General features: G+C 51.7%; 4 protein-coding genes and 1 pseudogene across 4 annotated transcripts in view; all 5 read left to right on the top strand.

Annotated features, from left to right (window-relative positions):
- MROH9 (maestro heat like repeat family member 9) overlaps positions 1–30,727 on the top strand; it is a 32,754-nt gene extending 2,027 nt beyond the window's left edge. The window contains exons 3-20 of the mRNA XM_056108421.1: positions 1,886–2,018; positions 2,325–2,411; positions 5,600–5,704; positions 7,978–8,113; positions 8,722–8,774; positions 10,517–10,666; positions 11,744–11,898; positions 13,290–13,455; positions 14,124–14,266; positions 16,079–16,216; positions 17,125–17,245; positions 19,791–19,928; positions 21,990–22,166; positions 25,428–25,580; positions 25,657–25,773; positions 27,471–27,573; positions 27,896–27,958; positions 30,378–30,727. Of these exons, the coding sequence (XP_055964396.1) occupies positions 1,886–2,018; positions 2,325–2,411; positions 5,600–5,704; positions 7,978–8,113; positions 8,722–8,774; positions 10,517–10,666; positions 11,744–11,898; positions 13,290–13,455; positions 14,124–14,266; positions 16,079–16,216; positions 17,125–17,245; positions 19,791–19,928; positions 21,990–22,166; positions 25,428–25,580; positions 25,657–25,773; positions 27,471–27,573; positions 27,896–27,958; positions 30,378–30,727 (2,488 nt within the window). The remainder of the gene's footprint in view (positions 1–1,885; positions 2,019–2,324; positions 2,412–5,599; positions 5,705–7,977; positions 8,114–8,721; positions 8,775–10,516; positions 10,667–11,743; positions 11,899–13,289; positions 13,456–14,123; positions 14,267–16,078; positions 16,217–17,124; positions 17,246–19,790; positions 19,929–21,989; positions 22,167–25,427; positions 25,581–25,656; positions 25,774–27,470; positions 27,574–27,895; positions 27,959–30,377) is intronic.
- A 21,203-nt stretch (positions 30,728–51,930) lies between these two features.
- On the top strand, positions 51,931–74,965 carry LOC130017685 (putative dimethylaniline monooxygenase [N-oxide-forming] 6). Its single transcript, XM_056108419.1, has 9 exons — positions 51,931–52,011; positions 52,437–52,644; positions 59,261–59,449; positions 61,544–61,706; positions 63,609–63,751; positions 65,561–65,760; positions 68,595–68,950; positions 70,264–70,336; positions 73,386–74,965. Exons 2-9 carry the CDS (start codon positions 52,513–52,515, stop codon positions 73,726–73,728), a joined length of 1,599 nt encoding a protein of 532 aa, XP_055964394.1. The 5' UTR covers positions 51,931–52,011; positions 52,437–52,512; the 3' UTR covers positions 73,729–74,965.
- Positions 74,966–79,539: 4,574 nt separating this feature from the next.
- FMO2 (flavin containing dimethylaniline monoxygenase 2) lies at positions 79,540–113,812 on the top strand. Its single transcript, XM_056108420.1, has 10 exons — positions 79,540–79,573; positions 84,333–84,421; positions 84,690–84,878; positions 95,807–95,995; positions 97,000–97,162; positions 99,927–100,069; positions 103,962–104,161; positions 107,132–107,487; positions 110,251–110,323; positions 111,304–113,812. Exons 3-10 carry the CDS (start codon positions 84,747–84,749, stop codon positions 111,653–111,655), a joined length of 1,608 nt encoding a protein of 535 aa, XP_055964395.1. The 5' UTR covers positions 79,540–79,573; positions 84,333–84,421; positions 84,690–84,746; the 3' UTR covers positions 111,656–113,812.
- Positions 113,813–117,529: 3,717 nt separating this feature from the next.
- LOC130017688 (uncharacterized) lies at positions 117,530–117,623 on the top strand (annotated as a pseudogene).
- A 3,432-nt stretch (positions 117,624–121,055) lies between these two features.
- Positions 121,056–139,016, top strand: LOC130017684 (flavin-containing monooxygenase 1-like; the record flags this gene model as incomplete). Its single annotated transcript, XM_056108418.1, has 5 exons — positions 121,056–121,158; positions 125,724–125,861; positions 132,466–132,654; positions 134,013–134,175; positions 138,874–139,016. Coding segments are annotated over exons 2-5 (627 nt in total), but the record flags the coding sequence as incomplete, so codon positions are not given.
- Positions 139,017–140,878: the final 1,862 nt, after the last annotated feature.

The following is a 140,878-nucleotide window of genomic DNA, read 5'->3' as shown; positions in this document are numbered from 1 at the left end:
TTTGTTTTTCCATGTCTGTGTGCGGGCTGGTCCAGATTCCGCAACTGTCATTTCTTCCTTGGGGTCTTTCTCAACCCACCGCCAGGAAATGCAGGGATGGTTGAGCCAGAAGCCGGGCTGTGCCCACAGCTGTCTTGCTGCAGTTCCTCCTGGCGTTTCATCTATTCTGTACGACCCGATTTTCACTCGGCTCTGCCCCCCAACCAGGATGTTCTTTTTCCATTAGAAGATAATGCGGTGACCGAAATTATCACTGGCTTTCTGCTCCCACTTTCTCTTCTGTTCAAAATCTTTACTTTGACTGATCTGGACGCAGCTTGGTGGTAAAGCACCCAGTGGGCGTGAGGTATTGAGTTCGATCCCCCGGACCACCCACATGCCAAAGTACAGTCCTGCCAGGTTGGCGTCTGGGGCCCTCAGTACCACAATAAACTGTGTGAGCTCCAGCATCACAACCAACACCACCCCCAACACACACACACACACACACACACACACACACACACACACACACACACAGAGTCATCTGAATAATGACAACAACGGAGGGTGGTTGAAAAAAAGTAAATAGATTTAACTGAGATGCCTGTGGGGGTGTCAGCGACCTCCATGCGTTCCCTGGTCCCCTCGCATTTTACAACGTAAACTCACCTTTCGAGCCTTTCCCTTCCTGGATTATACTTCAGTTCTCAGAAGTTTTAAGCTGGATGCTTAATTTTGGTTTCCCTCTGGATTTTTTTAAAAAACGGTTTTTATTTATTTATTTATTTTTGCTTTTTGGGTCACACCTGGTGATGCTCAGGGGTTCCTCCTGGCTCTGCAACTCAGGAATCACTCCTGGCGGTGCTCAGAGGAACCTACATCCTACCTCCTGTAGGATGCAGGGATCGAACCCAGGTTGGCCGCGTGCAGAGCAAACGTTCTACTCACTGTCCTCTCTTTCCAGCCCTGGAATTTTTTTTTTAATGAGAAAAAGTTTGAATGTGTTCGAGCTTGAATTTTAAAGCAGAACCTCACTGAGATTAGAGAATAAAATGGAATCTTTTCGATTGGGGGGCGGACGGGGAGAGCTTTCTACCGTGCAATTCTGTTCTTTTTCTATTTGCATTGACGTTACGGGGCATTGTAACAGCAGGAGGCATCGGGGGACCTGCCAGCCAGTGCTTGGGTGGGCTGTCAAGGACAGGAGTCACTTAACAGCTGTTCTCTAGGGGTGGCAGGAGAGAGAGAGGGGAGAGAGAGAGAGAGAGAGAGAGAGGGAGAGAGAGGGAGAGAGGGAGGGAGAGAGAGAGGGAGGGAAAGAGAGAGTGAGAGAGAAAGAGGGAGAGGGAGAGGGAGAGAGAGGGAGAGAGGGAGGGAAAGAGAGAGTGAGAGAGAGAGGGAGAGAAGGAGAAAGAGGGAGAGAGGGAGGGAGAGAGGGAGGGAAAGAGAGAGTGAGAGAGAGTGAGAGAGAGAGAGGGAGAGAGGGAGAGAGAGGGAGAGGGAGAGAGATGGAGAGAGATGGAGAGAGAGAGAGGGAGAGACAGAGGGAGAGACAGAGGGAGAGAGAGGGATAGAGGGAGGGAGAGAGAGAGGGAGGGAAAGAGAGAGTGAGAGAGAAAGAGGGAGAGGGAGAGGGAGAGACAGAGGGAGAGAGAGGGAGAGAGGGAGGGAGAGAGGGAGGGAAAGAGAGAGTGAGAGAGAGAGGGAGAGAGGGAGAAAGAGGGAGAGAGGGAGAGAGAGGGAGAGAGAGGGAGAGAGTGAGAGAGAGTGAGAGAGAGAGGGAGAGAGGGAGAGAGAGGGAGAGAGAGAGGGAGAAAGAGGGAGAGAGGGAAAGAGGGAGGGAGGGAGGGAGGGAGGGAACTTCGAGCAGGGCTGCCCTGGCCATGGCCACTCCCCTCCCCAGCTTCGAGGACCCCTTCTATCAGTACGAGCAGCAGGTGAAGCTCCTGGAATCTTCCTTCCGAGACATCTTCGTCAAGTCCAATCTGAAGGTGACAGAGACCATGGCCACCAAGGAGGACAAGGAGGACATGGAGGTGAGGGAACCCCGTGGGCCCCGCTGGCCCCCACGTCCCCCTGTCTCCCCGGGTCTGGCCCTGACCGTCCCTGCAGTCACCCGCCAGCCACAGGAGAGCCAACGCCCAACCCCATGCAGAGGCGGGAGAGGACGGGATGGGACGCGCCCTGTGGACCCTCTCCCGGACCCGGACCCCTCCCGGGCATCCGCAGCTCCTCTCTCGAGAACTCCAGGCACAGAGGACAGTCAGAGGGACCGTCCTCCTTCCAAGGGGTGGGGACACAGCAGAGGTGTAGCCTGCACGTCTTTTTTTTCCCTTTTGCAGATTTTGTATGGGACGATTCTCAACATCTTTGAGGACATACTTCTGATCCTAGTGTCGAAGGACCTCTACAAGCTGCAGATCCTGAAGGTGGAGAGAGGAGAGAGAGAGGGAGAGAGGGAGGGGGAGAGGGAGGGAGAGACGGGGGAGAAAGGGAGGAGGGAGAGGGAGAGAGAGAGGGGGAGCGGGAGGGAGAGACAGGGGGAGAAAGGGAGGAGGGAGAGGGAGAGAGAGGGAGAGTGAGAGAGACAGAGAGAGGGAGAGAGAGGGAGAGAAAGGAAGAGAGGGAGGGAGAGGGAGGGAGAGACAGGGGGAGAAAGGGAGGAGGGAGAGGGAGAGAGAGGGAGAGAGAGGGGGGAGAGGGAGGGAGAGACGGGGGAGAAAGGGAGGAGGGAGAGGGAGAGAGAGAGGGGGAGAGGGAGGGAGAGACAGGGGGAGAAAGGGAGGAGGGAGAGGGAGAGAGAGGGAGAGTGAGAGAGACAGAGAGAGGGAGAGAGAGGGAGAGAAAGGAAGAGAGGGAAGGAGAGAGGGAGGGAGAGAGGGAGGGAGAGACGGAGGGAGAAAGGGAGGAGGGAGAGGGAGAGAGAGAGGGGAGAGGGAGGGAGAGACAGAGGGAGAAAGGGAGGAGAGAGAGGGAGAGAGAGAGGGGGAGAGGGAGGGAGAGACAGGGGGAGAAAGGGAGGAGGGAGAGGGAGAGAGAGGGAGAGAGAGAGGGGGAGAGGGAGGGAGAGACAGAGGGAGAAAGGGAGGAGGGAGAGGGAGAGAGAGGGGGAGAGGGAGGGAGAGACGGAGGGAGAAAGGGAGGAGGGAGAGGGAGAGAGAGGGAGAGTGAGAGGGGGAGAGGGAGGGAGAGACAGAGGGAGAAAGGGAGGAGGGAGAGGGAGAGAGAGGGGGAGAGGGAGGGAGAGACAGGGGGAGAAAGGGAGGAGGGAGAGGGAGAGAGAGGGAGAGTGAGAGAGACAGAGAGAGGGAGAGAGAGGGAGAGAAAGGAAGAGAGGGAAGGAGAGAGGGAGGGAGAGAGGGAGGGAGAGACGGAGGGAGAAAGGGAGGAGGGAGAGGGAGAGAGAGGGAGAGAGAGAGGGGGAGAGGGAGGGAGAGACAGAGGGAGAAAGGGAGGAGGGAGAGGGAGAGAGAGGGGGAGAGGGAGGGAGAGACGGAGGGAGAAAGGGAGGAGGGAGAGGGAGAGAGAGGGAGAGAGAGAGGGGGAGAGGGAGGGAGAGACAGAGGGAGAAAGGGAGGAGGGAGAGGGAGAGAGAGGGGGAGAGGGAGGGAGAGACGGAGGGAGAAAGGGAGGAGGGAGAGGGAGAGAGAGGGAGAGTGAGAGGGGGAGAGGGAGGGAGAGACAGAGGGAGAAAGGGAGGAGGGAGAGGGAGAGAGAGGGGGAGAGGGAGGGAGAGACAGGGGGAGAAAGGGAGGAGGGAGAGGGAGAGAGAGGGAGAGAGAGAGGGGGAGAGGGAGGGAGAGACAGAGGGAGAAAGGGAGGAGGGAGAGGGAGAGAGAGGGGGAGAGGGAGGGAGAGACGGAGGGAGAAAGGGAGGAGGGAGAGGGAGAGAGAGGGAGAGAGAGAGGGGGAGAGGGAGGGAGAGACAGAGGGAGAAAGGGAGGAGGGAGAGGGAGAGAGAGGGGGAGAGGGAGGGAGAGACGGAGGGAGAAAGGGAGGAGGGAGAGGGAGAGAGAGGGAGAGAGAGAGGGGGAGAGGGAGGGAGAGACAGAGGGAGAAAGGGAGGAGGGAGAGGGAGAGAGAGGGGGAGAGGGAGGGAGAGACGGAGGGAGAAAGGGAGGAGGGAGAGGGAGAGAGAGGGAGAGTGAGAGAGACAGAGAGAGGGAGAGAGAGGGAGAGAAAGGAAGAGAGGGAGGGAGAGGGAAGGAGAGAGGGAGGGAGAGACGAAGGGAGAAAGGGAGGAGGGAGAGGGAGAGAGAGAGGGGGAGAGGGAGGGAGAGACGGAGGGAGAAAGGGAGGAGAGAGGGGGAGAGAGAGAGGGGGAGAGGGAGGGAGAGACAGGGGGAGAAAGGGAGGAGGGAGAGGGAGAGAGAGGGAGAGAGAGAGGGGGAGAGGGAGGGAGAGACAGAGGGAGAAAGGGAGGAGGGAGAGGGAGAGAGAGAGGGAAAGTGAGAGAGACAGAGAGAGGGAGAGAGAGGGAGAGAAAGGAAGAGAGGGAGGGAGAGGGAAGGAGAGAGGGAGGGAGAGACGAAGGGAGAAAGGGAGGAGGGAGAGGGAGAGAGAGAGGGGGAGAGGGAGGGAGAGACGGAGGGAGAAAGGGAGGAGAGAGGGGGAGAGAGAGAGGGGGAGAGGGAGGGAGAGACAGGGGGAGAAAGGGAGGAGGGAGAGGGAGAGAGAGGGAGAGAGAGAGGGGGAGAGGGAGGGAGAGACAGAGGGAGAAAGGGAGGAGGGAGAGGGAGAGAGAGGGGGAGAGGGAGGGAGAGACGGAGGGAGAAAGGGAGGAGGGAGAGGGAGAGAGAGGGAGAGTGAGAGAGACAGAGAGAGGGAGAGAGAGGGAGAGAAAGGAAGAGAGGGAGGGAGAGGGAGGGAGAGACAGGGGGAGAAAGGGAGGAGGGAGAGGGAGAGAGAGAGGGAAAGTGAGAGAGACAGAGAGAGGGAGAGAGAGGGAGAGAAAGGAAGAGAGGGAGGGAGAGGGAAGGAGAGAGGGAGGGAGAGACGAAGGGAGAAAGGGAGGAGGGAGAGGGAGAGAGAGAGGGGGAGAGGGAGGGAGAGATGGAGGGAGAAAGGGAGGAGGGAGAGGGAGAGAGAGGGAGAGTGAGAGAGACAGAGAGAGGGAGAGAGGGAGGGAGAGAGGGAGGGAGAGACCATTCCTGCTAATGAGCCAGGAGCCTGCATGACCTCCTCTGGGCTCTGAAAGGTCCCTCCTGGCCACAGTCCCTCCCGCTGGCCACAGCAATGCCCCCCACGCTCTGGGCGTCACAAGGGTTTTCTTTGCCAGCCCAGATGGGCGAAGGCGCCCCCAAGGGAAGCCTGCGGCCCTTCGCGGGGACGACAGAGCCAGACTGTCCATGTGGGCAGGCCGGGCAAGAAGAGAACTGGGAGGAGGCAAAAGCCAGCCATGCGGCAGGGGGCCGGAAAGGTGGTGCAGTGGTTAGGGGCCCCGTGGGATTCCCAACCCCACCGGGTCCTCCGAGCAGGGCTGGGGGCAGCTCTGGAGGTTCCTGAGCCCTTGCGGTGGTGGCCCACAGGATGGGGGGAGCAGAGAGGAGTGGGGGGCAGGCAGGGTGGGGGGTGGGGGGCGTGGCAGGCTCTGTGGGGACAGTCTGGCTCTCCCCAGGAAATGATCCTCTGGATGTCCAGGGATGACAGCTCCCAGAAGGAGGATCCCATGGCCATCATCAGCAGGGTCCTCAACTTCGCCTCCAAGAAGGTCGTAGGTCAAGTGAGTCTCCCCCCCCCCCCACCCCACCCGGGGCCACCCTTGCTGGGGGTTCGGGTATGTTCGTGGGTTTTTTTTTTTGCTCTTTTGGGTCACACCCGGCGATACACAGGGGTTACTCCTGGCTCTGCACTCAGGGATCACTCCTGGCGGTGCTCGGGGGACCCTATGGGATGCTGGGAATCGAACCCAGGTCGGCCATGCCCTACCCACTGAGCTATCACTCCAGCCCCGACCATGAGCTTTTTTTATTTTGTTTGCTTTTTGGGTCCCACCCAGTGATGCTCAGGGGTCCCTCCTGGCTCTGCACTCAGGAATCACTCCTGGCAGTTCTTGGGGGACCATATGGGATGCTGGGGTTCGAACCCGGGTCAGCCACGTGCAAGGCAAACACCCTGGCCGCTGTGCTATTGCTCCAGCCCCCGTTCGCGGGTTTCTGTGGAGCCGTTGACCCCACTACTCCTGGGGGGCTGCCCGCTGCCCACGCGCGTCCACTCCCGCCACCACGGGCCACTGTCCCGGTTCTTCCTCTCCCTGGTCACCGCCTTTCTCGAGACGACACTTGGGAAGTCCCTCCTTCCGCACACGCAGCCCCAACACCCAAAAGGGTCCACTGGACACCCCCAGGGGCAGCAGGAGGCGTTGGCCACGGCTGAGGACTGAGGAGGGGCTGGTCTGTCCAGGGAGCCTGAGAGAGCACAGCGGCGGGCAGCGGCCAACCCGGGTTCGATCCCCGGCCTCCCATAGGGTCTCCCGAGCACCGCCAGGAGTGATTCCTGAGTGCAGAGCCAGGAGTCAGCCCTGAGCATCGCCGGGTGTGGCCTCCCAAACAAACCCCAAAAAATAGCATTGCTGGGGGCAGGGCGGGGAGAAATAGTACAGAAGATTTTGTTTTCCAGGTGGCTGGTCGGGGCTCAGTATCTGGCATGGTATAGATTCCCTGAGCACTGTCGGGAGTGAGTCAGCGCTGAGTAGGAAATCAAGAGCGATCCCTAAGCACAGAGCCGGGAGTGAGCCCTGAGCACAGAGCCGGGAGTCAGCCCTGAGCACAGAGCCAGGAGTCAGATCTGAGCACAGAGCCGGGAGTGAGCCCTGAGCACAGAGCCGGGAGTCAGTCCTGAGCACAGAGCCGGGAGTCAGCCCTGAGCACAGAGCTGGGAGTCAGCCCTGAACACAGAGCCAGGAGTGAGTCCTGAGCACAGAGCCGGGAGTCAGCCCTGAGCACAGAGCTGGGAGTCAGCCCTGAGCACAGAGCTGGGAGTCAGCCCTGAGCACAGAGCCAGGAGTGAGCCCTGAGCACAGAGCCGGGAGTCAGCCCTGAGCACAGAGCCAGGAGTCAGCCCTGAGTACTGAGCCAGGAGTCAGCCCTGAGCACAGAGCCGGGAGTCAGCCCTGAGCACAGAGCCAGGAGTCAGCCCTGAGCACAGAGCTGGGAGTCAGCCCTGAGCACAGAGCCGGGAGTCATCCCTGAGCACAGAGCCAGGAGTGAGCCCTGAGCACAGAGCCGGGAGTGAGCCCTGAGCACAGAGCCGGGAGTGAGCCCTGAGCACAGAGCCAGGAGTGAGCCCTGAGCACAGAGCTGGGAGTCAGTCCTGAGCACAGAGCCGGGAGTCAGCCCTGAGCACAGAGCTGGGAGTCAGCCCTGAACACAGAGCCAGGAGTGAGTCCTGAGCACAGAGCCGGGAGTCAGCCCTGAGCACAGAGCCAGGAGTCAGCCCTGAGTACTGAGCCAGGAGTCAGCCCTGAGCACAGAGTTAGGAGTCAGCCCTGAGCACAGAGCTGGGAGTGATCCCTGAGCACAGAGCCAGGAGTCAACCCTGAGCACAGAGCTGGGAGTCAGCCCCAAGCACAGAGCCAGGAGTGATCCCTGAGCACAGAGCCAGGAGTCAGCCCCGAGCACAGAGCCAGGAGTCAACCCTGAGCACAGAGCTGGAAGTCAGCCCCAAGCACAGAGCCAGGAGTGATCCCTGAGCACAGAGCTGGGAGTCAGCCCCAAGCACAGAGCCAGGAGTGATCCCTGAGCACAGAGCCAGGAGTCAGCCCTGAGCACAGAGCCGGGAGTCAGCCCCGAGCACAGAGCCGGGACAGGGGCATATATCAGAGCAATGACTCTCTGTGCACTGGACCCTCCCTACAGATGCTGCCCACTTGGTCCCCGGGCACAGAGGACAGGGACGCCCTCCGCAGGGTCCAGCCCCAGAGCCCGGGTTCGAGCCCAGCGTCTGCAGTCCCTGATGCAGACCTCTAACCTGCTAACCCCACCCGCCTTCCCCCAGACCACCATCGACGCCCCCTGTCTGGGGGTCCTGGCAGCTGAGCTGTCACTGCTGGGCTTCCACTCGAACGTGATGGTGACCCAGCAGGCGTCTCTCGGGCTCTACCACCTGCTTTGCATCGGCAAGTGCCACACCGGTGAGGACCAGGCCAGGCGCCAGCCCGCGGGAGGCAGGAGACGCCCCTGCCCCCTCCCTCCCTCCCTCTCTCTTCCTCTCCCTCCCTCCCTCTCTCTTTCTCTTTCTCCCTCTCTCTCCTCTATCTCTCCCTCCCTCTCTCCCTTCCTCTCTCTCCCTCTCTCCCTCTCTCATTGCATTCTATTCCTGATGGTGCATTTCGGGCTCTGCATTTCATTCCTGATGGTACTCTGGGCTCTGCATTTCATTCCTGATGGTGCTCTGGGCTCTGCATTTCATTCCTGATGGTGCTCTGGGCTCTGCATTTCATTCCTGATGGTGCTCTGGGCTCTGCATTCCATTCCTGAAGGTGCGCTGGCCCGCTAAGATGCTCCACACGCATATGTGGGCCCAGGGCTTCATCACAGTTCACGTCACACCAGCAGGAATAAACTATTCCCCCCAAATTGCAAATTGGGAAGAAAGAGAAAGAGCGGAGATCGCCAAGCTTGGGGAGAGCCGCAGTGATCAAATCAAAACTTCCAACTTCTTTCCTTCATACAGAGGATGTTGCCAAACTTCACTCACCCAACGCCAGTGGACACCATTGGAAGCTGTCTTTTTCCTCAGAGCTGGAATTCCATCCTAACTCCTTATATCAAGACAAAAGTAAAATTGCCGAGGTAATTTCGCCCATCTTTCATCTCTGACTCCTTGCATATGTATTATTATTTTCTTCTTATTTTCTCTTTTTTTTCTCCTTTCAGTGGCAAGTTATTTCAGCTAAGTTTTGATTTTAATCATTTCCCCCATTCCTCACAAATTCAATGGAACACATTCATTTCATTTCATTTCATCATCCTGTTATTCGTCGATTGCCTCGAGCAGGCCCCAGTAACGTCTCCTTCATCCTAGCCCTGAGATTATATTCAAGGCTCCTTAGGAGAATGAGACCCATCATTGTTACTGGTATTTGGCATATTGGGGACGCCACGGGGAGTTTGCCAGACTCTGCCGGGTGGGTGGGCTACATTCGGTAGCCTGCCAGTTTGTCCAAAGTAGGAATGAGATAATAAGATGTCATAAAAAAAGTTCTGATAATGGAACACAGTAAATGATAAATCATTTTGTTTTTTTTTTCATTTTAAAAATCTCGCCTGCATGGCAGGGCCTGGCAAGCTCCCCATGACGTACTCGATATACCAAACACAGTAACAACAAAGTCTCCAATGGAGACGTTACTGGGCCTGCTCGAGCAAATCGATGATCAATGGGAGGGCCTTAAAAATGTTTATTCTTCCAATCGATGGACATGTAATATTTTTCCATTTTATTTTGTGTTCTATTTCTTTTAATAATGACTTAATTTTTTTTAAATTTTTATTAGTGAGACATCATGAGGTACAGTTGTAGGGGAGCATCATTTTATTCTTAAACCGAGTTGTAGAAAGCAAATCATTTCACAACGCTGTTTCAGCATGTCTGATGGGGGGGGGTCGTAAACTCTAAACAATAATTGTGCATCTTCTATCGAAACAATGTATCTAGCCAAAAGTAGATAGAGTTTTAACTAGAACTAATCTGCCTCACAGGAATTGGGAGGGGTGGGAGGTGGGGTTCTATTGGGGTTCGCAGTTAAAAATAAGTATTTGTAAAGGGAAATGTGTTTGATATTTACATGACTGAGACCTAAACCCGAAAGCTCTGTAACTTTTCCCACAGTGATTCAATAAAGAAATAAATTATAAAAAAAATATGGTATATTAGGAATGTTGTACAAATGATAATGGTTATTGCTATCATAATTACTTTACAGGTTTTTAATTTTTGTTTTGGTGTGGGGGGTATTTCACAAAACTGTAAGCTTTTCCAAAAGAAATAAAAGGAAGATGGACCTATTTAAAAAAAAACACAAAAAACAAGGGCTGGAGTGATAGCACAGCAGAGAAGGTGTTTGCCTTGCATGCGGCCCGACCCGGGTTCGATTCCCAGCATCCCAAAGGGTCCCCTAAGCACTGCCAGGAGTGATTCCTGAGTGCATCAGTCAGGAGTTACCCCTGTGCATCGCCAGGTGTGACCCAAAAAGCCAAAAAAAAAAAAAAATCAATGAAACACAGTAAATGATAAATAAGTCAGTTTTGGGGCTGGAGCGATAGCACAGCAGGGAGGGCGTTGGCCTTGCACGCGGCCGACCCAGGTTCGATCCCCGGCATCCCATAGGGTCCCCCGAGCACCGCCAGGAGTGATTCCTGAGTGCAGAGCCAGGAGTCTGCCCTGAGCATCGCCGGGTGGGACCCCAAAATAATTAAATAAATGAGTTAGTTTTGTCGGGGGGGGGGGGTGACCCTGGGCCTGTCCAGCAGCTCTGGACAGCAGGTGGATGCCGCTGAGGCCTCGGGTCACAGTGGCTCTCTTCTGGTGCCAGGCTATAGGACAGACGCTGGCGCCGAACTTGCTGACGGACTTCGTGTGGACGCTCCTGTTGAAACTTTCCCACTCGAAAGAGGCCATCTCCCGGGAGGCGGCCAGCATTCTGCTGCTGACCCTGGACAAGTACTCCCACAAAGTCCTCATGGTGAGCCCCTAAGCGCCCCGGGGACCGAGACTCCCCGGAGAGGTTCTCAAAGCATCTTCTCTCGTGGTAAGAGACAGCTAAGTGCGAACGTTCGTGGATAAGGTCCCTGTGGAAACGGCACCGTCGGGGCTGGAGCGATAGCACAGCGGGGAGGGCGTTTGCCTTACACGTTGGCCGACCCGGGTTCGATTCCCAGCATCCCATACGGTTCCCCCGAGCACCGCCAGGAGTGATTCCTGAGTGCAAAGCCAGGAGGAACCCCTGAGCATCACCGGGTGTGACCCAAAAAGAAAAAAAAAAAAAGGAAAAGAAAAGTCACTGTCGTAAGACCCTTGACCAATTTGTTCCAGAAAGCTCCTTCCTCATGCCCCTACTTCTTGCCATACTCGTCAAGCTGATTTGAATCCAGAGCCGCCTTTTTCTGTGGAATTCTTCACACCCAGAAAAAAGGTGTCGAGAATAATGTGCATAAAAAGGGATGCAATGACCAGCCACGGCAGACAGCCACGTCCATAGCAGACAGATTTTGTTTGTTTGTTTTACTTTTGGGGTCCTACCCAGCGATGCTCAGGGGTTACTCCTGGCTCTGTGCTCAGGAATTACTCCTGGCGATGCTCGGGGGACCCTATGGGATGCCGGGGATCAAGCCCAGGTCAGCCCCGGCAAGGCAAACGCCCTCCCCACTGCCCTATCACTCTGGCCCCAGAAAGCCCCTTTTAATTCACTTTTTTCTATTTTATTTTGCTTTTTTGGATCACACCCAGCGATGCTCAGGGCTGACTCCTGGCTCTGCACTCAGGAATCACTCCTGGCGGTGCTTGGAGGACCCTATAGGATGCTGGGAATCGAACCCGGGTCGGCCACATGCAAGGCAAACGCCCTCCCTGCTGTGCTATCGCTCCAGCCCCCTGACTACATCATTTATGTGGATCCCCCCCTCCCCAATATAGTGGAGCTTCTTATTTTAAAGATTAAAAAAAAAACAAAACTAGTGTCCGGGTGTGTGTCGTGTTCCAGGGCTGGGCGGGGAAGTGGCCGTAGAACCGGGTCCCCCTGGTGCAAACGGCTTGTTGGCAGGTGGCCAGGATCGTGGACACGCTCTACAACCAGCTGTTCGAGACGTCCTCGACCCTCCTGAAGGACGCCATGCTCCAGGTCATCACCCTGCTGACACGCACCTCGCCCAAGAAGATCATCTTCAAGCTGATGGATTGGCCAGTCCCCGCGGACAAGTAAGGGCCAGTGCCACTCGCTGGACGTGGGCCAAAGCTGGTCATCCCGCGATGCTGGGTCAATCCGGCGAGGTTCAGGGGGTTCCTCCTGGCTCGGCACTCGGGAATTACTCATGGACGGACTATCTGTGCCTGCCCCAGCTGACTTTCACTGATTTTATTTGCTCGAGCGGGCACCAGTAACGTCTCACAACAAATTGTGAGACTCGTGACTGTGTTTGGCATATCGAATACGTCACGGGGAGCTTACTGGGCTCTGCCGTGCGGGCCAGATACTCTTGGTCACTTGCTGGGCTCTCCAAGCGGGGTGGAGGAATCGAACCTGGGTCAGCCACATGCAAGGCAAACGCCCTACCCACTGTGCTATCTCTCCAGCCCTTATACCACTACCACTGCCCTCCGTTGTTCATCGATTTGCTCAAGTGGGCCCAGTAACGTCTCCATCATGAGACTTGTTGTTACTGTGTTTGGCATATCGAATACATCATGGGGAGTTTGCCAGGCTCTGCCATGCGGGCGAGATGTTCTTGGTCTCTTGCCGGGCTCTCCGAAAGGGGTGGAGGAATCGAACCCGGGTCAGCCACGTGCAAGGCAAACACCCTCCCCGCTGTGCTACTACTCCAGCACCAGCTGACTTAGCAAAGCAAAATGCTTTCATTGTTCTTGTTTTTTTTTAAAAAAAAAAAAAGGAGGGGAGCATCTATTCTGGCATGTAGGGGTCCCCTGCAAGGCTCCAGTAAGAGTCCAGGCTCCCGTGCTCCATGGGCAGTGCCCAGCACGCTGCCAAGATACTGTCTGCCGTTGGGGGTCCCTGCAAGCCTCCCCACAGCCCACAGAGGGGTCATCGCCAGCCAGGACCAAACTGTCCAAGTGTTCCTGATTTCTGGAGGACACGTGGGAGATTATTTGGGGCCAGAGGGGTGGGGAGAATTCGTTCCTTCAAGAAGCAGAGGGCACCCCGTGCCCAGGCAAAGCCCCGAGTTCCGTCCCTGGCCTGGCCTGGCCCCCAGATATCCCTCCACCCCGGGTACGACCCAGCGGTGCCAGGAGCTGCCTGGACGGAAACAGATTGCCACCTACAGACGGGATCACTGAACATTCTAGACCCAATCTCCAGGCCCCTAAACTGTTCATGGTCCAGCGTCACAGTCAAAACGTAGGAAAGGAAGAAACCCCTGGTGTGAGTGTGGGGGTCAATGGGCATCCGTCCAGCCCCAGGGACACAACCACATCCCTGGTCCGAACAGGGACATGGAAGGGGACCTTGCGGGCCCCAGGGGAGCCTCCCAAAGGCCAGAGCAGCCGGCGGGGACTGGCGGAGACTCTGGGGCCTGCCCAGCTGTGGACACGCAGAGCCGTGCCACCGTGGGGGGATTGTGGTGTGTTGGCAGGACCCTGATCATGATGTGGCAGGCGGCGGGCTCCGAGGCCAGCACGGCGGCCCAGGTCCTCAAGACCATCCTGCTGATCCTCAAGGGCAAGCCCGGGGAACTGCAGGATAGCATGCTGGAGAAGAGACGCTTCTCCATCGACACCAGCAACATGATGCCAGTGACGGTGAGTGGCTGGGGGCGGGGGGCAAACCTGCAGTGTCCTGGAATGGGGGGCAGAGCTACAGTGTCCTGGGATGAGGAGGAGGCAGAGCTACAGTGTCCTGGGGTGGGGGGCAGAGCTGCAGTGTCCTGGGGTGGGGGGCAGAGCTGCAGTGTCCTGGGGTGGGGGGCAGAGCGGCAGTGTCCTGGGGTGAGGGACAGAGCTGCAGTGTCCTGGGATGAGGAGGAGGCAGAGCTGCAGTGTCCTGGGATGAGGAGGCAGAGCTGCAGTGTCCTGGGATGGGAGGCAGAGCTGCAGTGTCCTGGGGTGGGGGGCAGAGCTGCAGTGTCCTGGGGTGGGGGGCAGAGCTGCAGTGTCCTGGGGTGGGGGGCAGAGCTGCAGTGTCCTGGGGTGGGGGGCAGAGCGGCAGTGTCCTGGGGTGAGGGACAGAGCTGCAGTGTCCTGGGATGGGGGGGGGGGGGGTGGCGAGCCGCAGTGTCTTGGGGCAGAAGCAGGCTTCATGGTGCAGAGTGGAGGGGACGAGGGGGGTCCAGGGGGCTGCGGGTCAGGATGGGCCCCTGTGCTGGTGGGATACACGAGCTGAGACCTGAAGGAGGAGACGGGAAGCGGGGACGGGGACTCTGCAGACACGCAAAGAGCACGGGCCCCCGGCCCCATCCACCCTCCCCCAGGCATGCCAGGCCCTGTGCACGCTGCTGCCCGTGGCCTCCTACAAGAAGGCGGTGGCGCAGCTGTTCCCCGAGCTCCTCATGGCCGTCCTGCTCCAGATCTACTATGACAGCGAGCTGAAGCTGTCCAAAGACCAGAAACCCAGGTGAGAGGCGCGGTGTGCCCGGGAGGGGCGTGGCCACACCGAAGCTCCACCCCGCTGGAGGGGCGTGGCCACAGCAGCTCCAGGCCGCGGGAGGGAGGCGTGGTCATGCAGAAGCCCCACCCCTACAGGCGTGGCCACACAGAAACTCCCCCCATGGAGGGAGGCGTGGCCACAGCAGCTCCACCCCTGCAGGAGGGAGGCGTGACCACACAGAAGCTTCACACCCCACCCTGCGGGAGGGGCGTGGCTACACAGAAGCTCCACCCCTGAAAGAGGGGCGTGGCCACACAGAAGCTCCACCCCCACGGGGGAGGCATGGCCACAGCAACTTCACCAACATTGGAGGGAGGCGTGGCCACACAGAAGCTCCACCCCACGTGAGGGGCGTGGCCACACAGAAGCTCCACCCTCATGGGGGGAGGCATTGGCCACAGCAACTTCACCAACATTGGGGGGAGGCGTGGCCACACAGAAGCTCTACCCCACGTGAGGGGCGTGTCCACACAGAAGCCCCACCCATACGGAAGGGGGTGTGGCCACAGCAACTCCACCAATATTGAAGGGAGGCGTGGCCACACAGAAGCTCCACCCCTACGGGAGGGAGGTGTGGCCACAGAAACTACCAATATTGGATGAAGGCGTGGCCACACAGAAGCTCCACCCCCACGGGGGAGGCATGGCCACAGCAACTTCACCAACATTGGAGGGAGGCGTGGCCACACAGAAGCTCCACCCCACGTGAGGGGCGTGGCCACACAGAAGCTCCACCCTCATGGGGGGAGGCATTGGCCACAGCAACTTCACCAACATTGGGGGGAGGCGTGGCCACACAGAAGCTCTACCCCACGTGAGGGGCGTGTCCACACAGAAGCCCCACCCATACGGAAGGGGGTGTGGCCACAGCAACTCCACCAATATTGGAGGGAGGCGTGGCCACACAGAAGCTCCACCCCTACGGGAGGGAGGTGTGGCCACAGAAACTACCAATATTGGATGAAGGCGTGGCCACACAGAAGCTCCACCCCCATACGAGGGGTGTGGCCACACAGAAGCTCCACCCCTACGGGAGGGAGGTGTGGCCAAAGCAACCACCAGTATTGGAGGGAGGCGTGACCACACAGAAGCTCCACCCCACGTGAGGGGCATGGCCACACAGAAGCTCCACCCCTATGGGAGAGAGGTGTGGCCACAACTCCACCAACATTGGAGGGAGGCGTGGCCACACAGAAGCGCCACCCCTACGGGAGGGAGGCGTGACCAAAGCAACCACCAGTATTGGAGGGAGGTGTGGCCACACAGAAGCTCCACCCCTACAGGAGGGAGGCGTGGCCACAGCAACTCCACCAACATTGGAGGGAGGCGTGGCCACACAGAAGCTCCACCCTTATGGAGAGGGCGTGGCCACGCAGAAGCCCCACCCCTGGAGGGCGTGGCCACAGCAGCTTGCACACTCTCCACTCCCCACCTACCCAAGCATCCCACCTGGCCCTCCCAGCCTCCTCCGAAAGCACCTTGGGGTGGGCGTGGCACAGGCAGGACCCAGGGCAACCAGATTCGCGTCCCCAGCGTGCTCAGTGCTCAGCTGGGGCTGTGGACAGGCCCTGTGTCCCTAGGCAGATGGCGAGGCTCTGCTGGGCACTGCTGTTGCCATGGGGAGCCCCCCGCCCATCTCCTCCACGCGGACACGGTGGTCTCCCTCTTCCCCCAGCCGCGAGCCCTGCTCCGCGGTGGGGTGAGAGAGGGCAGCCCCCCGTGCATGCCCCAAGTCTGGCCCCCGTGCGCGCTGACGCTGGGGCTGTCTGGGGCGCGCAGCTACGCGCAGGAGGCGCTCAGGGTCCTCCTGAATTGCTCCGGGCTCCAGGAGGTGGAAGTGAGCCTGAAGAAGAAGAACTGCTGGATCCAGTTCTCCGAGGTCATGTACCACCACCACGGGGTCTACCTGGTGGCCAAGTAAGAAGGGGAGAGGCGGGGGGGGGGGGCTGTGGAGGCTCCTGAGCTGAACCCCACCTTCCCCCCACCTTTCCTGGTTCCCAGAATTCGCCTGGGGAGGGTCTGCTCTACACTCCTACCAGCCCTCCACAAAAGGGGCAGGTCTGGGGGGGCTGGAGAGAGAGCACAGCGGGGGAAGGGCGTTTGCCTTGCACGCGGCCACCCCGGGTTCGATTCCCGGCATCCCATAGGGTCCCCATGCCCCTCCAGGAGTGATTCCTGAGTGCAGAGCCAGGAGTGACCCCTGAGCATCCCCGGGTGTGACCCAAAAAGCAAAATAAAAGGGGAGGGACAGATTTCGTTAGCAATGCAGGGAGCGCAGACACCAATCTGGGGGTCCTGCAGGGGCTGGGGGTAGGAACCAGGCAGAGCAGGGGTTTACCCTGCAGAATCAAGGGGAGGGGGTCTGGGTAGGGCATCGGCTCGAAGTGTTGAGCTGTTTCAGTGGAGGTGGCGGGCGTCTGGGCGTCGGTGGGTGGGCAGGCTTGGGGCGGTCCCACTCTGTGAGCGTGTGGAACTGGGGCTCATGGAGGGATGCGGGGGGCTTCAGCCTACTGAGCCCCCCACCCCCTGTCTGTCCTCTGCAGCCTGGGTGCAGGCAGCAGCACCCCTCGCCTGGTCCCACAGGAACTGTCTTCCCGACACCGCTCCACGGGCCGAGCGTGGCCCCCCGATGTCCAGACCGGGGCCAGGATGCCCCGGGGGCCCAGAGACATTGACCCTCGAGGTCCTCAGCTGGACTCAGTGTCCCACTTCCCACCTCGCACCCAAGCTTCCAGGCCGGGCGGTTGCAGACTCAGGGCGAAGGGATGCTGACAGGCACCAGAGCCTGGTGTGGCTCACGGGCTGCCTTGGGATTCTCCCCGCAGGACACTCAGCGAGTATAACTTCCCCCAGTTCCCACAGACCTTGTACTATCTCTACAAGACCTCCGTGGAAGGTACCAGAAGGGCAGAAGATACCGTCATCACAATGACCTTCCTTACGGAAGTGAGTCTTGTGAGGACCGAGGGGGTTGGGGGTGGGGGTGATGGAGTGATAGCACAGCCAGGAGGCATTCGCCTGGCATGCGTCTGACCCGGGTTCGATTCCCCGCATCCCATAAGGTCTCCCGAGCACCGCCAGGAGTGATTCCTGAGTGCAGAGCCAGGGGTCAGCCCTGAGCATCGCCGGCTGTGACTCAAAACTAAAAATAAAAACACAGAAACAAGGGAATGGTCAGCATGTCAGCCCCTGCCTTGTATCCAAATTTATGTCCCCACTTGAATCTTTCTCTCCCTTCCTCTCTCTCCCTCTCACTCCCCCTCCCTCTCTCTTCTTCTCCCTCTCTTTTTCTCTCTCTCCCTCTCCATCCCTCCCTTCCTCTCTCTCCCTCTCTTTCTCTCTCTTTCTCCTCTGTCCTCTCTTCTTTCTCTCTCTCTCTCTCTCTCTCTCTCTCTCTCTCTCTCTCTGACTCTGCTAAGAGAAGTGGGTGGCTGTTGTCACTGTCTGCAGCAGGGGGTGGCCTGCGTCACTCCCTGGAAGACAGGATTTGCAGATACTGCAGTCTTTTTGTGGGACCAGATCATAAGCCGTGGTAAGCTTTTTAAAGTGCAGGAGGAGGAACATACACAGGATTACTGGTTAAACGAGAGCTTTAAATGACGTCTAGAGACATCACTGTCACTGTCACGGTCCTCCCCGCTGTTCATCGATTTGCTCGAGCGGGCCCAGTAGCGTCTCCATTGTGAGGCTTGTTGTGACTGTGTTTTGCATATTGAATACGTCACGGGGAGCTTGCCAGGCTCTGCCGTGTGGGCGAGTTACTCTCGGTAGCTTGCTGGGCTCTCTGAGAGGGGCGGAGGAATCGAACCTGGGTCGGCCAGGTCGACTGAGTGCAAGGCAAATGCCCTACCGCTGTGCTATCGCTCATGCAGGACTATGTTCCTTGGCACCGGAAAGGCAAACCCTACACAGTAACACCCTCACCAATGGAGGAATTTAAGGAAGTTGGCCTTTTGCCTCCCAAAGGCGTGTGGAATTGGGCTGAAGAGAGGGCCCCGTGGAACACAGCACCTGCTTGGCACACAGGAGGCCCAGACATGTTCCCCATTATTGCATAGTTCCTGGAGCATTAATAATAAGTTATTATTAACAACCACCATGCTGAGACCACTCTCCACACGCATGAAGGTACTGGCAGAGGAACAGAGGCACGCGGGTCCCGGGGCTGAGATCTCTAAGCCTGCTCAGATCGGGGCTGAGCATCCTCCACCCAGATCCTCCAAATTCCAGTAGGCAGGGGTCACACCCACCAGCTGCCCCCTGGCGCCGTGTAATCCCATCAACGGCCAAGACCCAGAGACTATAAAACCCAGCTCCCGGAAGCGCGTGGCCGCAAACGCGGCCACACGACATCTTATTATCTCATTCCTACTTTGGACAAACTGGCAGGCTACCGAATGTAACCTGCCCACACGGCAGAGTCTGGCAAAGTCCCCGTGTCGGACCCAATATGCCAAATACCAGTAACAATGATGGGTCTCATTCTCCCAACCCTGGAGGAGCCTTGAATATGGCACTTTTTAAAAAAAATCTCGGGGCTAACATGAAGGAGACGTTACTGGGGCCTGCTCGAGGCAATCGACGAACAACAGGATGGTCGTGATCGTGATCGTGATCCTGGAGCACTTGCAGGAGTAACCCCTGAGCACTAAGCAGAGAGTATCCCAGAGCACAGCTGGGTGTGGTCCCAAGTAACTATATACGCAACGTGTAGCTGTAACTATAAATACAGGTGTGTGCCATTGGTCTGGGTTGAACATACTTGCTTGTATTCTCCTATATATGGGCTTCAATGGCTCCAGAATGAAATACAACAACCTTCACACACTTCCCTCTTCTTGTGGTGGGAAGGTGCTCGGTGGTGGGGTGGGTGTGTGAATATTATCTGTAAGGAACTATTGTGAACTAGTTTATGAAAATAAGATACATAAAAATTGAAAAATAAGGGGCTGGAGCGATAGCACAGGGTGTAGGGCGTTTGCCTTGCACGCAGCTGACCCGGGTTCGATCCCCGGCATCCCCTAGGGTCCCCCAAGCGCTGCCAGGAGTGATTCCTGAGTGCTGAGCCAGGAGGAACCCCTGAGCATGGCTGGGTGTGACCCGAAAAGCAAAAAAAAAAAAAGAAAATTGAAAAATAAATATAGATGTGTATATCACACACACACACACACACACACACACGACCCTTTCATCCCTCTTGTAAGTACCCTCTCTGCAGAGTATGCACAGAGGAAGGTTCTAGAATCTTCGAGTGGGGCTGGAGTGGCAATACCTTGCATGCGGCCGACCCAGGTTCGATTCCCAGCACCCTGTAGGGTCCCCCAAGCACAGCCAGGAGGAATTCCTGCGTGCAGAGCCAGGAGGAACCCCTGTGCAATGCCAGGTGTGACCCAAAACGCAAATAAATAAATAAATAGGATCTTCAAGTGGCACATTATTCTCATCGTCCTGGAAACGCCTTGATCGTGGATCCCTCCCTGTCTTCTTCCAGCTCCTGAATAACTACTTCAAGGACCCATTCCCAGAGGAATTTCTGGTCCTCTACCGGAACTGGATGGGAGACCCCAGCCCCGTCGTGTGTATGCTAAGCCTTCAGAAAATCGGCAGCATGGCGTCATTCATCAATGAGGTGAGCCATGCCTGGTGGCCGGGTGGGGTCCAGCACCCAACCCAGGTCCGGGGATTCAGTTCTGCTTGTGGACCAATGAGGTCCTTCTCCATGATGCTGAAGCCTTGGGGCTGGTACAATAGCACAGCGGTGGGGCGCTGGCCTTGCACGTGGTTGACCTGGGTTCGATCCCCAGCATCCCATAGGGTCCCCTGAGCACTGCCAGGGGGTAATTCCTGAGTGCAGAGCCAGAAGTGACCCCTGTGCATTGCAGGGTGTGACCCAAAAAGAAAAAAAAAACAACCCCGACCTTATTATTGGGTTGGAGCAATAGCACAGCAGCTGGCCTGGCCGAGCCGGGTTCGATTCCTCCACCCCTCTCGGAGAGCCCGGCAAGCTACCGAGAGTATCTCGCCCGCACAGCAAAGCCTGGCAAGCTCCCCGGGATCATATTTGATATGCCACAGTAACAAGTCTCACAATGTTACTGGACCCGCTCGAGCAAATCGATGAACAACGGGAGGACTGTGACCGTGACCATGACCGCCAAACTCCAAGACTCTTACAGACTAAGGCACGGGCAACACACACATCTATATGGACATTAATTCTTGGTGGCATGCAGAACACTCGCCTAGCATGCAAGAAGCCTTGAGTGGGGCTGGAGCGATAGCACAGCGGGGAGGGTGTTTGCCTTGCACGCGGCCGACCTGGGTTCAATCCCCAGCATCCCATAGGGTCCCCCAAGCACTGCCAGGAGTGATTCCTGAGTGCATGAGCCAGGAGGAACCCCTGAGCACCGCCGGTGTGATCCAAAAAGCCAAAAAACAAAAAGACTTTTGCATTTAGAAGAATAAAATCAATGACTGGATCAATAGCACAGCAGAGAGGGTTTGTGCCCAGCACATGGCTGACCGGGGTTCGATCCCCGGCATCCATAGGGTCCCCTGAGCACCGCCAGGAGTGATTCCTGAGTGCAGAGCCAGGAGTCAACAGTAAGCGTCGCCGGATGGGACCCGAAAAGCCAAATACAACACCCCCCCCCCAAAAAAAGGCCTTGAGTATGGCTTTGGCACGGCAAAATTAATAATAATAATAATAATAAATGAAATGAAATTATGAACACTTTATTCGGCATTGTCTTTCTCCAATACCGACTCGCAATCCGCTCGTTCCAATGACCAGCACGGGTTGCTTTCATGGAATTTCCTGATGGCTTCCAGGACCCCGTTCTGCAGGGCCTCCCCCGACTCCAGCGATGGTTCCACGGGTGACTTGAGTGGGCCCCTCTGATGGTGCCCCAGTGCCTCCCATAAGTGCTCCTTGTCTTCCAGGAAGAGGGGGTCTACACCTCCCCCAAATGTTTGGCCGTGCTATTCGATTCCAAAGCCGCAGGCCCCAGACGGAGCGTGCGGGTGTAAATCGGGTCCCTCCCTCCGGCCTCTTCCCTGCCAGGTCAATCTCTGCCCAGGCCACCATCTGCCATGCTCGGCTTGCCCAAAGCTGTCACACACTGGGGGCTGGAGTGATAGCACAGTGGGGAGGGCGTTGGCCTTGCACGCGGCCGACCCGGGTTCGATTCCCAGCATCCCATAGGGTCCCCCGAGCACCACCAGGAGTCATTCCTGAGTGCATGAGCCAGGAGGAACCCATGAGAATCACCAGGTATGACCTAAAAAGAAAATAAAAAAAAAAACAAAGAAAGAGCAAGGTGCCTTCCAAGGCAGGAAGCTCCCCTTCCCCCATCCCCACATCCCCAGGTCACACTTCTGGCCTGGGTCTGCCTCAGCCCCACCTTCTGGTGTTCAAACGCCGTGACAGGGGCTGGAGCGATAGCACAGCAGGGAGGGCGTTGGCCTGGCATGGAGCCGACCCGGGTTCGATTCCCGGCATCCCATAGGGTCCCCCGAGCACTGCCAGGAGTCATTCCTGAGTGCAGAGCCAGGAGGAACCCCTGAGCATCGCTGGGTGTGACACCCCCCTAATAAAAACGGGCAGACTCGGTTCCTTTGAGTCCCCAAACTCACTTCCTTCCTCCTGTTGTGTGTGTGTGTGTGTGTGTGTGTGTTTGTACATGGACAGGTAGAAAATGTCCACGACCTGCTGATGTCCACCCTGGGCACCTTCTTTTCCAAACACAAGTCGGTCAGTCTCCGAGGCATGCTCACCCTCCGCCGACTTTTAAGCAAGCTGGACAGAGTCACCTATTCCTCCATGTGTATCAAGATTGCGCCTAACTACTATCCTCTGATGAGACACGTGAGCGCGCCCCGGATGCAGGGGTGGCGGGGAGGGTGGCGTTGGGGGGGGGCCCTCTCATCCCGCCGGACCCCAGCTTAGTGCTCCCATGGGGTGCATTTCTTTTTATCTTTTTCTTCTTTTCGTTTTTCTTTTTGGGTCCCACCCGGTGATGCTCAGGGGTTCCTCCCGGCTCTGCACTCAGGAATCACTCCTGGCGGTGCTCGGGGGACCCTAGGGGGTGCCGGGGATCGAACCCGGGTCGGCTGCATGCAAGGCCAACGCCCTACCTGCAGTGCTATTGCTCCAACCTATCTTTTATTTTAAATTATTATTTTCTTTCTTTTTTGGGTCACACCCAGCAATGCACAGAGGTTCCTCCTGACTCTGCACTCAGGAATCACTCCTGGGGGTGCTCATGGGACCCTATGGGATGCCGGGGATCGAACCCAGGTTGGCCGTGTGCCAGGCCAACGCCCTCCCCGCTGTGCTGTCGCTCCGGCCCCCACAGCAATGCCCCCATTTCTTTCCTGAGACAATAATATGAGTCAAACAAGACTGGTGTTATTTATTTTTTTTAACTACACCCAGAGGATCTAGGAAAATAAAAAGATTTTTTTCTAGGAAAAAAAAAAGTCTTCCATAAAAAAAATCTGCCCATTCAAAAACTTTTTTTTTGTTTTTTATAATGGCAAGTTTTGATGTGGGTTTTTTTTTTTTTTATTAGTGATAGCACAGCGGGTAGGGCGTTCGCCTTACAAGCGGCCAACATGGCCGACCCGAGTTCGATTCCTCTGCCCCTCTCGGAGAGCCCAGCAAGCTACCGAGAGTATTCGATATGCCAGACACAGTAACAACAAAGTCTCCAATGGAGACGTTACTGGGCCCGCTCGAGCAAATTGACGATCAACGGGAGGGCCTTTACTTTACTTTACTTACTTAGTGAAACACCATGAGGTACAGTTGTAGACTTACAAATTTTTGTACTTGGCTTTCAGTCATACAATGATAGAGGACCCATCCCTCCACCAGTGCCCATTTCCCACCACCACGGATCCCAGTATCCCTCCCACCCCACCCCCATCCCCCCATCCCACCCCGCCTCTGTGGTAGGACATTCCCTTTTGTTCTCTCTCTCCTTTTGGGTGCTGTGGTTTGCAAAAGAGACACTGAGTGGCAATCATGTTCAGTCTATAGTCTACTCTCATCACGCATGTGTTTTTGTTTTGTTTTGTTTTTTGTTTATTTTTTAATGGGTCCCGGGCCAGAGAGATGGTACAGGAGATGTTTTGTTCCCATGCTCCCCTAGAGGTCACTGCAGGGTCCAGAGCCAGGAATAGGCAGATGGAGAAAACGTCCAGTCGCTAGACACTTGCCTTGCACCTGGTCAATCAGGGCTCGATCCCCGGCATCCCACTGGGTCCCCCGAGCACTGCCCAGAGTGATCTCTGAGCACAGAGCCGGGAGTCAGCCCCGAGCACAGAGCCAGGAGTCAGTCCTGAGCACAGAGCCGGGACTGATCCCTGAGCACAGAGCTAAGAGGAAACCCCTGAGCACCGCTGGGTGTGACCCCCATTCTCCACCTCTCCTCCACACACAAGAAACTTATTTCTCATAGTCCAAGGGAATCTCTTCGAAGAATAAATAATAATGTGTGGTCCAGAGAGTAGACAGACAGATTGGCAGCGTAGAGGCAAGACAGGGAGGTGGGTGGGGGCAGAAAGAAGGAGAGACAGAGCAAGAGAGAGACAGACAAAGAGACAGAGAGAGTAAGATTCAACAGGCGAGAGACAGAGTGAGTGAGAGACAGAGCAAGAGAGAGAGAGAGAGTGCGAGAGCAAGACAGAGAGGGGAGACGATGAGAGAGTGAGTGAGAGAGAGGAGAAAGAGAGGGAGAGAGGACTGAGGGGCAGAGAGGGTGAGAGGGAGAAGGTAAGAGAGGGTCTGAGAGGAAAAGGGTGAGGGAGAGGGTGAGAGAGAGGGTGACAGTGAAGGGGGGAGAGACGGGGAGAGGGAGGGGGAGACAGGGAGACAGAGAGGGTGAGAGAGAGTGGGAGGGAGGCTGAGGAAGAGAGGCTGAGGGAGAAGAGGCTGAGGGAGAGAGGCCGAGAGAGGCTGGGAGAGAGACTGAGGGGGAGAGGCTGAGGGAGAGAGAGACTGAGGGGGAGAGAGGCTGAGGGAGAGAGAGACTGAGGGGAAGAGAGGCTGACGGAGAGAGGCCGAGAGAGAGGGTGAGAGGCTGAGAGAGAGAGGCTGAGGGAGAGAGAAACTGAGGGGGAGGGAGGCTGAGGGAGAGAGGCTGAGAGAGAGAGGCTGAGGGAGAGGCTGAGGGAGTGGCTGACAGGGAGGCTGAGGGAAAGCGAGGCTGAGGGGGAGGCTGAGGAAGAGAGATGCTGAAGGAGAGAGGCTGAGGGAGAGAGGCCGAGAGAGGGTGAGAGGCTGACAGAGAGGCTGACGGGGAGAGAGGCTGTGAGAGAGAGGGGCTGAGGGAAAGAGGAGCTGAGGGGGAGACTGAGGGGGGGATGAGGGGGAGGCTGAGAGAGAGAGGCCGAGAGAGAGGGTGAGAGGCTGTGAGAGAGAGAGAGGCTGAGGGAGAGGCTGAGGGAGAGAGGCTGAGGGAGAGAGGCCGAGAGAGGCTGAGGGAGAGAGAGACTGAGGGGGAGAGAGGCTGAGGGAGAGAGGTTGAGAGAGAGAGAGAGGCTGAGGGAGTGGCTGACGGGGAGGCTGAGGAAGAGAGATGCTGAAGGAGAGAGGCTGAGGGAGAGAGGCCGAGAGAGAGTGAGAGGCTGAGAGAGAGAGGCTGAGGGGGAGGCTGAGGGAGAGAGGCCGAGAGAGAGGATGAGAGGCTGAGAGAGAGAGGCTGAGGGGGAGGCTGAGGGAGAGAGGCCGAGAGAGAGGGTGAGAGGCTGAGACAGAGAGAGGCTGAGGGAGAGGCTGAGGGAGAGAGGCCGAGAGAGGCTGAGGGAGAGAGAGACTGAGGGGGAGAGAGGCTGAGGGAGAGAGGCTGAGAGAGAGAGAGAGGCTGAGGGAGTGACTGACGGGGAGACTGAGGGAAAGAGAGGCTGAGGGGGAGGCTGAGGAAGAGAGATGCTGAAGGAGAGAGGCTGAGGGAGAGAGGCTGAGGGAGAGAGGCTGAGAGAGGCTGAGGGAGAGAGAGACTGAGGGGGAGAGAGGCTGAGGGAGAGAGGCTGGGAGAGAGAGGCTGAGGGGGAGGCAGAGGGGGAGGCTGGGGGAGAGGCGGGGGAGGGGAGCCCGCCAGCAGCCGTGGGTGCCGCCTTGCAGAGGAGCACTGGCATCCGGAGCATGGCCATCCAGCATCTGGGGGACCTGCTTCTGGAGATGAGCCAGTACAACTGGATGCTCAACAACGTGGTCCTGGACGGGCTGGTACCTGTGGTCCTCTTCCTGGAGGACACCGAGATCGAGGTGGTCCGAGTACGTGCCCGGGACGGGGGGGGGGGGGCGGCGGGGCGGGGGCGGGGGTCGAGCCCTCACAGCCCCCTGCGCCCAGGCCTGCAAGTTCACCCTGCGGAACTGCGCCCAGGCCATGCACTGGACCCTGGGCGACGTGCTCGAGGACGAACACTACGATTACCAGCTGGTGGTGCTCACCGTCTGCAACAACTGCGTGAGCCCCGAGCACTGTGCCGGGAGGGCCGGGGGGGGGGGCTCTGGCGCTCATCCATGAGGCCAGAGGGCATAAGGGTGTCTGCTTCCTAGAGACCCTCAGGGCATCCCCGTTCCTAGAGCCCCTTGGGGCATCCGTTTCCTAGAGACTCTAAGGGCATCCATTTCCTAGAAATCCTGAGGGCGTCTCGGTTCCTAAAGACCCTGAGGGCGTCCCATTTCCTGGAGACCCTCAGGGCATCCTATTTCCAAAGACCATCAGGGCGTTCGTTTCCTAGAGACCCTCAGGGTATCCAATTTCCTAGAGACCCTCAGGGCATCCCTGTTTCCTAGAGACCCTGAGGGCGTCCCATTTCCTAGAGACCCTCAGGGCGTCCCATTTCCTAGAGACCCTCAGGGCGTCCCATTTCCTAGAGACCCTGAGGAGAGACCCTCAGGCCATCTGTTTCCTAGAGACCCTCAGGGAGTCCATTTCCTAGAGACCCTCAGGGCATCCCATTTCCAGAGACCATCAGGGCGTTTGTTTCCTAGAGACCCTGTGGGCATCCATTCCCTAGAGACCCTCAGGGAGTCCCATTTCCTAGAGACTCTGAGGGTGTCCATTTCCTTGAGATCCTGAGGGCATCCCATTTCCTAAAGACCCTGAGGGCGTCCCATTTCCTAGAGACCCTCAAGTTGTTCCATTTCCTAGAGACCCTCAGGGGAGGGAGGTCCCATTTCCAGAGACCATCAGGGCATCCGTTTCCTAGAGACCCTCAGGGCATCCCTGTTTCCTAGAGACTCTGAAGGCATCCATTTCCTAGAGACCCTGTGGGCATCCGTTTCCTAGAGACCCTGAGGGCGTCCCATTTCCTAGAGACCCTCAGGGCATCTGGTGCCCTAAAGACCCCCAGGGCATCTCATTTCCTAGAGACCCTGAGGGCGTCCATTTTCCAGAGACCCTCAGGTCGTCTGTTTCCTAGAGACCCTCAGGGCATCCCATTTCCAGAGACCATCAGGGCGTTCGTTTCCTAGAGACCCTCAAGGTGTCCCATTTCCTAGAGACCCTCAGGGCATCCAATTTCCTAGAGGCCCTCAGGGCATCCCTGTTTCCTAGAGACCCTGAAGGCTTCCATTTTCTAGAGACCCTGAGGGCATCCCGTTTTCTAAAGACCCTGAGGGCATCCTGTTTCCTAGAGCCCCTCAGGGTGTCCCATTTCCTAGAGACCCTCAGGGCGTCTGGTGCCCTAGAGACCCTCAGGGCATCTCATTTCCTAGAGACCCTGAAGGCTTCCATTTCCTAGTGACCCTGAGGGCATCCCATTTTCTAAAGACCCTGAGAGTATCTCGTTTCCTAGAGACCCTAAGGGTGTCCCATTTCCTAGAGACCCTGAGGGCATCCCATTTCCTAGAACCCCTGAGGGCACCCCCTTTCATCTTCCTCACTCTATCGGAGCCCACTTCCCCCTCAGGCCCTCTCCTTGGAGCTATGGATGGTGGAGGGCCAGGCAGGCCCTGATTCCAACCATCGCAGGAACAGGCGGGTGGGCCGACCTGTCCTCCTTGCTGTGAGGGAGAGCTGGGCTCAGCGTGGATCCGGGGGAGTGAGGCGGGGAGTGGGGGCAGTGTGAGCACCCTGACGGGTCAGTCCCCTGAGTTTCGACTGCACCCCTGTTCGGTCTGAGCCATCGAGGCCTCCCTCTCCCTCCATGTCCCCAGCTGGTTTCCAAGAGTAGTTACATCACCAACATGATCGGAGAGACACTGGGCTTCATGGGGAGCCCCCGTGACTACCTAAAGAAGGCGTCCATCATCCTCTTGGGTAAGGCCAATCCCCTGGCGTTTCCCCGAGGGAAGGGGGCCCGGAAAATGGGGGGGTGTGTCATCTGATGGAGCGGCACTGCCCACCAGGCTCACCAGCCTGGATGCAGCTAGAGCCAGCTCCAGGGTGGCCGGCCCTGGGTACCGGTCATCCAAGTATCCTCTGAGGCTGATTCGCCTGAACAAACTTCAGGATTGACACCTGTGGCCAGACCCTGTTCCCTCTCTGCTTCCCCGAGAGATCGGGACTCCGGGGCTGCTGAGGTCCCAGAAGGGTGAAGGGACCCGCCTGGCGCGTCCTCACTCGTCCTCCTCTCCCTCAGGGTACCTGGCCAAGCTGGGAAGCCACTTGCTGCTGAAAGACGAAATGGAAGTCATGCTGGAGGGTAAGGGGCGCTGGGGGGAAGATGGTCCATGGGATGGCTTAGCGCTCCCTCCCTCCCTCCCTCTCTCCCTCCCTCTTCCTCTCTCATTCCCTCTCTCCCTCTTCCCCTCCTGCCCTCTCTCTCCCTCTCTCCCTCTGTCTCTCTCTTACTGTCTCTCCAGTTCCTAGTGTATTTTTGTGCCTATTTCTTTTTTTTTCAATCAAATAACTGTGAAATGCAGTTACAAAATTGTTGGCAACTGGGTTTCAGTCATACAATGTCCCCACACCTGTTCCTTCACCAGTGCACACTTCCCTCCCAGTCTCTCTCCCACCATCTCTCTCTCTCTCTCTCTCTCTCTCTCGCTTTCGCTCTCGCTCTCATTCTCGCTCTCGCTCTCGCTCTGTGTGTGTGTGCAGAGCCAGGAGTTACCTCAGAGCATCACCAGGTGGGACCAAAAAAGTCAGGAAAAAAAAATGACAGATGAGGTGACACATTAGGGCTTGGATGCTTTGAGAACCTCAGGGATACGCCGTCTCCTCTCCAGAAGACTCGTACTCTCTCCCGACACTGGGCTTGTCGGGAATAATAGTTTCCTTTCTTAGTAGGAAATGGATGGAGCTGGGGACGGGGGAGGCATTCCTTTCGCTTCTTTTCTAGATAGTTCTAGAAAAGAAAGAGAGGAGAGGGAGAAGAAAGAGAAGGAAGAGGAAAGAAAGAAGAAAAGGGTTCGGGGGGGGGGGGGCTGGAGTGATAGCACAGCGGTAGGGCGTTTGCCTTGCGCGCAGCCAGCTTGGCCGAGCCAGGTTCGATTCCTCCGCCCCACTCGGAGAGCCTGGCAAGCTAACGAGAGTATCTCGCCCGCACGGCAGAGCCTGGCAAGCTCTCCGTGACGTCTTCGAGATGCCAAACACAGTAACAAGAAGTCTCACAATGGAGACGTTACTGGGCCCGCTCGAGCAAATGGATGAACAACGGGAGGACAGTGTTTTGTTTTTGGCTTGGGGGGAGGGGTCCCACCCGCGGTGCTGGGGGCTTATTCCTGGCTCTGCACTCAGGGATCACTGCAGACCCTACGGGATGCCGGGGATCAAACCCAGGTGGGCTGTATGCCAGGCCAGTGCCCTCCCTGCTGTGCTCTCTACCCAGCCCCTTCCGTCTGTTTTAGAAAAAAAAAAATGAACAGAGGCTTCTTGTTTTAGAACAATTTAGATGTCCAGCAAACCCCCAGGAGGACGGCATAACCGTTTCCCGTGCCCCCTGCCCCTCCCGCCCATTCTTCCCACGTGCCCTAAGTGGCTGCTTGATGACAGTCGTTGGAGGACATGGCTGGGTCCTGGGCAGCCCCCCTTGGCCTCCCACCCCCACGTGCCCCATGATTCCTCCTTGGCCATCCACTCCGTGCTGAACACTCACGTTCTCCTCCGAAACTCCAGAACCCTTTTCTTTCCTTTTTTTTTCTTTTGGGGTCACATCTGGAGATGCTCAGGGCTGACTTCTGGCTCTGCACTCAGGAATTACTCCTGGCGGTGCTCAGGGGACCATATGGGATGTCGGGAATTGAACCCGGGTCAGCCGAGTGCAAGGCAAACATCCTCCCCACTGAGCTATCGCTCCAGCACCCCCCACCACCGAACCCTTTTCTTCTTTCTTTCCTCTTCCTTCTCTTTCTTCTCCTCTCCTCTCTTTCTTTTCTAGAACTATCTAGAAAAGAAGCGAAAGGAATGCCTCCCCCGTCCCCAGCTCCATCCATTTCCTACTAAGAAAGGAAACTATTATTCCCGACAAGCCCAGTGTCGGGAGAGAGTACGAGTCTTCTGGAGAGGAGACGGCGTATCCCTGAGGTCCTCAAAGCATCCAAGCCCTAATGTGTCACCTCATCTGTCATTTTTTTCCTGGCTTTTTGGGTCCCACCCGGCGATGCTCAGGGCTGACTCCTGGTTCTGCACTCAGGAATCACTCCTGGCGGTGCTCGGGGGACCCTATGGGATGCTGGGAATCGAACCCGGGTCGGCCGTGTGCCAGGCCAACGCCCTCCCCACTGTGCTATCACTCCAGCCCCTAGTTTGCTTTTTATTTATTTATTTCTGGTTTTGGGATCACACTCAGCGATGCTCAGGGCTGACTCCTGGTTCTGCACTCAGGAATCACTCCTGGCGGTGTTCGGGGGACCCTATGGGATGCTGGGAATCGAACCCGGGTCGGCCGCGTGCCAGGCCAACGCCCTCCCTGCGGTGCTATCGCTCCAGCATTTCTCTTTTTGAAAAGCCTGGGGTGTTGGGGTGACTCCCAGGGGGTCGGGAGAAGGGTGACAGATCTGACAGATGGTGCGGGTGGGGAGGGGGGTTGCCCGGGGTCAGTCTGAGCCTCTTTGCCTGGGGGAGGGGGGCATGTGGGGGAGACAGACACGCTTTGAAGTAAAGGGTGGTTCCGCTTGCAGCCGTGGACCGGCTGCTCTGGGACCAGAACCCCGCCGTCCGGAACCTGGCCGAGCAGACCCATAGCATCTTCCAGGAGATCTCCCACAAGATCTCGTCCGGCTTCAAGCAGAACATCCGCCGGCTGTTCAATGTCATCTACGTCAAGAAGCTGAAGCTACTGTACAATGTGCCCGTCGAGGACCGCCCCGAGGGCAGGGAGGCCCCCACCAAAAAGATCTCGGAGGAGGAGATGGAAGGGGACTTGATCCCCAACCTCTGGGGCTCGGCCTTCTTCCAGCCTCTGGCAGCCCCTGAGACCGGGGCATTGGGGGATGCTGGACTGTCCCTCACTTCTCTCCTCCCCGACTGAACGCCCTGCCCACTGCCGGCGCACTTCAGGGACCCCCTCCAATAAAACGGGGACATTGCAGCAAGTCTGGGGGAGAAATTTGAGTGGGGGGGGGGGTCCTTCCTTGGAGGACCTTGGCCCAGCCTGAGAAGGCCCAAGAAGGTGGTCTGGAGCGATCCTGACTAGGGGGGACTCTGACCCAGGGCCATCTCGGCAGAGATTAGGCACCAGGAAGTCAAGCATAGATTGTGCAGGGCTGGAGTCATAGCACAGCGGGGAGGGCGTTGACCTGGCACGCGGCCGACCCGGGTTCGATCCCCAGCATCCCCTACGGTCCCCCGAGCACTGCCAGGAGTGATTCCTGAGTGCAGAGCCAGGAATCAGCCCTGAGCATTGCCAGGTGTGACCTAATCAGAATAAAAGAAAAAAAGAAAGAGAGAAAAAGAGGAAAAGGAAGGAAGGAAGGAAGGAAGGAAGGAAGGAAGGAAGGAAGGAAGGAAGGAAGGGTGGACAGATGGATGGATCGATGGATGGAAAGATGGTAGGATGGAAGGAAGGAAGGAAGGAAGGAAGGAAGGAAGGAAGGAAGGAAGGAAGGAGGAAGGCAGACAGGCAGGCTGGAATGATAGTCCAGTGGGTAGGGCGTTTGCCTTGCACGCAGCCGACCCAGGTTCAATTCCCGGCATCCCATAGGGTCCCCCGAGCACCGCCAGGAGCGATCCCTGAGCGCAGAGCCAGGAGTCAGCCCTGAGCATCACCAGGTGGGACCCAAAAAGAAAGCACTGCACTGTCCTCCTGTTGTTCATCAATTTGCTCAAGCGGGCCCAGTAACGTCTCCATTGTGAGACTTGTTACTGTGGTTTTTTTTTTGGCATATCGAATACGTCACGGGTAGCTTGCCAGGCTTTGCCATGTGAGCAAGATACTCTCGGTAGCTTGCCGGGCTCTCCAAGAGGGGCGGAGGAATTGAACCCGGGTCACCCGGGTCAGCTGCATGCAAGGTAAATGCCCTACCCACTGTGCTATCGCTCCAGCCTGACCCAAAAAGGAAAAAAAAAATTGGATTTTTCAGGAGGAACTATCCCACTTGCCCTAAAACTGTTCTGCCTAAGAGGGTTCCGATTCCAGGGCAAGGTTTTATGTTCTTTTCTGGATTTTGTGGGGGGTGGGGTGGGGGTGGGGGGAGGAGTTCTCAGAAGCCCTGTAGACCTCAGGAAATCTCTGGGTTTTCTCTTAAGAGCAGGAAATGGGTTGATGTAATGAACCGCTATCTTTTTTTCTTTCTTTTTTTTTTTTTTTTGCTTTTTGGGTCACACCCAGTGATGCTCAGGGGTTCCTCCTGGCTCTGCACTCAGGAATCACGCCTGGCGGTTCTCAGGGGACCCTATGGGCTGTTGGGGATCGAATCCAGGTCAGTTGCGTGCCAGGCCAACGCCTTCCCCGCTGTGCTATCACTCCAGCCCCTGAACCGGGCACTATCTTTGAACCTGATTCATCGCCTTGCCAAGGAAAGGGGCCAACGTGTACTTGACTTAGACTGAACTCATCCAGTAAACTCAGCTTTCATGCTCCCAAACTCATGGTTCTGGGCTTGGGTGGAGTTCTGTATGTTCTGGGGAGAAGAGATGAAAGAGCCTTTGAATCTGTCCCAGACTCTTCCGACGTCAAAAGGAAATGCAGTTCCCTGCCATGCCCGATCTCGTATTAACTGCACACACAGACACGGACCCATCTCAGACCCCCTGATTCCTCTCTGGGCGGGCCCCAGCCACGAGACCTTTTGATGTAACATCTTCACAAATTTCAGGCATTTCAAAACCGTCCTTTCTGTTGAAACAATACTTTTCACAGTGACCAGTGAAACGTGAGTTCCCTCCTCCTGCTGGCTTTAGGGAAACGGGAGGATAAACACAACTTATTGCGGAGGGGGGGGGGGGTTCTCCCAAATGTTATCAGCCATTGAAAGAAGGTCTGGGAAAGTGGCGACGGGATATGGCAGGAGAAGAAGCCACCTGAGAGTGCAGGCTTGCGATGCTGCAAGACCACCCAGTTCTTACCCAGTAATCACTCCTCCATGAATGAAAGGGCAGGACATAGTTCCAGGCACAGATGAAAGGTATTGGGGCTGGAGTGATAGCACAGCGGGGAGGGCATCTGCCTTGCACGCAGCTGACCCGGGTTCAATCCTCGACATCCCATAGGGTCCCCTGAGCACTGCCAGGAGTGATTCCTGACTGCAGAGCCAGGAGGAACTCCTGTGCATTGCCGGTGTGACCCAGAAAAAAAAAAAGAAGACACTGGGCATGCATGCTCTCCTGAGCTCAACCTTCCAGCACCCGAACCTTATTTGTTCTTTTGCCTCTTTAATATGGGCTGGAGCGATAGCACAGCGGTAGGGCGTTTGCCTTGCACGCAGCCAACACGGCCAACCCGAGTTCGATTCCTCCGCCCCTCTCGGAGAGCCCGGCAAGCTACCGAGAGTATCTCGCCCACACGGCAGAGCCTGGCAAGCTCCCCATGACGCATTTGATATGCCAAACACAGTAACAACTAGTCTCACAATGGAGATGTTACTGGGCCCGCCCAATGGGGTGGGGTCTGGGGCACCCCAAGGCCTGGACCTGAAGAGGCATCGTCAGCCCTCACTGACATGAGGTATGGGCACCAAAACTTTTTTGGATAATATGGCAACAGTGGCAGCAAAAATATAAATGACCTACAGGCCTGGCATCATTATGTTTAATTTATGGGAGAACCAAATTGGGATTTGATACCCCATAAGCTCCACCCCTAGCTCAATCAATATGGAAAATTATTCACCCCAGAAAAAGAGCAACAGCCTGAAACCCATGGGGCTGTTATTTCTGATATTTCTTTCTCTCTAATATGCTTCTCAGCTTTTTGTCAGATCCCGGTCCCCTTCTGACCTTGGGTTTGATGTAGGCAGGCAGGCAGAGAGGGAAGGCCCCCTCCCAGGGCAATGGCAGTAAATTTTCTGGGAAGTAATAGCCCTGACCTCATGGAGAACTGGTGCCAGTCTGTAACAGACCCTGAGGAGGCCGGACCCTCCTCCGGAAGAAACTGCAGCAGGAACAAGGGGTACTACATGGAAAGTATCATGCTAAGTGAAATGAGTCAGAAAGAGAGGGGTAGACATAGAAAGACTGCATTCATCTGGGGAACATAAAGTAACAAAATAGGAGACTAACACCCAAGAATAGCCGAGATAAGCACCAGGAGGTTTACTCCATGGCTTGGAGGCCAGCCACACATGCTGGGGGAAAAGGCAGCTCAGATAGAGAAGGGAGCACCAAATAAAGAGTGTTGGGAGGATCCTCCCAGGATGGGAAAAGCATGCTGAAAGTAGACTCTAGACCGAACATGATGGACACTCAATGCCTCTTTTGCAAACCACAGCACCCAAGAGGAGAGAGAGAACAAAGGGGAATGCCCAGTCACAGAGGCAGGGTGGGATGGGGGGATGGGGGGTGGGAGGGATACTGGGATCCGTGGTGGTGGGAAATGGGCACTGGTGGAGGGATGGGTATTTGATCATTGTATAATCGAAACCCAAGCACAAAAATTTGTAAGTCTACTACTGTACCTCATGGTGTTTCACTAATAAAAATTAAAAGAAAAAAAAAAGGCCAGGAAAGGAATTTCAAAAAAGACCATCACCACTCCCAACCCTTGGCAACCTCCTTAGCAACGGACTCTGACCTAGGTAAAGCGCCACATGGGGGCAGGTTGGAGGAACCCCATAAGATCACCTTGAACAAAGGAAGGGCACATATGCTGTCTGAGCCTAAGTGATGCTTGCGCCCACGTGACCGAGCACACATGTCACCCGCATCTCAGGTCCCTCTTGAGATGGGGACTTGCATGCTTTCCTGTCTAATGCTGGGGTGTGTGTAGGGCTCTGTGTCCTTGGAGAAGTCCGCGTTCTCTCTTGAGCATGTTCCTCTCTACTCTCTCTCCCTCCTTCCCTTCAACACCTCCAAATGAAATCTGTTTCACTTCAGTGCCCGTCTACTCCTGAAATTCCTTTCTGCGAGGCCAGACAAGAACCCAGTGACCCCTGGGTCCTGGTGGCAGAGGCGGATGGGGAGAAAGTGATTGTCTCTCTCCTCCCCGCTCACATGAGCCACCCGTGGGGCCCACTGACATCAGGTTCTTCCGGTGACACCCCTGCCCCGTTTGATTGGTTGGTACCCAAGTGTCACACAGTGCCCCCTTCACTGGCATGGTCTTTAATCTGGGTCCTCAAGTGGTGTTCATAAACATCACTTTAGGAAAGAAGATTCAACCCCCTTTACACCCCAGCAACCTTCACCTGCCCTGCTTAGGACCACCCACAATTGTACCATCCTCAGCAAAAATTCACAAGGCACTGAGCGAAGGTCAGGGTCAGGCAAGGTCCACAAGGGCCCCTGGTGCAGCTATGGACACTTTTTTCTGCTCTTAGAAGTTTACTTGCGAGACTCTGGGGCTGGAGCGATAGCAGAGCGGGTAGGGCATTTGCCTTGCACGCGGCCGATCCGGGTTCGATTCCCAGTACCCCATATGTGACTCCAAACAGAAAAAAAAAAGTTTACATGCGAGACTCAAGCCTTGTGAGACAAAAGGCCAAGGGAGGAATTAGCAAGAAATTTGAAGAACAGAGCTTCGTTGACTACGGATACTGAGCACCCAGTACCGTCTGAGCTACTCACTTGATCACTTGATCACTTGACTTCCTGTTAATCGTCGATTTGCTCGAGCGGGTGCCAGTAACGTCTCCATTTGTCCCTGTCGTGTGCTAGTGTAGCCCAATGGCATCTGTTCGCTCTAGGAACACGAAGAGCCTCAAACCGATCTTTCATGATCTTGACGAAGAAGTCTGACCATCTGGTAGGTGGGCGGCCACGCGGTCTTTTGACATCCCGTGGAATCCAGTCGGTAACAGCTCTAGTCCAGCGGTCGTCTTTAAATCTCATTACGTGACCAGCCCATCTGATTTTTGACACCTTGGCAAACGAGACAGCGTCCCTGATTCTTGATCGTCGACGGAGGTCGGAACTCCGGATTCTTTCTCTCATTTGAGTGAAACGTGATATTCCAAGCATAGCTCTTTCTATTCCTCTTTGGGAGACCCGAAGAGTGTTCTCATCCTGTTTGCGTAGGGCCCAGGTCTCTGAGGCGTATGAGCTACTCAGTTCCCTTTTAAAGCTGGAATCACCCAGTACCCGCGGGAAGACATAGGCCAATACCCATGTCACCATGTGGGTCATGTGACAGGCAGAAGGAGCTAGGCGAGTTCTAAGTCAGATTTTTTTTTTTTTGCTTTTTGGGTCACACCCGGCAAAACACAGGGGTTGCTCCTGGCTCTGCACTCAGGAATCACTCCTGGCGGTGCTCGGGGGACCCTATGGGATGCTGGGGATCGAACCTGGGTCGGCTGCGTGCCAGGCCAATGCCCTCCCCGCTGTGCTATCACTCCAGCCCTTTAAGTCAGGAATTCTTTATGAGCTTTATGTTCTCTCTCTGCTTAGAATTTAAACAGAACACATTCCCCCCCTCCACATAACTACTAATCAGCATAAATATGGGTGTAGACTTCATATTCAAGATTAGTTTTTTTTATTCTCTGATTCATCTTATCAGCTTCACATTCAAAAGATTTGTTCCTGTTTCCTCAGCGTCCATGCCAAGCATTCGAACAACTTCATATGAAGAAATAAAAGCTTTGCCAGTATCAGTGCAACTAATAAATTTGTCATTGACACACCCTACCCATACTCCAAGAGTACTGCACCACATTTGATGGGGTTCAAATAGTAGGCAACCAATCATTGAGGGAAATATATATATAATATATATTTATAGATATATATATATGAAAGTTCACAAGACTCAACCTTTATTTTCTGTTTGTTTGTTTGCTTTTTTGGTCACACCCAGCGGTGCTCAGGGGTTACTCCTGGCTCTGCATTCAGGAATTACTCCTGGTAGTGCACAGGGGACCATATGGGATGCTGGGAATCGAACTCAGGTCGGCCGCATGCAAGGCAAACACCCTACCCGCTATGCTATCACTCCAGCCCCAAGACTCAACCTTTAACAACTTGTTAGTGATATCATATAGAAGGTCTTAATGGCCCCAGTCAAAATAGAACAATCTTCACACTCTTTCCTCTAAGGATACTTTTTTGTAGCATTACCAGCAGTTTTTCAGAACAGACTATACAAAATATATTCTTTCGGTTTTGCTTTGGGACAGGGATTGGGGTTTGGGATGAAAATATCCCAAATATGGTGGTGGGAAGGTGTTCTGGTGGTGGGATTGGTGTTTGAATATTAAATGTAATCAAATATTGTGAACTACCTGATAAAATAAAAAAAAACCCAAAAATTTAAAAAAATTTGTCATTTATACCCCAATCCTATTACTGTCTTTCTGAGCTTTATAAACCCTGGGTCACCTTCCATTCCCACATTGAGCCAGCAACCAGATACAGAAGCAATCAAGCAATCTATTGATTACAAAATAGAACCAATAAGTAGACAATGGGCAAACAGTTCACTGATTCACACAGAAATGCTCCCAAGATAAGAAACCCAAAGATAAGGAAGTTAAACAATAGTAACACAAAGATCAAGACAGAGTCGCCCACTGAGAGACAAATAGCTAATGAAAGTAGGACTGAAAAATAAGCATGAAACTCCCTGTTTTATTGATTCCCTGCCTCCTGCATCCTATTTTTCTGCCAAGTCCTGCCAGATCTGTGCGTACATGCTTCTCTCCATGAGAATGTGTTCCATCTTATCTGTCAGCAGAGAGCACGTTCTCTGGGCCCGGGGTCCAAGACAGTGTGGCCCTCTCTCAAGGGACTGGGGTCAGTTGGTCTTCCACAGTTCAAAGTGTTAGGACACGGATCGTGGTCTCCCTTTAACGACAAAGAGACTCCAGAGACTGCAAACAGCAAGCAGGGTTTATTGTAAGACTGGCTAGCCAGGGTCGAGCAGCCTACGCAGACACACGGGTCCGGTAGGTTGGGCAAGACCCTGAGCTTCTTCAAAGGGGATCTTAAATAGGCCTTCACTGGCCGTTATAGGAGAGCCCGCACATTTCATAGCCAGTAGATTTGTAACAACATATACTTTCTTAACCAATCCATTTAACAGTACATCACTACCATAGTTTCAAAGATCAGCATTTACGTACATGGGCACTGTGGCTAGCGGGCATCTTATCACTCTGTAACACACATCTGGTTATCTTCTATGTCTACCGGGCATGATTTACAGCTCAGGACACCTGCATTCCGGTGGAGGAAGATAAGGGAAGAGTTACTAGCAGGGGGCAGATAAGGAAGAGTCAACAGTGGAGGCAGGATTTACATCTCAAGGCTTTACCAGGGAGGGGGCAGGTCAGGAGGAGTTACTAACAGAACTTAGCTCTGGAATTTCCCTGGGGGGTCCTATGGGACCTTACAAAAGGAAAGTGTCACTTCCACACAACAACTAATGCATCTCCTCCAATGAGCACTTGAAATGCTAGTTCACGCTCAACAACTCTGTTTGCCTCACACATACTATTTATTTGCAAATAAAAATAGAGGCAAGGCGGGAGCGACAGCACAGTGGGGAGGGCGCTTGCCTGGCACGAGGCCGACCCGAGTTCGATCCCCGGCATTCCATATGGTTCCCCTGAGCACGGCCAGGAGTGATTCCCGAGTGCAGAGCCAGGAGTGACCCCTGAGCATCGCCGGGTGTGGCCCCCAAACCAAAATTAAATTAAATTACAAAAGAATAGAAGAGAGAGTGCTTAGAGGGTGCAACAGAGTCAAGGAGATAGTTCAATACTTTCATCGCGTGTGTGGATTCTGCATTGGGGGGAGGAGGTCTGGGCTGCAGCCCCTGCAAGGCAAGACCCCACCATCACCCCTCACAAAGCAAATAAGTTTTTTGAGTAGCAAACTGCAAGGTGAACAACCCTCTTTTAGCCTTTCGCATGGTGAAGTGACAAACAATTTCACAAGAAAACATGGGTCAAACTCCCTGAATCCAGACAGGCTACTCCCCAGTTCAAGGGGCAAACTCCTCGTGGCAGGGTCACGAGACGATCAACATTTAGAGGTGAAAAATCCAGGCCTGAGAGAGCTGTCTTACACAGAACAGGATTCGGATTCTACTTTAACTTCCCTTTTAAAACTAATTACAGGCTGGAGAGAGAGCACAGCAAAATGAGTCCATGCTGTGCATGCAGGCGATCTGGGTTCGAGGTCCGGGACTACATGGTTCAATAAGCACTGCCAGGAGTAACCCCCTCAAGACCCCTCTGGACTCCCCCTCACCAAACACACACACACACACACAGCCTCCAAACCAAAACTAATACACAGAAGAGAAATTCCACTACCCCATCCCATATGCTCACAAATCACAAATCACAAATCATCCTGTTAATCGTCGATTGCCTCGAGCAGGCCCCAGTAACATCTCCTTCTTCCTAGCCCTGAGATTTTTAAGAAAGTGCTATATTCAAGGCTCTTTAGGAGAATGAGACCCATCATTGTTACTGGTATTTGGCATATTGGGTACGCCACGGGGAGTTTGCCAGACTCTGCCGTGTGGGCAGGCTACATTCGGTAACCTGCCAGTTTGTCCAAAGTAGGAATGAGATAATAAGATGTCATAATAAGATGTCACGCGGCCGCGAATGCGGCCACGCGGTTCTGGGAGCTGATTTTTATAGTCTCTGAGTCTTGGCCGCTGATGGGATTACATGGCGCCAGGGGGCCAGTTGGTGGGTGTGACCCCCGCCTACTGGAATTTGGAGGATCTGGGTGGAGGATGCTCGGCCCAAATCCGAGTAGGCTTGGAGATCTCGGACCCAGAACCCGCGTGACATTGTCCCTCTGCCAGTACCTTCATGTGTGCGGAGAGTGGTCTCAGCATGGTGGTGGCTGGTCCTGGAGGTCTTTGGCTGCCGGAGCCCTGGTCGGGGCGGGGAGGAAAGCTCAACCCGCTCCCCTCCAAGGGGTCCCGGCGAGAGAGGACAGTCAGGCGCGGGGGCAGGAGACTGCACTGTTCCCATATGCTAATCAGCAAAAATATGGATGTTGTCTTCCTATTTAAGATTAGGTGTTTTTATTATCTGATTCATCTTATCAGCTTCAAATTCAAAAGATCTGTTTATAATTAGTCAGCGTGCCCTCCAAGCATTCGAACAATTTCATATGAAGAAATAAGGTTCTTCTGCTATCAGCACAACTAATCAACTTGTCATTTATACATCAACCCTATGACTCAAGAAATCCTATGAGTAATTTTACGGTTAATTTTTGTACCATGACTATTAACCGTCACATGATTTACGATTATGATTAATATGATTTATTTAAACTCTAGCCCAAACCAATACAACCCCATTAGACTTAACAGAAGAATTAGAATTTGCTTCTATCTTCAAAGGCACATATGCAATATACTCATTTGCCCTATTTTTTTTCCCCAGCAGTGTGCCAAAACTATCACAATAAATGAAGAATTCTAATAAAAGAATAATAAATAATAAATTCATGAGAAAAGAATTAACAGCAATTCTTCTTTTAAGTATACTTACACCTCTCCATTACTAGGAATGAAAATGATTCACTTCATTTCAAAATGCCTCATCAAATCTTCTTTTTTTATGAACTCAAACACCATCACCACAACTCAGATAAGACATGCACACATCTCTGATAAAAAAAAAAATCCTCTTATCCCTGATCTAAGCTTTAGACATAAGAGAGACACATGTTCCCAGTATTTAATCAGGGGCTGGAGCAATAGCACAGCAGGTAGGGCATTTGCCTTGCACGCGGCCGACCTGGGTTCGATTCCCAGCTTCCTGTATGATCCCCCGAGCACCGTCAGAAGTGATTCCTGAGTGCAAAGCCAGGAGTAACCCCTGAGCATTGCTGGGTGTGACCCAAAAAGAATAAAAAAACCTAAAATCCCAGTATTTAATCAATGATCCCACCAAACACATAAGAAATATATATATATATATATAACAGATATTTAAATTCTCTATTTCTACAAAGAGAAATCAAACTGGATTCCAAAAATTAAAAATGTTCTATTACCATATTATTCCATATTCTCTCGCAAGATCATCAAAATAAACTATTGGATACATACCCCTGGAAATTGGCTTACACTCTTCATACAAATAAACCTTCTTATCCTTATTATTCCTTCACATAGAGGTACCTTAATTATTGTACTACAGCCACAGATTAATAATACAAATTGACTCCAGGACAAGTGTAATTAGGCATTGTTCTAATTCTGACTGAAAGCAATCCACAATCCATGAAAGCAGCTGTTAAATATTCCCTAACACACATCACTACCTTTTACTTCTCTTAAACACACATTACTATCTTTTACTTCCCTTAAAATATCATTAACTTAAATATTCTGTTCACTTAGCAATCAGAAACATTTTTTAGTCAAACAACATCTTCTGTTACGACAGGGTTCGACTTGGATTTTTCCAATCCCACTGCTGAGTGATGGAAATTACAAAAATTAACCATTCACATCAGACTGATCCTTAGTGATGTGACAGAAACTTACACCCACGTCAGTCTCCTGTCACATAGCATCTTCAGTTTCATCTAAATATATTGTTGATCATACATATTGTCAATTACAGTGGGAGGATGAGATGAGCTAAACCAGACACAAGTATAAAAAAATTGAGCCATTTATCAATTTCTCATGAAATCTGAATTGAGCTATTATCACTATGTATGACCAAACCATCATAGCTCCGAACCATTCACTTCTATTAATATCAATCCCATTCATACAATCTATTTATAGTTAATTCAATGCAACTCATGTGTACCCATGAAATAATACACCTTTAATTGTCATCACAATTCTTCTGTTATATCTAAGAAGTCTTCAGTAAGAAATATTTCTACCCTAATGATAAGAATTCAAAATATAGCAAAAAGTACAGCATCACCATACCAATATTAATAGTTGCTGTATTGCTAATTCAGTGCTTCCACATAGAATATTCTATATTACCAAACTTATCTACATCAATAAATAGTATGAAAATTAAACTACTGCTGAAAATATAAACCAAATATTTATTATATCTATTGATTATGGCATCTGCAATATTTATTCTCTCACCAAAATAATCAAAGGCCAAACACCTTCAAAATCCTTCATGGGTTTATTAATCCCTGAAGTCAGGATTGCAAGAATTTATCTCGCATGAACCAAATAGAAATCACTCATAATCATGTAGCTAAATCCTCTCAAGACAGGTAGCTTTGCTCTTGTGAAATTTTAGTTAAGAATTAAGTATCTGTCAACCGGTTTCAATATTCTATTGGAGAAGGGACACAGAATCTCCTGCCCCCATGCCAGGCTGTCTTCACGGGGGTCCCTTGTAGCGGGGAAGGTTGAGTTTCCCTCCCCGCCCCAAGCAGAGCCCAGCAGCCAAAAACCTCCAGAACCCAGCCACAGCCATGCTCAAGGTCACTCCACATGCTTGAATGAGCCTCACTCATGAAGGAACCAACAGAGAAACCCAGGTATGCAGCACCTGGGGCTGAGATCTCCAAATCTGCTCGGATCGGCACTGGACTTGCTCCACCCAGAACCCCCATTTTCCAGCAGCTTGGCAGACACACCCACAAACTGCCCCCGGCACCATGTAATCCCATCAACGGCCAAGATCCAGAGACTAAAACAAAGCTCCCGGACTTCTTATAGTCTAGACCACTGATGTGACTTCTTATAGTCTAGACCACTAAAGCAGCACACATGTGTTTGGTTTTAACATACTTGCTTTAATTCTCTTATCTACATTCTCCATCCCTCTCAAAGAGCCCTGCAAGTGATGTGGAGTATCCCGCCTGCACGGGAGAGCCTGGCAAGCTCCCCATGGCGTATTCGATATGCCAAAAACAGTAACAATAACGGGTCTCATTCCCATGACCCTGAAAGAACCTCCAATACGGCACCATTGGGAAGGACGAGTAAGGAGAGGCTGCTAAAATCTCAGGGCTTGGAAGAACGGTGACATTACTGGTGCCAGCTCGAACAAATCAATGAACAACGAGATGACAGTGATACAGTGATTGGAGAAGCCAAACAGAACTGTATTTCTTACAAATCAAAAAGTTACTCACCACCATGCTGGGTGAAAAGAGAATTCAGAAGCCGGAAGTTGGAAGTCGGGGAAGTTGTGGCAGAGTAAATATTCTAGACGTGTGAGATCCTGGGTCCCAGCACAATGGTCCCCTGAACATCAAGTTGTGGTCCTGGGGCTCTGAACAACGCTGGGAGTATCTTACACTATGGAAAAGTGTTGAAAAAAAAAATAAAACAGGATTCAAACTTTAGATTTACAGTCTAATATTTGACAGGCACTTTAATGGTACAAACCATTAACCAGTCTCAACAAACTTGAGAGATACTTGACATATGTTTACTATTTGGTATTTAAACCAGAACATTAGGGATTCCCTAAACTCTTATCCACATAAGAGATGAGGTCAGTCCTGAACTACTTAGATGAGATCTTAGATAAGGTCAGTCCTGAACTACTTCAGAAATGATCAAATTTGGGCCAGAGTGATAGCACAGTGAGGAAGGCATATGCCTGGTATGCAGCCAACCTGGGATGGATCCCAGCATCCCATAGGGTCCCCCGAGCATCGCCAGGAGTAATTTCCTGAGTGCAGAGCCAGGAGGAACCCCTGAGCATCGCTGGGTGTGAGCCAAAAAGAAAAAAAAAAAGAAAGAAATGATCAGTTTTATAGCCTTAGGGTCAAGGCATCTACAATGACTTTACTTAATATCATAGCTATTATAATTGGGGGATTTGCTAATAATCATTATTATTGGATACCGGATATGCGCCCCTCTCGGAGAGCCCGGCAAGCTACCGAGAGTATTCGATATGCCAGACACAGTAACAACAAAGTCTCCAATGGAGACGTTACTGGGCCCGCTTGAGCAAATCGACGATCAACGGGAGGGCCTTGACCTTGATAATTTCATTAACAGATCATTTTCTCTCAGCACTATTTCTCGTCCTTTCCACCCTCGTTTAATTTTAACTTCCACTGTCATTCATTAGGTTGGAGCGATAGCACAGTGGGTAGGGCGTTTGCCTTGCATGCGGCCGACCTGGGTTCGATTCCTCCATCCCTCTCAGAGAGCCCTGTAAGCTACCAAGAGTATCCCGCCCGCACGGCAGAGCCTGGCAAGCTCCCCATGGTGTATTCGATATGCCAGAAACAGTCACAATAAGTCTCACAATGGAGACGTTACTGGTGCCCGCTCGAGCAAATCGATGAATAACGAGAGGACAGTGCTACAGTGCTATTGTCATTAATTTTCCTTCCCACCATCAATTCCAACACCCTCTTGTCTCAGTCATAACTGAAGTGGCTTTGGAGGATGAACTATAGAAAGTCCATACCTTGTACTTCAATTCATGAAAAGTCTCTGAAGATCTAGCTTTTCATTATTTCTAGTAGATGTCTCATCAACGTTAAGTGCAATGGATCTCATTACTACCATCAACAATATAAAACTACCAACTCTACCACAATATCCAAAAATTAAAAAAAAAAACCCGATTCATTCTGATAACAGTCATACAATTATTACCTTCATTCCCAAGACTGGCAGCTTGTATTATACTAGCATTAATGTCAAAATTTAAGGATTCTTTTCTTTCATCTTGTAGGAGGTTGAATTCCATGACAACATCTATTCTAACTCTCCAGAATATTTTTTACTTTTTCAGTTGCTTACATACTTTTTTTATTGATCACGATCACGACCATCCTGTTGTTCGTCGATTGACTTGAGTAGACCCCAGTAACGTCTTCTTCATCCTAGCCCTGAGATTTTTTTTAAAAAGTGCCATATTCAAGGCTCTTTCAGGGTTAGGAGAATGAGACCCATCATTGTTACTGGTATTTGGCATATTGGATACGCCACGGGGAGTTTGCCAGACTCTGCCGTGTGGGTAGGTTACATTCGGTAGCCTGCCAGTTGTCCAAAGTAAGAATGAGATAATAAGATGTCGCTTCGGGAGCTGGGTTTTATAGTCTCTGGGTCTTGGCTGTTGATGGGATTACATGGCACCAGGGGGCTAGTTGTGGGTGTGACCCCTACCTACTGGAATATGGAGGATCTGGGTGGAGGATGCTCAGCCCCGATCCGAGCTGGCTTGGAGATCTCAGCCCCGGGACCCGCATGCCTTTGTTCCTCTGCTGGTACCTTCATGCGTGTGGAGAGTGGTCTCAGCATGGTGGTGGCTGGTTCTGGAGGTCTTCGGCTGCCGGAGCCCTGGTCAGGGTGGGGAGGGAAACTCAACCCACTCCTCTCCAAGGGGCCCCAGCGAGGACAGCCAGGCACAGGGGCAGGAGACTCTTTTTATTTTTTTATTTAAAAGGTAAAGGCCCTCCCGTTGATCGTCGATTTGCTCAAGCGGGCCCAGTAACGTCTCCATTGGAGACTTTGATGTTACTGTGTCTGGCATATCGAATACTCTCGGTAGCTTGCCGGGCTCTCCGAGAGGGGCGGAGGAATCGAACTCGGGTCGGACATGTTGGCCGCTTGTAAGGCGAACGCCCTACCGCTGTGCTATCGCTCCAGCCCCGGAGAAGCCGGCGGGAGCCCTGGGGAGAGTTCTCTTTTTTTATTGACCTGCATATATTCTTACTTGCTCAGTTTAACCTCATGTATTGTTACACATTACACGTGAATTTTTGTTTTTGGTTTTGGGGCAATACCTGGTGATGCTCAGGGTTTACTCCTGACTCTGCACTCAGGAATTACTCCTGGCGGTGCTCAGGGGACCCTATGGGATGCTGGGGCTCAAACCTGGGTGGTCTGCATGCAAAGCAAGCAGTACCCACAGTACTATCTCTCCAGCCCAATAGACACAAATTTTTTAAACTTTAAATTTTCTAGGTCTTGGAATAATGTGAGCCATATTATCTATGGGCTTTCTAGAATTCATCACGTAAGCTCACCATTTCTTTTATTTTTTCCCTTTTATTTACTTATTTATTCACTTATTGGTTTGGGGGCCACACCTAGTGAAGCTCAGGGCTGACTCTGCACCCAGGGGTCACTCCTGGCGGTGCTCAGGGATGCTGGAGATTGAACCCGGACCAGCAGGTGCAAAGCAAGTGCCCTCCTGACTGTTCTAGCTCTCCCCAAATGGACAAGGACAGTGACACGATGACCCTTTGGGTCCAGGGGGCATGCATAGAAAATCGGGGTTTTTCTTCTTTTTTTCTCCCTTCAGCCTACCTGCACGCCACAGCCCACCCTATTTCTGGGGGTCTGGCATCTGTGGTCCCCTAACTCCCAGTTTCTCCAAAAGGCATATCTGGAAGGGCAGAAGGACCCTTCTAAGGTGCATTTAAACGGGGAAGCAGGTATGCTCACTGTAGCATGGTCACAGTAGCCAGAATCTGGAAATAACACAAATCTCAAGAACAAATTACTGGTTACAGTAACCCTGGTACATCTACACAATGGAATACTATGCAGCTGTTAAGAAAGAGGAAGTCAGGAAATTTGCTTCTAGGTGGACGGACATGGGGGCTGGAGTGATAGTACAGCAGGTACCTCATAGGGTCCCCTTGAGCTGGCCATGAGTGACCCCTAAGTGCAGAGTCAGGAATTAGCCCTGAGCACCTCCTAGTGTGTCCTTCCCCCCACAAAAAAATAGAGAAAAAAGAACCAAATCTCCAAGTCTCTGCTCACAAGTGAGAAGAACTTCCAGGAAGGCGGGGATAGGCCACTAACTCCCATGTCCTGGGATTTTTCCACTCTACGGTCCTGTGTCCACATTAGACACAGCATGTTATAGGTGTCCTTATAGTTCTAATGGACAAAATGACACTCTGGGGGCTGGAGCAATAGCACAGCAGGTAGGGCGTTTGCCTTGCACACTGCCTACCTGGGTTCGATTCCCAGTATCCCATAGGGTTCCGTGAGCACCGCCAAGAGTAATTCCTGAGTGCAGAGCCAGGAATAACCCTTGTGCATTGCCGGGTGTGACCTAAAAAATAAAATAAAATAAAATAAATGACGCTTTGAATAACTTTAAATGGAGTAACTGAGGAAACTTGGCTTTCACAGGTGGGGTTGGGCCTGATGCCCAGCCTCAAGGAAATAAAATAAAATATCTGGTTGTGACCTCACTGCCCTCACCTCAAACGCAGGCAACATTTTGTCCTCTAATTCACAGTCTTCCTGACCCCTCACACAACCCAAGTGGAATTCAGATGTGTGTCGAAATCCAGCAGAGATTCCTGATTCGTGGGTCCAAGTCCCGAAACGACTTTTACATAACACAACAAATGTGTTTGTGTTTTGCAACCGGAACTGACCCCAAAGTGTCCCATGCTGATTGCCCTGTAGTCATAGCAGAGGAGCTCAGGCTCAAATAGAGGGAGAACAGCTCGAGGGATTCCTGATCTAAAATAGAAACAAAACAAAACAAAACAAAAAAAGTCAGTTCCAGATTCCTCTTCCTGAGATATCAGCGGGTCTAAAAATATCCTGGCAGAAAAATAAATAAATAAATAAATCACTGTCACTGTCACTATTCTCCTGCTGTTCATCAGTTTGCTCGAGCGGGCCCAGTAACATTGTGAGACTTGTCACTGTGTTTGGCATATCAAATATGTCACGGGGAGCTCGCCAGGTTTTGTCGTGAGGGTGAGATATTCTCGGTAGCTTGTCGGGCTCTGCAAGAGGCGCGGAGGAATCGAACTCAGGTCGGCTGGGTTGGCTGCATTCAAGGCAAACTCCCTACCCTCTGTGCTATCAAAATAAACAAACAAATAAATAAATACCAAAATAAAATAAAATATCCTTTCATAATAAGCAGAGTCTCCTGCCCCCGCGCCTTGGAGGTGGGCGGGTTGAGTTTTCCTCCCCGCCCCCAGCAGAGCTCCAGCAGCCGAAGACCTCCAGAACCAGCCACCACGATGCTGAGACCACTCTCCACACGCATGAAGGTACCGGCAGAGGAACAAAGGCATGTGGATCCCGGGGCTGAGATCTCCAAGCCTGCTCGGATTGGGTCTGAGCATCCTCCACCCAGATCCTCCATCTTCCAGTAGGCAGGGAGCACACCCACCAACTGGCCCCCTGGCGCCGTGTAATCCCATCAACGGCCAAGACCCAGAGACTATAAAACCCAGCTCCCAGAAGTGCGCGGACGCAAACGCGTCCACACAACATCTTATTATCTCATTCTTACTTTGGACAAACTGGCAGGCTACCGAATGTCACCTGCCCACACGGCAGAGTCTGGCAAACTCCCCGTGGCGTACCCAATATGCCAAATACCAGTAACAATGATGGGTCTCATTCTCCTAACCCTGAAAGAGCCTTGAATGTGGCACTTTTTAAAATCTCAGGGCTAGGGCGAAGGAGACGTTACTGGTGCCTGCTCGAGGCAATCGAGGAACAACAGGATGATCGTGATCATGAATAAGCAATAGAAAACAAATGATCTAGCCTCTTCCTGTGGCAGGCAGGCTTGAATGGTGGTGGGAAAATTTGAAATAAAGGTGGTGGGATTGGTGTTGAAGCATTGAATGGAATCAATTAATGTGAACAACCTTATGAAAATGCAAAAAATGAAAAAAAAACACAAATAAAAGATCTAGTTCTAAAGGGGAATGCCCTGCCTCAGAGGTGGGGTGGAGAGGGGCGGATGGAATGTGGGGAGGAATACTGGGATCATTGGTGGTGGAGAATGGGCACTGGTGGAGGGATGGGTACTCGATCATTGTATGACTGAAACGCAAGCACAGAAAGTTTTTAATTCTGTAACTGTACCCCACGATGATTCACTAATAAAAAATTTTTAAAGTAAAAATTAAAATTTTTTAAAAAATATATAGTTCTTTTTTAAATAATAATAATAATGATGATGATGATAATAATAATAAAATATACTGGGAAATGAATTGATTCATTGTTCTGTGTTACTTAAAAGGTCTCCTCAAACCACATCAGCATTTCCTGATGGAGTTCCTGTTCGGTCTCCAATCCTCACTGGGGGCTTAAGGAGAGAAAATTAAGCGCATACATCATAGGAAATGCAAAATATCTCGACAGAAATAAGAAAGAAGAGTTCTGACACCACTGGTAACCCTTTTTGTATGGACACAGGAAGACAGTTAAAAAGACAAGCCTGTAACTTGGGAGTTAATTGACTCCAGACAATATCACCTCCTGGACATCTGCTCTCTCGACTTAAGCCTCAGCTGCCCTTACTTCCAAGACCCCCCAAAGCAGGGTCCCCGGCGAGGGACTGGATGGACCCAGGGCAAGCTGTGAGCTACCCTGGTATCGAAACGGGCCAGGCCAAAGAGCCATAATGCTTAATTATAAGTTAAGGGCATGGTCATGGACAAATTCTGTCATGATCTAAAAAGCAATAACTATATTTACACCCTGCTGGCGTTAGAAATGATGAGTCTGGCCCGAGCACTATAGTTTGAGTCTGTGGCGAGATTTCCCCAGGAGAGTCATCTTCCAAACTTAAGTGTGTCTATTACTGTGCCCATACAACCTTGGCATTTACAATGTTGGGGTGTGGGGGGACACGACCTTCGATATGGAAACTCCGTTCAGTACAGGCTCACGTTAAAAAGCCCTTGCGAGGCTGGAGCGATAGCACAGCGGGGAGGGCGTTGGCCTTGCACGTGGCCGACCCAGGTTCGATTCCCAGCATCCCATAGGGTCCCCCGAGCACTGTCAGGTGCAATTCCTGAGTGCAGAGCCAGGAGTGACCCCTGTGCATCACCGGGTGTGACCCAAAAACCAAATCACAAGACGCGAACCAGGATTCCCCTAGCAGAGGAATCTGCAGCCTGAAAATATGCATTTTACAACCAGAGAATGACATTTGGTGGCATTTCACAGAGACGGGGAGCCTTCCACGGAAGCCACCAAGACGCCACCAAGTCCTATGGGTCCCACTTCACAAGTAGGGCTCCCTCCTACTTCACAAGGACAGAGAAGATAAATACTGGAGTTTTTTTTTTTTTCAGGTCCCACCCGGTGATGCTCAGGGCTGACTCCTGGCTCTGCACTCAGGAATTACTCCTGGCAGTGCTCGGGGGACCCTATGGGATGCCGGGGATCGAACCCAGGTGGGCCGAGTACAAAGCAAACACCCTCCCCGCTGTGCTATCGCTCCAACCCCAACAAATACTGCAATTTCTAGGACTTCCCTGCAATCCGATGCCTTTTAGCTGCTTTTCATGAGCTAGACATTGGATAAAGGAAGCGGAGGCTGAATTTCAACGCCAGGGTCGACGTGCATGCTAACTCGAGCCAAATTTCACGTGTGCCCTGCCTTTCCTGTGACTTCCGGCTACTTGCTGGTGACTTTTGTAAACGGACAAGGCGCCCTGGTGTCTGCCCTTGGGTCTATCACCAGCATCTCGTCCTTGGTCCCGTTGCTTCAAGAAAACAAACGGTTTTTACGATACCTTGAGGGGCTACACCCGGAGGTCACAAATTAAAACTATCAAAGCACCTTTGAAGCGTTGTCCAACTTCTGCTCCATCCAGGAATCCCCACATTTCTTCTATCCCAAATCCCTCTCATGCCCACGCCTTCTCCATCTCCCGATTCTGAGGAGGGTCTCCAGCGTCTCTGCAAAGAACCTTCTGTGATAGAGTCAGGATTCTGATCCGATCTTTCCCCCGTTGTGTTCAGCAAAGGGAACGTTCTGCGGAGGAGGGTCTCGACCTACTTCCCCTTCCTTCATCACCTGGGTCCTGCTCACGAATTCGGACGGCTCAGCCTCTCACCCGCTGTTCTCGCTTCAGATGCATGAGTGAGTGGCATGGAGCTCCGGGGTCCTTCTTCTCAACACCTTCTTCTCAACGCCTCTGCTTGGTCCATCATCAAGGGGCAGACACAGACACTTCCTTTATAGCTCGGCTCTCTCTTCACTTCCTCTTGAGTCCCAAGACATCCCGGCGTGAGAGGTGACCCTATATCGTTCCCACTCCCCTTGACTCATCTCTCTCCACCCCCCTCCACCCACCCGCCAGATTCTGCTTTTTTTTTCTTTTTGGGTCACACCCAAAAAAAAGTTAGGGTTCCTCATGGCTCTGCACTCAGGAGTTACTCCTGGCGGTGCTCAGGGGACCCTATGGGATGCTGGGAATTGAATCCAGGCAAACACCCTCCCCGCTGTGCGATTGCTCCAGCCCCCCGCAATGAGTGTTTTAAGGGGGTCTCCCAGGGCACTGGGGGCTCTAGCTGGGCCCCATCACTTAGGATGCAGTTCACGGCCTTCTGAGTTTGGTTTTGGTTGGTTGGTTGGTTTTGCTTTTGGGTCACACCCGGCGATGCTCAGGGCTGACTCCTGGCTCTGCACTCAGGAATCACTCCTGGTGGTGTTCAGGGGACCCGAAAGGATGCCGGGGATCGAACCCGGGTCAGCCGGCTGTGTGCCAGGCCAACGCCCTCCCCGCTGTGCTATCACTCCGGCTCCCTGATTCTGCATCTGGAAGGAAACCACCCCGTTTTCTCCCTGGGGAACTCCCCAGAGAACTACTCCGTGGCTGGCACAAGGTGGGCACTCTAGGAGGTGAACGGGAGAGGGGAAGGGAGGTCTCGAGGATGGGGGAAGGTGGGATATCGGAACGGGAAGGGGTTCGAGTTCTGTGCTGTGAGTTCACGGTTTCACAAATGAGCTGAAGCGTTAGCTCCCTCCCTGAAGTCACACCCTCCTAAACTTCCTGAAACTTGAGTTTTATTTTTCCCCACTGTTGGCACAACAGTTCTTTCACACCAACCAGGTGCAAAATCTTTGTTTTCTTTTTCTCTTCTCAAGCAGAAATAAATAAATAAGGGAAGCTTTGTTCCTTTAAGCTCCGGGGGGCATCACCTGGCCCGTATCTGTATCTGTTGACTGTTCTGTATTTCTGAAACCCGGGACCCCCGGGTTGACCTCCCACCCCCATCCCTTTCTTCCTCGGCTCCCCCAAACCCCTCCCTACCCCCCTCCAACCTCTGGCACACAGTTCTTCGATTCCAAGTTTTGCCCGGGCTCTGCACCGTGGAATTTGTACTTTAGAGGACTAACTCCTCCCCTACCCAGCCTTACATCAGTGGGCGCCGTTAAAAGTCACTCCCCTGAATATTTGGAGACGGACAGCCTCGTGCTTTGGGGAGCAGAAGTAGACACTTGAGAGTGAGCCCCCACCCACCCACCCCAGACATCGCACGTGAGTTGGGGGGATTGGGTCAGTGGGTTGCAGGCAGCCGTTTGACACCCTAATTCTGGTGCCTAGTTCTAGTCTTGATGCTGTCTGGGTCAAGGGTCTTCCCACGCTGGTATTCACCTCTGCGATTTTGGGTGTCTAGAATCCTCTAGAAGGAGCAGGTCTACTGTTCTACTATGCAAACATAGGCCCAGAGTGATAGCACAGCGGGGAGGGCATTGACCTGGCAATCACCCGACCCGGGTTCGATTCCCAGCATCCCATAGGGTCCCCCGGCCACCGCTAGGAGAGATTCCTGAGCGCAGGGTCAAGAGTCAGCCCTGAGCATCCCCGGGTGGGACCCCCAAAGAAAACTAAAAGACGTATTATGGCAAGTGTGTGGGCAGCAGGAGACACGTTCGTGTGTGTCTGTGTGTCGTTGGGTGCAGGTGAGGCCAGGCCTTGCTGTCGGCAGTGCAGAGTCGTCTCCCGGGGACTTCCTGTTCTGACCATCCCCTGGCGCCCATGAGGAAGAGAGTGGCCATCGTCGGGGCAGGGGTCAGTGGGCTGGCCTCCATCCGGAGCTGTCTGGAGGAGGGCCTGGAACCCACCTGCTTCGAGAGGGGCAATGATGTTGGGGGCCTCTGGAATTTCTCGGTGAGTGGGATGCCGTGGCGGTGGGGAGGTGGGTTCTGGGGAAAACCAAGTTTGACCAGTTCTGGTCCTGGCTGGGGCTCGCGAGAGGCTCCCTCAGAGAGCACGGCAGAGCTGGGAGGGAAAATTCGTCTCTCCCAACACCCAGTGCGCCCCAGTTTCAGTGATCTTTCATGCCGGGGGGCGGGGAACATGTCCTGGAATATCTCTCTCTCCCTCCCTCCCTCCCTCTATCCCTCTCCCTCTCTCCCTCCCTCCTCTCTTTCACTCTCTCCCTCTCTCTCTCCCTATCTCTCCCTCTCTCCCTCTTCCTCTCCCCCTATCTCTCCCTCCCTCTCTCTCTGTCTCTCTCTCCCTCCCTCTGTCTATCTCTCTCTGTCTCTTTCTTCCCTCTGTCTCTGTGTGTGTCTCTCCTCTCCTCTCCTCTCCTCTCCTCTCCTTCTCTCTCTCTTTTCCTCTCCTCTCTGTGTGTCTTTCTCCCTCTCTCTCTCTCCTTCTCTCTGTCTCTCTATGTCTCTGTTCTCTCTCTCCTCCCCTTCCCTCCCCTTCCCTCCCCTTCCCTCCCCTTCCCTCCCCTTCCCTTCCCTCCCCTCCTCTCTCTCCTCTCCTCTCCTCTCCTCTCCTCTCCTTCTCTCTCTCTTTTCCTCTCCTCTCTGTGTGTCTTTCTCCCTCTCTCTCTCTCCCTCTCTCTGTCTCTCTATGTCTCTGTTCTCTCTCTCCTCCCCTTCCCTCCCCTTTCCTCCCCTCCCCTTCCCTCCCCTTCCCTCCCCTCCCTTCCCCTCTCCTCCCCTCCCCTCCTCTCCTCTGCTCTCCTCTCCTCTCCTCTCCTCTCCTCTCCTCTCCTCTCCCTCCCTCTCTCTCTCCCTCCTCTCCCTCTCTCTCCCTCTCTCTTCCTCTCTCCCTCTTCCTCTCTCACTCTCTCCTCTCTCTCCTCTCTCTCCCTCTATCTCTCCCTCTCTTTCACATTCTCCCTTTCTCTTTCACTCTCTCCCTCTCTCTCCCTCTCTCCCTATCTCTCTCACTCTCTCTCTCCCTATCTCTCTCTCTCTCTCTCTCTCTCTCTCTCTCTCTCTCTCTCTCTCTCCTTGCAAGACAGAGCTTTGGACTCCAGGTGAAACCTGAACCTCCCTTTCCTAACTCACTCTGGGTGGCTCTGAAATCCTGGTACGTGAATGTGTGTTCAAGAACAGTCCAGACTAGAGTGAGAGGCACCGACTTCTCATCTCCACTCTTCATCTTCCTGGGCAGAGTGATTTTAGGCGAGTCACTTTTGTTTCCTTTCTGGACCACGAATGCTAGTTTGTCCAGCGTGGAGAGTGAAAAGGAAGTTACCCCCCCCCCCCCCAGCATGCCTTCCAGTCCTCAGAGGACAGAACCCTAGAATCAACTCCCACCTCGGGGGCTGACCTAGCGGGTGACTATTAATGACGACGGGTTGTATGTTGTGGGCGTTTTATTGAAGACTCTGTCACGACCAAAGCCAGAAAGAAAAAATGATTCTCTGGCCCATTCAGTCTCCGTGCTGGAGAAATAATGTCACCAGGAGGTATGGGCCATGGACATAATTTTAAAATTTCAAGAGAGGGGCTGGAGCGATAATACAGAGGCCTTTGCCTTGCACACGGCAGACCCAGGTTCGATTCCCAGCATCCCATATGGCCCCCCGAGCACCACCAAGGAGTAATTCCTGAGTGCAGAGCCAGGAATCAGCCCTGTGCATTGCCAGGTGTGGCCCAAAAAGCAAAAATAAGAACAAAAAAAAAAAGAAAATTTATCAAAGGCAAAGGCAGGTGGGAGATTTATAAGACGCAGACTCTAGATCATTCACGCCAAGGAAACGTTGCTTTTCCAAACGTTCATTGACGAGAGGCAGAATCATTACCCAAGGGCCCGTGGGAATTTCAACGCAGGCACCGACATCTGAACCGTCCTCCCCTATCCCCCCACTGCCAATCCTCCCCTCCTTTTTCTAAAATGCAGTGCCTGGGACCAGGGTGACCCTGGAGGCCTTTAAGAATGGGCATTGGGTCCCATCTCATCTGGTCAGTCCTGTTCGACCGAAGATATTCCGGAAGAGAGAAATCGGATAATGCTGAACTTTTCACCTGATGCTTTTTTTTAAAAATTCTTTCTGAAAAATGAAATGCAAATGGAGTTGAAACCAGAGACGAGAGCATATGTACAGGTTTCTAGTTTCCCCGTGCTGGAATCCAGGGCCACGTGTCCTCCAGAGCTGTTCATGCCACTGTCCTCAGGCTGTAGCCAAGAGGACAGGGCCTGGAGAGACAGGACAGGATCTAAGGCAGTTGCCTTGCACACCTCAGACCCTGGTTCTTATGCCCAGAAACGCATGTGGTCCCCTGAGCTCCACCAGGTCTGAGAGTGCAGAGTCAGGAGTCAGCCCTGAGCATTGCATGTATGGTTCCATTCAGCCCTGACAGATCATTTGGAAGGCACAAGACAAAATGATGTGACCAGAATTCTCCAGAATTCATTCTTCTCACTCATTCAACAGTGCATTCACTCAACATACATTCTTCTCTTCTCTTCTCTTCTCTTCTCTTCTCTTCTCTTCTCTTCTCTTCTCTCTCTCTTTCTCTATCCTTTTTTGTTGAATTTCTGTGAAATAGAACCTTCCAAAGCTGTTCATGATAGGGTTTCAGTCAAACAGTGTCCAACACCCATCTCTCCACCAGGGCACATTTCCCAGCACCCGGGTCCCCAGGTTCCCTCCCATCACCCCCACCCCAGCCTGCCTCTATGGCAGGCACCTCTCTGTCTCTGTCTCTCTCTGTCTCTGTCTCTCTCTGTCTCTGTCTCTCTCTCTCTCCTTTTGGGCATTGTGGTTTCTAATACAGATACTGAAAGGTTATCAGGAATATTCCTTTACCTACTTCCAACCCTCAGCTCTTGTCCAGAGTGACCCTTCCCAGCTATTACTGTCATCCTGGTCCCTTCTCTCTCTGATCTGCCCTCCGCCCCACACGCACTCATGGTTGATTCCAACCACTGACCAGTCCTCCTAGCTTCTGTTTTCCCTGGCCTTGGATATTAGTCTTCTACTATATATATTCTTTACATCCCACAAATGATGACTATAAAACCCAGCTCCCGGAAGCGTGTGGCCACAAATGCGGCCGCGCGACATCTTATTATCTCATTCTTGCTTTGGACAACCTGGCAGGCTACCGAATGTGACCTGCCCACACGGCAGAGTCTGGCAAACTCCCCGTGGCGTCCCCAATATGCCAAATACCAGTAACAATGATGGGTCTCATTCTCCCAACCCTGAAAGAGCCTTGAATATGGCACTTTAAAAAAAAAAATCTCAGGGCTAGGACGAAGGAGACGTTACTGGGGCCTGCTCGAGGCAATCGACGAATAACAGGATGGTTGTGAATGTTGTGATTGTTGTGATCCCACAAATGAATGCGGTCATTCTATATCTGTCCCTCTCCTTCTGACTCATTTCACTCAGCACGATTCTCTCTGTGTCCATCCAGCTATAGACAAATTTCCTGACTTCATCTTTCCTAATAGTTGCATAGCATTACACACACACACACACACACACACACACACACACACACTCTTGATTGGGGGTCTAGCTGGCTGCAGGGACATCAGGCAAATGGTCAGGGCGTTCACAATGGAGAGAAAAATGGGTGCTAGAATAACTAAGAGACGTGAAGCTGAGGACCAGCTGAATGCCAAGACTGCATCTATCTGGGGAGAGGGAAGCAGGGAAGGGCATGAACCTGTTTTTCTTTTTTTATTCTGGGGTCGCACCCAGCGATGCTCAGGGGTTCCTCCTGGCTCTGCACTCAGGAATCACTCCTGGCGGTGCTCAGGGGACCCTATGGGATGTTGGGGATCGAACCCGGGTCTGCAAGGCCAATGCCCTCTCCGCTGTGCTATGGCTCTGGCCCCAAGGGCATGAACTTTTGAGCTGGACCTTGCAGGTTGGTTTTGACCAGCAGAAATGCCGGACATGGAGCTCAGAGATACAGCAGGTTGACTGCTGCGTGCCTGGCGTTCTCTGCGCCGTGGCCTCTGGCCTGGCCCTCCAGCCGCTTCTCTTGCAGAGGCCTTTCCTGAGAAACGCTGTCTGAGAGACGGGAACTGTGATAAGCCGGGGGTGATGCTCACTGCAGCTGGCCTTGAGTCTCCAGGCCAGAGACCGAATCTGAGCTCCATTTCCTCCTTCCTGGATGCAAGCCCGTGACACAGTGAACTCCTAAACAAAACAGGCGCCCGTTGGAGCTATTGTCTGTGCTTGTGTAACCCGTGTGTTTTGCCCTGACCTGGAAACCAGCCTGGACGGAGGAAAATTCCACAGGACTCAGCGGCCGTGCAGACACGGTTCCACTCGGGGGCAATGATCCAAGGGTTGCCAGGTTCGCGCCCAGCGCTGCAGGACAGACTTCCCGGTCTCAGCCTCTCTCCTGCTCATCCGTGGGCCGCTGAGAACCCCACTTCTCCCCACCCCGCATCCCAAAGTTACCCTCCAGCGCTAGACAGGAAAGAGGAAGTCAAAAAGCAGGGCCAACACCAACTCCCACCCGTTCTGGGTTGGGCAGGAAAGAAGCCAGACCAACAAATCTCTGGACATGCCTATTTCGGAGAAACACGACGCCCAGGAGGCAGAGGAAGTTTTCTTTCCAACCCCGAGGCCTCCCACTGGCCCCCTTTTGCTATTCTTTCCAGCACTTTCTTTCTGTCTCCAGATGTTCACCGGGGTGGGGGGGGAGGGGGAGGGGTTTTGAATCTGGTAGTCATTCTCGTTCGCTTGGTGAGTCTCTCTGCAGAATTGGGGCGAGCCCAGAGAAGGGACAATGGTCTGAGTAAGTGACCTGGAGGGCAAAGGGGGTCTCCAGGCTGGCGAGGGTGCAGGAAGGATGGTGCTTGCCTTCCTGTGAACCCCAATTCTGTCCCTCTGAGCACAGAGCAAGGAGTCACCCTAAGGACTGTGGGATGTGGTTCAACAACCCCCCCCCCACCTACAGTCGGCCCCCTAAGAAAAAGTTGAATTTCCAATCCAGTCTTCCACCTAATGATCACGATCACGACCATCCTGTTGTTCGTCGATTGCCTCGAGCAGGCCCCAGTAACGTCTCCTTCGTCCTAGCCCTGAGATTTTTTTAAAAAGTGCCACATTCAAGGCTCTTTCATGGTTAGGAGAATGAGACCCTTCATTGTTACTGGTATTTGGCATATTGGGGACGCCACGGGGAGTTTGCCAGACTCTGCCCTGTGGGCAGGCGACATTCGGTAGCCTGCCTGGTTGTCCAAAGTAGGAATGAGAAAAAGAAGCTTCTTAGAAATCACCAAATGAGGCTGAGAGATACAAACTCCTCAGGAGGTGCTACGGTGTTGGGGTTTTATTTTATTCCTTTTTTCCCCCCTATTTTTGATTGAAGGCAAGGAACAGAAAGAAAAATTACATTCCTAGCCCAGCAAGCTACCAAGAGTATCTCGCCCGCACAGCAAAGCCTGGCAAGCTGCCCACGACGTATTCGATATGCCAGACACAGTAACAACCAAGTCTCACAATGTTGACTTTACTGGGCCCGCTCGAGCAAATCAATGAACAACAGGAGGATAGTGACAATGACAGATTTTTTTGTTTGTTTATTTGTTTGGGCGACACCCCTGGCGATGCTCAGGGGTGCCTCCTGGCTCTGAACTAGGGAATCACTCCTGGCAGTGCTCAGGGGGACCCTATGGGATGCCGGGGATTGAACCCGGGTCGGCCGTGTGCAAGGCCAGTGCCCTCCCCGCTGTACTGTCACTGTGTCACTATTCTGTGTTTTCTTAACGTGAGCAGGAGATCAGCGTCAGGGTTAAACCATGAAAGAAAATGTGGGACTTGAAGCTTGTAGAGCTAAACAGGGGGTAGTCAGCTTTGCAAGATAAGCTGAAGGCAGGGCCGGAGCAATAGCACAGTGGGGAGGGCGTTTGCCTTGCATGCGGCTAACCCGGGTTCGATCCCTGGCATCCCAGAGGGTCCCCCGAGCACTGTCAGGAATAATTCCTGAGTGCAGAGCCAGGAGTAACCCCTGAGCATTGCTGGGTGTGACCCAAAAAGGGAAAAAAAAAAGATAAGCTGAAGGCTTTCCTTCCCGGAACTTGCAGAGATCTGGGTTCAAGGTTTAGCAGTGGGGAGAGTTGAGGAGGTTTTTTTTGTTGTTGTTTTATTTTTGGAGGGACTGGGTGGGGCACTGTTTTTGCGGTGTCAAGAGATCTAAGTCAGATCCTCACATGAACACAAACACGACAAGCGCTCTGACCACTGAGCAACACCCCCAGTCTTCTTTGGCTGTTTTTAAATAATTCAATCATCTAAGAATTGAATCTCTGGGGGGCTGGAATGATAGCACAGCAGGGAGGGCATTTGCCTGGCACGCAGCTGACCCGGGTTCGATCCCCAGCATCCCAGAGGGTCCCCCAAGCACCACCAAGAGTGATTCCTGAATGCAGAGCCAGGACTCGGCCCTGAGAATCGCCGGTGGGACCCAAAAAGCAAAAACAAAAACAAAAAAGTAACTGAATCTTTATCGAAGGGAGCAGTTTCTGTGTCTTCCTCAGCAGACTTTGTCATCTTTGTCATCCATCACAGGACCAAGCCGAAGAAGGCCGGGCCAGCATCTACCAATCTGTGTTCACCAACTCTTGCAAGGAGATGATGTGTTACCCGGATTTCCCGTACCCGGATGACTACCCCAATTATATGCATCATACCAAGCTTCAGGCGTACATAAAGTCATTTGCCCAGAAGAAGGACCTGTTGAGGTACATACAGTTTGAGGTAAGGGGCCCCAAGGCCATGGGTGTCCATTGTTTATGGACTTGAGGAGGATGCAAAAAAAAAAAAAAACCAGCTTTCTGTTCTAGAAATCAGAACCAACGGGAGAGGGTGGGATTCAATAGCTCCCCAAACTCCGTGTCTTTTGCCCCCCTAAACGTGTTCACCCCATGATTGCCACTCAATGCCTGTTTTGCAGACCACAACACCCAAAAGGAGAGAGAGAACAAAAGGGAATGCCCTGCCACAGAGGCAGGGTGGGATGGGAGGATGGGGGGTGGGAGGGATACTGGGACCCGTGGTGGTGGGAAATGGGCACTGGCGGAGGGACGGGTACTCAATCATTGTATAATTGAAACCCAAGCACAAAAATTTGTAAATCTACAACTGTACCTCATGGTGTTTCACTAATAAAAATAAATAAATAAATAAATAAAATATTGAAAGCAGAAAAAAAAAAAACCATGTTCACCCACCAGGGAGTTATTTTGAAATCCCTGAGAAAATACTGGCTCTCCCAATCTCTACTGACAAAATATATATCCCAAAGGCTGGGGCTGGAGCGATAGCACAGCAGGTAGGGTGTTTGCCTTGCACGCGACTGACCCGGGTTCGATCCCCGGCATCCCACATGGGCCCCTGAGCACCGCCAGGAGTAATTCCTGAGTGCAAAGCCAGGAGGAACCCCTGTGCATTGCCAGGTGTGACCCAAAAAAGCAAAAAATAAAAATAAATCAAACAAACCACACCCAAAAGGCTTTACCTGCTATAACATCTTAGTTACCTGTTACACCAGGACTTAATGGTTTCCTGGTGGGATATACAATCTTCACTCACTTCCTTCTAAGGAAACATTTTTTTGATCATCCTGTTAGCAAATTATCGAAGACAAGCAATAATAAAGAAATTATTGGGGCTGGAGCAATAGCACAGCGGGGCGGGCGTTTGCCTTGCATGCAGCCGACCCAGGTTCAATTCCCAGCATCCCGTAGGGTCCCCTGAGCACCGCCAAGAGTAATACCTGAGTGCAGAGTAACCCCTGTGCATCACTGGGTGTGACCTGAAAGCTAAAAAAATTAATAAAATAAATTATTTGGGGCTGGAGTGATAGCACAGTGGGTAGGGTGTTTGCCTTGCACGTGGCCCCACCCAGGTTTGATCCCCAGCATCCCACATGGTCAACTGAGCATGGCCAGAAGTAATTCCTGAGTACAGAGCCAGGAGTAACCCCTGTGCATCGCCGGGCTAGAGCGATAGCACAGCGGTAGGACGTTTGCCTTGCACGCAGCCAACATGGCCGACCCGAGTTCGATTCCTCCGCCCCTCTCGGAGAGCCCGGCAAGCTACCGAGAGTATTCGATATGCCAGACACAGTAACAACAAAGTCTCCAATGGAGACGTTACTGGGCCCGCTCGAGCAAATCGGGTGTGACCCAAAAAGCAAAAAATTAATTAATTAATTAATTAATGAAGTTATGAAGGGCCTCCTATGAGGTGTGGTTGGGAAAATTGGGAGACAATGGTGGAGGGAAGATGTAATGGTGCTGAGATTGGGGTTGGAATGTTAAAGGCCTGTAACCATCTGCAAAAACAGGACTTGTGCTTGCACTGATCGGACTTGCATTTTGATCGGATGTTACCTATATTGACATAATGTTCACACTTGCAGGGAAACAGGCTGGTTTTTCCAAGACAAAGTGACCCTGCAGAGAGAGCAAGGATTGAGCCCCGGATTTCTCTATGTTGGCGGAGGATTTAGGATGTGGGGTGGGAGGGAAGGAAAGGAAGGAGCCTGAACTGACCTTGGAAGTTGGCAGTCATGAGAGAAGGGAGTGTCTCGCTCAAGAGAATTCAGTCTTACTGACCCCAAATCAACTCACTCAGATGTCATAAAGGAAATGACCCCTGAGCCATTTTTTCTTGTAAGATTTGAAGAGTCCATGAACACTGACCCTTGAGGCTTTTATTGCAACTTTTCTCTGGGTCCTTCTCTGCGACCTGTAATAATTATTCCATCCATAGATGAACTGCAGCGGGGTGGGAAGGGGAAGGGAATGACTCATAAGTAGAAGGAATTTCTTTCTGGTTTTCTTTCAGACCCTGGTTTCGAGTATAAAGAAATGCCCCAACTTCAGAGTCACCGGTCAGTGGGAAGTTGTTACAGAGAAGGATGGAAAACAGGAGACTTCCACTTTTGATGGAGTGATGATTTGTTCCGGACATCACGTGTACCCCAATTTGCCAACTGGTTCCTTTCCCGGTAAGAGTGGATGAGGCCAGGGGGTAGCTCTTTGGGTCTGAAGTGCATGAGCTTGGGTAATGCCTGCCTGCAGGAGGCTGGGCTCTGGCCTGGCACCGCAGGACCGCCTGAGCACGACCAGAAGCAAGCCCTGACCATGACTCAGTCGGAGGACTTTGAAACATTAAGAGTGATTACAGGGGCTGGAGCAATGGTACAGCAGGTAGGGTGTTTGCCTTGTACGCTGCCAACCTGGGTTCGATTCCCAGCATCCCATATGCTCCCCTGAGCACAAACCAGGAGTAATTACTGAGTACAGAGCCAGGAGTAACCCCTGTGCATCACCAGGTGTGACCCAAAAAGAAAAATAAAAAGAATGATTACAGGGGCTGGAACAATAGTACAGAAGGTAGGGCCTTGCACTCGGCCGACCCGGGTTCTATTCCCGGCATCCCATATGGTTCCTTAAGCATCACCGGGAGTAATTCCTGAGTGCAGAGCCAGGAGGAACCCCTGTCCATCACTGGGTGTGACCCAAAAAGCGAAAAAAAAAAGAAAAAGAAAAAAAGAAAGACTGATTACACAGAGTGGCCAAGCAGGGTGGACAGGGTGTTTGCCATCCGTGTGACTGAACTGGGTTGCATCCCCGGAACCCCATAGGGTCCCCGGGGTCCACTGGGAGTGATTCTTGAATGCAGACCAGGAGTCAGTCCTGAGCACTGCTGGGTGTGACCCCAAAACAAAAACAAAGAAGACTACTCATAGGAGGTTAATTAAAAAGTGGACATATAAGGGCTGGAGCAACAGCACAGCGGGAAGGACATTGGCCTTGCATGTGGCCAACCCGGGTTCAATCCCCGGCATCCCATAGGGTCCCCCGAGCACCACCAGGAGTGATTCCTGAGTGCAGAGCCAGGAGGAACCCCTGAGCATCACCGGGTATGAGCCCCCACCCCGAAAATTGGATATATATATATTATAAAGTATCACTGTTATCACTGTCATCCAGTTGTTGATCAATTTACTCGAGTGGGCACCAGTAACATCTCCCTTCGTCCCAGCCCTGAGATTTTAGCAGCCTGTTTTCACTCGTCTTTCTCAACACGACCATATAGGAGGCTTTTTCAGCGTCAGGGGAATGAGACCTGTTATTGTTACTGTTTTTGGCTTATTTAATATGCCATGGATAGCTTGCCAGGCTCTCCCTGGCATATATAATACTGTAGCACTGTCCTTCTGTTGTTCATCGATTTGCTCGAATAGGACCAGTAACGTCTCAATTGTGAGACTTGTTGTTACTGTGTTTGGCATATCGAATACGTCACGGGGAGCTTGCCAGGCTCTGCCGTGCGGGTGAGATACTCTCGGTAGCTTGCTGGGATCTCCGAGAGGGGTGGAGGAATCGAACTCGGGTCGGCCACGTTGGCTGCGTGCAAGGCAAACGCCCTACCACTGTGCTATCGCTCCAGCCCCTAAAAGAGCCGAGTTGCATTGGCCCGGCATATATTATAATATATGTTATATATTATATATTATATATCATGATATAGGCTGGAGCGATAGCACAGCGGTAGGGCGTTTGCCTTGCACGCAGCCAACGTGGCCGACCCGAGTTCGATTCCTCCACCCCTCTCGGAGATCCCAGCAAGCTACCGAGAGTATCTCTCCCGCATGGCAGAGCCTGGCAAGCTACCCGTGAGGTACTCGATATGCCAAACACAGTAACAACAAGTCTCATGATGGAGACGTTACTGGGCCCACTCGAGCAAACTGATGAACAACGGGAGGACCGTGACCGTGATATCATGATATACTATATATTATATATATTATATTACAAATATAATTTAAAGTATAGACATACACACAAAAGCTCATTTCTTCTGAAAATCAACTCGAACCACTGCCTCCCGTTCCTCGCAGGATTGGACCAGTTCCAGGGACAGTACCTCCACAGCCGGGACTACAAGGGTCCCCACGCCTTCCAGGGGAAGCGAGTGCTGGTGATCGGCCTGGGAAACTCGGGGTGTGACATTGCTGTAGAACTCAGTCGTCAGGCTGCCCAGGTACCGAGCAAAGGATTCTGGGGGGGAAAAAACCTCCACCCAACTGTACACCTCCCCTCGGACCCCGAGCTGAGCTGAGGTTTGACTAGGGGCAGCTACAAGAGAGGCATCATATTAAGTGTCAAGTCCAGGTCTAGTCACCGCAGAAGCCAGGAGAGAGTGCCTGTGTAGAAGGGGACCCCAGGATCTTGGGGGACTCTGAGTCTCTCCAGATAAGCCTTGGGTTTCACTTTTTCAGTTCAATGCCCCTCTTGGCTCTCCAATTCCCAATACCAACTTTCTGGCGTGTCCCATAACCCGTGGCTGTTGTGTTAAGCCCAGCTCTGCACACGCGGGTTCCCTGTGCCATTAGGTTGTCTTCTGTTTTTCTCCAGCTAAATAACTGACCCTGGGGTAGCAGCAGCAAATGACACCCCCATTGATGGCTCGAGAAATCCCTGGACTATTTTCTGCCATGGCTGCAACTGTGTGCAAGGCAATTTCTTGGAGAAAAGTTGTTCCTTATCTTGGAGCTGGAGCGATAGCACAGCGTGGAGGGCGTTTGCCTTGCACGCGGCCAGTTGGGTTCGATTCCCAGCATCCCATAGGCCCCCCCGAGCACTGCCAGGGGTAATTCCTGAGTGCATGAGCCAGAAGGAACCCCTGTGCATGGCCAGGTGTGACCCAAAAACAAACAAACAACAACAACAATAAAAAGATTGTTTCTTATCCAATATCTTATCCACGCTGATGGGAGAATATTCCTTGAAAGCTGGCAGGCAATGACACCTTCAGTGCATGTCGATCAAACCCAAGCATTTTTCAAGTGAAAGCTCACGAAGGGGGTAACAAGACCAGGGGCTGAGTGTGACTCAGGGAGGGCCGGGCCCGAGGTGGAGTTTAAGATACTGTGGAATTATAGCGGAAGGACTGGAAAAGGGAACCAGAAACAGAATTCAATTCTAAGCATCTCCTCGGCCGCACTTTTTTTAAAATGCTTTTTGGGTCACACTTGGCGATGCACAGGGCTGACTCCTGGCTCTGCACTCAAGAATTACTCCTGGCAGTGCTCAGGGGACCCTATGGGATGCTGAGAATCGAACCTGGGTCGTCCGCGTGCAAGGCAAACGCCCTACCCGCTGTGCTATCACTCCAGCCCCTGTTGTGACTGTTTTTGGCATATCGAATACACCACGGGGAGCTTGCCAGGCTCTGGCATGCGGGTGGAATATTCTCGGTAGCTTGCTATGCTCTCTGAGAGGGATGGAGGAATCGAACCCGCGTTGGCTGCATGCAAGACGCATTGGCCCTACCCGCTGTGCTATGGCTTCAGCCCTCTGAAGATTATATCTGCCTAAAAGGATTCCAAGACTCTCATTCTCTTTTTTTTGTTCTTTTTGGATCACACCTGGCGATGCTCAGGGGTTCCTCCTGGCTCTGCACTCAGGAATTACTCCTGGCGGTGCTCGGGGTACCCTATGACATGCTGGGGATCGAACCCGGGTCTGCTGTGTGCAAGGCAAACGCCCTCCCCGCTGTGCTATTGCTCCAGCCCCCACAAGACCCTCATTCTTGCCCCCTACCATGCACCTGCCCTCTGCCCTTCTGCCTTGCAATTGCTCCTGGGTCAAATCATAGCCTTGTATTTGCCTTGCATGCAGCCAACCCAGGTTCGATCCCCGGCATCCCGTAGGGTCCCCCGAGCACTGCCAGGAGTAATTCTTGAGTGCAGAGCCAGGAGTCAGCCCTGGGCATCCCCAGGTGGGACCTAAATTTCTTACAAGAAGATACTAACATTTCTGCGGCTTCTCCCCCATCCCTGGCCCCCAGGTCATCATCAGCACCCGAAGTGGGTCCTGGGTCATGAGCCGGGTCTGGGATGACGGCTACCCATGGGACATGGTCTACGTCACCCGCTTTGCCAACTTCCTCCGGAATAACCTGCCTGGCTTCGTCTCCGACTGGCTCTACGTCAGGAAGATGAACACGTGGTTTAAGCACGAGAATTACGGCCTGGCGCCTTTAAATGGGTATGTCACGTGACCCGTGGAGGCGCCATCCAGGCGCGGTTGCAGGCATGCTTCCCCTCTCACTACCTCCGCCTCGTGGAGGCTGGTGGTATTGCACACCGGTGCTGGGGACACCTTGGTACCACCCCCTCAGCCATAGGGCGTGGAGGGGCTGAAGATTGAATTAAGTCAGTATAGAAGGAAAAAGTGAACAGAGAAATAACACGTGGGTGTGGATGAAGTTAGGTCACCCTGCTTCCATGAATAATGACGGTTGTGAATCTATGCACAAAATTCTGAGACAGTGCATGAACTGTGTCTTTGAGGAATATCTTATCCACACAGATGGGAGAACAGGAATAATGATGGGAACCCCATTTCCTCCCCATCAAGGCTACTGTGATGTTCAATAATATTTTAAAAATAAGACCATGGGGCTGGGGAGATAGCACAGCGGGTAGGGCGTTGGCCTTGCACGTGGCCGACCCGGGTTCGATCCCCAGCATCCCATATGGTCCCCTGAGCACCGCCAGGAGTGATTCCTGAGTGCAGAGCCAGGAGGAACCCCTGAGCATCGCCAGGTGGGACCCAAAAAGCAAAAACAAAATCAAAAAGAAAACAAAACAAAAAACATAATGTATCATATATACATAAAATGTAAAAGAAGTTCCAAAGTATGAATTAATAAGGATTTTTTTTTATTTTGTAAGAGTAACTGCAAGTTCTATTTTGGGCTTCACCCTTCAGAAAATTAAAACCTAATTTTAGAAATCCTGTCCCCCTGAGAACTAAGCTCGCTCCCAGAAAGAAAAGCTTTTGATTACTTTTTTTGAAATTTTTATTAGTGAAACACCATGAGGTACAGTTGTAGACTTACAAATTTTTGTGCTTGGGTTTCAGACATACAATGATCAAATACCCATCCCTCCACCAGTCCCCATTTTCCATGGGTCCCAGTATCCTTCCCACCCTGCCTCTGTGGCAGGGCATTCCCTTTTGTTCTCTCTCTCCTCCTGGGTGTTGTGGTTTTCAAAAGAGGCATTGAGTGGCATTTTGATTACTCTTTTGATAACTGTTGTTCCCAACCTTCCACTTTTTCCTGATGTGGGGGACAGCTTTCCCACGGTCCTTCTATTTTACCATCTTACAAGGTAGAAACAGAATTACAGAGGTAGGAACAAAGTAGACAGGTAGGGATGAAGTCGAAACTCCATAACATTGGGGAGACTGACATTGGGCAGGGGGGTGGGGGGATGGGGAAATTCCAGGCTCCTGGAAGGAAATTGGCCTCAAAGCGAACACAGTCATCAAAGAAAAACTCCCACGGAAGTGCAGTATCAAAGCTGCTCTACTTCCTCCCGCACCCACGGGTGGTAAAAAGGCAACAAAGGTGTTGAGGGAACATCCATCCCAACAAACTCCATTTCCTCCCGGAAGAGGAAGTCCTTGTAATGCAAGCTCAAGCATCGGCACCATCAGCTCCGTGCTCCGAGCTCTCCAGATTACGTCAGTTCTCAGGATTGTGGAACTGAGTTTCTACCCCGCCATCATCATATTATAACATGAAAATAAACACAGAACCAGCCCTCCTGGCCACTTTACTGTGTCTGGGAATTTGTCCTGTTGTCAGCCAGCGGGTGACTCTCCAAATACTTGTGTACCTGTAAGAGATTCTTCCAATTCCAAGGGCCCAAGAGGACACTCAGATAAAACTGTGACAGGGGCTGCACAAGGCGTTGCTCAAAAGAAGTGAACCTACTACCTCCTTTCAACACTCAGTTCCTGTCAAGAGTGACCGTTTCCAACTATTTTTATTATACTGGTCCTTTCTCTATCCTAACTGCCCTCCACACACACACACACACACACACACACACACACACACACACTTATGATAGCTTCCAATCATTGACCAGTCTTCCTGGCCTCTGTTTTCCCTGGCCTTGAATATTAATCTACTTTTTAAAATATCCCACAAATGAATGCAGTTATTCTATATCTGTCCATCTCTTCACTTCATCCAGCATGATACTCCCCATGTCCATCCATCTACATGATAATCTTTTCAGTATCTGTGTCGCAAACCATAACACAATGCCCAAAAGGAGAGAGAGAAAGAGAGAGAGAGAGAGTGTGTGTGTGTGTGTCTGAGAGAGTGTGTGTGTGTGTCTCTGTGTGTGTCTGAGGGAGAGAGAAAGTGTGTGTGTGTGTGTGTGAGAGAGAGAAAGAGAGTGTCTGAGAGAGAGTGAGTGAGTGAGAGAGACAGAGAGAGAGAGGGAGAGAGAGAGAGAGAGCGAAGAATACTACCTGCCATAGAGGCAGGGTATGGGTGGATTGGAGGGAAACTGGGGATATTTTGTGGTGGAAATGTACTCTGGTGAAGAGATGGGTGTTGGAACATGATATGACTAAAATCCAATCTTGAATAACTTTGCTCCTGTGTATCTCACTGTTATTCAATTTTTTAAAAAATTAATTAACAAACTAATAAGAGTAAAAGAATAATTTAAAAAAAGAAGACTCAGCAAATCCAGTGGTATTCTGAGTGAGGCAAAACTGTTTAGCTTTGGGGCCAGAGCGATAGCACAGCGGGGAGGACGTTTACCTTGCACGTGGCGGACCCGGGTTCGATTCCCAGCATTCCACAGGGTCCCCCGAGCACTGCCAGGAGTGATTCCTGAGTGCAGAGCCAGGAGCATCTCTAGGTGTGACTCAAAAAAGAAAAAAAAAAAAGACTGTTCAAATTTGCTTCAGGAGCAGAGCCAGGAGCGTCCCTTAGGGCCACCCTCAGAAATGAGGGCCGGGGGCAGAGACCTGCTTCCTGTCCCTTAGCTTCCTTTTCTCTCGGTCCCCAGCACTCTGCGCAAGGAGCCTGTGTTCAATGACGAGCTCCCGGCCCGGATCCTCTGCGGTGCCTTGTCCATCAAGCCTGGCGTGAAGAAGTTCACTGCAACCTCAGCCGTTTTCGAGGATGGGACCGTCTTCGAGGCTGTGGACTGTGTCATCTTCGCGACGGGCTACGGTTACGCCTACCCCTTCCTCGACGACTCCATCATCAAGAGCAGGAACAATGAGGTCACCCTGTTTAAAGGGATCTTCCCTCCTCTCCTGGAGAAGCCGACCATGGCCGTCATTGGCCTTGTCCAGTCCCTGGGGGCTACGATCCCCACGGCTGACTTGCAGGCTCGCTGGGCCGCCAAAGTGTTGGCAAGTAAGTGGGTCAAGTGTCTCTCCAGGAGCCCAGGCACATTTAATGAGCAGCTACTATATGCCAGGTACCTGGGCAGGTGCTGGAGAGAGGAAATGCAGCATGTATGAGTCTTGGCCTCATTGGCGCCTTAAGACAAGAGGGGAAGTTGCGTCCTGGGTAAGGGGAACTGGTCAGTGAGATCATTTTTTTAAATTATTTACTTATTTATTTGTTTTGCTTTTGGGGTTACACCCAGTGATGCTCAAGAGTTACTCAGGAATCAGCCCTGGCAGTGCTCGGGGACCCTATGGGATGCTGGGGATCGAACCCGGGTTAGCCGCATGCAAGGCAAACACCCTCCCCGCTGTCCTATCGCTCTGGCCCCAGTGAGATCATTTATAATAAGAGGATTCCAACAAGATATACGGGGTTGGGGGGGTCCAGAGAGAGGTGGGGAGGTGCTTGCCTTGCATGCAGTCAGCCTGGGGTCAATCCCTGGCTCTGTGTTTGGTTTCCTGAGCCTGCCAGGAATGACCCCTAAGTACAGAGCCCAGAGTAAGACCTACGGACCATCAAGTAGCACCAAAAGAACAAAAAGAAAATAAATATGGGGAAAGTTTTAAGTTATTATGTGTATAATGTGTGCCTCAGGCCTGGTGAGGAGTAGGATGTCCAGAGAGTGGCTTAGGTGCTTTGAAGCTGCAAAGTTCACCATGACTGCCTCTCTGCAGTCAACGTGCAGTTCCCTGAGCGGGATTGTGGATCTCAATTTGCAGTTCCCTAATGAGATCTCATCTTGCAGTTCCTGGATCTCAGTTTACAGTTGCCTGAGTGAGATCACTGATCTCAGCTTGCAGTTCCCTGAGCAAGATCACTGATCTCAGCTTGCAGTTCCCTGAGTGAGATCACTGATCTCAGCTTGCAGTTCCGAGTGAGAACATTTACTTCTCAGGTCTGTGTTTCTGTGGACAGTTATTTTTTTCTACTACAAGGAACCAAAGTCTGAGCCTCTCCTACAAAATCCTCTTAGTGGCATGTCCACAGAGACGGGATAAAATCGATCATGAGGGGCTGGAGCGATAGCACAGCGAGTAGGGCGTTTGCCTTACACGCAGTCCACCCGGGTTCGATTCCCAGCATCCCATATGGTCCCCTGAGCACTGCCAGGAGAAATTCCTGAGTCATGAGCCAGGAGTAATCCCTGTGCATCACCAGTTGTGACCCCAAAAGCAAAAATAAATAAATTAATTAAATTAAATTTTAAAAATTCGATCATGAGCAACTATATACTTCTGATTCTTGATCTTTTCTGTTTCTCTTTTTTCCCTTTCTAGACAAATGTACCTTGCCAAGTGAAAAGGAAATGATAGACGACATTGATGAGAAAATGGGAAAGAAACTCAAATGGTAAGAGTGTCTATTTGATGGGGCTGGAGTCATGGGGTAGAGAGTCAGTGGAACCAATCACCTGAAGACCAGGGTCAGTTCACTGTAAACCACCCTGGCCAGAGGCAAAAGGCCAACATGATGTCAGACCCTGACAGAGATTAGGAAGGTGGGTGGGGCGGGGGGGGGGGGGGAGTAATCCATTCACGAGGAGTGAATGAACCACTCAAGGATGTAGCAAAGAGGGGGCTGGAGCGATAGTACAGTGGGGAGGGCGTTTGCCTTGCGTGTGGTCAACCCAAGTTCAATCCCCTGCATCCCAGGTGGTCCCCAGAGCTCTGCCAGGACTGATTCCTGAGTGCAGAGCCAGGAGGAACCCCTGAGCACTGCTGAGTATGCACCCCCCCAAAAAAAATTAAAATAAAATAAAAATAATTTAGCAAAAGAGAAAAGGGTGTTAGAACTAGAATGGTTGATGGAGTTGTTAGTCTCCTAAAATCGCAAATAAGGGTGCTGACTAATGAAGCGATGAAAGACATTTGGCTACAAAGAGCTCAGGGCAAAGGGCCTGAGTGAACTCCCAGAAGCTTGCAGTGAAATCCCCTGTACATGTCCAGAATCGCTAAAAGGAGAGAGTTTGCTTAGTTATTCCATAATTAAAAGGGAAACACAACTGCTGAGAACTCCAGTCTCTAACTGATGTGCCAGACACCGACATCCAGACCTGCAGTGAGTCTTCCTGGCTGTTGTCAGCCGCTTCTCAGAAACGCCCCCTTTCAGCCAGGCCATGTAGGATGACAGTGAGTCCTTGGGACATGTCAGTTCTGTTCAGCACTGGCAGAAACTTGAGCTTATCCCGCATCCCCGTGATGCCCAGATGGAGAGGTCGGAACAGAGGCGATGGAACTCCGTGGCCATCCACAGGTCTTGGTGCTTCAAGATTCTCAAGGCTGAAAGTGTTGCATGATAAAGACACTCGGATACAGAATGAGAAAATTGAGAGGGTTTTTTTTTTTCTTTCTGGATCACACCCGGCGATGCACAGGGGTTCCTCCTGGCTCTGCACTCAGGAATTACTCCTGGCGGTGCTCAGGGGATCACATGGGATGCTGGGAATCGAACCTGGGTCGGCTGCGTGCAAAGCAAACGCCCTACCTGCTGTGCTATCTCTCCAGCCCCCGAAAATAGAGAGGTTTATTGGAAAGTGAGCAGGAGAGAAAGGAACTCCCTGGCAGGCGAGAAACTTAGCATAGAACAAAGATGAGAAGGGCTGGAGTGATAGCACAGCGGGGAGGGCATTGGCCTTGCATGCAGCTGACCCGGGTTCGATCCCCAGCATCCCATAGGGTCCTCCCAAGCACCGCCAGGAGTAATTCCTGAGTGCAGAGCCAGGAGGAACCCCTGAGCATCGCCGGGTGGGACCCAAAAATAATAATAAAAAAAGATTTATGAAACGAGCTACAGGATAATGCAGTGGGTAGGGCGTTTGCCTGGCATGCAACCGACCTGGATTCGATCCCCGACATCCCATATGGTCCCCTGAGCACCGCCAGGAGTAATTCCTGAGTGCAGAGCCAGGAAGAACCCCTGAGCATCGCCGGGTGGGACCCAAAAATAATAATAAAAAAAGATTTATGAAACGAGCTACAGGATAATGCAGTGGGTAGGGCGTTTGCCTGGCATGCAACCGACCTGGATTCGATCCCCGACATCCCATATGATCCCCTGAGCACCGCCAGGAGTAATTCCTGAGTGCAGAGCCAGGAAGAACCCCTGAGCATCACCAGGTGTGGCCCAAAAAGGAAAAAAAAAGAAAAAAAGAGAGAAAAAAAAGAACTAAAGTGAGAACAGCTCATTTTGTGGGGGTTTTAATCAGAAAACGGGTCTCTGTGTCACTTCTCAAACAAGGCACGAGAGGAAATCTAATTGTTTCCCAGAGTTGTCTTGTTCATTGAGAGCCTGTTTGCATTAAGATAGGGCGAAAAGACCGGAGCGGGAAGGGCATTCATTTGCCTTGTACTCGGTCGACCCGGGTTCGATCCCCGGCATCCCATAGGGTCCTCTGAGAACCTCCAGGAGTAATTCCTGAGTGCAGAGCCTGGAGGAACCCCTGAGCATCACTGGGTGTGACCCAAAAAGCCAATAATAATAATAATAATTAAAACTTCTCCCAAAGAAGTAAGATAGAGCAAAACATACATGTCGAAGATTTTTTAGGTTATTTATTCAACCATTTTTCTCTTGGTCTCCGATGAGTCTAAGAGCTGCGGCAGAACCTACGATGTCAGGAATGTTTAAACCAGCGTGAGAGTGAGTGCAGGATTTTGCAGGAAGATCCAAGATGTAGACTTAAGTCAGCTACAAATAGAGCCGGAGGCAACAGTGGGCAAGGGGGAAGATTGATGGGGAACAGATTTTCCCCGAGATGCCCAGACACGTTGTGCACCGGGTCCTGGCAGACGACGTGAGCGGAGAAACCCCCTCTGGGAGCCGCAAATGGCTGTTCACTTTACTACCAAATACATCCAATCCCAATCAAGGCCAGATGCTATGGTTAGGATGACCTGCTACGAATTTTTTTTTTTTTTTTTGCTTTTTGGGTCACACCCGGCAATGCACAGGGGTTACTCCTGGCTCTGCACTCAGGAGTTACTCCTGGCAGTGCTCAGGGGACCACATGGGATGCTGGGAATCGAACTCGGGTCGGCCGCGTGCAAGGCAAACATCTTACCCGCTGTGCTATCACTCCAGCCAGGATGACCTGCTAAGTGTATGTGACAGTTTCTGCGTCTTGGGCTCATGCGACTTGGAGGTCGATTGAGGCTCAAGGCTGGACACCGGGTGCTGGCTGACACCCCGTTCTTGCCAACTTTGCCCAGACACTCCCTTCAGTGTGGCCTCGCCTCAGGACCGCTTTGCCGGGTCAGGTCTTATCTGCTCCCGTGCCCATCACCGCGTTCCACAGAATCTCAGCCTTCCTCTTCCCACGGCGCTTAGCCCCACAGGAAGAGAGCCACGGTGTCTGTTTACACGGTCACCCTCCACTCCCGTCCTTCCCTCCTGCCCTCAGGTTCGGCCAGAGCCAGACACTGCAGACGGATTACATCTCCTACATGGACGAGCTGGGATCCTTCATCGGCACCAAGCCCAGCATCCCTTGGCTCTTCCTGACCGACCCCCAGCTGGCCGTGGAGGTCTTCTTCGGTCCCTGCAGCCCCTACCAGTTCCGGCTGGTGGGGCCGGGGAAGTGGGAAGGGGCCAGACACGCTATCCTGACCCAGTGGGACCGCACAATGAAGAGCACCAGGACCAGGGCTGTGAGAGAGGCGCAGAGACCCCGGCCCTTCCACGACCTGCTAAGGATGCTGGCGGTGCCCGCTCTGCTCCTGGCTGCCTTCCTGATGCTCTACTAGCGAGATGGTCCTGCGGCAACCTAGCATCCCAGCACCCAGCTCATCCCTACCACCTCCTTCTTCCTCTCCGCCTCCTCCAGGTCCGAGTCGAGAACTACAATCTGAGTGGAATGCGCAGGCGTTTCCTTTCTAGCGAGCCCCCACGCTCCATCCAGAGGCCATCCAGAAGTCCGAGAGGCAAACATGGGATGCTCAGGATGAGATCAAGGATGACAGGGAGAACGGGGCCGGCGTCCAAGTTCAAATTCACAGGCCAGGGGCCGGAGCGATAGCACAGCGGGGAGGGCGTTAGTCTTGCATGCGAATGACCTGGGTTAGATTCCCAGCATCCCAGAGGGTCCCCCGAGCACTGCCAGGAGTGATTCCCGAGTGCAGAGCCAGGAGTCAGCCCTGAGCATCGCCGGGTGTGTGACCTCAAATAAAAGCAGATTTACAGGTTGAACACGAAGCTTTTCCAAGAGGGTTCTAGCCAGAGCTGAGCTGACGTCCCACGGATGATGAGTTTTCCAACTCCCAATTCTTCAGCCCCCCTAAGTTGTTTCCTGTCCGCAGTGTTTTGTAGTTTTCAGTGGCTTTAGCTTTCTCCATCCTATGTCAGATGTACCCTAAGAATTTCTCATTCGTATTGCAAACCACAATGCTCAAAAGTAAAGAGTGTGGGGGAGATTGTCTGCCAAGAGGCAACGAGAGGGGTGGGATGGGGGGTGATACTGGGGACATTGGTGATGGGGAATGTGAACTGGTGGAGGGATGGGTGTTCGATCATTGTATGACTGAAACCCAAACATGAACGCTTTGTAATTATTGCTCACAGTGATTCAATCAAATAATTTTTTAAAATGTACAAACTGGGGGCCAAAGTGATAGCACAGTGGGGAGGGCATTTGCCTTGCACGCGGCCGACCCGGGTTCAAGCCCCAGCATTCCATATGGTCCCCCGAGCACTGCCAGGAGTAATTCCTGAGCGCAGAGCCAGGAGTCAGTCCTGAGCATTGCTGGGTGTGGCCCAAAAAAGCAAAACCAAACCAAAAAAAAAAAGAATTGCCTATTTGGGCGTCTTTATAAGCTCACATGGGGATCACTGGTTATAAGACACAGTTGTTGACAGGTTTTTAAGTTGCTGATGGTTTTTGCCAATATGTAGAAAATTGATCCAATGACCTTCGTGTAGATTGCAATTCACTCTCTCCATGGATGATCATGAAGTCTGAAATTAAAGATGGGTTTGCTTCTCCCATTCCGGCTTGGATGTTTTGTTTGTTTCTGGACTCATTGCACTGACAATAAGCCCCAGGATGACATTAAATAGGAGAGAGCTTGTTTATGAACTTCAGGGTAAATCGTTTAGTCTTTCTTTTCCCAAACCCCGGAAGCCCATATGGTCCCCTGAGCACTGCTAGAAGCAATTCCTGAGTTCGGGGCCAAGAGCTACAAAAAAGCCATTTAGTCAAATACACTAGTTTGATCCTTGACCCTGCATAAAAATCAAACAAAACAAAAACAACAAAAAAAAGTTTAGTCCAACACATTAGTTTGATCCTTGTCCGTGCATAAAATCCCTGAGCACTGCCAGGTGTAATCTCTGAGCACCGAACCAGGAGTATGGCCCACAAACCAGAAAAGAAAAGAAAAAAAGCATCAGGCCAGAAAGATGGTGTATTGGTTAGGGCACTTGCCTTGCAAGTGGCTGACCCAGGTTTGATCCCCTGAACGGTATATCTGATCTCCCCAGCCTTACCAGGAGTGATTCCTGATTACACATCAGGAGTAAGTTCTGAGCACAGCCGAGTTTGGCCCCCACACGAAACAAAATACCATTCTATTCTGAGACATTCATTAAGAATGGGGAAACACTGGAGAGATAGCACAGCGGGTAGGGCGGTTGCCTTGCACGCGGCCGACCCGGGTTCGATTCCCAGCATCCCATAGGGTCCCCCAAGCACTGCCAGGAGTAATTTCTTTTTTTTTTTTTTTGGCTTTTTGGGTCATACCCGGCGATGCACACACAGGGGGTGCTCCTGGCTCTGCACTCAGGAATCACTCCTGGTGGTGCTCAGGCGACCCTTATGGGATGCTGAGAATCAAACCGGGTCGGCCACGTGCAAGGCAAATCCCCGACCTGCTGCTCTATCCATCACCCTAGCCCCAGGAGTAATTCCTGAGTGCAGAGCCAGGAGTATATTTTCTTTGCAACAACCTGTCCGTGATGATTCCCAACAGTTATTTCACTCCTAAGAGCCCTAAAGGGCATAAGATACAACCCCTAAATAAACAAGGGGATGGAACTATTCACAGACAGAGGTGAGATTCATGCATGCGGGGTCCCGCAGCTCAGCACTGCAGCAGAAATGAGTTCTGCTTCTCCAATCCAGACCAGCAGAGGAAAACCCACAGAGGTGGGAAGGCCGGTACCCCATCCCCCGGGTGCTGATGGGAAACTCTCCTGCCCTCCGGCGAGCTGGGGTTCCTGTTTATGTAACATCTTCCACAGACAAAGGGACATCAAGGGGACATCACGGGACCGAAGGAAGCAAGAGTAGCTTGCCACGGGCCGAGATAAGAGTTAGCAAGGTTTGGCATGTGGCTTCCGCTGAGCCTGGCCGCGGACGCCAGGGGCTGACGCTGTCTGCAGGGGCTGACCGCTGCCCTTCCTGGCGGCGAGCAGGGAGGGACCCCGTTGGATGTGGACATCCTGCCCTTCCCCACGGATGGGGTGTGGGGGTCAGAACGTGCTGCTTTGCTCTGTGTCTGCCCCAGAGGCTCCAGAACGCCTCCTTCTGCCGAACGGTCGTTCTGGGATGGGGGCAGGGGAACTTCGTAACTGCTGGACACATCGACCCTCCCTTCCTGAACAACCTTATTCCCACTCTGGTCACCCTCACCAGGGCTCCTGCCGAGACCAGGGCACTCACCGTCCACTCCTAGACTATTTTTTTTTTTGCTTTTTGGGTGACCCAGGTTTGATCCCCTGCAACTTATAAATGTTCTCCCCAGCCCTACCAGGAGTGATTTCTGTTTGCACATCAGGAATAAGTTCTGAGCACAGCCGGGTATGCCCCCCACACAAAACAAAATACCATTCTATCTCATCCTATGCTTAGACATTCATTAAGAAACACGGGGCTGGAGCAGGGAGGGCATTTGCCTCACACGGCTCGGGTTCGATTCCCAGCATCCCATAGGGTCCCCCAAGCACCGCCAGGAGTAATTCCGTTTTTTTTTTAGCTTTTTTGGCTTTTTGGATCACACCCAGCGATGCTCAGGGCTTCCTCCTGCCTCTGAACTCAAGGATCACTCCTGGCAGGGCTCAGAGGACCATATGGGATGCCGGAATCGAGCCCAGGTTGGCCACGTGCAAGGCAAACGCCCTCCCCACTGTGCTATCGCTCCAGCCTCAACCCCCTAGACTTTTAAGGGAACGATTCTCCACCACCTACATCAGGAGAGATACAAGCAGGGGGTGTCTGCACTGAGATTCAATCCCTGGCACCATACATAGAGACAGCCAAGCATCACCAGGCATATCAGGGACTCCCCTGCCAAAAAACACCACTGGGGGCCCCCGACATCACTCCATCTTCAGGCCTTACCAGTGAATGGTTGACCCAATTGGCCAAAAAAAATAGCCTCCCAAATAGTCAGGTTCCCCGCCGAGCACTGTTTTGGGAAGACCCAAATGAGTACTATGAGCATGAAAGGGTTAATGTCTAAGCTAAGGGTTAATGTTACTTTACTCCCCAAGGGAGGCTGACTCATATGACCAACTCAGCCCCTTTGATCCACAAGCAGCCAAGGCAGGACACCTTCTGGAATGTTCCTGAGGGGGTCAGGGGGTGCAGCAAACAGGTTGTTAATCATTCTGTTAGCAAATGAAACGGAGTTATTCCTCTTTTCTGCTGCAGAGGGAAAGAAAAAAAAAAGTTGCAGGCCTTGGGCCACCGAATTTCTCAACGTTTCAGAAGGCTGGATTAGTGCTTTCATCTAGATCTTTTATGTTTCACAACTAGTTCTTTCTGAGAGCGGGAGAAGGGAGGGCTTGGGGGTCACTCCGGCCATGCACAGAGGGTCACGTGGTAGCCAGGACTGAGCTGGGGTCCGCTACATGGAAGATCCACGCGATCGCTTTGACCCACAATTGTTGGTCGTTTTGTTTTTCAGTTGAGATATTGAAGTGATGGGTGGGAGAGGGAGAGAGAGAGAGAGAGAGAGGAGAGAAAGAAGGAGAGAGAGGGAGGGAGAGAAGGAGAGAGACAGAGAGAGGGAGGGAGAGAGATCAAGAGAGGGATGAATAAAGAGAAGAGAGAAGGAGAGAGGGGGAGAGAGGTAGAGAGAGGGAGAGAGAGGGAGGGAGAGGGAGAGAGACGGAGGGAGAGGGAGAGAGGGAGAGAGAGAGGGAGAGAGGAGAAAGGGAGAGAAAGAGGAAGAGAGAGGGAGGAAGAGAAAGGGAAGGGGAGAGGGAGAGAGAGGGAGAGAGAGAGAGGGAGAGAGAGAGGGGCAGAGAGGGAGAGAGAGTGAAATGTTCCTGCCATAGAGGCAGGCTGTGGGAGGGAGTGGCAGGAGGGATCCGGGGATATTGGTGGGAATGTGCACCAGTGGAGGAATGGTGTTGAAACAATGTAGAACTGAAACTGGATCATGGAAGCTGTAACTGTGTCCCATGGTGATTCGATGAAAAAAAAAAAACACAGTGAAAAATAAAGAAGTTATGGATGGGCCAGTTTAAAGTCAGTCCTGGTGGGGCTGGGGTGATAGGATGACGGGGAAAGTGTTTTGCCTTGCACATGGCCAACCCGGGTTCAATTCCCAGCATCCCGTCGGGTCCCCTGAGCACCACGAGGGTGATACCTGAGTGCAGCACCAGGAATAAGCCCTGAGCATCGCCAGGTGTGACCACCCTCCAGAAAAAAAAAAAAAGAACCTCGGTCCTGGCCTCACTTCCGGTCCTGGTCCCCTACACAGTCAAGAACCACCCCCAAGCATGGCAGAGAACAAAAACATGAAGTTTTTAAAATCACGTGAGGGTAGTTTGAATTTCAGGCCCATCCATATCGCGTCTCCATACGAAGTCATTCAGAAACTGCCTCAAACGACCGCCTTGACTTCATTTCCCCTTTGTCTATAGAAATGGGCTTCTCTCCATGAAATAGTCTCAGAAGATAAAGTTAAACTCTAATCCAGGGACTGGAGCGATAGCACAGCGGGGAGGGCGTTTGCCTTGCACGCGGCCGACCCAGGTTCAATTCCCAGCATCCCATAGGGTCCCCCAGGAGTAATTACTGAGTACTAGAGCCAGGAGTAACACTTGTGCATTGCCGGTGTGACCCAAAAAGAAAAAAAAAAACTCAAATCCAAATATGTATCTTTGCTTGTTTCTGTTTTGTTTTGTTCAGGTGGGGCCCACAGTGCTCAGGGATTACTCCTTACTCTGTGCTCAGACATCACTCCTGTGGGCTCAGGGGACCCGAGGGGGTACAAGGTTGAATCCTGGTCAGCCCGGTGCAAGGCCAGCGCCATCCCGGCTGTGCTATCTCCCGGAACCCACCGAGCAGCTGTGCTTTGGAATGTTTAAAAGTAAACCCCAAACTCTCCCTGACTTCTATAAAGTTCAGCCTTATCACTGCAAACCACAAACATTTAGTAGAGGCTTTTAAAAGTGGGTGTGTCGTAGAGAAGAGAGTCAGCCAAAATTCGAGTTGTTTGTTTTCTTAAACGTTAGTCACAGGGGAGGTGCTTCGTTAATGGGATTTGAAGGAATTACTTAAACAGAAAAAACAAGTTTCTGGACGGTGGAGACTGCTGAAAGAATGAGTGGGAAGAAGGAAGAGGCCGTGGCCTTTTGTCAGAGGTTTGCCGTGCTTGGCTTTTACACATTCACTCAGCTAGCATTGGTGTCGTCATTAATCAAAGGGTTAAACAATCGATGTGTGTGAGTGTGTGTCTGTGTGAGTGTGTGTCTGTGTGTGTGAATGCATATGAGTGTGTGAGTCTGAGTGTGAGTGTGTGTTTCTGTGTGAGTGTGAGTGTGCGTGTGTGTGACTGAATGTGCGTATGTGTGTTTGAATGTGTGTCTGTGTGAGTATGTGTGAGTGTGTGTTTCTGTGTGTACATGTGTGAACGAGTGTGAGTGTGTTTGTGTGTGAGTGCATGTGTGTATGTGCGTGAGTGTATGTGAGTGTGTGTTTCTGTGTGTATGTGTGTGTGTTTCTGTGTGAGTGTGAGTGTGCGTGTGTGTGACTGAATGTGCGTATGTGTGTTTGAATGTGTGTCTGTGTGAGTATGTGTGAGTGTGTGTTTCTGTATGTATGTGTGTGAACGAGTGTGAGTGTGTTTGTGTGTGAGTGCCTGTGTGTATGTGCGTGAGTGTATGTGAGTGTGTGAGTGTTTCTGTGTGTATGTGTGGGAGTGTGCGTTTCTGTGTGTGAGTTTGTGGGTGAGTGTCTGTGAGTGAGTTTGTGTGTGAGTGTCGGTGAGTATGTGAATATGAGTATGTCTGTGTGAGTGTGTGTGAGTGAATGTGTGTGTTTGTGTATGTGAGTGTGAGTATGTATGTGCGGGTGTTTGTGAGTGAAAGTGTGTGTGTTTGTGTATGTGAGTGTGTGAGTATGTGGGTGATTGTGTTTGTGAGTATGTGTGAGTGTGTTTGTGTGAGTGTCTGTGTATGTGAGTGTGTGTGAGTATGTGAGTGTGCGTGTTTGTGAGTGTGTGAGTGTGAGTGTGTGTGAGTGTATGTTTGTGAGTGTGTGTTGCCTGAGATCAAGCCCAGGGCTTCGCACATGCAAGGCAAGTACCCCATCACTGAGCTAAATTCCAAGCCCCTTTTTCTTTAACCAAAAAGTTTCAGTTTCTTCTTCTTCCTTAGCAACTAAACCACCATCACTTTTAAAGTCTGTGCTTTTGGGGCTGGAGTGATAGCACAGAGGGGAGGGTGTTTGCCTTGCACATGGTCAACCTGGGTTCAATTCCCAGCACCCTGATCACCATCAGGGGTAATTTCTGAGTGCAGAGCTAGAAGTGACCCCTGAGCATCACCGGATGTGACCCAAAAAGAAAAAAAAATACAGTCTGTGTTTTTTCCCTCTTGTATTGAATTAATTGCTCTATTTATCAGAGGAAGCCATTAATAACCCCCACCAAATTCAACTTGGGAAGGGTTGGGAAAATGACATTTCCCAAAAACTTTATTTTAAATTTATTCAATAAAGCCATCAAACCTAGGACGGACCTGGTTCCAGGCTGGCGAGTCGTCTACGACCAGGCCAACATCACGGGCTGGTCCCAAATGCGCTCTGGCATCTAAGTAGAAAGGGTCTTGAATAATTTAAAATAAAGTTTTTGGCCATGACATCTAATACCTCACACCACTCATACTCCAAGAGTAGCACACCACATTTGATGGGGTTTAAAGTAAAAGGCAGGGGCTGGAGAGATAGCACAGCGGGGAGGGCGTTTGCCTTGCACGCGGCCGACCCAGGTTCGATTCCCAGCATCCCATGTGGTCCCCTGAGCACCGCCAGGGGTGATTCCTGAGTGCGGAGCCAGGAGTAACCCCTGTGCATCGCCGGGTGTGATCCAGAAAGCCCCAAAACAAACAAACAAAAAAAAAAGTAAGCAAAGGCAATCAATCTTAGAGGGGAAATATATTTTTACAGATGCATATATATCTAAGAGCTGTTACCGACTGGATTCCACGGGACCTGAAAAGAACACCTGACTACTCACCTACGAGATGTCTTCGTCAAGACCCTCAATGAATGGTTTGAGGCTCTTCGTGTTCCTGGAACGAGCAGATGCCATTGGGAAACACTAGCTTGTAACAGGGATGAATGGAGACGTTACTGGTCCCTGCTCTAGCAAATCGATGAGCAATGGGATGACAAGTGATACAGCTGACTATATATATATATATATATATATATATATATATATATATTTGCTCGAGCGGGCCCAGTAACATCTCCATTGGAGACTTTGTTGTTACTGTGTCTGGCATATCGAATACTCTCGGTAGCTTGCCGGGCTCTCCGAGAGGGGCGGAGGAATCGAACTCGGGTCGGCCATGTTGGCCACTTGTAAGGCGAACGCCCTACCCGCTGTGCTATCGCTCCAGCCCGATATATATAGCTCATCCTTTAACAACATGTTAGTGATCTCTTATAGAAGGGCTTTAACGAACCCTGGGGGAAATACAATAATCTTCACACAGTTTCCTCTAAGGAAACTTTTTTGAAGCATTTTCAGCAATTTATTCACAACAAATAATACAAAATAAATTATTTCTGTTCTGCTTTGGGGCAGAGGTTCGAATTCAGGATGGAAGCATCCAAAATATATGGTGGTGGGAAAGTGTCATGGTGATTTTCAAGGGGTGCCTTCGGAGAGCCCGGCAAGCTACCGAGAGTATTCGATATGCCAGACACAGTAACAACAAAGTCTCCAATGGAGACGTTACTGGGCCCGCTTGAGCAAATATTAAATGTGATCAAATATTGTGAACTACTTTATAAAAATAAAATGAATTTTTTTTAAAAAAAGGAACTGAGATTACAAGACAAGGGAAGCAATCCAGGTCTAGAGCAAACCAAAAAAGAGGGCAGAGGACACGAAATCCCACTAAGCTCTGGCCCAGCTGCCATCAGGACGGACCTGGTTCCAGGCTGGTGAGTCATCTACAACCAGGCCAACATCACGGGCTGGTCCCACAGTTGCCAATCCCAAGAAAACCACTGGAACAAGAACGCAAATTCAGGAAGCTCAGGGACACACAGTGATTTCTTGACCCTTGAGCTGAGCCTTTATTAGATGGACAGAGAAGCCGTCAGCTCATCAGAATTCACACATGCTCTTGAAAACCCTGAAGCTCTCTGACTTAGCCGCTTAGCCAGAGTTAATCACCATCACCATTCGATATGCCAGACACAGTAACAACAAAGTCTCCAATGGAGACGTTACTGGGCCCGCTCGAGCAAATCGACGATCAACGGGAGGGCCTTTACCTTTTACCTTTACCTTAATCACCATCAGCTACAGTGATCGTAAACCAACTCCGTCAGCACTGTGGGTGATGCGTGGACAGAAAGCTGCCATTATAGAAACGCTGCTTCTCACCCCAGATTTGGGGACATTGGGGTGTGAGCTTTTAAAGTCAGGGTTTCAAGGACAGGAGACACAAGGGCCAGGAAGATTGCCCCACAGTTGGCAGGCTGCCTCATAAGCTGGGGGAGAAGGCGGCTGGGATGGAGAAGGGATCACTAAGTCGAGGATGGTTGGAGGGACCGCTCGGGATGGGAGATGTGTGCTGAAAGTAGATACAGGACCAAACGTGATGACCTCTCAGTGTCTGTATTGCAAACCGTAATGCCCAAAAGGAGAAAGAGAGAGAGAGAGAGAGAGAGAGAGAGAGAGAACGGGGGAAATTATCTGCCATCAAGGCAGGAAGAGAGGTTGGAAAGGGAGGTATACTGGAGACATTGGTGGTGGAGAATGTGCCCTGGTGAAGGGGTGGGTGTTGGATCATTGTATGACTGAAACTCAAACATGAAAGCTTTGTAACTCTATCTCACGGTAATTCAAGAACAGATTTTTTTTTAAAGTCAGGGTGTGACTCCATGTCAGGGGTAACTCAGAGGGGGCTGGGTTGAGTGTCTCAGTTCACCCCAGCAGAACCCCGGCAGCTGCAAACCTCCAGAACTCAGTCGGAGCCATGCTCAAGGTTGCGTTCCACAAACTTGGACAAGCCTCACCCACAAGGGAACTTGCAGAAGCACTCCCGGAAGAGAGCAGCATAGATCTGCTCTATAATCGTATTCTAAATTTTAGAATTCCTGCAACATGCGGCCACGTTTGTGGCCGTGCGACTTCTCACACTGCACCCCACTGATGTACTGAGAGTAGCACACATTTGTCTGGGTTTAACATGCATATTTGTAATCTCTCATAAGGTAAAGGTAAAGGTAAAGGCCCTCCCGTTGATCGTCGATTTGCTCGAGCGGGCCCAGTAACGTCTCCATTGGAGACTTTGTTGTTACTGTGTCTGGCATATCGAATACTCTCGGTAGCTTGCTGGGCTCTCCGAGAGGGGCGGAGGAATCGAACTCGGGTCGGCCATGTTGGCCGCGTGTAAGGCGAACGCCCTACCCGCTGTGCTAAGGGCTTAAATGGTTCCAGGGTGAAACACAACAATCTTCACATGCTTTCCTCTTAGGGGGGTAGGGAAAGGTGCCAGGTGGTGGGATTGGTGCTTGAATATTACGTGTAATGGATTTTTGTGCATGTAATGAATTATTGTGAACAACCTTTTTTTTTTTTGCTTTTTGGCTTTTTGGGTCACATCCAGCGATGCACAGGGGTTACTCCTGGCTCTGCACTCAGGAATTACCCCTGGCGGTGCTCAGGGGACCCTATGGGATGCTGGGAATTGAATCCGGGTTGGCCAAATGCAAGGCAAATGCTGTGCTATCTCTCCAGCCCCCTATTATGAACAACTTTATAAAAATAAAATTAAATAAAAAAAAAAAAAGTCAGGGCTCCTGAAAGCCCCTGGGGTTTGGGGCTGGCAGTGTCCTGAAGAAGGAAAGCTCCTCCCCTTAATCGTGTACTTATTCTAGGAGCTTCCTCCAACTCGGACAATGAGTCTGCCTGCCTCCCGCGTCCCAGCTACCAGAGGAAACTGGACATCAAGAGACACAGGGGCCAGGTAAGGACAGGAGTTGGGCAAGCAGGCGACCAGACAGCCCGTCCCAGGAAGGAGCTGGAAGCTTGGTTCCTCCATCCCATAGCCTGTCACTGAATCCTTTTGGCTGTACCAACGGTTTTCAAAGTGAGAGCGAGTTATTGTAAACAAGTTTGCAGCCAACTCCTGGAAACCATTTGGCTCTTAAGAATAGAGCCCGGGAACCGCTTAGGGCTGCAGGTTAAATAACCCCTCGTGGACTTTACCCCTGATTCTCTGATCATTCCCCCAGGGTAATTTTCTTACTTCCCGGTGGCATCAACGGAGCGAGTCATTCGACTGGGCTACCATGGTGAAGAAGGTGGCCGTGATCGGGGCTGGGGTCAGCGGGCTGGCCTCTCTGAAGTGCTGTGTAGATGAGGGCCTTTCCCCCACTTGCTTTGAGCAAACAGAAGACATCGGGGGACTCTGGAGGTTCAAGGTAAGCACCCTGGTCGAGCTGTGAGCACCTGTGAATCATGGTCCCTTCTGAGGACTTGGCTAAGTCCCTGCACTCAGAAATGCTCTTCTTGGCTGTCATCACGGACTCGGTCACTAAGTCCACTGAATCACACGGAAAGGAGTTCTTGGGGTTCAGCAAGTGGTCTTGGACCCCAGCTTTCTTCCACTCAGCACAACAGACTAAAACTAGTTTGCTTGATGTGATAAGGGTCAGGGATTCTTTGCAAGGCGCCCCTTCTAGTCTGCCCTAGAGAAATTGCTTTTTTTTTTTAGTTCTTTTATTTTTTTTTCTTTTGGGGTCACACCTGGTGATGCTCAGGGGTTACCCCTGGCTTTGCACTCAGGAATTACTTCTGGTGGTGCTCAGGGGGACCCTATAGGATGCCGGGGACTGAACCCAGGTCTACTGTGTGCAAGGCAAATTATCTACCTGCTGTACTATCAATCCAGCCCACAGCAAATTTTGTTGTTGCTGTTGTTTTGTTTTGTTTTGTCTTGTTTTGTTTGCTTTTTGGGTCCAACCTGGCGATGCTCAGGGCTGACTCCCGGCTCTGCACTCAGGAATCACTCCTGGCGGTGCTCGGGGGACCCTATGGGACGCCGGGATCAAACCTGGGTTGGCTGCATGCCAGGCAAATGCCCTACCTGCTGTGCTATCGCTCCAGCCCCAGCAAATGCTTTTTGAGCCCCTGCTTTTGCGACCCCTGACTTATTTCTGGCCAATAGATTGTGTTTTTAGCCTCACTGGTGACATTCTAGGGTAACTGCTAGGAACTCACAGAATATATTGGAAATTTTTTTGCTGGGCCCAAATTCATTCTGCCAGCCAGCCCCCAGTATTGGCAGGGCGAGTTGTCCTTCTGAAATTGTCCAGAAAGACGCAGAGAGAAAAACAGCTGTCACGACTGGGGTTCTTCCTTGCCACAAGAACGAGGCATGTGATCTTGGCACTAGGCCTGTGATCAGGTATTTACATTCCGGGTCTTGTTTTCCTCAGCTCTGTCAAGGAGTTGACGTCAGGAAGCGGGGAATGGTCTCATGGCGCTGTTTTTGCCTTAATTTAATTTTTATAAAGTTATTCACAATAATTGATTACATGTGATATTCAAACACCAATCCCACCAACACTGCACCTTCCCACCCGACTAAGAGAAAAGTGTGTGAATATTGTTGTATTTCATCCTGGAGCCATGAAGCCCTTGTATAAGACATTACAGACATTAGGCTGGAGCGATAGCACAGCAGGGAGGGCGTTTGCCTTGCACGCTGCCGACCCGGGTTCGATTCCCGGCATCCCATAGGGTCCCCTGAGCACTGCCAGGAGTGATTCCTGAGTGCAGAGCCAAGAGGAACCCCTGAGCATCGCCTAGTGTAACCCCAAAAAGCAAAAAAGCAAAAAAGCAAAAAAAAAAAAAATGACGTGACACAGTCCTGGGGCTGCTGTCCCAGCCAGGGGACACCCAGGCAGCTAGGCCCTGGCTTATGACCAAGCTCTCATTCAGGGTCTTTCTCACAAATAAGGCAAGCCAAAGTTTCGGCTCAGAATACAAGAGCAAGAACTTTAGGATTACGAATCGGGTCCAGCTAATGAGGGGGTTGGCACAGGAGGGGACAGTGCAGATAGAAGTGACAGCTTGGAGTGCCTGGAATACAGATGTGAGTGGGGATCACCAGGAGACCCCCGATGAGCTGACCAGTAAGGAGGAAGTCAGGGCTAGCTAGCCATCCGTCTCCAACCAAATCCCATGCCAATTTAAAAAAAAAAATTTTTAATTTTTTTATTTCATCCCAGTGAGATACACAGTTACGAGGTTGCTCATAATTGGGTTTCAATTACATAATATTCCAACATCCGACCCTTCACCAGTTCACATTTCCCATCACCAATGTCCACAGTTCCCCTTCCCACTTCCCATCTCTATGGCAAACACTTTTCTTTCTCTCCTCTCTCTCTTTCTCTCTCTCTTTCTCTCTCTCTCTCTCCTTTTGAGCCTTATGGTTTGCAATACAGATACTGAAAGGTTATCAGGTTATATTCCTTTACCCAATTTCAACACTCAGTTCTTGTCCAGAGTGACCATTTCTGTTACTGTCCTGCTGGTCCCTTCTCTATTTTATCTGCCCTTTGCCTCACTGACACTTGTGGCAAACTTCCAACCACTGACCATTCCAAAAGACGATTTTTTTTTTAACATTCAGGTTCTCAAATACATAGACTCTAAGATCCATTGACAGGGTTTCTTGATTCAAAATCTTAGGAGGAAGAGAATTCATTTTCGCCATGAACCCCAACTGAAACCAAGCTGGTCTCAGAGAAGCTGTAACGATAGTACAACGGTGAGGGCGTCTGCCTTGCACGCGGCCCACCCGGGTTCGATTCCCGGCATCCCATAGGGTCCCCAAGTACTGCCAGGAGTAATTCCTGAGTGCAGAGCCAGGAGTAACCCCTGAGCATCGCTGGGTGTGACCCAAAAAAAAAAGCAGAGAGAGAGAGAGAGAAAGAGAGAGAAGTTTGAGAAAACAATAGTACTTGCTCTTTTTTGGGGTAGAGCACTCTGCATTGCACATGGCTGACCCGGGTTTGATCCCCAGAACCCTGTGTGTTCCGCTGAGCACAGCCAGGAGTGATTCCTGAATGCAAAGCCAGGAGTAAGTCCTGGGCAACACTGGGTGTGACCCAAAACAAAACAAAACAAAAGCCTACTAATTCAATTACCTAAGCACACTCAGAGTTAATGGCAGAAGTATGCAGAAGAGTAGAGAAGGAACTGGAAAATAGCCTGACTCACACTCATTTCTTTGTGTGTGTGTGTGTGTGTGTGTGTGTGTGTAATTTCTGTATTTTTAATTGAGTCATCTTGAGGCACATGGTTACAAAGCTGTTCATGATCAGAATTCAATCATATACATTCATTTCTTAATCAACTACTCACTGTTATGGTCGTTGTCGCCCTTCCTTTATGGTATTATTAAGTATAGCAATTATACTTAATAATAATTAACTAGGGACTGGAGCAGTAGCACAGCGGGTAGGGCGTTGGCCTTGCATCAGCCGACCCGGGTTCGATTCCCAGCATCCCATATGGTCCCCCAAGCACAGCCAGGAGAAATTCCTGAGTGCAGAGCCAGGAGTGACCCAAAAAGAAAAAGAAAAATAAGTATATTTATTTATACTTAATTATAAATTAAGTGTAAATAATACTTAATAATTCCTATCTTGCATGGCAGAGCCTGGCAAGCTCCCCGTGACGTATTCGATATGCCAGACACAGTAACAACAAAGTCTCCAATGGAGACGTTACTGGGCCCGCTCGAGCAAATCGATGAACAATGGGAGGACAGTGACAGTGACAGCGTTTTAGTATCTGATCTTCGTATTGGAAAGATTAACCCCTCCCTTATTTATCATTTGCTTGCCGTCTAAGCGGTGAGAATTATTTTGAAGGGACTATCCAAAATTAGGTTTAAATGAATTTTAGAAAGATACTTTCTGCCCTTAAAGATTTCTGTTGGAGGGGCTGGAGTGATAGCACAGTGGGTAGGGCATTTGCCGGGTTCAATTCCCAGCATCCCATAGGGTCCCCCGAGCACCGCCAGGAGTGATTCTGGAGTGCAGAGCCAGGAGGAACCCCTGTGCATCGCCAGGTGTGACCCAAAAAGCCAAAAAAAAAAAAAAAAGATTTCTGTTGGAGGCAGGGCAGGGGGGGGAATGGGGATGGAATGGGGGGTGGGAGGGTTACTGGGATCCGTGGTGGTGGGAAATGGGCACTGGTGGAGGGATGGGTATTCAAAATAAATAAATAAATTTAATTTAAAAAAAAAGATTTCTGTTGCTGTTATAGTCCCAGCATCTGAAGCCTTAAAAACACCAATACCTCTCTATGGGTTAGATAAAAAGTTTTAATTAATTAAGCCTTTTAGATCTAGATTGGTTAAGGAAAAAACTCTCTCTTGAAACTGCAAATTCTTTTCTCTATCCCAAGCAAACAAAGAAATTCCCTGGGGTAAATATATCCTCCTTTATGCAATAAGCAAAAATTCACAGTGGGTCTTGAGGGAAGATGCCACAAAGCATGCTGGGAGTCTCCAATCCCAGGAAACTTTGTCCCTTCCCAGTTCTGCCATCCAGAATTAATTCTGAAAGCAGCGCATTCCTTCAGTTCTGTATTTACCCATAATCTTTCCAAAAATCATGTTAATAAGTTAGAAAGGGTCCCTGACCCCTCCCCTCCCAGCCTAAGGCTCTCCAGCGACCCCTGGTGGCAGTTCTGGAATAGCGGGAGGAAGGGTCCTCAAATTTTTAGCTCATTTTCTAGCAAAAGGGAGGGAATACTAGGAGACCTTCCTCATCCCATTCCCTGACACACACACACACACACACACACACACACACACACACAACAACACACACCTTTCTCCTGAAGAGAAAACAAAGGTTCAGTTTGCCCAGGAGAACACGGGTGGTTGCAGTAACATCCAAATGAAGGTCTCCAGAACTAAATCCTCACACCTCACCGCCTTGCGAGGTGTGTGGAGAGGAAACTGCGTGTCTCTCGACTCCTTTTCAGTGCTCTGGTGCTTGGCCACGGGGATACCTCCAGGGACAATGCTTTCGTTTGTTTGTTGGAGGCTTGGTTTACTATTTGGAAATAAACATGCCTTTATTGATAGAGGCGTAAATAAATAATCCCCTGGATGTTTGCACTCAATTATTTTTATCTTTCTATCCAGCTCTACCTGTCTTGCCTCTTGGTTTACTTCTTCTATTTTATTTATTCAGGGCTGGAGCAATGGCACAGCGGATCAGGTGTTTGCCTTGCATCTGGCCGGCCAGGCTGAGCTGGGTTCAATTCCTCCGCCCCTCTCGGAGAGCCCGGCAAGCTCCCAAGAGTATCTCGCCCGCACGGCAAAGCCTGGCAAGCTCCCCGTGACGTATTCGATATGCCAAACACAGTAACATGTCTCACAATGTTACTGGGCCCGCTCAAGCAAGTCGATGAACAATGAGAGGACAGTGACATTTTTATTTATTTATTTATTTATTGCTTTGGGGGTTACTCCCGGCTCTGCACTCAGGAATTACTCCTGGCAGTACTCAGGGGACCCAGTGGGATGTCGAAGACCGAACCAGGGTCATTCATGAACAAGGCAAACCCCCACCCCGCTATGCTATCACTCGGGCCGTAATTTATTTCTTCTAGATTCAATCTGAAAACTCCCTTTCCCTCTTGGAATGGGACTCCCAGCCAAGATCCAACATTTCAAAGAAACCTGGAACGTGTGTGGTGCTCAGACCCAGAGGTACTGGGGTGTCAGGACTAAGTGAGGTGGTGCTGGCAATAGTACTCCAGACCTCACCCATCACGGCCTGCGCTCCAGCCCTTTAAACTATCTCCTCGACCCCTCAGCTACATTTTTTTTTCTTTTTGAATCATATCTGGCGATGCTCGGGGGTTACTCCTGGCTTTTCACGCAGGAATTACTCCTGGCGGTGCCCGGGGGACCATATGGGATGCTGGGAATTGAACCCGGGTTGGCTGGATGCCAGGCAAAAGCCCTACCCTCTGTGATATTGCTCCATCCCCCATTATTTGTAAAAGATTTTATTATACAGGCACTTTTGTTCTCTCTCTCTCTCTCTCTCTCTCTCTCTCTCTCTCTCTCTCTCTCTCTCTCTCTCCTTTTGGGCATTGTGGTTTGCAATACAGATACTGAAAGGTTATCAGGATTATCCCTGTATCTACTTTGAACACTCAGACCTTGTCCAGCGTGACCCTTCCCAGCTATTACTGGACATCTGGTCCCTTCTCTATCTGACCCACCCTCCGCCCCCCACACACTTGTGGTCGATTCCAACCACTGACCGGTCCTCCTAGAACCTGTTTTCTTTTCCCTGGTCATGGGCATAACTCATACAACAAATGAATGCCGTCTTTCTATATCTGTCCCTCTCTTTCTGGCTCATTTCACTCAGCGTAATACTCTCCAAGTCTTTGCACTTATAGGCAAATTTCACGACTTCATTTTTCCTAACATCAGCTATATTTTAAAGCCAGTGACAGGGCTGAAGCGTTAGCACAACTGGGAAGGCGTTTGCCTTGCACACGGCCGATGGGTATGATTCCCAGCATCCCATAGGCTCCCCTGAGCACCACCAGGAGCAATTCCTGAGTGCATGAGCCAGGAGTAACCCCTGTGCATCAGCGGGTGTGACCCAAAAAAGAAAAAAAAATAACCAACTTGTGGAAGGTTAGGAATTAACGTAGTCTGACTCCAACCCTCCTGTTTAGCTCTGATCTATATCATTTATAAACATGTATTGACTTGATTGGGCCGGGAAATTTATTTCTTGGCTTCCTGAAGGATTTCCTGAGTTGAAAATTGGATTGCCTGAGGATGTCAGATACTGCATTTTGCCGAGAACATTGTGTTCCATCATTCTGAGTTTGCATATCATTTTCAGTTCTACCATTATGCAATGTGAAACTATTATTTAGAAATTAAAGTATCATGATTTATCATCACACCTTCAGCTAATTGTTTCCTGAAGAATGAGACAGCACCCTCCTTTATTCTGACAAAAACTCCCTTCGCATTCAATCACCATGTCAAACGCTAATTATTTTTTTCTTTTTGGGCCACACCTGGTGTTTCTCAGGGCTGACTCCTGGCTCTGCACTCAGGAATTACTCCTGACAGTGCATGGGGGTGGGGGGGACAAGATGAGATGCTGGGGATCGAACCCGGGTCAGCTGTGCAAGGCAAATACTCTACCAACTGAACTATTGCTCCAGCCCCTCAAACACTAAATCTGGCATATCCTAATGAGGCTAGATTTTACTAGATCCCTTGAAATTATAACAAAATTATTGTCAGGGCTTCTAGACTAGGAAAATTAAGACATTGTCACATAGCTTATAGGAAAGACCAATTAACACTTGTTCTATGGATGCACAGGTGGATTAGTGAATGGGTGAGTGGGAGAGTAGATGGTGGGTGAAAGTGTAGATGGGTAAAACAATGAGAAAGAATGTGCAACAGAATAGCCAGAATCTGGAAAAAAGCCCGAGTGCCTGGGAACAGATAACTGGTTAAAGAAAGTTTGGTACATCTACGCAATGGAATACTATGCAGCTGTTAAAAGGGATGAAGTCCTGAAATTTGCATATGAGTGGGTCAACATGGAGAGTATCATGCTAAGTGAAATGAGTCAGAAAGAGAGGGACAGACATAGAAAGATTGCACTCATTTGTGGAATATAAAGTAACAGAATGGGAGACTAACATGCAAGAATAGTAGAGATAGGTACCAGGAGGTTTGCTCCACAGCTTGGAAGCCAGCCTCACATGCTGGGGGAAAAGGCAGCTCAGATAAAGTAGGGACCAAGTAAAGGGTGTTTGGAGATCCAGCTCGGGATGGGAGATGCGTGCCGAAAGTAGACTTATAGACCAAAAATGATGGCCATTCAATACTTGCATTGCAGACCACAACACCTAAAAAGGAGAGAATTAAAGGGAATGCGCCTGACACAGAGGCAGGGGGTGGGGAATATGGGGGGATGGGAGGGACACTAGGAACCTTGGTGGTGGAGAACCAGCACCGGTGGAGGGATGGGTTCTCGATCATTGTTTGACTGAAACATAAAGCATGAAAGTTTATAAGTTGTGCAATTGTACCTCATGGTGATCCATTAAAAAATTAAAATTAAAATTAAATGAAGTTTAGGTAAGGTAAGGTAAAGGCCCTCCCGTTGATCGTCGATTTGCTCGAGCGGGCCCAGTAACGTCTCCATTGGAGACTTTGTTGTTACTGTGTCTGGCATATCGAATACTCTCGGTAGCTTGCCGGGCTCTCCGAGAGGGGCGGAGGAATCGAACTCGGGTCGGCCATGTTGGCCGCGTGTAAGGCGAACGCCCTATCGCTGTGCTATCGAAAATGAAGTTTAAAAATAAATAAAAAGAAAATTAGAAAGAATGTGTAAGGGAGGGAAGGGGATCTTGACTAATATAGGCCTCTGTTTACCAAGGATACTAGATATCAATTTTTTCGCTTTTTTTTTTTTTTTGCTTTTTGGGTCACACCCAGCAATGCACAGGGGTTCCTCCTGGCTCTGCGCTCAGGAATTACCCCTGGCAGTGCTCAGTGGACCCTATGGGATGCTGGGAATTGAACCCGGGTTGGCCGCGTGCAAGGCAAACGCCCTACCCCTGTGCTATTGCTCCAGCCCCTAGATATCATTCTTAGGCTGTATGATCTGAGAAGAAATACTGTGTTCTCTTTGCTGACTTAATCAGGCAACTGATAACCAGGAGGTTGCAACAGCGGCAGACCTAGAATCAGGCACCCACAGTTTATGTTTCTTTGGGCAGTTTGATATCAAGTAAGGCCCTCATACAGATAGTTCAGAAATGACGCTTTTCTGACTTGGCGGTCAGCCAACAGCCAGCTGAGACAGATGCTAGTTCCAAGACCTCTGGCTTCTTCCTTAACAACAGCACCAGCGAGAACCAAATTTCTGGATTCTAGAACATTCCCTGGTACAGAAGAAGGGGCTAAAGCCCGAGGGAATGAACAGGGACAGGCACACAATTTTTTTTTTCTTTTTGAGTCACAGCTGGCGATGCACAGGGGTCCCTCCTGGCTCTGCACTCAGGAATCACTCCTGGCGGTGCTCAGGGGACCCTGTGGGATGCTGGGACTCGAACCCGGGTCGGCCGTGTGCAAGGCAAACGCCCTACTCAGTGTGCTATAGCTCCAGCCCCAGGAATAAGCATTCTGGACCTTTCGTGGTGCTTAGATTAGAAATAAATATTTTCCTTTCTTTACTGTGGAAGAGACAATGGTTCTATTCAAGTCTGGCTAAGTGGCTTCAGTTGATGTCTGTGTTCCTACAAATTCCCCATGTCTATACTCGAACGCTGAGTCTAGCCAGCAATAAGCCCCTGTGGGCTTCTCAACGGTCTCTGCAGACTTTAGAAGCATTGGTGACGTGTTGGTGTCCAGGGCATCGACGGGCCATACTCGGCTCGGGTCATAATTTCACAGGACAGCCATTCTCATGGAAGGCTCTTCCTTGGAGGAGAGAAAAAATGAGAAAAATCAGCTCTCTCTCTCTCTCTCTCTCTCTCTCTCTCTCCTCTCCTCTCCTCTCCTCTCCTCTCTCTCCTCTCTCTCTCTCTCTCCTCTCTCTCTTTCCTCTCTCTCTCTCTCACGCACATACACACACCCTCTTCTCTCTTGTACACACACTCATTCTTCTTTCTTTTTTTAATTTTTATTTTAATAAATCACCGTGAGATGCAGTTACAGACTAACAAACTTTCGTGATGGCGTTTCAGTCATACAGTGCTCGAGTACCCATCCCTCCACCAGTGCCCATTCTCCACCACCAATGTTCCCAGTATCCCTCCCCCCACCCCCACCCCACCCCTTCCCACCCCCTGCCTCTGTGGCAGACACATTCCCTCTTTCTCTCTCTCTCTCTCTCTCTCTCTCTCTCTCTCTCTCTCTCTCTCTCTCCTTTCGGGTGTTATGGTTTGCAACATGGGCACTAAGTAGCCATCATGTTTGGTCCATAGTCTACTTTCAGCACCCATCTCGCATCCCAAGCGAGCCCTCCAACCATCATTTGCTTAGTGGTCTCTTCTCCATCCCACCTGTCTTTTCTTCCATCACATGAGATCGGCTCCCAAGCCGTGGGCCCACCCTCCTGGCCTTTATCTCTAATATCCTTAGGTGTTATTCTCCAATGATGTTACTGTAAACTCCACAGATGGGTGCACTCATTCTGTGTCTGGCCTGCTCTTTCTGACTCATTTCGCTTCGCATGATACTCTCCATGTTGATCCACTTATATTCAAATTTCATGATTTTGTCTTTTCTAACAGCTGCATAGTATTCCATTGTGTAGATATACCAAAGTTTCTTTAACCAGTCATCTGTTCTTGGGCACTTGGGTTTTGTCCAGATTCAGGCTATTGTAAATAGTGCTGTAAATAAACATACAAGTGCAGATGTCATTTCTACTGTGCATTTTTGCATCTCCGGGATATATTCCCAGAAGTAGTATTGCTGGGTCAAATGGGAGCTCAATTTCTAGTTTTTTTTAGTAACATCCATATTGTTTTCCAAAAAGGCTGGACCATTTGACATTCCCACCAGCAATGAAGGAGAGTCCCCTTCTCCCCACATCCATGCCAGCAGTGGTTGCTTTTGTTTTTTTGGATGTGTGTCAGTCTCTGTGGTGTGACACTCTTCTCTCTTGTACACACACACTCACACACGCACACACACACACACTCAAATTCTCTATTTTTCTCTCCCATTCACAATCCAAGCAATGGTTTCTTTTTTTGTTTGTTTGTTTTGGGGGGTTTTGTTTTGTTTTTTGTTTTTTTTTTTGGGTTTTTTTTTTTTTTTGGTTTTTGGGTCACACCTGGTGATGCTCAGGAATTACTCCTGGCTCTGCACTCAGGAATGACTCCTGACCATATGGGTTGCTGGGAATTGAACCCGTGCAAGTCCAATACCCTACCTGCTGTGCTATCGCTCCAGTCCCCAAGCACTGGTTTCAAGAGAGGGAGAAGAGGGGAGCGGTCTCCCCAGAATTTCAGCAGGGGCTCCTGGTTGTAATGACTGATGCTTACAGGATAGAGATAGGAATGCAAAATGTCTTTCTGAGTGCCCAAAGCATTGTCCCTTTGCTGCTCCATCCCTGGAGACAGTCCCTCTGGGTACCAACACCGGAAGTCCCCCCAAACTCATGCGCTCACTGCACCCATGCCCACCCTTATCACCTGGAAATTTCCCTCACCCCTTAGTCATAAACGAAGTTCCTCTCCAGCGCGTGTGAAGCTGAGAAGAAGCCTCCAAGGTTTTGCTTCATCCTACTTTGATTCGGTTCCCTAGGATAAGGTTGAAGAAGGCCGGGCCAGTATCTACCAGTCCGTCATCACCAACACCAGCAAAGAAATGTCTTGTTTCAGCGACTTCCCCATGCCGGAAGACTTCCCCAACTTCCTGCACAATTCTAAGCTCCTGGAATATTTCAGGATTTTCGCCCAAAAGTTTGATCTGCTCAAATATATTCAATTCAAGGTATTTTATTGGGGGGGAGGGGAGGCTGGGGAAAAATGAGGAAGGGAGGGTTTCCTTGGCCTTATCATATATAGTACTGTAGCACTGTCCTCCCGTTGTTCATCAATTTGCTCGAGCGGGCACCAGTAACGTCTCCATGGTGAGACTTGTGGTTACTGTGTTTGGCATCTCGAATACGACACGGGGAGCTTGCCAGGCTCTGCCATGCGGACGGGATTACTCTCGGTAGCTGGCCAGGCTCTCCGAGAGGGATGGAGGAATTGAACCCAGGTCGGCAGTGTACAAGACAAACCTCCTACCCAATGTTCTATCACTCCAGCCCATATATATATATATATATGTATATATATATATATATATATATATATATATAGTGACCATGATTGAGGGAAAAAATGGGGACTAAAATAAAAGATTCCTAACTATGCATGGATAGAAGCACAATAGGAAATTCTGGAAAAATCCTCATGAGTAGGGTTGGCCTTGGCCTCACATGAGGCCAACCCGGGTTCGATCCCCAGCATCCCATAGGGGCCCCTGAGCACTTTCAGGAGTGATTCCTGAGTGCAAAGCCAGAAGGAACCCCTGAGCATCACCAGCTGTGACCCCCCCAAAACTGTTGGTTAAAAAGAAAACTGTGAAGGGGCTGGAGTGATATAGCACAGTGGGGAGGGCGTTGGCCTTGCCCTCGGCCGACCCTGGTCCAATCCTCGGCATCCCATAGGGTCCCCCGAGCACCACCAGGAGTGATTCCTGAGTGCAGAGCCAGGAGGAACCCCTGAGCATGACCAGGTGTGACCTCCCCCAAAACCTTTGGTTAAAGAGAAAAGTGTGAATCAGGTGAGAAAGTTCTAGAATGTGATTCTCTGCTGTGAGCTGCGCTGGTGCAGACACCCAGAGAGGGTCTAGTGGTACCCGGGCCCCTGCTCCCAGGATGCTGAGCCCAGCAGCTATTGTGTCTGTCTGAGTCATTCTGAGCTGCCCAATCCCGTGTTCACCCCCAGACAACTGTCCTCAGCGTGAAAAGGCGCCCGGACTTCTCCTCCTCCGGCCAGTGGGAGGTGGTTACTGTGTGCAATGGTCAGGAACAAAAGGCCATCTTCGACGCCGTGATGGTTTGCAGTGGTCATCACATACTCCCTTACCTCCCACTCGACGCCTTTCCAGGTGAGCTACTCGTCTTGGGAAAGGGATGAGGGCGGGATTGGTTGCCCTGGCAGGGCCTAGGAGGAAGCGAGCTGGTCAGGAGGGAACGGCCTGGGCATCAAGGGACGGCTCCAGGTTCACTGACTCTTCCCAGATTTCAGACAGTTCTACTGACATCTCTGTCCAGAAAGTTCCACCCAGCTGGGCTACTTCCTTTCCGGCCAAAATGCTCCAGGTTGTCATGTCCACACACCCTTTGCTGCAGTACCAAGACAGAAAGAGAGTGGACAGAGAGACTTAGGAACCTGGACAGGGCAGGAGAAAGGCCCTGGGTGGTGGGGGGAGCCGTGGGGGTTGGGGGCACAAGCCTGCAGCCTCGACTCTGTCGCGACACCCCTCACCGTCCTTTCACGTAAGTTTCCTCACCCAGCCCTGAGCTGCCTGAGGAGGTTCTGTGCCCCTCCAGAGTTCACTGGTCAAGCCCAGAACAATCTACTGTGGTTTATTCCCGTGACTTAATATGTCACCTAGAGACTTACTGACCAACTGGAGGGTTTTATTTATTTATTTATTTACTTACTTATTTATTTATTTTGCTTTTTTTGTGCCCCACCCAGGCTGGCCCCTGGCTCTGCACGTGGGAATCACTCCTGGCGGTGCTCGGGGGACCCTATGGGATGTCGGGAATCGAACCCAAGTCAACCGTGTGCAAGGCAAACACACCCGGCTTTTTAAAGTGTCAGTCAGAGGAAGGAGCAATAGCATGGCAGATTTGGAGCTTGTCTTGCATACGACTGACCGACCCAGGTTCAATCCCCAGCATCCCATATGGTCCCCTGTGCCCTGCCAGAAGTGAGCCCTGAGCACTGCCGGGATGGCCCCCAAACAAACGATACACAACAACAACAAAAAAAACAATTCACAAGATGCCTCTACCATTTCCAGCCCGGGTCCGACTTGAGGTGGCGTTACTGACAGGGTCCCAGGTGACCTTCGCACAGCTGGTCAAGGGACCACGCAGTGAGAACGCATGACAAAATCTTCTTAGATGCAACCTATTACGATCCCTTAGCAAAGTCCTGTACAGTGAGTTATAGCTCAAGGCAGGGAGGAAAGTCACTTCAACTCCCATCCATGGGCCTGGTTTGACTTTGTTCAGTTTCTGCTCACTTTTGCAAAATATGAATGGCAAATAGTATTATAATCATGATCACTTGATCACTTGACTTCCCGTTAATCGTCGATTTGCTCGAGCGGGCTCCAGTAACGTCTCCATTTGTCCCTGTCGCGTGCTAGTGTAGCCCAATGGCATCTGTTCGCTCTAGGAACACGATAATTATGATAAATTTAGAATAACGTCACTTTGTGATGTTTAAAAACTAAATGCTGTGGGCTGGAGTGATAGCACAGCGGGTAGGGCATTTGCCTTGCATGCGTCCGACCTGGGTTCAATTCCCAGCATCCCATAGGGCCCCCCTGAGCACTGCCAGGAGTGATTCCTGAGTGCAGAGCCAGGAATCAGCCCTGAGCATCGCAGAGTGTGACCCAAAAAGCCAAAAAAAAAAAAGAGAAGAAGAAGCTATGAATGTATCATTATTCAATTCAAAGTAAGAGAATAAATAGCTGGAAGTTGGTATCTGACCCTTGGCTGTTACTCGTCAGAACTATTTTTTCAAAACCATAGAGAAATATATCACGAATCACGAATCACGACCATCCTGTTATTCGTCGATTGCCTCGAGCAGGTCCCAGTAACGTCTCCTTCATCCTAGCCCTGAGATTTTTAAGAAAGTGCTATATTCAAGGCTCTTTAGGAGAATGAGACCCATCATTGGTACTGGGTTTTGGCATATTGGGGACGCCACGGGGAGTTTGCCAGACTCTGCCATGTGGGCAGGCTACATTCGGTAACCTGCCAGTTGTCCAAAGTAGGAATGAGATAATAAGATGTCGTGCGGCCGCAAATGTGGCCACGCGGTTCCGGGAGCTGGTTTTTATAGTCTCTGAGTCTTGGCCGTTGATGGGATTACACGGTGCCAGAGGGCCAGTTGGTGGGTGTGACCCCCGCCTACTGGAATTCGGAGGATCTGGGTGGAGGATGCTCAGCCCTGATCCGAGTAGGCTTGGAGATCTCAGCCCCGGGACCCGCTTGCCTTTGTTTCTCTGCCGGTACCTTCAGGTGTGCGGAGAGTGGTCTCAGCATGGTGGTGGCTGGTCCTGGAGAGAAATATATATATATATTTATAAATAAATAAATATATATGTATATATATATATATATATATATATATATATCTTGGAGAGCCCGGCAAGCTACCAAGAGTATCCTGCCCACACAGGCAGAGCCTGGCAAGCTCCCTGTGGCGTATTCGATATGCCAAGAACAATAACAGGTCTCATTCCCCCGACCCTGAAAGAGCCTCCAATCGTTGGGAAAGATGAGTAAGGAGAGGTTGCTAAAATCCCAGGCTGGGAGGAATAGAGACGTTACTGGCACCCGCTCAAGTAAATCGAGGAACAACAGGATGACAGTGATACAGTGATACAGTGAATTCATCTGTAAACTGCAGATTTCTTAGGAAATCGACTCTCTCTCGGTCCTATATCCGAGGTGATGCCTTCCAGGTCTTGCTTGGCCCTTAGGGTTGGTAGTTTGGCCTTGCAAACTGTCCTAGAAGGAAGGACAGGCTGGACCAAAGCTTGAGCCCAGAAAGAAAACACTGAGGGTGCCATTGTATTGAAAAGAATGTTCTGGACCACAGTCTTCTCTCTTTCCTCCCTGAAGGCATTGAGAAGTTCAAAGGTCAGTATTTCCACAGCAGGCAATACAAGCGCCCCGAGGGCTTCGAGGGTAAACGCATCCTGGTGGTTGGAATCGGGAATTCGGCCTCTGACATCGCTGTGGAGCTGAGCAAGAAGGCGGCTCAGGTAGGGAAGGTTGCTGGGGTCGGGGACTCTGCCCTCCCACTGAGGGGTAAGCGGAGGGTCAGAGTTCAAACTAACTCATCACTGTCCAGATGAACCTGTCACTCGCTAGTCAGTTGGTTACTGCTGGGTTAGTTGTTCAGTTGATTAGTTGACTAGTGGCTGCTTAACTGGTTCGCTGACCAGCTAGTTGGTAGCTGAGTTGGTTGGTTGATCAATCTTTGTGCTATTGCTTAAAATTTTTTTTAAGTCAAAGGGGCTGGAGTGATAGCACAGCAGGAAGGGCGTTTGCCTTGCACGCTACCAACCCGGGTTCGATTCCCAGCATCCCCTAGGGTCCCCCGAGCACCGCCAGGAGTGATTCCTGAGTGCAGAGCCAGGAGGAACCCCTGAGCATCGTGGGTGGGAGTCCCAAAAAGCAAAAAAATAAACAAATACAAAGCAAACTAGGGGCTGGAGTGACAGCAGTGTGGGGAGGGCGTTTGCCCAGCACGCGGCCGACCCGAGTTCGATCCCCCGCATCCCATAGGGTCCCCCGAGCACCGCCAGGAGTGATTCCTGAGTGCAGAGCCAGGAGGAACCCCTGAGCATCGTGGGTGGGAGTCCCAAAAAGCAAAAAAATAAACAAATACAAAGCAAACTAGGGGCTGGAGTGACAGCAGTGTGGGGAGGGCGTTTGCCCAGCACGCGGCCCACCCGAGTTCGATCCCCCGCATCCCATAGGGTCCCCCGAGCACCGCCAGGAGTGATTCCTGAGTGCAGAGCCGGGAGTCAGCCCTGAGCATTGCTGGATGTGACTCAAAAAAAATTTTTTTAAGTCAAAAAGCCAATTTACCTCACAGTAACCCCATAATCAGCTATGACATAATATGACATACGGCAAGTCATTTCATTTCTGTGGGCAATCATTTTATCTTTTTTTTTTTCAAATAAGATGTTTGAACCAAAAGATCAGCAGAAAAAGCCCTTTTTGTCCCCAGGGGCTGCATGAAAAGTTGAGGTGTTCCTGGATGAGGAAGGGCCTCTTATAAACGTGCAGCCTCTATGAATTCTAGCTGGTGTTACTCAAGGCTCAAGAAAAGAATGATTTAAGGGCTGGACCGAGCAATAGCACAGAGGGAAGGGCATTTGCCTTGCATGTGGCCGACTGGGGGTTCGATTCCCAGCGTCCCATAGGGTCCCCCAGAGCCCCGCCAGGAGTCATTCCTGAGTGCAGAGCCAAGAGTAACCCCTAAGCATTGCTGGGTGTGACCCAAAAAGCAAAAAAAAAAAAAAGAATGATTTAATAGAGTCAGACTCCCAGCCAAGGTCATAAATATTCATGTGGGCACCAGGGGATTGATAATATAGCAACTGAGATGCATGTCTGGCAAGGGTTCAGTTCCCAGCACCATATGGTCTGAGCACTGTTGGGTGCAGCCACGGAGACCCAGCCGCCAGGCACTTCTGGGTGGTCCAGGTATGTCCAGAACCATAAGCCCAAGCAGTACTAATGTCCTTAAGTCCCATCCTGAACCACAAGCCCAGTTAGCCAAGAATAATTTGCCATGCCCACAGACCTCTTAAAAACCACGGAGAGGGCTAGACTGATAGCACAGCGGGGAGGGTGTTGGCCTTGCATGCGGCTGACCCAGGTTCGATTCCCAGTATCCCATATGGTCCCTCGAGCACTGTTAGGAGTGATTCCTGAGTGCTTGAACCAGGAGGAACCCCTGTGCATTGCTCGGTGTGGCCCAAAAGGGGGAAAAAAAACACTGAGGAACCAGCAGGATTGTCCAATGTTTGGAAATTAACACAAGTGTGTGTGTGTGTGTGTGTGTGTGTGTGTGTTGGGTGTGGAGGATAGTTAAGAGAGAGGAGGGTGAAGTAGAACAATAGTTGGAAATGGTCACTCTGGACAAGAACTGTGTATTGAAAGGAGGTCACACGATAACCTTTCAGCATTTGTATCACAAACTATAATGCCTGAAATGAGAGAGAGAAAGAGAGAGGGTGAGAGAGAGGGAGAAGGAGAGAGAGAGAGAGAGAGAAAGAGAGAGAGAGAAGAGAGGTGCCTGCCATAGAGGCAGGCTGGGGTGGGGGGAATTTTGGGGGGTCGGAGGGACCCTGGGGACCCTGGTGCTGGGGAATGTGCCCTGGTGGAGGGACGGGTGTTGGAACACTGTGTGACTGAAACCCAACCAGGAACAGCTTTGTCACGCTCTAAGCTCTTGGATTCCATTTTTCAAAATTCAAAAGTATTTTTTAAAAATAAAACCATGGAGATGGGGCTGGAGCAAGAGCACAGTGAAAAGGGTGTTGGCCTTGCACACGGCTGGCCCGGGTTCGATTCCCAGCATCCCATATGGTTCCCCTGAGCACCGCCAGGAGTAGCTCCTGAGTGCAGAGCCAGGAGGAACCCCTGTGCATCGCCGGGTGGGACCCAAAAAGCAAAAACAAACAAATAAATAAATAAATAAAAATTTTTAAAAAACCACTGAGATGGGACTGGAGCGATAGCACAGTAGGTAGGGTACTTGCCTTGCATGCTGCCAACCCGGGTTCAATCCCTGGCATCCAATAGGGTCTCCCAAGCACCACCAGGAGTGATTCCTGAGTGCAGAGCCAGGAGTAACCCCTGTGTATCACCAGGTGTGACCCAAAAAGCAAAAATAAATAAAAAAATAAATAGATAAAAAATTTTAAAATATAAATAAATAAATATGAAAACATAAAATAAATAAATAAATAAAACCACTGAGATGGGTACTTGCCTTGCACACTGCCAACCCGGGTTCAATCCCTGGCATCCAATAGGGTCTCCCAAGCACCGCCAGGAGTGATTCCTGAGTGTAGAGCCAGGAGGAACCCAAGAGCATTGCCGGGTGGGACCCAAAAAAGCAAAAACTAAAATAAAATAATAAAATAACTAAAACCACTGTGAAGACCTCCCTCAAAATTTCGTGCCTCTGACGCCTTCCTCCACCCAGATCCTCCAAATTCCAGTAGGCGGGGGTCACACCCACCAACTGGCCCCCTGGCGCCATGTAATCCCATCAACAGCCAAGACTCAGACACTATAAAACCCATCTCCCAGAAGTGCGCGGCCACATTCTCGGCCACGTGACATCTTATTATGACATCTTATTATCTCATTCCTACTTTGGACAAACTGGCAGGCTACCGAATGTAACCTGCCCACACGGCAGAGTCTGGCAAACTCCCCGTGGCGTCCCCAATATGCCAAATACCAGTAACAATGATGGGTCTCATTCTCCTAAAGAGCCTTGAATATAATCTCAGGGCTAGGATGAAGGAGACGTTACTGGGGCCTGCTCGAGGCAATCGACGAATAACAGGATGATTTGTGATTTGATTTGTGACGCCTTCCAAACTGTCATCTTTGTCCCTGCTCTGGCTGTCCCTGCTAAGCTACGGTATCTGGGCACCAGCAGCATGATTGGGAGTGCCAGGAAGTCGACCCCTTCCAGGACAGACCCCAGCCCATGTGGGACATGGCGCTAGGCTTCCTTGCAGTTATTCCTTTTCCATGGGCCTGGACCCACCCCAGAGTCCCCAGCCTGGCATGTATAGGCCACACAGGGCCTAAGATGGCCCGTCCACTGCCACACAGCTGGCCTGCCTCTCTCTGTCCCATCTCCTCTTGGCCTGGCCCTGATGAAAGCAGACACGCACACAGAGAGGTTCTTGGAAATATTTAAGCATCATCGCCAAGGCCAACCAGAGTCTGGGCAGGTCAACAGGAGAGCTACAACCCCAGAAACTCAGGGTGTCCATTGTAAAACAACCTCCTCTCCTGGAATCGGCAATACAACACTCTTAGGTGTGCAGTTTCCTGCCTGCCCAGGGAAGGAACAGTGTCCTGCTTTCAGTCGCCTCCCCTTTGACTTGCCAGGTGTTCATCAGCACCAGACACAGTTCCTGGGTGATGAGCCGCATCTCGGAGGATGGATACCCCTGGGACGGGATCTACCACACTCGCTTCAGCGACAAGATCCGGAGCGTTCTACCAAGGGCGGTGCTGAAGTGGATGATGGAGCGGCAGGTGAACCGCTGGTTCAATCACGAGAATTACGGTCTGGAGCCCTACAACAAGTAAGGCTGCTTGCAGCACCCCAAGGATCACTCACGGTGGGGCCTGGAGCGAGAGCACAGCGGGGAGGGCGTTTGGCCTTGCACGCGGCTAACCCAGGTTCGATCCCCGGCATCCAGTATATGACCCCTCAAGCACCACCAGGAGTAATTCCTGAGTGCAGAGCCAGGAGGAACCCCTGAGTATTGCTGGGTGTGACCCAAAAAGCAAAAACAAAAAAACAAAAAACCAGGGATCACTCCCAGGCTGGGTCTGCAAAGAACCCAGAGGTTGGCTTGGCAGGGCTACTGAGAGCTGAGTTTGATTTTGTTTTTTAATTTCATGGAAATATTAATTTTTTTCTTTTATAAGATCATTTTATTTATTTTTTAATTTAAATTTTTATTAGTGAAACATCTTATTATCTCATTCCTACTTTGGACAAACTGGAAGGCTACCGAATGTAACCTGCCCACAGGACAGAGTCTGGCAAACTCCCCGTGGCGTCCCCAATATGCCAAATACCAGTAACAATGAAGGGTCTCATTCTCCTAACTCTGAAAGAGCCTTGAATATAGCACTTTTTAAAAAAATCTCAGGGCTAGGACGAAGGAGACATTACTGGGGCCTGCTCGAGGCAATTGACGAATAACAGGATGGTTGTGATTGATTGATTGATTGATTGATTGTGATTAGTGAAACACCATGAGGAACAGTTGTAGATGTACAAATTTTTGTGCTTGGGTTTCAGTCATACAGTGATTGAGTACCCTGAGGGCTGACTTTGACTCTGTTATACCTTATTATCTCATTCTTACTTTGGACAAACTGGCAGGCTACCGAATGTAACCTGCCCACACAGCAGAGTCTGGCAAACTCCTCGTGGCGTCCCCAATATGCCAAATACCAGTAACAATGATGGGTCTCATTCTCCTAACCCTGAAAGAGCCTTGAATATGGCACTTTTTAAAATCTCAGGGCTAGGGGTTTGGACGAAAGAGATGTTACTGGTGCTTGCTCGAGGCAATCGATGAACAATGGGATGATTGTGATCGTGATCGTGATACCTGGGATCATGGGTTCTTGGATGGAGACAGACAGGCACCCCCACGACAATGCAAGAGCCAAAGGAGTTTTATTCCAGTTGACCACAGAGTGGTCTCTTGACAGTGACCCTGATTCCAAGCAGCAAACAGTTTATATAGGGTTTCAAAGTTAAGCAAGCGTTATGGCCACAGTGGATAGGCCACAGTTAAACAATAGTTTTCAGTAAACAGTTTATAACAGTAACATAAGCTATTCATTCTTTACAGCTAACAAAAGACAATTTACGGGCTGGAGCAATAGCACGGCGGGTTGGGCATTTGCCTTGCACGCGGCCCACCTGGGTTTGATTCTCAGTATTCTGTATGGTCCCCTGAGCACTGCCAGGAATAATTCCTAAGTGCATGAGCCAGGAGTAACCCCTGTGTATCACCAGATGTGACCCAAAAAGCCAAAAAAAAAAGAGAGACAATTTTGGGGGCCTTGTGATTGATTGGTTGAGCCCACTTGCTGGGCCCAGGAACTTTCCAGGTGAGTTCAGGTTGGCGAGTTACACATTGTTTGATTTCTGGGAACCTAAAACTGGTTTAGTTCCAGGAACTGAACCAGAGGTCTACCTGATTTTGCTGATTTCTGCTCCCTGTCATGGTGTCAGTTTTGCCCTTAACAGTTCCAAATGTCTTAACTGTTCTTACGAAGGCGGAGGGGAATGAAGGTCTAAAAAATAGAAGGGGCTGGAACAATAACACATTGAGGAGGGCGTTTGCCTGGTACGTGGCCAACCCAGATTCAGTTCCCAGCATCCCATAGGGTCCCCCGAGCACCGCCAGGAGTAATTCCTGAGTGCAGAGCCAGGAGGAACCCCTGATCATCGTCGGGGATGACCCAAAAAGTGAAAAAAAAAAAAAAGAAAGAAAAGAAAAGAAAAAGAACAGGGCTAAGGTGGTCACTCAGCTCACAGCTTTCCTTTGGGGGTGCGGTGGAAGATGTTCCCCCCAATACTCCGTCTGGTGACCAGGCTTTCTAACTCTGCTCTCCGGGATGGCAGATAATCCTGCTTTCTGGCTTTGGCACGCCAGGACAGTTCTTCCCAGCCTTCTAGAACATGCTGTGCTTATTTACCACTGAAGAGCAACAAGCTTCTGTTGATCTTCAAGTTATCCATGATCAAACACAGAAATGCAAATAAACATTATGGTTGTTTATTTTTCTTTTGTTGATAGCAGACTTTTTTCCTTTTCAAAAAAGAAAAGTCTTTGGAATCTTTCAACACACGTTATGTGACTGGAGTGTTTTAAGAGAGTCCATTTGTGGCTTAGAGTTTTTCTTCTTGGTTAAAAAAAATCATTATTGAATATTGAATATACAAGAGGGAGGCTGGAGCAGTAGCACAGTGGGTAGGGCATTTGCCCTGCACGTGGCCAACCCAGGTTCGATTCCCAGCATCCCATAGGTTCCCCTGAGCACCGCCAGGAGTAACTCCTGAGTGCATGAGCCTGGAGTAACCCCTGTGCATCGCCGAGTGTGACCCAAAAAGCAAAAAAAAAAAAAAACTTGCAACAGATAAATCAGACTTAATCACTTCCCTGTGGTATCCCATGCCCAGGGATGTTTGGGAACCTTAAACATTCCTAAGTAATTTTGATTTTATTTTTTATAAGCTTTGAAAGCTTTCAAGCAAGTGGGAATTTAATGGAGTCTGATCCTAGGATCCGAGAGATTCCACGGGCAATATGACCATGAAAGCAGATCATGCCAGGGGCCAAAAAGATAGCACAGTGGTGAGGGCTCTCGTCTTCCATGTGGCTGACGCAGGTTCTAGCCCTGGGACCCCATAGGGTCCCCTGAGCACCGCCAGGAGTGAACCCTGAGCACAGAGCCAGGAGTCAGCCCTGCCCATTGCCCGGTGCGGCCCCCCAAACAAACATCATCGGCTTCTGGTGTTTCAGGTACCTCCTGAAGGAGCCGATTCTCAACGACGATCTCCCAAGCCGCCTGCTCTATGGCGCGGTCAAGGTGAAGTCGAGGGTGAAGGAGGTCACCGAGACCTCGGCCCTCTTCGAGGACGGCACAGAGGAGGCGGCCATCGACGTGATCGTGTTCGCCACGGGTTACACCTTCTCCTTCCCCTTCCTGGAAGAGTCGCTCGTGAAGGTGGAGAATAAGATGGTGTCGCTGTATAAGTACATCTTCCCTCCGCAGCTGGAGAAGCCCACCCTGGCCTGCATCGGCCTCATCCAGCCCCTGGGTTCTATCTTTCCCACGGTGGAGCTCCAAGCTCGCTGGGTGACCCGGGTGTTTAAAGGTGAGTGGGTGGGTGGCGGGGACCAGCGGCCAAGGTGCTCACACTTGGCAGGGTTTGCTCAAGGACAAGGTGGACATCCCCCTCCCTGCCCCCTTGTCCATCTCACAAGATCAACATTCAGTTTTGGTTTTTGTTTGTTTGTTTGTTTGTTTGGGTTTTTTTTTTTTTGCTTTTTGGGGATTCCTCTGTCCCTCTCTGAGAGCCCGGCAAGCTACCGAGAGCATCCCACCCGCACGGCAGAGCCTGGCAAGCTCTCCGTGGTGTATTTGAAATGCCAGAAACAGTAACAACAAATCTCACAATGGAGACGTTACTGGTGCCTGCTCGAGCGAATCGATGAACAACGAATGGGTCGACAGTGCTATACCACTATAGTGCTTGCTTTCTGGGTCACACCTGGCTATGCACAGGGGTTACTCCTGGCTCATGCACTCAGGAATCACTCCTGGTGGTGCTTGGGGGACCCTATGGGATACTGGGAATCGAACCCGGGTAGGTGTGCAAGGCAAACACCGTCCCTGCTGTGCTATCACTCCAGCCCCCAAGATCAACGTTCTTAAAAGAGGCTGAAGCTTTTGCAAAATTCAAAATACAGAGCTGAAAAAAAAATACAGAGGTGATGGGGCTGGAGCGATAGCACAGTGGGTCAGGTGTTTGTCTTGCATGCAAACAAGCCCAGGTTCGATTCCCAGCATCCCATAGGGTCCCCCGAGCACCGCCAGGAGTCATTCCTGAGTGCAGAGCCAGGAGGAACCCCTGAGCATCGCCGGGCGTGACCCAAAAAGAAAAAAAATACAGAGGTGAGGGGACAGAGAGAGAAAGGGGTTCAGGTGTTTGCCTTGCATCCCGGCCACCCCAGTTCAAATCCCCAGAGCACAGCCAGGGCTCACCCCTGAGCACAGAACCTGGAACAGTCCCTGAGCACGGCCGAGTGTGACCCAGGAGAGAAATACAGAGACGCAACGTGACATCTGCGCATGTTCTCTTAAAATAGTAGACAACGCAGAGAATTTCAAGTGGCGTAAGATTGGGGCTGGAGCCATAGCACAGCGGGGAAGGCATTTGCCTTGCATGCGGCCGATCCGAGTTCGATCCCCGGCATCCCATAGGGTCCCCCGAGCACTGCCAGAAGAGATTCCTGAGTGCAGAGCCAGGAGGAACCCCTGAGCATCGCTGGGTGTGACCAAAAAAGAAAAAAAAAAAAAAGAACAGCAACAACAACAAAAACAAATCAAGTGGCATAAGGTTAAATGCAGGGAATGGCAATGGGGTTTATCAGTGGAGCACTTGCTTTGAGCACCAAGCCAGAAGGAGCCCCCAGCACACAGCGGGGTGTGGTACACACGCGTGCGCACACACACGTGCGCACACACACATGCACACGTGCGCACACACCCATGCACGCACACACATGCACACGCACGTACACACATGCACACACACATGCACCCGCGCACACACACACATGCACGCACACACGCGCACACACACAACATGCACCCGCGCACACACACAACATGCACCCACGCACCCACACACATGCACCCGCGCACACACACAACATACACCCGCGTGCACATACACACGCATGCACGCGCACACATGCACACGCACGCACGCACATGCACATGTGCACACACGCACACGCACATACAAACACACATGCACACGCGCACGCACACACATGCACGCACACATGCGCACACACAACATGCACCCGCGTGCACATACACACCCATGCACACACACATGCACACGTACACACGCACACGCACATACGCGCACAAACACACATGCACACGCACGCACACACATGCAAATGTGCGCCCACGCGCACGCACATACATGCACAAACACACATGCACATGCATGCACGCACATACATGCACGTGCGCGCGCACACACATCCATGCACGCGCACACATGCACATGTGCACGCACGCAGACGCACATGCACGCACAAACACACATGCACACGCGTGCACACACATGCACCCACGCACGCACACACATGCACGCACACAACATGCACCCGCGTGCACATACACACCCATGCACACACACATGCACACGCACGCACACACACGCACATACGCGCACAAACACACATGCACACGCGCATCCACGCATCCACGCACATACATGCACGCCTGCGCACACATGCACCCGCGCACGCACACACATGCACGCACATACGCGCACACACACAACATGCACCCGCGTGCATATACACACCCATGCACACACGCACACGCGCGCACACACACATGCACCCGCGCGCACACACACGCACACGCACGTGCACACACACGATAAGATTAAGGGCGTGTGGTCCTTCCTTTGACCATCAACAAACAGGGGTGCTCATGGGGCGGGCTGGGGGGTCCTGGGTCCTCCCATCTCCCGGGTGTCCGTCGGTTTCCTCCAGCCCCGTGTTTATCCTCAGCTGATGCCTCTTCGCCCCAGCCCCTTCCCTTCATCATCCTGCTGGTGGGTCTCACTGCCACGCCCGCCCCTCATCTGCAAGCCGGCAGCGGGGGCGAACTTTCCAGAAGGCCAAGCCGATCCCATCACCTCCGGGGTCCTTCCGACAGCTCACAGGGCGACGCCAGAGTCGGCCCCCCAGGACGCTGGGCAGTGCCTGTCTCTGAGGTCGGGAGCCTCAGCTCTGGTCGCCTTCCGTCCGGCTGTGGGAAGCCCCTGATGGACAGGGCCGAGGGGCAGGTGCAAACCCTCTTCTCAAAGCTGTCGCTCTTCTCCCAGGCCTGTGTGAGCTCCCCGCAGCGAGTGTCATGAACACGGACATCATCAAGAGGAACGAGCAAAGAATTGATTTGTAAGCATGTCTTCTTTCCCACTTATTCTGGAGGCTTCCTGGGGGGTAAGAACTGACTCTGCCCAAGAGAACCAATTAGCTGCTCATTAAACATGCAAACTTGGGGCCGGGGGGATGGCACAGCGGGGAGAGGGCATTTTCCTTGCACGCGGCTGACACGAGTTTGATCTGGGCATCCCATAGGGTCCCCCGAGCACTGCCAGGAGTGATTCCTGAGTGCAGAGTGAGGAGTAACCCCTGATCATCATTGAGTGTGACCCCCCCAAAAAGTGAAAAAAAAACATACAAACTTAAGGCTGGGGGCATAGCACAGTAGGAAGGGCGTTTGCCTTGCATGTGGCTGACCCGGGTTCGATCCCCGGCATCCCATATGGTCCCCTGAGCACCGCCAGGAGTGATTCCTGAGTGCAGAGCCAGGAGGAACCCCTGAGCATCGCCAGGTATGGCCCTAAAACCAAAATAAAATTAAATTAAAATGCCAAGTCAGGGCTGGAGAGATAGTACAGGGGGTACTTGCCTTGCATATGGCCAGCCCAGGTTTGATCCCCAGCACCCCCCATGGTCCCCCTGCTAGGAGTAATTCCAGAATGCAGAGTAAACCCTGAGCACTGCCAGGTGAGCCCCCGCCCCAACTTCTAAAAATGCAAACTCGGGGCTGGAGCGATAGCACAGCGGGGAGGGCATTTGCCTGGCACGCGGCCGACCCGGGTTCGATTCCCAGCATCCCATAGGGTCCCTCGAGCACCGCCAGGAGTGATTCCTGAGTGCAGAGCCAGGAGAAATCCCTGAGCATGGGTGGGTGTGACCCCAAAAAGCAAAAATAAAGAAATAAAAATGCAAACTCGGGGACCACCACCTGGACTGATGGAATCAGAGTCTCTGAGTGAGGAGAAACATAAATAAGTCATTTTTTTTTCCTGGGGCCTGAGGGCGGGAGGCACTGAACCCTTTCATGAGTCGCACTGTCTTGCTTCTCCGAGGTTTGGGAACAGTCAGAGTCAGATCCTACAGACCAATTACATCGACTACTTGGACGAGCTGGCCGTGGAGATCGGGGCTAGGCCGGACATCCTGGGACTACTGTGGACAGACCCGTGGCTGGCTCTGAAGCTCTACTTCGGACCCTGCAATTCCTACCAGTACCGCCTGGCGGGGCCGGGCCAGTGGGCAGGGGCCCGGGAGGCCATCCTCACGCAGCAACAACGGTTGCTGAAACCTCTGAAGACCCGCGTCTTGAAGCCCGCCGCCCGCGACCCCCTCGCTGGCCTGTTCAAAGTGCTGGCGTTGCTGGCCCTGGGGCTAGCTTTGTGCTTTCAGCTGGAGTGGTCCTAGCGGGTGGGTGGACGGCTTTCGATGCCCACAGCTCTCCAGGGGGGAAAAAAAAAGACGTTAAAAAAAATTGACGGTGCGGGGGTTGTCTTGTGGAGTGGAGAGGAAGGAGGGATGGAGTGAGGGCGTGGGGAGTGTGCTAGGGGCCAGCGGGGTACCACCATCCCGTCCCAGAATCCCCCCTGGCCTGACCCAGCGCCACCCGGATGGTTGTCCAGACAAGAAAGCAGAGTGGTGGTTTCAAAGAATGGAAAAAGCTTCTGGTGGGTAAATATTGAAGCCATCCCTGCTCCTGCCTTTGTTTGGTCACAAAGTTCTCCGTTGTCACCCTGCTCACGCGTTTGCTTCCTGGGGAATCGTCCAAGGCTGAGGTGCATCGGGTTCCCAGAACAATCAGCTCCCGTCACGTTCCTCGTTCCTTGGGGTATCCAGCCCAAAGCCCGGCCAATGGCCCCTGGGTCTTCTCATGGCTGGAACGCAGCTGCATAGTGAAAATTGGGGCTTGGGGCTGGAGTGATAGCACAGCGATGTGGGTGTTTGCCTTGCATGTGGCCAGCCTAGGTTCGATTCCCGGCATCCCGTAGGGTCCCCCGAGCACTGGCAGGAGTGATTTCTGAGTGCAGAGCCAGCAGTCAGCCCTGAGTGTCGCCAGGTGTGACCCCAAAAGGCAATAAATAAATTAAATGTTTTTTAAAAAAAGGAAAGAAAGAAAGAATTAAAGAAAATTTGGCCTGGAAACGGATCCGAGGGCTGAGAGCGATCTTTGTAGTTGGGAACCCTGGGCTGGGTTCAATCTCTGGCCTGTGGTCCCCCACGCACTACTAGGACCGACCTCAAGCACTGAGCTGGGAGTATCCCCTGAGAACCACTAGGTACGGCCCCCAAATCAAAAACCTTAAAAATAAAAAGGTGTGTGGACACCAGGTGTGTCCACAAAAATTTTTTTTTTAAAAATCTAAAATGAGCGGCTGGAGCCATAGTACAGTGGGTAAGGTGTTCGCCTTGCATGCGGATCACCCGGGTTCGAGTCCCAGCATCCCATAGGGTCCCCCAAGCACCGCCAGGAGCGATCCCTGAGTGCAGAGCCAGGTGTGACCCAAAAAGAAAAAAAATTTTTAAATGAATGTGTCATAATAGCTGTACACACACACACACACACACACACACACACACTCAGTACTTAGCACATGGGACATTGTAACTGCACACAGTATATGAAGGCGCCCAGCACTGGTCAGGTAGTTCCTCTTGGTTTCTTTGATTTGTAATCATATGTACGCTCCTTGGAAGTACTGCTACCTAGGAAAGAACATTCTTCTTGCAGCGATAGTCTGATTATTTGCCTTTCTGTTTGGTTGGCATTTCAGTAGAGCGAGGAGGTGTTTGAAGGCGTTTTAGAATGAGTGACGCTTTGACGAGATGTTTGAAATCATTGCCGACATGTTGCAAAACACAAGCGCTGGGGGAGAAAATGATATTTTCCAGGCAGACCAGAAGCGTCAGAAGGAGTGAGCTTTGGTCTTTAGGAAAGTCCTGACAGATAAGAAAAGCAAGAATCAACCCTGGATCAAGGAAAGAACTCTGACAGAGTCAAGTAAGTAAAATGAGTCTGTCAGGGTCATTTTCTTGGGACCGAAGTTTAAAAAGACTCGAACCATTTCACATCAACAGACATGAAGCAATGGAACGGAAAAAAACATCTGATTATGAAATATTCATACAGGGGTTCTCTGCCTGCTCTGCGCTCAAACCAACATCTTCAAAGAGAGGGGAAAGGTCAGAGGTTAAAGTCTTAGACAAATTTCTCTTCTGTGGCCTCCAAACGCTTTCTGTGACGATTTCTTCACTTTAGCCTGAATTTCTTCCCTTTGAGATCTAGGCCAATGTGCTAACAGTCTGTCAACAGAAACTTTTTTTTTCTCCCTAAAACCCACGGAAATAACACTTTTCATAGATTTTGATTTGTAACATTCGTTCCTTTGCAGGTGGTAGGTTCTTAGCTCTTAATGGAAAAACGATTCCTTTGCTAATTCTTAACAGTTATTTGCAGAGTATTCTAGAAATAAGAATAGCATTTATCAAGCCTTTAGAAGGGGGGGGTGAACCCGCCCCTCCCCCATCCATTTTTTTGTCAATAAAGGTTTACCGGAAATAGCCCTATCCTTTCTCCCATTGTTTGTGATAACTTCCAACTACTGACAGAGGGGTATGGGTGTAGAGTTTGAACTACCAACTGGGGGCTGGAGCAATAGCATAGTAGGTAGGGCATTTGCCTGGCACGCGACCGACCAGGGTTTGATCCCCAGCATCCTAGGGTCCCCTGAGCATCACCAGGAGTGATTCCTGAGTGCAGAGCCAGGAGTCAGCCCTAAGCATTGCCGGGTGTGATCCCCCTCAAGCCCCCCAAAAAATACCAACTCTCCCAATCTACATGGAAAATATTTGCCATTGCTGCTCTCACACACGTCTGTGTCCACGTGCCTTGGTGTTGCCTGTTTTTGCATGACTTCCTTCTGGAATCGAGGCCTGGAATCCAGTTTACTTCTTGTCCTATCTCTACAGTGACATGAGCTGAGAAAGGACTGTGGGATGCTGTTGCGTGAATATTCATTCAGTCAGCAGTGCTGAGACAAGGAACATGAGAGAAATTATATTTCGCAGAGGGTCCGGGTTCGCTCAGACCCTGTTGACCAAGGTAGAGCATCCTGAGATCTCCTTTTATCGCCAGCCTACTGTACACATCTCTAAAGGGCTCAATAGAGTGAGGTCATCAACAAAGAAGTTACGGAAGAACATGCAAAACCGAAAGCTTTTCTGTAGACTGAAAACAAACAGGGCACGCTGGAGTGATAGCACAGTGGGGAGGGCATTTGCCTTGCACACGGCCAACCCCAGTTCAATCCCCGGCATCCCATATGGTCCCCCAAGCACCACGAGGAGTAATCCCTGAGCATTGCTGGGTGTGACTCAAAAAGCGATCACGACACGATCACGACCATCCTGTTGTTCGTCGATTGCCTCGAGCAGGCCCCAGTAATGTCTCCTTCGTCCTAGCCCTGAGATTTTTTTTTTTAAAGTGCCATATTCAAGGCTCTTTCAGAGTTAGGAGAATGAGACCCATCATTGTTACTGGTATTTGGCATATTGGGTACGCCACGGGGAGTTTGCCAGACTCTGCCGTGTGGGCATGTTACATTCGGTAGCCTGCCAGGTTGTCCAAAGCAAGAATGAGATAATAAGATGTCGCGCAGCTGCATTTGCGACGTGCGGTTCTGTGAGCTGGGTTTTATAGTCTCTGAGTCTTGGCTGTTGATGGGATTACATGGTGCCAGGGGGTCAGTTGGTTGGTATGACCCCCGCCTACTGGAATTTGGAGGATCTGGGTGGAGGATGCTCAGCCCCGATCCGAGTAGGCTTGGAGATCTCAGTCCCAGGACCCGCATGGCCTTGTTCCTCTGCCGGTACCTTCATGTGTGCAAAGAGTGGTCTCACCATGGTGGTGTCTGGTTCTGGAGGTCTTCAGCTGCCGGAGCCCTGGTCGAGGTGGGGAGGGAAACTCAACCCGCTCCCCTCCAAGGGGCCCCGGTGAGGACAGCCAGGCGCGGGGGCAGGAGACTCTGCCACTCAAAAAGCAAAAATAAGTAAATAAATAAATAAAAATAAAAACAGGCTATGTACCTAAGATCTGCCTCACTGTATCACTGTATCACTGGTCATCCTGTTGTTCATTGATTTTCTCAAGCAGGCCCCAGTAACGTCTCCATTCGTCCCTGTGGCATGCTACTGTAACCCGATGGCGTATTGGGGGCTCTTTCAGGGCCAGGGGAATGAGGACTGTCGTTGTTACTATTTTTGGCATTTCGAGTATGCCATGGGGAGCTTGCCAGGCTCTGCCGTGCGGGCAGGATACTCTCAGTAGCTTGCCAGGCTCTCCGAGAGGGACATAGGCTTTTGGGGCGGCCTCTAATCGCCTTTACAGGTGTTTCCAGTCTACCATGTAAGCCTTCGGTCGACTGGCATGTTGTAATGATCTGCACACTGACAAACACGCACCTGCCTTCATCTCTGGGAAGCACCTGGGATATCTGCGGCCTCAGGTTGATCTCCTTGAGGTTGATGGAGTGATGGAGTGTGAGCAGCTTGCGAGCAGGGCCCTATTTCAGAGGCTCTGTTTCCAAGGATTGGGCACAGACTCTAGGGTCTGCATACTGAAAACACACAGGCTAAGTAAGCACCTAGGATGTCTGAGAAGAGGAAGACTGACTGAAATTTATAAAATTACTTACTGAAGGCAGCTTAAAGAAAAAGATGTTGGGGCTGGAGCCATAGCACAGCGGGGAGGGCGTTGGCCTTGCACGCGGCCCAGCCAAGTTTGATTCCCAGCATCCCATAGGGTCCCCCCGAGCACCGCCAGGAGTGATTCCTTGAGTGCAGAACCAGGAGGAAGCCCTGAGCATAGCCAGGTGTGACCCAAAAAGCAAAAAAAAAAGAAAGGAAAATATGTTTAGCCTCATCCAAACCAGTCAGGACACACACAGAAATCTCGCCCATTTTCATGGGTCCCTTGTTCCTGCCCATGTGCGGTGCAGTCTACCTGGGCTCACCCTGATGGCTTAGTCCAGCCCCAAAAGGATGGTGGCTGGTGGGGCTGGAATGGGAGCAGCTTCAGGAGAAAATGGGTGCCCTGAGAACATCGTGGAAACAAACAACACAGTCAGTGGTGATGTCCTGGGATCTTCCGCCGTGGGACTTCTGCCTCCAGGCAGCCTAGAGTTGGACACTCTCCAGGACAGCCCCCCGCAGGCCAGTCAGTTCCCCGCTAGGGGCCACAGGCTGCCTGAAAAACACATTTCTCAGGGCTGAAGAGATAGCACAGCAGGTAGGGCATTTGCCTTGCACGTGGCCGATCCGGGTTCGATTCCCAGCGTCCCATATGGTCCCCTGAGCACCACCGGGAGTAACCCCTGTGCATCGCCAGGTATGATCCAAAAAGCAAAAAAAAAAAAAAAAAGAAGAAGAAAAGAAAAGAAAAGAAAAACATATTTCTCAGGGTCTCCACCATAGCATAGCAGGGAGGGCGTTGGCCTGGCTCGCGGCCGACCCGGGTTCAATCCCCGGCATCTCATGGGGTCCCCCAAGCACCACCAGGACCAAATATTCGTCGGCATCTCTGGTCAACCTCGGGGCTGCTGGTCACAACGTTAGCTTTCTTTCTGGAGAGGACGTTGGGTGCAACCCAACGACACCCCAAGCCTCTCCCTGCAATGCTCCCATGCAGAAGGGGATCTCACGGGCCTTTTAACGCTCCCCCTCTGTCCACGGGTGTTTTCCTCTGTTCTCTGCCCACTGCCCAACACGCACCAGGGATTCTTCAAGAGAAAGACAGACACTTGCTAAGTGAAACGCCAGGATCGGGAGACGAAGCCTCCTCTCAGCAAGCTTCTAAGAGCAAGCTTTTAAGCAGTCAAGAACTTAGGAACACAGACTGGAGCGATAGCACAGCGGAGAGGGCGTCCGCCTTGCATGTGGCCGACCCGGGTTCGATCCCCGGCATCCCATCTGCTCCCCTGATGCATGGTCACGAGTAATTCCTGAGTGCATGAGCCAGGAGTAACCCCTGAGTGTCACTGGGGCTGACCCAAAAAGAAAAAAAAAATAAAAGAACTTAGGAGTTCAACAGCAAGGAAAATTCCACCTTCATCAGGGACACGTCCCATGCCAAGAGGCCAAACCAGAACCCCCCCAACCCCCTGGGGTCCTCCACTTTCTGGCTGATCAGTAGAACGAGGCCAAAGGAGACAGATTCTACCGAGTTCAGTCCCATAGAGCTGGGGGTGATGAGGTGATGTGTCTGGACGAGACAAAATGAGGGCAGAAGTGCTTGCTTCAGCAGCACATATAAAATTGGAACGATACAGAGATTAGCATGGCCCCTCCGCAAGGATGACACGCAAATTCGTTCCATATTTTTTTCGCCGGGTGTGACCCAAGAAGCAAAATAAATAAATAAAGAAATCACCGTCCACCCGTTGTTCATCGATTTGCTTGAGCGGGCCCAGTAACGTCTCCATTGTGAGACTTCTTGTTACTGTGTTTGGCGTATCGAATACTCTGGGTAGCTTGCCAGGCTCTCCAAGAGGGGTGGAGGAATCGAACCCGGCTCGGCCGGGCTGGCTGCGCGCAAGGCAAATGCCCTACTGCTGTGAAAAACACACGGGGGCAGGAGAACAGGGGGCACCCTTCTGTGCCCCTTTGACCAGCTACCAGCCTCTCTCTCCCTTCATCCACGTTCCCGGTTTCCCCTTTGTTGCGTCCACACCCAACAGGTCAAAAATGCAACTGGAGGGTCTGGGAGCAATAGCACAGCGAGTAGGCCGTTTGCCTTGCACACAGCTGACCCGGGTACCTGGGTTCGATTCCCAGCATCCCATATGGTCCCCTGAGCACTGCCAGGGGCAATTCCTGAGTGCAGAGCCAGGAGTAACCCCTATGCATCGCTGGGTGTGACCCAAAAAAAAACCAAAACAAAACAAATGCAACTGGAGGGGCCTGAACGACAGCACAGCGGGGAGGGTGTTGGCCTGGCATGCGGCCAACCCGAGTTCGATTTCCAGCATCCCATAGGGTCCCCCCGAGTCCTGCCAGGGTTGATTCCTGAGTGCAGAGCCAGGAGTCAGCCCTGAGCATCACCGGGTATGACCCAAAAAGCAAAAATAGATTAATTAACTAATTGATTAACTAAGGGCCAGAATGACAGCACAGCGGGGAGGGCATTTGCCTTGCATGCGGCCAACCCAGGTTCAATCCCCGGCATCCCATATGGTCCCCTGAGCACCGCCAGGAGTGATTCCTGAGTGCAGAGCCGGGAGGAGCCTCTGAGCACTGTCAGGTGTGACCCAAAAAGAATTTTAAAAGCAGTAAATAAATAAGCCTTTTTTAAAAAAAAATGTAGTGCTGGAGCAATAGCACAGCAGGGAGGGCGTTTTCTTTGCATGCAGCCGACCCGGGTTCGATTCCCAGCATCCCATAGGGTCCCCCGAGCACCCCCAGGAGTGATTCCTGAGTGCAGAGCCAGAAGTCAGCCCTGAGCATCGCCGGGTGGGACCCAACAAGAAAAAAAAAAAGAAACGCAACGCAACGCCACTGGACTGCCCCCTTCCTTTGAAACATCAGTGCCCCCCAAGACCTTACAGGGTGGAGAAGGTGGTAGCGAGCAGGAGGTAGAGAGTCTCAAATCAGCTTCCTCGAAGCCCCAGACAGCCTGGGCTCCTGTTCTCTTCCTTCCTCTCTGCACCCTGAAATCGCCTTTTCTTGCAGGCACCCCTCTCCTGAGTGTGCCCACGCTGTTGGCCACACCTGGGGCTTCATTGGCAGCTGACCGTGACGATGATCTGCCCCTGCCCCAGGGCCTTGGCCTTTGCTCCTGCTGGGTTTTTCCTGGCCCACGTGGGAGTCACGGGGCTCAGCCTCCCACTGAATGAGAAGCTTAGATGGTGTCTGGCAGGGTGCTGTCCCTGAGTGCCCTCAAGGCTGTGGAAGAAAACAAAGGCCATCCTGACAGGACTCATGGCCCCGCCAACCCAGGTTCAATCCCCAGCATCACATAGGGTCCCCGAGCACCACCACGAGTGAGCCCTGAGCACAGAGCCAGGAGTCAGCCCTGAGCATAACAGGAGTGATCCCTGAGCACAGAGCCGGGAGTCAGCCCTGAGCATAACAGGAGTGAGCCCTGAGCACAGAGCCGGGAGTCAGCCCCAAACACAGAGTCGGGAGTAACCCTGAGCACAGCAGAGCCAGGAGTCAGCCCTGAGCATAACCAGGAGTGAGCCCTGAGCACAGAGCCGGGAGTCAGCCCTGAGCATAACCAGGAGTGATCCCTGAGCCCAGAGCCAGGAGTCAGCCCTGAGCACAGAGTCAGGAGTGAGCCCTAAGTTCAGAGCCAGGAGTTAAGCCTGAGCACAGAACCAGGAGGGATCCCTGAGCATAGAACTTAGAGTCAGCCCTGAGCACAGAGCCGGGAGTCACCCCCAAACACAGAGTCGGGAGTAACCCTGAGCACAGCAGAGCCAGGAGTCAGCCCTGAGCATAACCAGGAGTGATCCCTGAATGCAGAGCAAGGAGTCAGCCCTGAGCACAGAGTCAGGAGTGAGCCCTAAGCTCAGAGCCAGGAGTCAGCCCTGAGCACCACCAGGAGTGATCCCTGAGCACAGAGCCGGGAGTCAGCCCTAAGCTCAGAGCCAGGAGTCAGCCCTGAGCACCACCACGAGTGAGCCCTGAGCACAGAGCCAGGAGTCAGCCCTGAGCATAACAGGAGTGAGCCCTGAGCACAGAGCCGGGAGTCAGCCCTGAGCATAACAGGAGTGAGCCCTGAGCACAGAGCCGGGAGTCAGCCCTGAGTATAACCAGGAGTGATCCCTGAGCACAGAGCCGGGAGTCAGCCCTGAGCATAACCAGGAGTGAGCCCTGAGCACAGAGCCGGGAGTCAGCCCTGAGCATAACCAGGAGTGATCCCTGAGCCCAGAGCCAGGAGTCAGCCCTGAGCACAGAGTCAGGTGTGAGCCCTAAGTTCAGAGCCAGGAGTTAACCCTGAGCACAGGGCCAGGAGTGATCCCTGAGCATAGAGCTTAGAGTTAGCCCTGAGCACAGAGCTGGGAGTGAGCCCTGAGCACAGAGCCGGGAGTCACCCCCAAACACAGAGTCGGGAGTAACCCTGAGCACAGCAGAGCCAGGAGTCAGCCCTGAGCATAACCAGGAGTGATCCCTGAGCACAGAGCTGGGAGTCAGTTCTGAGCATAACCAGGAGTGATCCCTGAGCACAGAGCCAGGAGTCAGCCCTGAGCACAGAGTCAGGAGTGAGCCCTAAGCTCAGAGCCAGGAGTCAGCCCTGAGCACCACCTGGAGTGATGCCTGAGCACAGAGCCGGGAGTCAGCCCTGAGCACAGAGTCACGAGTGAGCCCTAAGCTCAGAGCCAGGAGTCAGCCCTGAGCATAGAGCTTAGAGTTAGCCCTGAGCACAGAGCCGGGAGTCACCCCCAAACACAGAGTCGGGAGTAACCCTGAGCACAGAGCCGGGAGTCAGCCCCGAGCACAGAGCCAGGAGTGACCCTGAGCACAGAACTGGGAGTCAGCCCTGAGCACTGCTGGGTATAGTGCAGAAACAAAGCAAAACAGGACTCGTTTTCCTCTTCATGTGGAATTGAGGCCCGAGCAGAAAGCCTTCAAAGTAGCCCCCGAAAGGGGTGAGGAGGTGCTGCCAGACCCCCACCCCCCCAACTTCACTGCACACAGGAGAGACCAAAGTCCACCAGACTGGCGCTCACGGGGTGCCGTGTGTTGAAACTATCAGGTTAAAATGTAAACACCAGCCCCGGTCCAAATGCAGCTCCGCACTCCTTATGTCACCGCGAACTCAGGCCAACTCACATCAGTCACGCCTGGATTTCCGGAGCGCCCTCTCATCCCAACGGCAGAAGCCCCGGGTACCAGGAGTGCCAAGGACAAAGATAGTGAGTGACCAGAGAGAATTTCAGGTCCCTTGGTCTGCAGGGGCGGGACGGGTGGGATGGAGCCTGGCTTGGTCTTGCTTTAAAATTGTGCAGTGAAAGACAGCCACCTCGGCATAAAGCCACTTTGGGGTCTGCAACCCCCGTGGCGGAGGCAGGGGGGTGATATGACTGCTCCCTGCACACAGGGAGCGGAAAGGCGAGTCCTCCTAATGGGCCAGGACACGCAGACTGGCCCTCTGGGCACCCCCCGGATGCTGAGAGGTGATTAAACTCAGATATCTTTTTTTTATTTGGGGGGGGGGGGGCGGCTGGAGCGATAGCACAGCGGGTAGGGCATTTGCCTTGCACGGGGCCGACCCAGGTTCGATTCCTCCGTCCCTCTCAGAGAGCCCGGCAAGCTACTGAGAGTGTCTCGCCCACACGGCAAAGCGTGGCAAGCTCCCCGTGACGTATTCGATATGCCAAAAACAGTAACAACAGGTCTCAATTTGTTGTGAGACGTTACTGGTGCCCGCTCGAGCAAATCGATGAACAACGGGAGGACAGTGCTACAGTGCTACCGTGCTTTGGGGGTCACACCCCGGTGATGCTCAGGGGTTCCTCCTGGCTCTGCACTCAGGAATCACTCCTAGCGGTGCTCGGGGGACCCTATGGGTTGCCGGGGATCGAACCCAGGTCGGCCGCATGCAAAACCAATGCTCTCCGCACTGTGCTATCACTCTGATCCTAAACTCGGATTTCTGATGGGAGAGGAAGCCAGTCATTCATTGGCCTTTGCTTGCATGCATCACTTCGAAGATGGGGTCAGGCCATGGGGCTGCCGGATTTTCCACCCAAGCGTGGGCATCTGGTCCCTTGGGAGTAGGCAGCACTTCAACTGCTGAGGGTTGGTCTCTAGTCGGTCCATTGTGGCTCCATCTTGCAGAGACCACACACACACACACACACACACACACACACGCACACGCACACGGAGAGTTCTCGGGGGTTCTATGCCCCAGGGTTCCCCAGCTATGGAGTTGACGTCAGGGCTGTTTTTCTTTGTTCGTTCTCCAAGTTGAATGATGATTGGCATTGGAAACTTGGAGCCTGCTACAATCTATCTGGAGGCAATTGGAGGCATTTTCCAGGTGCCAGAGATGGGGTGTGTGTGTGTGTGTGTGTGTGTGTGTGAGAGAGAGAGAGAGAGAGAGAGAGAGAGACAGAGAGAGACAGAGAGAGAGAGACAGAGAGACAGAGAGAGATACAGAGAGAGAGGGAGAGGTAGGTGAAGGGGCTGGAGCGATAGTACAGCGGTAGGGCATTTGCCTTGCACGCAGTCAACATGGCATAAAGGTGCTATAAACTTTTTTTTTTTTTTTGCTTTTTGGGTCACACCTGGCAATGCTCAGGGGTTACTCTTTTTTTTTCTTTTTTTTTATTAGTGAAACACCATGAGGTACAGTTGTAGATTTACAAATTTTTGTGCTTGGATTTCGGTCATACCATGATCAAATACCCATCCCTCCACCAGTGCCCATTTTCCACCACCAGGATAATATTCCTCCCCCCCCATCCCCTCCACTGTGGCAGGGCATTCTCAGGGGTTACTCTTGGCTCTGCACTCAGTAATCACTCCTGGTGGTGCTCAGGGGCCCCTACGGGTTGCCGGGGATCGAACCCAGGTCGGCCGCATGCAAAACCAATGCTCTCCGCACTGTGCTATCACTCTGATCCTAAACTCGGATTTCTGATGGGAGAGGAAGCCAGTCATTCATTGGCCTTTGCTTGCATGCATCACTTCGAAGATGGGGTCAGGCCATGGGGCTGCCGGATTTTCCACCCAAGCGTGGGCATCTGGTCCCTTGGGAGTAGGCAGCACTTCAACTGCTGAGGGTTGGTCTCTAGTCGGTCCATTGTGGCTCCCTCTTACAGAGACCACACACACACACACACACACACGCACACGGAGAGTTCTCAGGGGTTCTATGCCCCAGGGCTCCCCAGCTATGGAGTTGACGTCAGGGCTGTTTTTCTTTGTTCGTTCTCCAAGTTGAATGATGATTGGCATTGGAAACTTGGAGCCTGCTAGAATCTATCTGGAGGCAATTGGAGGCATTTTCCAGGTGCCAGAGATGGGGTGTGTGTGTGTGTGTGTGTGTGTGTGTGTGTGAGAGAGAGAGAGAGAGAGAGAGACAGAGACAGAGACAGAGACAGAGACAGAGAGACAGAGAGAGATACAGAGAGAGAGGGAGAGGTAGGTGAAGGGGCTGGAGCGATAGCACAGCGGTAGGGCATTTGCCTTGCACGCAGTCAACATGGCATAAAGGTGCTATAAACTCTTTTTTTTTTGCTTTTTGGGTCACACCTGGCAATGCTCAGGGGTTACTCTTTTTTTTTCTTTTTTCTTTTTTATTAATGAAACACCATGAGGTACAGTTGTAGATTTACAAATTTTTGTGCTTGGATTTCGGTCATACCATGATCAAATACCCATCCCTCCACCAGTGCCCATTTTCCACCACCAGGATAATATTCCTCCCCCCCCATCCACTCCATCCCCCCCGCCACTGTGGCAGGGCATTCTCAGGGGTTACTCTTGGCTCTGCACTCAGTAATCACTCCTGGTGGTGCTCAGGGGACCCTATGGGATGCCAGGGATCGAACCCGGGTCGGCCGCGTGCAAGACAAACGCCCTCTCCACTGTATTATCACTCCAGCAACCCCTCCCCAACACATCTTTTTTTTTTTTTTTTTTTTTTTTGCTTCTTGGGTCACACCCGGCGATGCACAGGGCTTACTCCTGGCTCTGCACTCAGGAGTTACTCCTGGCGGTGCTCAGGGGACCATATGGGATGCTGGGAATCGAACACCGGGTCAGCCGCTTGCAAGGCAAACACCCTACCCGCTGTGCTATCTCTCCGGCCCCGATGCTATAAACTTGACTGGAGCTCAGCCTAGCAACCGCAAAGAAGTTACCTAGTAGTAAATACCCAGATACCTTGAATCCACAGGCAACTCACTCTGACAGCAAGAACGAATAACTAGTGAATCCACAGTGTGGGCAAGACTGAGATTGGATCATTGGACCTTTCCAGACCCCAAGAGATGAAGCCCTCCAGGTCAATTGAAAAATCCCCAAGAGAGGCTGGAGCGATAGCACAACGGGGAGGGCGTTTGCCTTGCACATGGCTGACCCAGGTTCAATTCCCGGCATCCCATATAGTTCCTTGAGCACAGCCAGGAGTAATTCCTCAGTGCAGAGCCAGGAGGAACCCTTGTGCATAGCCAGCCGTGACCCAAAAGCTAAATAAATAAACAAACAAAAAGAAAAATCCCCAAGAAGGGGCTGGAGCAATAGTATAGCATCATTGTGTGTGATTCAACATTTTGCCAAGATGCATCCCACATAGTCCCCTGAGTTCTGCCAGGAGTGATTCCCCGAGTCCAGAGCCGGGAGTAAATCCTGAGGGTGACCCAGAAACTACACATATGTATCCTGCGGACACAACTTACCCAGACGCTTCTATACATTCCGGCCCCGTGCTCGACTGCACGTTCCCGTTTCTGTTCTTGCCACTTGAAAGAAAAACATAAATAGTGCACCAAGGGGCTGGAGCGATAGCACAGCTGGGAGGGGGTTTGCCTGGCACGCGGCCGACCCAGGTTAGATCCCCGGCATCCCCTAGGGTCCCCGGAGCATCGCCAGGAGTGATTTCTGAGTGCAGAGCCAGGAGTCAGCCCTGAGCATCGCCGGGTGTGACTCAGAAACAAGAAACAGAGAGAGAAAGGGAGAAATAGAAAGAGATACAGAGCGAGAGAGAGAGAGAGAGCGAGAGAGAGAGCGAGCGAGAAAGAGAGAGAGCGAGAGAGAGAGTGAGCGAGCGAGAGAGAGAGAGAATGAGAGAGAGAGAGAGACAGGGTTCATCCATGAGTGGGGATGTGGGGGTTGGGGTTGTGGAGTTTTCCTTGTCCTGGCTAAGAACCTCTTTGTGTGCAATTTCACAACTCTCTCCACAAGCTCCGATTCTTCCGTCCGTTTTACCAATCCCCTTTCGCCTCCTGACCTCTCCCTCATAGCTCGGTCCTATTTTTGTGCCTTAACATCTTTCTTACCCAATCAGCTTGGGTGAGATGCTGAAAGGGGCCGATGATGATGGGAACGGGTGGGGTGGTCCGATCCCCACCACCCTGTGGGATTCCCCCAGGAGTGAACAAGAACCACTGGATCCGAGAATGGAACCATCCAACCGGTTGGCACAGTGTCCTGGGGAACGGCTCCAGGCCTCCTGAGCACTGTGGGGAGGCCAAAGGAAATCAATCCATCCATCAAGGGGTCCGATTTCAGCCCCCCTGCCAGAAGCCGAGGCGGGACGTCCAACTGGCACCGGCTCCAAGGGAGGGACGGGACCGGCGCCAGCCATGAGCTTGACCCGTGTCTGCCCCCGAGACCGTCCCGGGGCTCCCATGCTCTAGATCTTTCTGTCTGCCCTTGGCCCCCTGTGGCCAGGAGGGGTGGGGCTCCCCCTGCATAAAAGCCTCAGCTGCCTTTATAACTTTTATAACTGTGTTTCCTTCCTGCATAGGCGACCATGGCCAGGCGTGTGGCGATCGTAGGTGCCGGGGTCAGCGGCCTGGCCTGCATCAAGTGCTGCCTGGAAGAAGGCCTGGAGCCCACCTGCTTCGAGAGGAGCGATGACCTCGGGGGGCTGTGGCGCTTCACCGTGAGTGGGACGGGCTGGCAGGCAAGGGGGAGTGGTTGGGGACAGGCTGATGGGTACAGGAAGGGATGGGAGTTTCCTCCCCCCTGGCTGGTGGTCCTGAGGAGGCATTTGGTGTCTCTGCTCAGTGGACACCTGTGAGGGACAGGAGTTTCCTCTCCCTCAGGCTGGTGGTCCTGACGAGGCTTTCGGTGTCTCTGAGGCCCAGTGGACACCTATGAGGGACACGAGTTTCCTTCACTGACTGGTGGCTATGGGGAGGCTCTTGGTGTCTCTGTTCAGAGGACATCTATGAGAGTCGTGAGTTTCCTCTCCTATGAGCTGGTGGCTGTGAGGAAATGCTTGGTATCTCTGAGGCTCAGTGAACACCTGTGAGGGACAGGAGTTTCCTCTCCCTCAGGCTGGTGGTCCTGAGGAGGCTTTTGGTGTCTCTGAGGCCCAGTGGACACCTATGAGGGACACGAGTTTCCTTCACTGACTGGTGGCTATGGGGAGGCTCTTGGTGTCTCTGTTCAGAGGACATCTATGAGAGACGTGAGTTTCCTCACCTATGAGCTGGTGGCTGTGAGGAAATGCTTGGTGTCCTGAGGCTCAGTGAACACCTGTGAGGGACAGGAGTTTCCTCTCCCTCAGGCTGGTGGTCCTGAGGAGGCCTTTGGTGTCTCTGAGGCCCAGTGGACACCTATGAGGGACACGAGTTTCCTTCACTGACTGGTGGCTATGGGGAGGCTCTTGGTGTCTCTGTTCAGAGGACATCTATGAGAGACGTGAGTTTCCTCTCCTATGAGCTGGTGGCTGTGAGGAAATGCTTGGTGTCCTGAGGCTCAGTGAACACCTGTGAGGGACAGGAGTTTCCTCTCCCTCAGGCTGGTGGTCCTGAGGAGGCTTTTGGTGTCTCTGAGGCCCAGTGGACACCTATGAGGGACACGAGTTTCCTTCACTGACTGGTGGCTATGGGGAGGCTCTTGGTGTCTCTGTTCAGAGGACATCTATGAGAGACGTGAGTTTCCTCTCCTATGAGCTGGTGGCTGTGAGGAAATGCTTGGTGTTTCTGAGGCTCAGTGAACACCTGTGAGGGACAGGAGTTTCCTCTCCCTCAGGCTGGTGGTCCTGAGGAGGCTTTTGGTGTCTCTGAGGCCCAGTGGACACCTATGAGGGACACGAGTTTCCTTCACTGACTGGTGGCTATGGGGAGGCTCTTGGTGTCTCTGTTCAGAGGACATCTATGAGAGACGTGAGTTTCCTCTCCTATGAGCTGGTGGCTGTGAGGAAATGCTTGGTGTCCTGAGGCTCAGTGAACACCTGTGAGGGACAGGAGTTTCCTCTCCCTCAGGCTGGTGGTCCTGAGGAGGCTTTTGGTGTCTCTGAGGCCCAGTGGACACCTATGAGGGACACGAGTTTCCTTCACTGACTGGTGGCTATGGGGAGGCTCTTGGTGTCTCTGTTCAGAGGACATCTATGAGAGACGTGAGTTTCCTCTCCTATGAGCTGGTGGCTGTGAGGAAATGCTTGGTGTTTCTGAGGCTCAGTGAACACCTGTGAGGGACAGGAGTTTCCTCTCCCTCAGGCTGGTGGTCCTGAGGAGGCTTTTGGTGTCTCTGAGGCCCAGTGGACACCTATGAGGGACACGAGTTTCCTTCACTGACTGGTGGCTATGGGGAGGCTCTTGGTGTCTCTGTTCAGAGGACATCTATGAGAGTCGTGAGTTTCCTCACCTATGAGCTGGTGGCTGTGAGGAAATGCTTGGTGTCCTGAGGCTCAGTGAACACCTGTGAGGGACAGGAGTTTCCTCTCCCTCAGGCTGGTGGTCCTGACGAGGCTTTCGGTGTCTCTGAGGCCCAGTGGACACCTATGAGGGACATGAGTTTCCTTCACTGACTGGTGGCTATGGGGAGGCTCTTGGTGTCTCTGTTCAGAGGACATCTATGAGAGACGTGAGTTTCCTCTCCTATGAGCTGGTGGCTGTGAGGAAATGCTTGGTGTCCTGAGGCTCAGTGAACACCTGTGAGGGACAGGAATTTTCACTCACTCGGGCTGGTGCTCATAAGGAGGTGCTTGGTATCTCTGCTCAGTGGACACCTGTAACAGACAAGAGTTTCCTCTCCCCTGACTGGTGCTCGTGAGGAGGCTCTCAGTGTTTCTGAGGCTCAATGGACACTTGTGAGAGATGTGAGTTTCCTCTCCTTTGGGCTGGTGGCCATGAGTATGTGCTTGGTGTCACTGCTCAGTGGACATCTGTGACAAATGGGAGTTTCCTCTCCTGACTGGTGGTCCAGAGGAGTTTGGTGTCTCTGCTCAGTGGACACCTGTGAGAGACATGAGTTTTGTCTCCCTGAGGCTGGTGGTCCTGAGGAGGCCTTTGGTGTCTCTGAGGCTCAGTGAACACTTGTGAGGGATAAGAGTTCTCTCTCCCCTGACTGGTGGCTGTGAGGAGGCTCTCGGTGTGTCTGCTCAGTGGACACCTGTGAGGGATGTGAGTTTCCTTTCCTATGGGCTGGTGGCTGTGAGGAAGTGCTTGGTGTCTCTGACGCTCAATGGACACTTGTGAGTAATGTGAATTTCCTCCCCTGACTGGTGATCATGAGGAATTTGATGTCTCTGTTCAGTGGACACTTGTGAGGGACGTGAGTTTCCTCTCTAATGGGCAGTGGTCCTGAGGAGGCACTTGGTGTCTCTGCTCAGTGGACATTTGTGAGGGACAGGAGTTTCCTCACCCCTGACTGGTGGTTGTGAGGAGTTTGGTGTCTCTGCTCAGTGGACATTTGTGAGGGACAGGAGTTTCCTCCCCTGACTGGTGGTCCTGAGGAGGTACTTGGTGTCTCTGAGGCTCAGTGGACACTTGTGAGGGACGTGAGTTCCCTTTTCCCTGACTGGTGGCCTTGAGGAAGCTTTCGGTGTGTCTGTTCAGTGGACACCTGTGAGAGACGTGAGTTTCCTTTCCTATCAGCTGGTGGTCATGAGGAGGCGCTTAGTGTCTCTGCTCAGTGTACATCCATGAGGGACAGGAGTTTCCTCTCCCTCAGGCTGGTGGTCACGAGGAGGTGCTCGATATCTCTGCTCAGTGGGCATCTGTAACAGACAGGAGTTTCCTCTCTCCTGACTGGTGGTTGTGAGGAGTTTGGTGTCTCTCCTCAGTGAACACCTGTGAGGAACGTGAGTTCCCTCTCTCCTGACAGGTGGTTGTGAGGAGGTTCTCGTTGTCTCTGCTCAGTGGATACCTGTAATGGATAGGAGTTTCCTCTGCCCTGACTGGTGATCATGAGGAGGCTCTCGGTGTCTCTGAGGCTCAGTGGACACTTGTGAGGGATGTGAGTTTTCTCTCCTATGGGCTGGTGGCCGTGAGGATGCACTTGATGTCTCTGCTCAGTGGACATCTGTGACGGATGGGAGTTTTCTCCCCTGGCTGGTGGTCCTGAGGAGTTTGGTGTCTCTGCTCAGTGGACGCCTATGAGGGATGTGAATTTCCTCACCCCTGACTGGTGAGGAGTTTTTGTCTCTGCTCAGTGGACACCTGTGAGAGACATGAGTTTCCTCTCTCCTGACTGGTGGTCATGAGGAGTTTGGTGTCCCTGAGGCTCAGTGGACACTTGTGAGGGACATGAGTTTCCTCCCCTGACTGGTGGTCCTGAGGAAGCTCTCGATGTCTCTGCTCAGTGGACACCTGTGAGGGACAGAAGTTTCCTCTCCTTCAGGCTCGTGGTCCTGAGGTAGCACTTGGTGTCTCTGAGGCTCAGAGGGATGTGAATTTTCTCCCCTGACTGGTGGTCATGAGGAATTTGATGTCTCTGTTCAGTAGACACTTGTGAGGGACAGGAGTTTCCTCTCCCCTGGCTAGTGGTCCTGAGGAGGTGTCTTGGTGTCTCTGAGGCTCCGTGGACACCTGTGAGGGACAAGAGTTTCCTCTCACCTGACTGGTAACCATGAGGAGGCTCTCAGTATTTCTGCTCAGTGGACATCTGTGAGGGAGTTCTGTGAGTTTCCTTTCCTAAGGGTTGTGGTCCTGAGGAGGCACTTGGTGTCTCTGCTCAGTGGACACTTGTGAGGGACAGGAATTTCCTCTCCCCTGAATGGTGGTTGTGAGGTGGTGCTCAGTGTCTCTGTTCAGTGGATACCTGTGAAGAATGTGAGTTTCCTCCCCTGGCTGGTGGCCGTGAGGTGGCACTCGATGTCTCTGCTCAGTGGACACCTGTGAGACTGATGCACATGGACTGATCCCCTCTCAGGGCAGGAAGTGCGGCTGCCAGAGAACTTTCTGCAGTGCCCAGCCCAAGAGCCACTTCCAAGCTGGAGGACAGGGCAGCTTGGACGAGCCGGGAAAGGCCAGGGCAACGAAACCAGGGCCAGGAAGGCAGCCGACCACAGCCTGCTGTGTTTGGGGACAGCGATGACCCATGGGAGCCGGCCACCACTCTATGAGGTCACACAGCACAGGCTCACAGGGGCAGATGGGCAGAACGGACGCCAGACTCCAGATCTGGGACCCACCCTGGGCTTCTCCAGTGCCAGCTGTCAGGTGGAGATAAGGGGGACTCAGGTGGCCGCTGTCCAGACCCTCACCCAGGGGGCTTTGCCTATACAAAGAGCAAACACTCTTCCATCACTGAAGGGAGCAGAATGAAGGGACTATTGGCCAACTCCGTCAGCCAGTGCTCCAGAGAGCCCCAGGTTGCCTCCTGGGCTGTAGCTGGCCCAGGATCAGAGAGAGAGGACAGTGGGAACAGCATTGGTCTTACATGTGGCCAACCCGGGTTCGATCCCCGGCACCATATGGCTCCCCCGCCAATGCCGCCAGGAATAATCCATGCTGGGAATCCATGCTCCCAAGCACAGGAAATGAAGAAATAGTCTGGGGGGGGCTGCATTCATTGGTGGCATAAAATATATATATATATATCAATATATATCACAATTATGACCATCCTGTTATTCGTCGATTGCCTCGAGCAGGCCCCAGTAACGTCTCCTTCGTCCCAGCCCTGAGATTTTACAAAGTGCCATATTCAAGGCTCTTTCAGAGTTAGGAGAATGAGACCCTTCATTGTTACTAGTATTTGGCATATTGGGTACACCACGGGGAGTTTGCCAGACTCTGCCGTGTGGGCAGGATACATTCGGTAGCTTGCCAGTTTGTCCAAAGTAGGAATGAGATAATAAGATGTCGTGTGGCCACGTTTGCGGCCGCGCGCTTCCAGGAGCTGGGTTTTATAGTCTCTGAGTCTTGGCCATTGATGGGATTACACGGCGCCAGGGGGCCAGTTGGTGGGTGTGACCCCCACCTACTGGAATTTGGAGGATCAGGGTGGAGGATGCTCAGGCCCGATCCGAGTAGGCTTGGAGATCTCAGCCCCGGGATCCACGTGCCTTTGTTCCTCTGCTGGTACCTTCATGTGTGCCGAGAGTGATATATATATATATATATATATATATATATATATATATATATATTGTACATAAACATATCATGGGCTGGAGCGATAGCACAGCGGTAGGGTGTTTGCCTTGCACGTGGCTGGCCCAGCCGAGCCGGGTTCGATTCCTCCACCCCTCTCGGAGAGTCCAGCAAGCTACTGAGAGCATCCCACCCGCACAGGAAAGCCTGGCAAACTCCCCGTGTATTCAATATGCCAAACACAGTAACAACAAGTCTCACAATGGAGACGTTACTGGGCCTGCTCGAGCAAATCGATGAGCAACGGGAGGACAGTGACACTGATAAAGATCATAGAAATGATATGCATATAGTAGAAGACTAATATTCATGGCCAGGGAAGACAGGGCTAGGAGGACTGGTCAGTGGTTGGAATAAACCGCAGGTGTGTGGGGGGCGGAAGGTGGGTAAGATAGAGATGGGACCAGCATGACAATAATTAGCTGGGGAGGGTCACGCTGGACAAGATATGAGGGTTAAAAGTAGGTAGAGGAATATTCCTGATAACCTCTCAGTATCTGTATTGCAAACCTAGTGACCAAAAGGAGAGACAGAGACAGAGTGAGGCAGAGAGAGAGAGCAAGAGACAGAGAGAGTGAGAGACAGAGAGACACAGAGAGAGAGAGAGAGAAAGAGAGAAAGAGAGAGAGAGTAGAAACGCCTGCCATTAGAGGCAGGGGTTGGGGGTGGGGGTGATGGGAGGGAACTAGGGACCCTGGTGCTGGGAAATGCGCCCTGGTGGAGGGATGGGTGTTGGAACACTGCATCTATCTCCAGTGATTCAATTTAAAAAATTAATAAAAGTTTAAAAAATAATAATAAACCGAGAGAGAGAGAAAGAGAGAGAGAGAAAGAGAGAGAGAGAGAGAGAGAGTCCAGTGGGGAGGATATTTGCATGATGCTGACCCGGGATCCATCCCTGTCACCCCATATGGTCCCCCGAGCCCTCCAGGAGTGATTCCTGAGCCCAGAGCCAGGAGCATTGCCGGGTGTGGCCCCCCAAACCAAAACACAACAAACAAACGAAACTCTCGGGGCGGAATCACCAACCCTCCTAGGATGGTGACGGGGACCAGCAACCCAACCCCCCGGGGTCACCGACATCCTCATCCGATGTCTAGAGTGTCCCGACACCCGTTCCCGTGCGCACCCATGTTCTGCCACTCCCTGTCTTTGCAGGAGCACGTGGAGGAAGGCAGGGCGAGCCTCTACAAGTCTGTGGTGTCCAACAGCTGCAAGGAGATGTCCTGTTACTCCGACTTCCCCTTCCCCGACCACTACCCCAACTACATCCCCAACGCCTACTTCCTGGAGTACCTGCAGATGTACGCAGAACGCTTCGGCCTGAGGCGCTGCATCCAGTTTAAGGTCAGACCCGCGCGAGCCGCCTGGGCCTCTGGGCCTGCTTCATACCAGCATGCAGATGGCGAGGGGGCGGGGGTGTCAGTCTGGCAGGGTTTATAAGCCCTGCCTGATTCTCTTCCCCCACTTGGCTCTCGCCTCTGTCCCTGAATGAAGGGGAAGAAGTTGTCAGAAGCACCTGCAAGGACTAAGGCACATATTTCCGGTTTGAAAAAATTCATGTTTGGGGGCTGGAGCGATAGCACAGAAGGGCAAGGCATTTGCCTGACACGCGGCCAACCCGGATTCGATCCCTGGCATCCCATAGGGTCCCTGAGCACCGCTCGGAGTAATTCCTGAGTGCAGAGCCAGGGGGAACCCCTGTGCATTGCTGGGTGTGACCCAAAAAGCAAAAAGAAAAAAAAAAGAAAAAATCATGTTTTTTTCCCCCAAGGATCCTAGGAGACCCTAAAGGTGGGCAAAAGCCTGTGTATCAGGACCCTGAGAACACTCACAGATCACAGATCACAGATCATCCTGTTATTCGTCGATTGCCTCGAGCAGGCCCCAGTAATGTCTCCTTCATCCTTTGGAGTCGAGAACACTCACAGCCTTGGTCATTTCTTCACTGTCTTTCAAAGGAATGAACCAGAGAGATAGCACAGCGGGGAGGGCGTTAGTCTTGCATGCGACTGACCTGGGTTAGATTCCCAGCATCCCATAGGGTCCCCTGAGCACCGCCAGGAGTAATTCCTGAGTGCAGAGCCAGGAGTCAGCCCTGAGCATCGCCGGGTGTGACCCCCCACCCAAAAAAAGCAAAATAAAATAAAATAAAAGACATCAGAAGACCTTTGTTACCATGTTGGTTCTATGAGGATGAGAATTTGAACAAATTGTCTTAAGTCTTGGGGTTCCCCCCAACTGTCTTAATTTTCCCTCTAAAATTCAGAATATTCCCATGAAATAGGAGCGATAGCACAGTGGTAGGGCGTTTGCCTTGTGCGCGGCCGGCCTGGCTGAGCTGGGTTCGATTCCTCCGCACCTCTCGGAGAGCCTGGCAAGCTACCGAGAGTATCTCGCCCGCACGGCAAAGCCTGGCAAGCTCCCCGTGGTGTATTCGATATGCCAAACACAGTCACAACAATTCTCACAATGGAGATGTTACTGGGCCCGCTCGAGCAAATCGATGAACAACGGGAGGACAGTGCTACAGCGCTATTACCAAGTAAGTTCACATATCCTTGACCTAGGTCCATCCCAGAAATGACTGTGCCTCAAGGAGTCCCACTTGATTCGCAGGGTCATGCTAGTGTCCTGTTAGAAGCACCGCAGGCTGGAAATGTGACCACTGCTCACCACTGCTGCAATTCTTTTTTGTCTTTCAGACTAAAGTCTGCAGCGTTACCCAGCGCCCGGACTTCGCGGCCAGTGGCCAGTGGGAGGTGGTCACACAGCGGGAAGGGAAGCAAGAGTCAGCCGTGTTCGATGCTGTCATGGTGTGCACGGGCTACCTCACCAACCCTCACCTGCCCCTGGATGACTTCCCAGGTACTGCAGTTCCTGTGCTCCCCTTCCTCCATCTCACAGTCTCCCCGTGTCTGGGAACGAACTCCCCTGGTCCCCCCACATTCGAGAGTTAAGGTGACAAGGAAATGTAAAAACTCTCTTCCTGGGAACAGAGCCATGGCACAGCGGGGAGGGCGTTGGCCTTGCATGCGGCCGACCCAGGTTCAATCCCGGGCATCCCATAGGGTCCTCCCAAGCACTGCCAGAAGTGATCTCTGAGTGAGTGCAGAGCCAGGAGTCAACCCCGAGCATCACCGTGTGTGACTCATGATCACGATCACGATCATCCTGTTGTTCATCAATTGCCTCGAGCAGGCACCAGTAACGTCTCCTTCTTCCTAGCTCCGATATTTTTAAGAGAGCCATATTCAATGCTCTTTCAGGGCTAGGAGAATGAGACCTACCATTGTTACTGGTATTTGGTGTATTGAGTACGACACGGGAAGTTTGCCAGACTCTGCTGTGCAGGCAGGATACTTTCGGTAGCCTGCCGGGTTCTCCAAAGTAAAAACGAGATAATAAGATGTTGTGCGGCCACACTTGCAGCCACGCGCTTCCGGGAGCTGGGTTTTATAGTCTCTCGGTCTTGGCCGTTGATGGGACCACCTGGCACCAGCGGCAGCTGGTGGGTATGATGCCTACCTACTGGAAGATGGGGGATCTGGTTGGAGAAGGCCAGTCCTGATCCGAGCAGGCTTGGAGATCTCAGCCCCAGGACCCTCATGCCTGTGTTCCTCTGCTGGTTCCTTCATGCATGAGGCTTGTCCGAATGTGTGGAGAGTGGTCTCAGCATGGCTGTGGCTGGTTCTGGAGGTCTTCGGCTGCTGGGGCTCTGCTCGGGGCGGGGAGGGAAACTCAACCCGCCCCCCTCCAAGGGGCCCTGGCGAGGACAGCCAGGTGCGGGGGCAGGAGACTCTGCCAGGTGTGACTCAAAAAGAGGAAAAAAATTTTAAAAAAAGAAAGAACGAAAACTCTTCCTGACTAGTTCCTCCTTTTGCGTTGTTTTGTTTTTTTGTTTTGTTTTGTTCTTTTTGGGTCACAACAGGCGATGCACAGGGATTCCTCCTGGCTCATACACTCAGGACTTACTCCCAGCAGTGCTCAGGGAACCCTATGGGATGCTGGGAATCGAACCCGGGTCGGCCGCGTGCATGGCAAACGCCCTCCCCGCTGTGCTATCACTCCAGTCTCCTGTTTTTGTTTTATTCAAAATGGCCTGTGCTAGCAAGTAGAATGGATAACTCATGCGTGGTTTGGTTCTGCTACACCTCAGTGGCCCTCCTTCCGTGGCAGGAAATTCTCAGGATTAACCGAGGAGGAGGAGGAGGAGGAAGAGGAGGAGGAGGAAGAGGAGGAGGAGGAGGAGGAGGAGGAGGAGGAAGAGGAGGAGGAGGAGGAGGAGGAGGAGGAAGAGGAGGAGGAGGAGGAGGAGGAGGAGGAGGAGGAGGAGAAGAAGAAGAAGAAGAAGAAGAAGAAGAAGAAGAAGAAGAAGAAGAAGAAGAAGAAGAAGAAGAAGAAGAAGAAGAAGAAATCTCTTCCTGACTAGTTCCTGCTTTTGTTGTATTCCAAATGGCCTGTGCTAACAAGTAGAGTGCATAATTCGTGGGGTTTTTTTTTTACTTCTTGGTTCACACCTGGAGATGCACAGGGGTTACTCCTGGCTCTGCACTCAGGAATTACTTCTGGTGGTGCTCAGGAGACCCTATGGGATGCTTGGAATCGAACCCTGGTTGGCCGCGTGCAAGGCAAACGCCCTAGCCCTACCCGCTGTGCTATCGCTCCAGCCCCTGAACACATAATTCAAGCACGGTTTAGTGTTCTGCTACACCTCAGTGGCCCTCCTTCCGTGGCAGGAAGCCCTCAGGATTAACCTCAGGGATGCTTAGGCTGAGAGCTTTGGCAGCAAAGCACCTCAGAAGCTGATTTTAGAGGTGACGGGAGGACAACCAGAGTGTGTGGGGGGAAGTTGTTTGACTTCCGTCCGTTCTGCATCAGTCTTAACAATATACTAGATCAGAGGCGTATCAGGGTCAAAAGTCAGCAGGGCGCTGAGTCTCTGGGGTGTATCACCCGGGTATCTCAGCTGTGACTTTGTGCTCATGGGGTGAGTTAATATTTGCATCACTGTTGCATTACATATTTTCGGTTGGACTTTAAGTGGACTTCGCGTCTGGCCATTTCACTGGCCCACTGAGCTGAATAAATATTTGTAGGTGGTTCTGTTGCATTGAAGTCTTTCTGCTTGCGAGTTTTAAGTGGGATCCATCTCAGTTCTCCAAAGATTTGAGGAATACCAGCAGGCCTTGACGGGGCTACTTGTTATAAGCAACTATATTGTTCGCTGAGAATCTAGTTTTCTTAATGCTTTTCCTGAGAAGGGATTTTAAGAAACAATCATAGGTACTAGTACAACAGTACAGCAGGGAGGGCGTTTGCCTTGCATGCAGCCAACCCGGGTTCGATTCCCAGCATCCCATAGGGTCTCCCAAGCACCGCCAGGAGTAATTTCTGAGTGCAGAGCCAGGAGGAACCCATGCATCACTGGGTGTGACCCAAAAAGAAAAACAAAAAGAAGAAAGAAAGAAAACAATAATAAAGGCTTTTAGCATAGAAATGTTATTTTTGGTGTCACACAACTTGAGAGCATTTTCCAGAACTCTCTAATTGATGTTTGCCATTTTGCTCACATGGAGATGGTTAAGAGACCCTAGCAAGTAAGAAATATAGATTTAGTCCCTGTTTAATAAATGCAATCCCAGGGGCCGGAAGAGATCCGGCCCGTTTAGCACAGCGGTAGGGCGTTTGCCTTGTGCGCAGCCAGCCCGGCCGAGCCGGGTTCGATTCCTCTGCCCCTCTTGGAGAGCCCAGCAAGCTACCGAGAGTATCTCGCCCACACAGCAAAGCCTGGCAAGCTATCCGTGGCGATTCAACATGCCAAACACAGTAACAAGTCTCACAATGGAGACGTTACTGGGCCCGCCCGAGCAAATTTATGAATAATGGGAGGACAGTGACAGTGACAGGGGCTGGAGGGATAGGGCAGTGGGTAGGGCACTTGCTTGGCATGAAGCCGACCCGGATTCAATCTCCGATATCCCCTAGAGTCCTCCAAGCCCAACAGAAGTGATCCCTGAGTATAGAGCAGGAGAAAGCCCTCAGCACTGTAGGGTGTGGTCCCAAGGAAAAAAAATTTAAAAATTAAAAAATATATATCTCTATATCTAATCGCACGGCAGAGCTAATCAATCCTTTTTTTTTTTTGGTCCACACCCAGTGATGTTCAAGGGTTCCTCCTGGCTCTGCACTCAGGGATCACTCCTGGAGGTGCTCAAGAGACCCTATGGGATGCCGGGCATCGAACCCGGGTCGGCTGCATGCAAGGCAAACGCTCTCCCCACTGTGATATTGCTCTGACCCCCTCTCTTTCACTTCAGTGCTGGCTTCTGGCTTTGGAAAGTTCTGTATAAATGGATATGATAGATTCCCTAATTTCTGCCGCCCTTGTCAAGGCCATAGCTCCATTCACATAAGTTTGGAAGCCTGTGTGCCCCCTTATTCTTCTCAGTGCTTCACTGGTGAGGAGGGAAAGACTAAAAATTCCCTGGAAATAAACAGCTCTGGAGGCTGGAGCGATAGCACAGTGGGGGGGGGGGGGGGGGGGGGCGTTGGCCTGGCACTCGGCCGACCCAGGTTCTATTCCCAGCATCCCATAGGGTCCCCCAAACACCGCCGAAAGTAATTCCTGAGTGCATCAGCCAGGAGTCAGCCCTGCTCATCGCCGGGTGTGACCCAAAAATAAAAATAAAAATAAAAACAACTAAAACAGCTCTGCACGAAGGTCAGTATCTTGTAAACACTCAAACTCAGTCAGGATTTCTTGAAATTGAGGATGCTATTAAACATAACCTAAATCCTCCTTCCAAACTCCACTTTTAACTGAACCAAATACAAGATGTATTCACAGCTCCTATAAAGCTTGACTCCTTGAGAGAGAGTAAAAGGGAACGTGTCTGCCACAGAGGCGGGGGGTAGGGGGGACAGGGGGAAAGGGAGGGATACTGGGAACATTGGTGGTGGAGAATGGGCACTGGTGGAGGGATGGGTACTCGATCATCGTATGACTGAAACGTTATCACAAAAGTTTGTAAGTCTATAACTGTACCTCAGGGTGATTCATTAAAAAATTTTAAAAATTTAAAAATTAAAAAAAGGGGCTGGAGCGATAGCACAGAGGGTAGGGCGTTTGCCTTGCACTCGGCCAACCCGGGTTCGATTCCCAGCATCCCATATGGTCCCCTGAGCACCGCCAGGAGTAATTCCTGAGTGCATGAGTCAGGAGTAACCCCTGTGCATTGCTGGGTGTGACCCAAAAAGCAAAAATAAAATAAAATAAAATAATAAAAAAATAAAAATTAAAAAAAAAAAGATGGGGTTGGAGTGATAGCCCAGCTGGTAAGGCGCTTGCTCTGCACGTGGCCGACCCGGGTTTGATTCCCAAAATCCCATATCGTCCCCCGAGCACTGCCTGAGTGCAGAGCCAGGAGTAACCTCTGAGCATCGCTGGGTGTGACCGGCCAAAAAAGCCAAAAAAAAAAAAAGGATAAATGATCGATTGTAGATAATAAATATAGAGGATAGATTAAAAAAAAAAAAAGCTTGATTTCTTTTCTTTCCTTCTAGGTATAAAGACCTTTAAAGGGCAATACTTTCACAGCCGACAGTACAAACATCCCGACATATTTAAGGACAAGAGAGTTCTCGTGATCGGGATGGGAAATTCAGGCACAGACATTGCGGTGGAGGCCAGTCACGTGGCCAAGAAGGTACCATTCTTCCTCTCTCGGCCCCTTTCTTTCTTGCAGCACCACTAAGCACCCCCGGGATAGACCTGATGACCCCAGAGCACTGCCAGGCTGGACACCCACCATCAGGCCTGTATGACTGGGCTGAGTATCCCCAGATGTGACCACCTGCCCCCTGGTCATTTTTATTTTTTAAAATAATTTTAATCTTTTTTTTTTGCTTTTTGGGTCACACCCGGCAATGCTCAGGGGTTACTCCTGGTTCATGCACTCAGGAATCACTCCTGGCGGTGCTCAGGGGACCACATGGGATGCTGGGAATCGAACCTGGGTCGGCTGCGTGCAAGGCAAACGCCCTCCCCGCTGTGCTATCGCTCCAGCCCCAATTTTAATCTTTTTAGTAACAAATTATAGATGATTATCTCTCACTGCTCTTTTCTCTTTTATTTTATTTTGGGGGGAGGGTTGGGGTGCTCCATACCCGGAGATGCTCAGGGCTGACTCCTGGCTCTGCACTCGGGAATTACTCCTGGTAGGTGCTCAGGGGACCCTATGGAATGCTGGGAATTGAACCCGCGTCAGCCACATGCAAGGCAAGCGTCTGGCTTGTTGCTCCAGCTCTTCTTTTCTCTCATCACAATTTACACTCACATACCAGTGTTCTCACCCCGGCCCCAAGTGCTCTCTCGGTTGCAGGAATGCATCCGATAACGTTAGCTTGCAGGCCCCAGGGAGCACTTTTCAAGTCTTCATGCTGCAAGTTACATATTCTAGAATATGTTTTTTTGTAGTCACGCTATAAACTCACTGAGAGTCACCCAACCCACAAATATCTATTAGCAACTGGCTTCTGAGATGAGGTATTGTGGGAGGCAGCGGAGAAGTCCCAGAAAACACAAACCATCGTGGAACACGGGGGCCAAAGTGATAGCACAGCGGGGAGGACCTTTGCCTTGCATGCGGTCAACCCAGGTTCAATCCCCAGCTTCCCATAAGTCCCCCGAGCACTGCCAGGAGAAATTCCTGAGTGCAGAGTCAAGAGTAACCCCTGAGCATCACCGGGTGTGACCCCAGAAAAAAACAACGATATACTTTGACAACAAAGTATATCATCATGAAACTCAATGTCCTGGGCGAGCTTGCCAGGAGAGAACACAGGAAACTGATTAAAACATTGCAAGAGTTCGGAAGAAAAGGAACCTGGGTAGTATGACATTTGGTATCTCCTTCCGGAGATCGCCATAAAGGATTTGAGAACTGAGTGATGGGGAAAGATTCAGCCCTGGGGCGGGGCTATCCTGAAAGAAGGTTCTCGAAGAAGAACACAGTGTAAAGGCCTGGGCCAACTGGGGTCCGAGGCTCAGTAATTCTAGTCTCTGATCTTGGCAAATGTCTTCCGAAAACATACCTTGGTACACCACATCCTCTCTACAAGAGCGAAGAAACTCTGATTGGCTCAGGACAGAATCCATCTGTACTGAGAAGTCCTGCACTCAGCACGAATCTGCCCAGTGATGTTGGGCGAACAAGAAAGAATACCATTACTAATAATAATATTAATCACCAAATAGACAAATCGCTGTCATGTGAGCTAAGGCATTTTCCCACGCCCCCGCGGGCATAGGAAAATAAACAACGGTTCCCGGAAGCGTTTTCTCTGAACGAGATTACAGGCTGCTGATGACACAGTTCTGTCTGACCAGTCACACCTGGGGAAGGGGATGTCCAGCCCGGGAGCCTCGCTGGAAATCATGCAGTGGCCTTGGGCCACAAGAGACCAGAGGTAGACGGTCCTCCTTCCTGGCTGCCCATGCACCTCTTTTGTATGGCCTGCAGAGGATGTTCTAGAAATCCAGGTGGACCCTGCAGAGCAAAGCTTCCCC

This window comes from Sorex fumeus, unplaced genomic scaffold (genome assembly GCF_029834395.1).
Source record: "Sorex fumeus unplaced genomic scaffold, SorFum_2.1 ptg000209l, whole genome shotgun sequence".
Lineage (NCBI taxonomy): Eukaryota > Metazoa > Chordata > Mammalia > Eulipotyphla > Soricidae > Sorex > Sorex fumeus.
The sequence above is the reverse complement of the archived record's forward strand: the minus strand, read 5'-3'. Positions and strand labels throughout refer to the sequence as shown.

Coding starts and splice junctions, on each gene's coding strand:
- FMO2 (XM_056108420.1), top strand. CDS start 84,747: ATGGTGAAGAAGGTGGCCGTGATCGGGGCTGGGGTCAGCGGGCTGGCC. Junction 97,163..99,926: donor CCCACTCGACGCCTTTCCAG/GTGAGCTACTCG, acceptor TCCTCCCTGAAG/GCATTGAGAAGTTCAAAGGT. Junction 110,324..111,303: donor AACGAGCAAAGAATTGATTT/GTAAGCATGTCT, acceptor TGCTTCTCCGAG/GTTTGGGAACAGTCAGAGTC.
- LOC130017685 (XM_056108419.1), top strand. CDS start 52,513: ATGAGGAAGAGAGTGGCCATCGTCGGGGCAGGGGTCAGTGGGCTGGCC. Junction 65,761..68,594: donor GGCCTGGCGCCTTTAAATGG/GTATGTCACGTG, acceptor CTCGGTCCCCAG/CACTCTGCGCAAGGAGCCTG. Junction 68,951..70,263: donor GGCCGCCAAAGTGTTGGCAA/GTAAGTGGGTCA, acceptor TTCCCTTTCTAG/ACAAATGTACCTTGCCAAGT.